Raw genomic sequence first — 144,179 nt, forward strand, 5'->3', positions numbered from 1 at the left:
ATGAAAGGCCAGTGTCTGAGCACCACTGAACTCCTTTCGAACAGAATGTAAAATATAAAAAAAAATCTGTTTTTTCACCACCAAGAGTGAATATTTTAGTTTGAACTAAAAGTTTGCTATGAACGCCTGTCCCAAAGCAGCAGCCGCTGCCAGCCCTCTCTGCGGTTCAAGCCTCGCTCTGTCATTGGGTGAGAGGTCCGGCGACGGGGCGGGGTTTCACAAGCAGGGATCCGATTGGCCGGGCAACCCTGAGAGCTGCTCGGGGCGGGAAGATGGCCGTCGCTGTGGCGCGAGAAGAAGGAGGCGGAACCGAGCAGCGAAGGTACCTGTCAGTGTCGGCGCGAGAGAAGGAGTGGCAAATACACAGACCACTCAGAGACTCGCGTTGTGGCCTGTGCGCGTGAAGGGGTGGCAGGCCCGGGCTAATACAGAGCAGGGAAGCATTGTGGGGGATGTAGTTCAGTCACGCTGAACTCGAGCCGCCAGGGCCTGCTGATGGAACTACCCATCCCATGAGGTCAGTCTGCTCTCCTATTGTAGACTGATCCCGGCTACTTCCCGGGGGTCTCCTGGGAGTTGTAGTCCCTTGTCAAATACTCCAAAACAGACGTGAGCGCTGCGAAGCCCATCGTTGGGGACTTGTCCTTCTTGTGGGTGACAAAGCGCTGCGAGGCCCGAGTGATAAAAAGAGACCGCATTCCCCGACTCCTTCTAGCGTTACCCCCAGGGCAGCCCACATGATCGTAGTTCCACCACCAGCTTGAAGCGTAAGTTTGACGATAAGTACACAACTCCTTAAGCTATATCATTACCAAAATTGTCTTTCGAGGCGGGTGGGTAACTGTAAATCATTACTAATGCCCCGCACCGGCTCTGTTCTTGGGTTGTCATTCCGAACTCTGCGTCTAGCGCTTCGAGCGGCGCCTAGAGCCGCTGCCGTGGATCGACGAGGCGCCCCGGGGAGGATAGTTCGAGGCTCCGTCCGCGCCCCCGGCCTGGGCCTGTTGTGTACTTCCTGGGTCCGCTGCCGTCCTCATCCCGTGGATGAGACGCACGTGTACCGCGGGGGGGGGGGGGGGGGGGGGGGGTATCCGTGGCATGTGTCATGTTCACACGAGCTTCATGCCTGTGGCAGGTCTGCTGTCTGGGAGGGCTGGCCTGTTCGGGTAATGCGCAGAGCAGGGATACATTAGAGCAGTGGTTCCCAACCTTTTGACTTCTGAGGACCCCCCACTTTATCATTACTGGGACCTGAGGACCCCCCACTTTATCATTACTGGGACCTGAGGACCCCCCACTTTATCATTACTGGAACCAGGGGACCCCCGCTGAATCCTTACTGGAACCCGGGGACCCCCCACTTTATCATTACTGGAACCCGGGGACCCCCGCTGAATCATTACTGGAACCCGGGGACCCCCGCTGAATCATTACTGGAACCCGGGGACCCCCGCTGAATCCTTACTGGAACCCGGGGACCCCCCACTTTATCATTACTGGAACCCGGGGACCCCCGCTGAATCCTTACTGGAACCCGGGGACCCCCGCTGAATCATTACTGGAACCCGGGGACCCCCGCTGAATCCTTACTGGAACCAGGGGACCCCCCACTTTATCATTACTGGAACCCGGGGACCCCCGCTCAATCCTTACTGGAACCCGGGGACCCCCGCTGAATCCTTACTGGAACCAGGGGACCCCCGCTGAATCATTACTGGAACCCGGGGACCCCCGCTGAATCATTACTTGAACCCGGGGACCCCCGCTGAATCCTTACTGGAACCAGGGGACCCCCGCTGAATCATTACTGGAACCCGGGGACCCCCGCTGAATCATTACTGGAACCCGGGGACCCCTGCTGAATCCTTACTGGAACCCGGGGACCCCCCGCTGAATCCTTACTGGAACCCGGGGACCCCCCACTTTATCATTACTGGAACCCGGGGACCCCCGCTGAATCCTTACTGGAACCCGGGGACCCCCGCTGAATCCTTACTGGAACCAGGGGACCCCCGCTGAATCATTACTGGAACCCGGGACCCCCCGCTGAATCCTTACTGGAACCCGGGGACCCCCGCTGAATCCTTACTGGAACCCGGGGACCCCGCTGAATCATTACTGGAACCCGGGGACCCCCGCTGAATCATTACTGGAACCTGAATCATTATTGTAATCCAGGGACGCCCCCACTGATTCATTACTGAAAGCCAGAGACCCCGACTTAAACATTGTCGATGTTTTGAGCCGCAAAACAATACACACAAATTACAGAAACAAGGACTCATCAAACACATACACAAATGAAAACACATTTTATTTAATTTCCAAATAAAAAATAACAATAAGAGGTTTGTAGTTTTTCTAAATTCAATTGAAGCCACGCATCGTCTATACTATAAGCTGCTTAATGCACCGGCACGGCTCCCACAAATCGATCTGAGGATACTCATTTAATTTTTAGCCTCCAATTTCAAATTACTTGACGTTTATAGTACATTTTAAAATTTCCACTGTACATTTAGTCACTTTATTTATATACCCTTTATTAATCTGTTAATACTAGTTAATTTTCTAAGCATTAATGGACCCCCAAATGAGGCTTCGTTGACCCCCCAGGGGTCCCCAGACCACAGGTTGGGAACCACTCCACTAGAGGAAGTGTGGAACCTACCCACAGAGGGCTTTGTTACTGCACAAATGTATGTTAAAATATAAAAAGGGGAAATTTTAACTGGTTGATTGTTTTTAGTGGATGAATAGGTATCTACTTAGTTGCCATCAGTAGGTGCATTCTGGTATTTGTAGTTTCACTTTTAACATTGTTCGTATGTTTTTAAAAGGTCTTGCATGTAAAGTGCGCTGGGTAGAAAGGACCAAACATAGGGTTTCATGCATGAACTGGGACCACTCGTCAGCTTTGGATCTGTGTAATTTTCGGAGTAGGCTGTTGGTGACATGGCCAATGGGAAAGCTGGGATGTGAGAGAGAAACCCACCCCCCCATCCTCCCGCTTGCATCATCAGCCACTCGCCTTCCTGCTGATAGCCATGGTGTGACCATAATCCATGGGGGTGTTGGTGTCCACCATCAGCTGCATGTCACAGGGGTCTGACTTCCAGACAGTTCTCTCTCTTCAGCCACTGAATGCTGGGACTTCACAGCTTTAAAGTGACCTAGATTCCTGCATGTGATCGACCAGACTATGATTTTTTTCCTGTGCTTTCTAGTACTGTGTAATTTATTTATTAGGGTACAAGCAGGACTGCCAATACTAGGAAAACATTGACTGAGTGACCTAGTCGCGTGAGAACTGCAAGTCCCAGCATGCTTAGACCTGTTGGCTGAAAAAAGTTTCTGAGACTCACTTTCACGACAGTGGGTCTTTAATGTTTACAGGGGCACAGTCAACTACTCTCTCAAGAAAAGCGCTGAATATATTTTCACAGATTGAAAAGCACCATCAGTTTAAAGTGAATATTTCTATGTTTTTCAGGTTGAATTGTGTTTGAATCCAGATTCGTTTCAGTCTAATATATTTTTCCACTGAAAACTACTATAGAGAAGTTATGGTACGGAATCAAAACCTAAAAGCCTCTTAAATTCTCTACGCATGGTCTGCTACACAAACCATAAATCGCAATAAACTGCTTATGACCACACATGATGTCGCAGAATCCATTTGATCTGACATCATTGACATTACCGGTGATATATATATATTACCTTTTCATTGACATGGGTATATTAGAGTTTGTATGTATATATAAATAAATTATTATTCTGTTGTGTTAAATCCAGTTGTTTATTAGTCTTACATTTTGCAAATTGTCAAACAGCCATTTACGGGTGAGTTGTGATTTTCTTGGCAATGACACAAATTATTGTGTCAGTAGGGAACCTCAACCAGTGAATTTAAAGAGTCTTTAGGTTTTGATCGTGAACCATAGTGTCACAGTGATTTCATGTTATTTTAGGATTTTTAGATTGCAACAAATACTCCAAGGCGCTTCCTGGCACTATGGAGCTAGCATTCCTCAAGAGATCAGGGATAAGATTACCTAACAAACATTGGCAGTCCCAATAGCTCTAGCTTTAAAGGATTGTTGTGTGGTAGTTACAAGTAGAAAGCATGGGAATTGGTATGCATTTGTGTGGAAGCAAAGAACTGTAGAATAATACTGGTGTACGTTAAAAGGTGGGGTGACTGCTGCACTGTCAAGCCAGACCTCAACACGCTGTAGGTTAATTGCTGCCGTCTTCCCATCTGTGCTGCTGCCAGAGAATAACAGCATAAATTATCTAGATCTCTTAGACACTTTAAATCAATCAGTCAAGGAATTTGTAAAGCGCACTACTCACCCGTGAGGGTCTCAAGGTGCTGGGGGGGGAGGTCCGCTGCTACTGCTCGACAGACACTTCAGTAACATTACTGTGTCGTGTGTCTGCCCCTGAAAGTTCAAGCTCAGGCAGCTGGATAAATAAACAGAATGATCACACCTGTGTGGTTAGCAAACACTTTTTTTTTGTGGACGCACATAGTGCAGTAGTTATCAAAACATGTACTCCTGGCTCCCAATGTGGGCGGAGCCAAAGCCCCTCTCCAGTGATGATCACATAGTTGTCTGGTGACCGCTGCCGTGTCAAGCCAGACCATCAAAGGACAGGTTTAGGGTTTTTCCTAAAGGTGGTCAAATTATTGACTGAACAAATGGAAATGGAGAGAGTGCAGATATTTGGCAGCTAGGTTGGAGAATGAGGGGCTGTAAAAATGGTGGCATTTAAAAGAAGGGGCGCACACCACTCTGGACAAAGAAGAATGTAAAGGTTTGGGAAGGATGTTGAAGGCGACATTTGGATTGTAAGTAGACGGGCTCTTTCTTGTTAATGGCTCTGTTGACCAGATAGGGCGGTTTGAAGATAGAAAGTTGTTTGACCGAGAGCCTGTGAATATCTGAGTTTTGACGTAACCTTGGTGGTAGGGGGGCGATTAGGTATCAGTCTGGCTGCACCATTTTGCACCACCTGGAGGCAGAACATCAGATAGCTTGGAACACCGAGTTAAATATGATTACTGCAGTCAAGTCTGTGTGTAATAATAGCATGAGCTACTTACGGGATGATTCAGGGAGCATTGGAAGAGTCTAAGCATTGTGAGGAGAGCAACATATCACAGGGACTTGGTTTATCTGTCTGGAAATGCAGAGGTGTTGATCCATCATGAAGCCTGGGTGTTTTGCTGACTCGCAGGCACGGGCATGGGTCCTAGTTCTGAAGGCCACCACTGAATGGGGTGATTTTCCCACAGTTAATATAGCAGTTGTGCCACAATTCAGTGTGAGATGACTTGGGTTCATCCAACTTCTCCAGATGAGATTGCTATAAAGTCCAGCGTAGATGAAATCCAGTGATTAAAGTGCTGCGCTGATGAGGCTAGGTCGCGGGAAGTTTTGGGCGGTTCATTGGAAAGGGCTCTGGTAAAGTAATCACCAGTAATTTTAGACCAGGCTCTATTTGAGATAGAATGTGTGGGGCTGATTACATTTCTGGAACTAGGTTTACAAGGAATAGAAAATGGTATTGCATGGTGATCAGTCCATTTTAGAAGGATTGCAAAGTGCAATAGTGTTAAAATTGGTGAATTTTGGGTCCAACTGTTTGATCTACCTGATCTGTAACTTTATTTTACCTGTGGGTTTGTCTGTGAACATGTGAGTTTTTTTAAAATGTGCCTTTATGCATGTCCTGCAGCGTGGGCCTAGGACTCTGCTTGGAGACAGGCCACACGCGCCCAGCAACCCATAGCTGCGGCAGCAGTGTGTGTGTGTGTATATATGTATATGTGTGTGTGTATGTGTATATATATATATATTTTTTTTTTAATTCTCAAATTTGTTTAAACTCCTTATTTCAAGCTTACCAAATAGTTGTGTGTGCTGTATGAGTTTTTTTTTTTTTTTTTTTTAAATTGTACTTTACAGACTTAACAGGAGTGTTGCGCTCAGTGGTGGCACCTACCATGTGCATTCTTTTTTCAGGGATGTTCGTGAAAATTAAGTATTCAGAAAACTCACAAGTTCTACAAAATAGTGCCTATTTCCGAAGACAGATTCTGTATTTTACACTTCTGGGTGGGAATTTTGCCGTCCTTGAAATGCTTTTTTCTCTCCTTTTGAGCATTCTTTTTCCATACTATTGGTACCTATATTCCCCTTTGGTGGCCCGGAACTGGTCATCGTCTTTTCCCTATGATTTTTTTTTTTTTCATAGCACAAGACTAACAAGATTGGACAAAATTGTGAATTACAAGATGACAGAAAAAATTCAACCCCTTCATCAGCTCACCGTTCATGAACAACTCAAATGTGTTTGTTATAATTCACAAGCTTATAGCTTACAAATGCAATAATATAAGGCAGTGGTGGGGAAGTTGGATGGGGGGTGAAGGGGGGCAGAGGAACCAAGGCTACTGGCCGGGGCTTGAGAAGCGAGTGGGAGCTGTTGTAAAGACAGCGCGGGGAGTTATGAAGTAACTTCATCTTTTTTTACTAATCTTACAAGGGCCAAGACTTCTTTCCTCCAGAGCCTCCTCTGTGCAGCCGGGGGAATGTCAGAAGCACACAGGATCCTTACATCACTAAATTGTATTCTAGGCCCATTACAATTGCATGCACAAAATACCAAAACAGGATTTGAAGTATAAACACAACAAGAGTGTTCAGAAAGAGATGGCATGGACTCACATGTAGTGCCCAATCACAAGTGCTACTCGGAAAGAAAAATAGTTCCACAAAGTCAGTAGTATAAGGATGCCATCAGCCAGACTAAAGTGAGGAGGAAACATAAATGCACCAGGTGCCGCTCAAACACAAGAACATGAAGGGAAGCCAGTGAATCAGGAGAAGGAATTGGAAATAGACTCAATGCCATCCATCATGTGCAAGAGGCAGACCCATAACCCACTCTAAATATATGTTAAAGTTTTGGTTAGAATGCTGTTAGCAACAGACAGCTAAGACAGGGAACACTGTAGAAAAATTGAATTCCTTACATGTATGCACTGCTTCTAAGAGGTGCCAACTCGCATGTTATACTGTCTATCCCACAGAATTGGGTATTGTTCACGTTGTTTTTAGGGTCGAGTGTGCAAAGCGCTCTGTCCTTGGTGTAATCTCTCTATGAGCTTTTAACCACACCCATATCACGTCCATCAGTTGGATTGGTTCGTGGGCTTGCCTTTTAAAATTTGCTTTATTTAATTAGTTAAAGGCATGCACATGTCATGCCTTTCCTGGTGTTTAGCCCCCCTCGCGCGCACCGGCCAACTACTGAAAACATACGAGTCTCGATGTTTTCCCTATGGTTTCTGGACTAATTTTGCTTTTTATTTCCTACGCAGTGCAATCTCGCTGGGCAGTAGTCGAGCTTTTTGCATGACATCGACACTGTTACATGGATAATTGCACTTTTGCTGGTTACATGGATAATTGGCGGTTACATTGATGATTGGAATTTTTTCAGATACGTTTCGCTGCAAGCGAACTTCAGTTTCCTTTTGTGTGTCTGCTTCACGCTCATGGCGGCCGTTGGTTCGCTTATGTGAAACTGTTTTACTTTTCAGTTTAGGTGGCAAGAAAAGTCCAGTTAGGAGTTTAAAACGCTAATAGCTCTAACGTGAGCAAACGCGAGACCCATTGCATTGCAAATGCTTCTTTCCTTTGTATTTGGTACTTGTACTTTTATAACTATAATGAAAAAAGAATCTTTAAGTATCAGAACACAAAGAAAAGGCACAGAGCAAGAGTTAAGCACTGTGCCTTTCCTGCGGCCAGCTCCTGTGCCCAGCCCACAGAGCACAGGACAGGGAGCAGGGACTGTGCCCACATCTCCACTGGTGAGCAGCCCCTGCAGTGGATCGTCTTTCAGATCCCTAACCCCTGTGTCCTGGGATCAGGCACTCTTTATTGTATCTGCCTTAGCCAGTTTTACCCCCATAGTGTGAAACTTGTGGATTATAATGGATTTTTGAGGCAATCATAACATGGCGCTAAAATACTGCAACTAAAATGGCGGCTCATGGAATTGCGAGCACACACCAGTTTCTATGTGTTTTTTTTTCTCAGTGTGCAACATAGTTTTCCACAGCTCTAGGCACTACTCGGCAGTCTCCAGGGTTCGGTCACCTCTGAGGGTATCCCCGATATGTCTGTGGAAATTAAAATTTCCACAGCCATATGGGTACAAAACTCAATTGGCATCAATTCCAAGTTTCATGATGGCTGGAAACAAAAAGGTAGCCTCTTTCCCGCCAATCTATCTGTCAAAAAAAAATAAAAAATGTGATTGACATGAGTTGTGGGTCATGACTGAAATTAAATGACAAAAGTATTAACCATATGAACCCACCCAGCAACTATTTTAAAAGGCTTCTATGTCAAAAACTATTGAACACAATTGCATCAGAGCAAAATGTACCATAACCGCATATGCATATTTGTATGCAGAAGCCGGCAAAGGGTCAAAAGTTACATTGAAATCAAAAAGGCCCTTTAAATGGAAAGCACAAATGAACCATAACTGGTGGCTTGTATTCACCTTTATTGCACCCTGCGTTTGGCCTCGCGCTCTGCGGCATGAGACCATGCAATCACTGTTTGTAGGTTCTGTGTCTGATATGATATTTCCTTGCATTACATTAGTGAATGCCTGTATACTTCTTTTTTCAAGTCTGGACAAGAGAGGGATATGCCAGTCTGAGCTGTCCAAGTGAGGGGATTATTTGTCGTAGAGGAGAAAGAAACTCTGTCCTGGTGAGGTTGGTTCGATCCCACACACCCCAGGGTCATGGGGATCAGAGGCCAAAGTGCAGCCGGATGTTGCCTGCCTGTTTTGATTTTATGTTTAACTTATTTTGTAAGTTATATTGAGGGCTTTATTGAATGACATTCTGATGCTGAGGTTAAGTATGTGTGGAGCATTGTGGGCTCTAATCCTATTTTCGAATACTGAAATGTGTCTTCATGCCTGTTTAACCATTTGCATCAAATGACCTTGAGAAAAACATCATGGTTGCAGCTCCACCTAATTCTTGTCCCGCGGTCTCAGATTAATTACTAATCCTCGTCAGATGTCAATCCATGGGATGGGGAATGGAGAGAGTGACGACGTATTACACCATCGTGCTGCGTAAGATGTGAGTGATCTAGCTTTGGTTTCTACTGAGGCTTCCAAAGGGCCTCCGAAGGTCAGCCAGCTATAAAGATGTACTCGCTTTGCCGCTGTATCAGTCATAGATCCTGTGATAACGCAGTGTTGGAGGAGATTTATAAACCAGGTATATATTAACTAGTGGATGATTACATGCAATGAGGTGAGTCTTGGAACAGCTTTGGGAATGGACCACGTAAATTCCTACAGTATGGTAACCATCAAGGGTGGCAAGGGGATTTTGGGCGCTCTCCCCAGAGACTCCTTTACGTACGAAAACAGAGGTCACAATACTAGGGCTGGGGCAGGCATTAAAATATCTGGCCAATCTTTATATAGTGCAGAGAGCCGACAAGTTAAGAGGAAGACTGAGAGTTCGACATCAATGGACAAAAGCAATCAGGAACCATTAGCAAATATAGAATGGGGAAAGGCATATGGAAAGTGACCGAGCATCGCCAGATTAAAATGAGTGCAAAATAGCACCCCTCTAAAGCGAAGTAAAATGTACCACAATAAATAAAGCCTGTAGCCAAGGTGAGGGGAAGCAGGTAGCAACCTCAGACATATGATGTGGTCCTCTGAGATCACAGGTAATTAAGGGATGACTAAGCTGAATCCCATCGAAGGGGACTATGGCGCAGTTGACCTTCGAGCACCGCCTGCTTGGAATACTTTCTAGACCCAAATGCAGTAAAGTGGGATATACATTTGCACCCCTGGGATCGCTAATGGCAATACGCTTTAGAGCTATACGTTAAATCCTCCCCCGAGGCTTGAAAAGCGATGAATGCAGACAAGACCTCACAGAATGAGCTCTAGGAGAAGTGACTCATTACAACCTATGAAAGTACAAGATCTATTTTAGAAAATGGGAATGATTAGAAAATTGACAGAGCCCTTGACCGCCATGAAAACAGGACTAATCATATGCATTCACAGAAGGGAATGCGACTGATAGAAGTGGGGAGGAGGAGAACCAGGATAGGAGAGCCGGTTATTAATCACAGAGTAGAGTGAAAAATAAAGCGGAGCACCAACGAATAGGGAGTGATTCGCAGTCTGCTCTTGGCGGGATGGTGCAAGCGACACACCTGTAAAATGTGTTTCAATATGGCTGCCTGACTAGCACTTCACTCTGAAGGCTCTTGAAGTGATTTTTATATTCTAGGGCGACAACACCGGGAATCGAGATTCGGACATCATCATATAGCCATGTTTCTTTGGTAAAGAAGGAACCAAAGATAGTCTTTCCTTGCACACTGTGAACCCAAGGCTAGACAGACATTTTGTGGGCAGGAGAGGTCACCTGCTAGCTGGAAAGGCAGGTAGTGCTTGGTTCATGTATTTGGTGAAACTTGTAAAGCCCTCGGTGACTGTAATCCAAGAGCAGCACAGAGTGAAACCGTGGGCGATGCATAGACGATGTGTCTGGGATGTGGGGATGTCAGAGCACATGCTAGTGCCTTATTTCCATGACATGTAGACCACAGGTTCCGGTTTATTTAAGCTATTATTTATCTTTTCTTGCCTTTGTGTTAACAGCTGTCAGTGTTTGTGGACATGGAGTTCCCAGAATCCCTCTTCCCCAGTTTCTATACTGTTGGTCCATGCAGTAGAGACGCGTCCTGCGGTCCCCCGTTGGCCGGATGGGGAGAGTACAGCAAGGTTCAGATGGTCAGCACCAGTGCAGCAAAGGTAAGCAGGAAATCTGTCAACTGACTCAAAACTATGTACAGTGGGACCCGCCTCCGCTTCAGGGTGTCCGCGAGTGGCAAATGCATAAGTTCAAAGAAGCACCTTTTAGTTATGCACATTCTACACTTTATTAGACCTCACTTGGAAGGATGCCTAGAAAAGAAGAATTTACCTCCAAATCAGCTTTATTCCTAATATTTGTCTGCAGGAATAATCCAGTGCTGGGATTTACAGTTAACAGAAGATTGCAGTGAGTAAAGGACTCTAAGGCCTAAGTAGGAGATTTTAATGCTGGTTGGTAATAGCATGAGTTGAGTGTTTGACAACGGATGTAAAATCTTTATTTCTAGAACATCTAGTAGTATCTTGACTGATAGTCATAAACAATGCACTATTTCCATCTATTTTGGGGAATCCCAGAACTCTTACAACATATAAAACTAAGGTAATGTGTAAAATCATCATGGCAGTGTGAAACCGCACAGTTAATGTTGACAGATGTACCTAACAGGGAGCTGCTGACCAGACTTCCTACATGAAGCCAATGATAGTCATTTTGTGTTATGATTGCCAACATATTATTGTAACTGTGACCTACTATGTGAAAATCCAATAAATAAAGTATTTTAAAAAGTGATGTAAAATAGTTTTATACCAAACTACCTAATTCTCCATGCATTTCAAATGGTTTCTGTTCCAAATAAAATAATAAACTACATTGCAGCATAACTCTCTGACATTGTTGCCTAGAAAAAAGCAGGGAAAGGTGTAAAAATGAAGGAAAATTCAGCCATTGCAGCTACTTTTTTTCAGGTACAACCTAACGTATAGAACTTTGCAACTTTTAAGACACAGTTAGCCCCAGTTCTAACAATGCCCACCCTTTGTGTGTGTTTTCTCCCCAGTGTCTACAAATACAATACTCCAGTCTATTATATGTATTCACATCATTTGAGAAATATTAGAATTGTCCATTTTCTGGGGGACCTGGGCCTGTGAGAATGTAAGCATTTGTTAGTAAATCATGTGCATGGGGACCTCACTGGCCTGTGTACGCATAAGCGTGTTTCCGTGTGGGGGGGGAGCAGATTGAAGTCCATCTTCTATTTCACGGCGACTTGTCGTCTTCTTGTTGCTTTCACTTGTGATTTTCACAAGTATTGTCTTCCAAACCATTAATCAAGTTGCTAGTTCACGTCTAAGTTGTTGTGCCATGAGTACACTGCTCTTCCCCCTTCTCCCACTTGTAGCATAGTGGTGTATTTCTCCTTTTTTAATCCATAGCGCAGCAATGTTAATCATCTATTGCCTCTCTGCTCTCACTTGTCAAAGTGCTTTGTCAGGTCCAGTTTTGTTGCTGATCCTCATTCTTTTTACTGGTTGTATAGTTTTGTGATGCATAACTGCCAGTTGTTCTTCACATTTTCTTCTGGCTGCAGGATCCGTGAAGAAGTGCACCTCTTTCCTGTCGATCACTTTTTTTTTTTGCTGGGAACATCGTGAAGATATATTTCAAGTTTAGTGCACTTCAAATTTGTTTAATTTCCAGAAATGTGTTTTTTGCTGTAGTGCAACAGAAATATTGGTTAAGCTATTTGTACCAGGCAGTTCCTATCTCTTTGATTAAGAATGCAGTCAACCACTGGGCATGGTCACTTGGTCTCTCAAGAGCGGGTGAAACTCTGTACACTCTGTCAACTGCAAAGAATTTTGAAAGAGTATCTAGAACTGTGGTGTTGATGAACCTCTCATCAAGGAATAATTCTATACTTGGCCCTTATTTGTTTTCAGGTAGCCCAACAATCTTCATATTATTCCTTCTGTAGTGCTCCTCTGCAACATCCACTCTATGCTCCTAAATATTTCTTCCACTCCATCAGGTCTTCTACGTGCTTTTGCAGCTCTTTAACAGAGGGTGAGACCAACACCAGCATTGAATTGTTCTCCACCATTCTGTTGAATATGTTGTGTTGATTTGTCTTTGCCAAATAAAGGATATCTTTTAGCTTTTCTTGGTTCCCATCTTGACCTCCCTTAACCCCTGGGACTATTCTGACATATTTCATTTTATGGGATTAGTTCTGCCCATGTTTCAGTCAGTATAGTGTGTACCTATTTTGGTGACGGTGGTTCAGCTTGTGATCTTGGCAAGATCTTACATATGGTTGAACTTTTTAATTTCAGAGAGGCATGTCAATTTTGCACCTTTTAACTGTTGTTTTTTAAAAATCTTGGTTCATTCCCATGTGGGTTGAGGCAAAAGTTTCCACAATGCGCAGTGGGTTCAACCTCCTTCTAATTATATTATGCATTTGTGGATTGGAAAGATAAATGCAAGAAATATGGCTGTCTGCTCAGCCTCACAGTGAATCACCACTTATTGTGTTTGTGTTGGGTTTCTCACTATTTCATTTTTGTCTCTTTGTGAATATGTTGGTGAGTAACCCTCTGTCTTTCTTGCCGTCTTGTAGCAGTGTGCTTTGGTTGGGCCTTGCTTTTGTTTTTGGCCGCTCGCCATGTAGAGGTGCTCCTATCAGCAACAGGGCAGGGTCTTCCCCCTGAATTTTCACAACCTACAACTACATGTGTGGCAATTGAGCAGTACTAATTGAGTGGTTACGATCTGCCTATGGAGGTTGTGGATCTCATCCTGATAGGTAGGAGCTGGCTGGAGCTTCTGGCGTGGTGTGAAGCCCATCAACTTAACCCTCCCAAGGCAAAGCTAGCTAATATTTTGTTGTGGGTTTTATCTCTTGCCCAGCAAGGTCTTGCAGTAGGCACTGTTAAGGGTAACTTGATGGGCCTTTCTATGTTTGCCTAATCAACCTTCATTATGTACCTCACCAGTTGTGAAATGTTTTTAATAGGGTTTCCTCTTGCACCCGTTATTATCCCTCAATGGGTCCTTAACTTGGTCCTAACTTAGTTAAGGTGCATGCCCTCTTAGCTTTTCCACGGTTGCTGACTATGATTGCTAAGTCTTAAGACAGTATTCCTTATCGCCGTTCATTCTGCGTGCTGTATCATTGAGTGGCAGGCGCTCTCAGGGCACACCTCCCTCTGCACTCTGTCACTATCACTCCTCGTCTGAGGGCACAGTGGAGTTTTAGAATCAGTTCTGTTAGTATTGGAAATATTTAGGAATCACTAATTTCCGCCTACAACCAAACGCCAGCAAAGAACACAACAAGAAAAGTTAAAAACACAGAATCTAATCCCCCAACCATGCCATAAATAAATCATAAAAAATATACTATGGTAGGTCCTAAGAGTAAGCTGGGTATCCTGAAATTGTCAGGTCTTCTAACAGTAGCGCAACCCTTGGGTCACATGGTTTATTACCAGCTGCATAGGTGGCTTCACTCCCGGAGAGGTCAGTCACAGGACTTCAAGGCATATGGGGCATGTTAGTTTTTAAAAATTGTTTGAAAGGCACGACAAGCATGGGACCCATAGTTTCTCAATGTTCTCATCGCTCCGCTCAAGGGTGGTGAACTTCTACATTGACATTGTGTGCCAGAGTCTGTGTAGGCAGGATCTCTGCTGCTCTATTGTCCACACCCAACAGCAATAAGATAGTTTGCTTGGTTGCGCCCACAAGGCCAAGGAGCTTGGCCTTCCTCTCAGAGAAAGCAAAGCATAAATCTGTCTATTCAGTAGTCCCCGGACTATGTCCCAAACCTCTGCAGCTTTGGGTAGTGTTGGTCTGAAAGTGGTCCTGGGTTTCCGCACCCCCTCTAATGCTCTTGGAGTTTGGAATGGTCCCATGTGCTAACTCTGACTGGTGTGTAATGCCAATGAAGCCAGATCGTTGTCAGTGTTTCCGTATCCACAGTGCTGAGGGGAGGTGGTGCTGGTTCTCCTGGGGGTGTTACCCTACCCTGAATTGGGCAGAGTGTGACCTATCTTACCCTCCCACCACTTCTCACCAGGGTTCCTTTCACCCTCCTGGTCCGATTCCACCACGATTTCTATATGTCAAACAGGATGTGTTTATCATCCTTTTTGGTAAAGATCCATCTTCCAAATTATGAAATTTTTCTACTTGGTTTTTAATATTGTATTGGGTGACCCGGTGTTGAATCCTAAGGCACAGAGAGTGCACGTTTTCAGTGAGACCATATTCAGATTGAATCTGTTCGAACAGTTAGAGATCCAGGTGGTCTTAAAAGTCACTTATTCTCTCACGCATTCTGTTACAACCTACTTCTGGTCATCTAGCATATGTACCGCTGGTTATTAGAGTATTGGAAAGCTGGGAGCTCCATTGGAGACAATGGAGTGCTCTGGGCTTCTAATGGCTGGTAAAAGCCTGGAGCATCAACATTCCAATGTTCGTAGTTCAACCCCCTTGGGCTCCGTGAGGCTTTGGTTCATTAATTAGGACATTCCTCCCCGTGGGGCAGAATGTTCTAATAGCCTTATAGCTCTCCGCAGCGCGCTATACCAGCCATTAAAGGCCTCTTTCCTTGTTACAGGCCCTAGCCGTCAGCTTTGGCATTTAACACTGGAGCAGTCTTTTAATGGCTGGTATAGCCCTCTATGGAGGGATATGAGGCTTTAGTTCAGAGATGAAGTTAGGATTGTTAATGAGTGACGTAATGGGGGAAGGAATAGTCATCAGCCTTCCCTTGATGGCTAGCCAATTTATCAGAAGCTTCCAATGTAGGTTTGAGAACTGGGGCAGTGTACAGCCACCATTCTCTACACTTCCCAGGGTAGCCAGGTGATCTTCCAGATCTGAATGTCTGCTATTGGTGTGTCAGTAACGTCCCATTATTTCTCAGATTCAGGGCAGTTCCAATACAGGATGTGTCTGAGCTGGACCGCTAGACAGATTCAGGACTCCCAGAACCACCCCTCTGGGTGCATGTACATAGTGAGTCTTGCCACTCTTGGGTCTCTGTGTCCTATGAAAATGACTACCTTACCTAGAATCCTATTCTTGGTGCAGGCTCTTGTAGGAAAGAACCATCTTGCCTGGCATGTTACCCCCATTTTTACATGTGTGTAAGTTTGTTTTTGCACGTCTCACTGGGATCCTGCTAGCCAGGACCCCAGTGCTCACAGTTTGTGGCCTGAATGTGTGTACCTGTGTAGTGACTAACTGTGTCACTGAGGCTCTGGTAACCAGAACCTCAGTGCTTATGCTCTCTTTGTCTTTAAATTTGTCACTATAGGTTAGTGACCTCTTTTACCAATTTCAATTGGCACACTGGAACACCCTTATAATTCCCTAGTGTATGGTACCTAGGTATCCAGGATATTGGGATTCCAGGAGATCCCTATGGGCTGCAGCATTTCTTTTGCCACCCATAGGGAGCTCAGACAATTCTTACACAGGCCTGCCACTGCAGCCTGAGTGAAATAACGTCCACATTATTTCACAGCCATTTTTCACTGCACATAAGTAACTTATAAGTCACCTATATGTCTAACCCTCACTTGGTGAAGGTTAAGTGCCAAGTTACTAAGTGTGAGGGCACTCTTGCACTAGCAAAGGTGCCCCCACATAGTTCAGGGCAATTTCCCTGGACTTTGTTAGTGCGGGGACACCATTTCACACATGCACTACATATAGGTCAATACCTATATGTAGCTTCACCATGGTAACGCCGAATATGGCCATGTAACATGTCTGAGATCATGGAATTGTCCCCCATGCCAAATCTGGTATTGGGGTGCCACCATGGACCCCGGGTACTGCCAAACCAGCTCACTGGGGTTTTCTATACAGGTACCGCTGCTGCCGCCCCACAGACAGGGTTCTGCCCTCCTGGTGTCTGGGCAGCCCGGTCCCAGGAAGGCAGAACAAAGGATTTTCTCTGAGAGAAGGGTGTTACACCCTCTCCCTTTGGAAATGGGTGTTAAAGGCTGTCGAGGGGTAGCCTCTCCCAGCCTCTGGAAATGCTTTGAAGGGCACAGATGGTGCCCTCCTTGCATAAGCCAGTCTACACCGGTTTAGGGAACCCCCAGTCCCTGCTCTGGCGCAAAACAGGACAAAGGAAAGGGGAGTGACCACTCCCCCCAGAGCTCCTCCAGTGTGTCCCAGACCTCTGCCATCTTAGATCCAGAGGTGTGAGGGCACAATGGAGACCTCTGAGTGGCCAGTGCCGGCAGGTGACGTCAGAGACCCCTCCTGATAGGTGCTTTCCTCACTAGGTGGCCAATCCTCCTCTGAGGATTATTTTGGGTCTCTCCTGTGTGCTTCTCTTCAGATAACGAATGCAAGAGCTCACCAGAGTTCCTCTGCACCTCTCTCTCTTCGACTTCTGCCAAGGATCGACTGCTGACTGCTCCAGGACACCTGCAAAACTGCAACAAAGTAGCAAGAAGACTACCAGCGACATTGTAGTGCTTAATCCTGCCGGCTTTCTTGACTAATTCCTGGTGGTGCATGATTTGGGGGCTGCCTGCCTTCATCCTGCACTGAAAGCCACGAAGAAATCTCCTGTGGGTTGACGGAATCTTCCCCCTGCTCCAGCAGGCACCAAACTTCAGCGTCACTGGTACTCTGGGACCCCTCTCATCCTGACGAGCGTGGCCCCTGGAACACAGGTGGTGGACCCAAGTGACCCAGACTGTCCAGTGGTCCAACTGTCCAAATTTGGAGGAGTTAAATTCTTGCCTCCCCTCTCCAGACAATAATCCTGTGCACCACGTGAACTGCAGCTACTAGGGCTTCTGTGCACATTTCCAAGGAATCCTTTGTTCATAGCCAAGCCTAGGTCCCCAGCACTCTGTCCTGCGATGCTCAGCCCCCGGAGTTGACCTCTGGCTTAGTGGGACCCTCTTGCAGCGTTGAGACGACCGCAGTGTGCAGACTTCTTGAGCCCGTGTTCAAGTACTTCTGCGGGCGCTACCTTCTTGTGCTTGGGCTCAGGGCCCCCTCCGTCTTCTCTCCCAAGTGGCGACATCCTGGTCCTTCCTGGGCCCGGGCAGCACCCTTTTTCTTCACCTGTGACTCTTGCAGCTAGCAAGGCTTGTTTGCGGTCCTTTGCCAAAGAAACAACTCTGCATCCTCCAGCACTCCGTGGGACATCTTCTGCACAAAGGAAAAGTTCCTAGCACTTTTCGTTGTTGCAGAATCTTCAGCTTCTTCCATCCGGTGGCAGCCATTTTGCACATTCATGCGGGGTTTAGTGGGCCCCTGCCCCCCCTTTGACACTTTACCGACTCTTGGACTTGGTCCCCTTCCTTTGCAGGTCTTCAGGTCCAGGAATCCGTCTTCAGTGCTTTGCAGTCTGTTGTGGTCTTTTCAAAATCCTCTATCACAAGTTTTAGTGGGTTTCTGGGGAAATAGTAGTACTTTACTCCTACTTTCCATGGTCTTGAGGTGGAGTATCTTGGGCAACCTTAGGGCCAGATGTAGCAAAGGTTTTTACCCATTCTGTGTCTATGGGAAAAAGTGTTCGTACATATGGCCCTTAGTGTTTTCTTACACTCCAAGCGACCCTCTACACACTACACTAGCCTAGGGGTCCATTCATGGTCCGCATTCCACTTTCTTAGTATATGGTTTGTGTTGCTCCTAGGCCTATTGCATCGTATTCTACAGTGTTGGCACTACTTTCTGTTTTACGTACTTGATTTTAGTTTGTGTGAATATTTTGTATATTTTGTGTATTTTACTTACCTCCTAAAGGAGTATATCCTCTGAGATATTTTTGGCACATTGTCACTAAAGAAAGTACCTTTATTTTTAGTAACTCTGAGTATTGTGTTTTCTTATGATATTGTGCTATATGATATAAGTGGTATAGTAGGAGCTTTGCATGTCTCCTAGTTCAGCCTAAGCTGCTTTGCCATAGCTACCTTCTATCAGCCTAAGCTGCTAGAAACACCTCTATTCTACTAATAAGGGATAACTGGACCTGGCACAGGGTGTAAGTACCACAAGGTACCTACTATAAGCCAGGCCAGCTACAGCTCTCTCACTTCAGCCTTTCTGGGGGAGGCGCTTTAAAAAATCCCGGCTGAGGGACCTTATTCTATTGGAATATAGAGCTACGAAAACTGCATCTCGCAGCAATAATGTAGTGACAAGGTTAGGGTGAAGCTATTACACCAATGACAAACACATTGCAAACGCCAGTTGATTAAGCTTATAACAATTAAATTTACCAATGCTCGTTTTTTATCTGTTGGTGGCAGCTATACTTTATGCAGATTGTTAGTCTTTACAGTGTCTACTACCCCCTCGTGTTTGGTCGCAGCTTGAAAAAACCTCACAAATAAAGAAAACAGTATTGTTTAGTTAAAAAGTATTGTCAACTTTTAAAGAGACCCATGCTTTCCTTTTCCCTTCCATGGTGCAGGACCAGTTCCAGTTTATACCACTTTATGAGAAGACTGGCAGGGGGTGGGAGCCTGCGGAGCCCGCTGCTGTCCCTTTCTTACCACCTAACACGGGTGAGTCCTGTAGGTGTTTGTAGTGCTCACTGAGATCCTGCCTCAGCCTCCTCTATCCCTCTTGCTTCTAAGATGCGTTGGGGTTGTTCATTTACAGGGGCCAGGATCCCATCTGTGACTCAAGAGGGCTTTCTGTACCAGGGACGCCTCCGAAAGGATTCCTGGAAGACCAAAGAGAATGAACTGCTAGACTTTAGTAATCAGGTAAGTGCTTGACAAAGCTTTGTGTTCATGAGTGTCTGCTAAAGCCCTGCAGGAGTAAGCTCTAGGTGATGAGCGTGTGCTACAGCCCTGTAGGACTAAGCTCTATGTAATGAGTGTGTCCTAAAGCCCTGTAGGAGTAAGGTCTAGGTGATGAGCGTGCTAAAGCCCTGCAGGAGTAAGCTCTAGGTGATGAGCGTGTGCTACAGCCCTGTAGGACTAAGCTCTATGTAATGAGTGTGTCCTAAAGGCTTGTAGGAGTAAGCTCTAGGAGATGTGTGTGCTACAGCCCTGTAGAAGTAAGCTCTCAGCGATCTGTGTGTGCTAAAGCCCTGTAGGAGTAAGCTCTAGGTGACGAGTGTGAGCTAAAGCCCTGTAGGAGTGAGCGGTAGTTGACGAGTGTTTTGCTAAACTCCTGTAAGAGTAAGCTTTAGGTGATGTGTGTGTGCTAAAGCCCTGTAGGAGTAAGCTCTAGGTGATGAGTGTGCTACAGCCCTGTAGGAGTAAGCTCTCCATGATGAGCGTGTGCTACTGCCCCGTAGGAGTACGCTCTCGGTATCCAGTTTGTACACAGACTCTTGTAATCATTCCAAGGTTTTATTCCAAGAGTTTCATTTTGTTGGACAGTTATTACGTCCATTCCTAGCGCTTCATGACTGGTGATGCAGCGCTATGGAATGTGGTAGATATTTCATGTTTCAACAGCTTACATTGCTCTAAAGTGCCCAACGCCAGTGACATTTGCAATCACCATGTCTGTAGTGTCTATTTGCAGAACATGGCCCTTAGTAGTGTTCAGACCCCTGAAAAACGTCCCCGTTCCTCCCCAGAGGGGTTACCACTCTGCGCACCCCCTGCAGACTGATGCGTAAGAATCTTGGGGTCCTGTTTGTAAAGTGGCCATCACTTTCCAGGGTTTCTATTCTAGATTTAGCACATTGGAAGTATTGGCAATGTGTTGTGTTCCAATTCTTGGAGTCTGATTTGATACATTTGGTTGGCATTTGAGGTGTGATATTGCTCTGCCACAGGTCTCTCTGCCCCTCCTGTGCTGAGGGGTTCACCCAGTCTCGGCTCCTCCTGGCTTTGGTGCAGTGCTCCAGCACCCAAAGGGACAGAAGGCAGAATCTGACTCTGCGTCCGGGTGTCTGCTTGGCCCCGTTGGACCAGCTTGATGGGGGTGTCAACTATAGTTGGTGTCTGTTTATTTTTAGGCATCTGACGTCCATGGGTACTGATGGTCCAGTTGGTTCTGGTCTTCCATACAATCTGTCTCACTGACGTCTCAAGTGCATTTTACAACCAGTTCACGTAGTAGAGACTCGCAGGTGGTCCTAGGTTTCTGGGTGCAAGATCACCTGCGACAGACATAACACAAGTGTGTTTTTAGCGCCCCACTTGTTTTTGCCCCCAGGCTTGCATGAAGTCTGAGATTCCTGCACTGGGTTTAACTTTCTAGCAGTGTGCCATAGTACATGCAGATTAATTAAACTGTGCCAAAGCTATTAACATGTGAAAAACTATTTTCCGCCCACCCCTTGAGTGACCCACACAAATTTTGCAGCAATCCTCAGGAGAAAAAAGTGCTGTTCTCGTCCTACGAATCCGAGCCATCTTTCACGCTTGTAAGCATCCATTTTAGGTCCTGGGTTCCACACCAATGGTGTGCCTGACGCATGCGTTTCAGGCACTGTTTGCAAAAAAAAAAAGCACAAGGAAAGTCAAACACACAAGGCCTGATTATGACCTTCGCGGATGGGATACTCCATCACAAACATGACGGATAACTCGTCCGCCGTATTACAAGTTTAATTTTATCCTATGGAACTTGTAAAACCGCGGGCGGGATATCTGTCACCTTTGTGACAGAGTATCCCATCCGCCAAGGTTGTAATTGTTGTAATTGGCAAATTTCAGTGGATTTGCATCCAGTGCAACATAACTCACTTATGAAACATAACTCACTTTTTAACAGTTTTTTTCAGTAAAAAGAAATATGTGAAAAGAAAGAGTTATACGCGAGGAAGGTAGTAAGATTTTTAAATTCAGTTAAAAAAAACATAGAAATTCACTCAAAAGCACTACTGCTTAAAAACAAAAAACACTGAAATGTGCTCGTTATATCTAACCAACATAAGTATAACTTGCACATCCATAGATTTCAGATGTCATTAGTGATGTAAAATGTGAAGTAATAAGCACTGCATCACAACATGGCAAGATATACATATGTGTAACGCCAACCCCCATGAGTAGCCAACTGGTCACAATCCTCCACCCCTTCCTCCCCACCCCAGTCCCACATTTTCTTTTTTAAACTTTTTTGGTCTCACGGGCGTCCTGCACACTAGGGAAACCACACTGGGTCCCACGCTAGTCGCGCAAGACCATGACTCCATCAAAAAAGTGGTTTTATTTTATTTTTGGACTCTGGGATGTACCGTTGTGGACTCCCAACCCCCACAAGGAATTTTTATATGTTTTCTAAAATGATTACAAGACTCAGGGACGTGGTCCCAAAGTCTTGAAATGAGGGCTGCATCTTTTTTCTTCATGTTGCGGCCGCCAGTCAGGCCGCTCCGTCCAGCGGCAGTCCCCCAGGACCAGCTTACAAGAACACATACTTTTACGTTTTGTTCCTGTGGGACTCCCACTGGAGTCCTGCAGCAACAGACATCTATACATTTTGAGTCTTAACTTAGCTAAAATAGCTCAACAGAATTATATCAAGTCGCAAAAAGCATGCTTTCTGGATAAATATCTAGCTTTCTGCCAAATTTGTTGTAATTCTGTTCAGTCTTTTTATCTGTATCGCTGTTCAGTTTCCCTTTAGAGATTGGCTGGGGTAAAAGTGTTTTGGGGCACCTCCCTTTTTCTCTGCCCCTGCTTGATGGATCACCCTGAAACATTCTAGTAAGTAGCCGAAGAGGATGATTCATTTATTTTTTACAGTGCCAGAGTTACTAGCAAACCAAAGAACGCTCTTCTTGCGGAAACTCTGATTTATGTGAAACTACACAGCGGCTACTGCCACTAGATAACACTAACATGCACACGCACACACACACACACCTTTTTATTTTACTTTTTTAATACAAAGAAATGGTTCACAAGCTAGTGGGACCTGAAGTTGTCACCTCTCGTAATGGTTCGCCTCAAGTAGTGGGCCTGGTGTAGTCATTTGATGGTTTAGTTCCTACGGGTAGGGGTTGCGCCTCCGTCCTGAGCCTAGGATCAGTTTCATGGCATATAAGGTGGATATAATTTATCTTCCAGAAGGATCTCCATTAACCCTCAAAGTTTTACGAGGGGACAAGAATCACCGTTTCACGTGCTCTTGGAGCTAGCAAAAACCGGTCTATCTATCCTGCTTCTGACCATCCTCCCTGGACCAGGAAATCTTCTTCTATTAAAGGTACAGAGGTCTAGGCGTCAATGATAATGTTTATTCTGCGGTTTAAAAAAAAATCACTTTAATGAATCATACCTGCCTCCAAGAACACACAACTAAAATTATAATTCAGAGAAATTAGAATTAACTTTGCAGGTAAGTAGAACGCCTCACTGTCCTAGAAAATCATCTTCTCAGGGTCTGCCGAGACATGATTGTAAAAACCGAGGCATCCCTTCTCTCAGAGACAAGTAATTACAGATCATGTTTTGAGGTCTGGTTTGGTATAATTTGTTGGCTGAGTGTTAGTCGGTGGCTTTGGAATGCTTATGCATGTCTTTTATGGTTTATCCCTCTCAAGCTGGCCAATTTCTACTGTGACCACCCTGATACCGCATTCGCCTCCATAGCAAAGCTGCTGGAACAGAATTTTTACTTTGGAAAGAAGCGACTGGATGTAAGTGTCCGTTGGTTCGATGGGTAAAAAGGATATTACACACAGCATGAGTAACACCCCTCAGTTTGTTGCTTGTTTTTGTTCCTCTTTTTATTTTTCCCCTTTCAACTGCTAATAACAGAAATATTTATTTTATAAACCCGGGATAGAATGTTTCTCATCAAATCTCTAATAGGTTTTAATTGTAGCCAATGGGAGTATTCTTTATTTGAACATCAATCCAGGCTCCTAAACCATTTATTTATCCAAGTAATGCTAATATTGTAAATGCAAAGCCATAATGCAAGCTTTGACCGAGTGTTAATACTGAGTGATAGATGTCCTATATCTGCCATGGCTGTATCGTCTTCATGTTGGCTAAGCGTAGATGCCTCTACCCCATGTATTCATCGGATGTTGCTTTAGATGCCCGTTTTCTGTTTTGGTCTCAATCATTGTTAATTAAATGTGCCACGCAGCCTGGTGACCTCTATTCCATGCCGCCCTTTTCTCATCCAGGCCATCTCTATATTTTATGTAGTGAGTAGTATGCATAACATACATGGCAACGGAGGGTCAGAACTGTTTGTGAGTTATGTCCTTGCGGACAAAAGGCACTGGAGGTTCCAGCTCAGTGAATTGTATTTAATGTCATGTAGTCAACATTGTAATGCAGCGCATGTGGCTACAGCACACACTAAGTTTCACAGCTGGCTCAAGGTATTTTTTACTCTAATCAAGAGTCTTATGAATAAAAACTGTAAGCATTAGCAAAACATATTACGTAAAATACTTGGAAGGCAAAAATCAGAATTTTCACTGGATTAGCACCTTGAGACCCTAGCGGGTGAGTAGCGTGCTCTACAAATGATTGATTGGATTACAGTTTCATAATAAATGATGTGGCCCTCTTCCACCTCTTTGTGCCAAAACACCTAGGTTAGTAGACCCAGGCACCAGTGGTATCAGGCAGGCTGCACTCAAGTATTTTCCATTAGTTAGAGGTACTCTGTGCACTCTTTATTGAGACACCCCCTTGTCCACTGGAAAATGAGGGCATTCATTCTTTGGTTGCTGCATTTACCACCCCCCCCCCCCACACCAAAGCTTTTTCCTATTCTGAGATCCAGGTCTTCAAACGGGCTCATAAGCGCTGAAAGGACCACAGCTCAGAACCTATTTCCAATTCTTTGAAACCTAAGAGTAGATCTCCAAGCTCATTCTCTTGTGGGTCTTGGACGTGGCATTGTGTGGATGAATTGCGGGATTCAATGCAACCCTGATATAGGGAGCCCAAGGGGCTTCTCTAGTTTTAATGACCACCACACTGACGTGTCATGCGCGTACACATCTGGTCTCTGCCTTCCCCAGCAGCCGACCGAGCCTGGAGTCTCTCAGAGGCACACAGGTCTACTCCAGTCCTCCTATCGTGTACTGTCACTTTTCCTACTCTTTGTGATCACCTCCCACCCAATGAGTGTCATCCACTCAAACTCTTACTCTCCCTGCGCATCACAAGTTGTAATTGTGTAAAGCCTTCCTGTTCCAACCATACCTACTTATGTATCCATCCGTGCGTGTGAAATACATGGTCCTGGTTTCTTACTCTAGAAGGTGGAGGGGGGGTTTGCAGCAGTTGGTCAGTGAGATTTATATTGGCAAGAGAAATCTAGACACAACCAGAGTAGGCGAGCTGTAAATCTGTACATCCTGGATTTGTAAAGTGCACAATTCACCCGTGAGGGTCTCAAGGCATTGAATTGTAGGCACGGAGAGATGAAGTGATGTTGCCCAGAATCACAGGATGTTGAGCCGACAGCGAGACTTGAACCTGGTTCACCAGGTCCCAAGGTCGGCAGCTCAGGCCGTTACGTCACACCCTCTCCCAGGCAGGCTGATTCTGGGCAGAGCAGAGCTCTGCAGCGTAGAAGGTACCAGTCTGGCCTTTCCATGCACTGGTTGCCAAATGCTGGGCTGTATGTTTGTTCCATCCCAGGATCCAGAAGAGGGTCTCTAAGGATGAGACACTGTCTCAAGGCTAACAGAACCTGCATGGAGTTTTACACCCACTTAAAGGACCACTACTATGTAACTTAGGGCCTGATTTACAACTTGGTGGATGGGTTACTACGTCATAACGGTGACGGATATCCTGTCTGCCGAAATCTAAATCCCATAGGACATAATGGGTATAGATTTTGGCGAACAGGTTATCAGTCACCATTCTGACGGAGTAACCCATCCGCCGAGTTGTAAGCCAGGCCCTTAGTCAGTCTGGCCCCGGAGGGTACTGTTTACACAACACATATGCCACATTTACACAACACACAATCAGGTGAAGGACCACTAGTTATTGGGCACTTAGTAGCTTTTTCATGAAGCGTTTCAATAGCATCCTCTCTCTGGGTGCATAGTAAAAAGGCAGTTAGGTCAGACTACTCTACCACCGGTGCCAGTCCACCCTTAGCCGCCCTCTCTGTGGGTGTTGTCACCCACTTCAGCTGTCCAGCTGACCCAGCGGAGACTAGACGCCTGCTGGTGGAGCTTCACAGACGACTTGGAATGAGTCTGCCAGTAAAAAGGCGCACAAGTGGGGACCTTCGCCTTTGTAATGCTTGGCTCTTGTTGGTGAATGTCTTTCTTGCTGTAGGAGAAACAACGTACGGATACTGTCCCAGCTGGGCGGCTGCTGAAGGCCTTGGATGGATTCCCGCAACGTAGGTGAGTGACCCTTATCTTCTCATGTTATAGATTACCTTTTTAATAAGAATCCTACACGCAGCCTATTTCTTCCAGGCACAAAATAAACCTATCCTGTCTTTGGTCACGAAGACTGGTGTGGATTTTACTCTGAATTTGTTTGTGTTTTCTATTAAGGTAGGCACATGTGTTAATCATTTTATATAGGAACAGTCTTCCACTCTTAAACAGAGGATCTTCTTGGAGGTAGCATTCTCAGACAGCTTTTTCCTTCTACCTCCTGTTGTCACAGCTGTTCCAGTGTGCATGCTATTCCTCTAGTAGGTTGGAAGAAGGGAGGTGGGCTTCAGTGTACTCTTCTGAGCAGGACTGACATGCGCATTGCTGAAACCTGCAGACAGTCTGTTCTTGTCTCAGTGTCAGTGGTGGCTGGTGACATTTCAAAGTGCTGGGGTGTCATCACCGCCCCAAATGATGTCGAGTGAGCAAAGTGTGTGAGGCCAAGTCGTTTACTGAGGGTTCTCCCCACAGGAATATTTTTAAAAATTCAAGACAAAATAGTGACTTTAACTCTGTTTTCACAAATTAATTTTCTAAAAAGGTATGGGTTTAAAATTCCCCTCTGAATGGGCACTTGGAAATTTGCCTGGAATAAAAAAGTAATACATATAAATCCCAACAAAAAAAGAAGTAATGGCAAAGCCAATAGGTTTTATTTTTATTAAGAAACGTGTTTGGTAATAGTGGAGCACCCGGTGTGTTTCCTGTAACTGTACTAGTCTGAAATACCAATAATGAAGACACTTATTGACCTGCAAAAACAAGGCAGCTTTGGTTTAGGACTCCTTTGCTGAACACAGACTTTACTAACCGAGTTAAGCTTTCTCATCAAGCAAGAATATTGCGAAAAGTCAGTAGATGTCGCCATTGCTAGTGTCTAAACTAACAGGCATACACCGCAAAGGTTTTGTCAGTGGGGCACTATTTTCATTCCATATTTACAAATACCTATGTGCGCACATGTCTTTGCTAGGTGAACAAATACAATATCAAACCACCAACATGTTATCATAATGGAAAAAGTAAAACAAAAGGGCAAAGGGTGTATAACACTGTGTCTTTCTGACAGACTGAGGCATACACACAATATTCATTTCATAAACAAACAAAAAAATCATAAGTGGGTATTTAAACTGTGATTGTGTTGCATCCATTGCAGGGCCTGCAGACTAACAAAAGAACTACTTGATGCCACATTACCAAAACGGAATGGGAAACAAATGGGACAATGTAGCCATTCACAAAAGTCCTTGTGAAACAGCCCTACCCAGCAAAAGACAATCACGAAAAACGCATTAAATCCACTAGCTGAAGTGGGCTAACAGAGCTCGTTTTCTGTTTCTAATTCTTCCTCTTGACTTTGTTCGAAGAATTCATATGAGGTCTTTTTTGTAGCCGCAGAAGCGGTCTAGAAGCAGACCTAAAATGGCACACTGCAGATCGTGTCCTAACAACTGTCCACTGTGATATAAAACCTCTTAAGCCAGGAGCAGGTAGCAAAGCCCAGTCATCTTGTTGCACCTTCTTGTGATGCTGTGCCCACCTCCTGCTCTTCACGCTCCTCTGAGAAGGTGTGGCTGTAGCAAATTGATACAGAGCGCAAACCTGCTGCTGTTGCATCCCAACAAAACAAAACTACAAAGCAAAATGTGACGTTGGATAAAGGCATCCTGGCCAAATTGGTCCTTTAAGATGATCCCAACAATGTTATCCTTGCTGCTATCTCCAGCTGTCTCCTTTGTTACAGCCTCTGGCTTCACAACCTCACAATCAGCCCCTGACTCTTCATCCACTGTCTGTTCCCCCCCCAGGTCTAGCCTCGCCATCCCCGAAACTCTCCTCTTACCTTTTACCTGTAGCCAGTCACCTTTCAATGACTCTCACAATAGTTTTCTGCGCTTTGTGCCCCAGATTTTCATGACACTCTCTACACTCCAAGCCCCATGTGACTCCCCAGCCTCTCCCGCCACTCCCCACCTCACCTTCACTCTGTGTCCTTGTTACATTTTGTCCCACATCACCAAATTCCCTGTTCATCCCGTCCTGTTCTTTCTACGGCCATTTCCCAACTATTCTCATTTTTCCATCCACCCAACCCTGCCACCTTAAATTGATCATTTAACATCTCCTTTTTTTCCCAGTCCACCAGTTTTGCCCCTCCTGATTGCTCAGACTCCCACCCCAGCCTGACTGCTCCCCTTCCTTCCTACTCAGTCTTCTTGTTCCTCCTACTTTCAGTCTGCTTGTTACATTCCCCTGTCTCCCCAACCCAGCCTCATGCTCTACTCTGTGCTGATGCTCAACGTTCACCCCCTTTCCACAACCCCTTCTGTCTACAAGCCTTCCCAACATTCTCTTGTTCCCATTCCAACCTCTCCCCTTCCCCCTTCTCGTTAGCCGTGCTAGTGTTTCTCATTCCTTCTGGCTTGGCTCAGTCATCCCAGCCTCGCTCTCCTCTGGTACCCAGCCTCCCCCACTCCAATGATTTTCAGCTCAAGCCTTTTCCGCTCACCCTGGTCCAGAGCCTCCTTTCCCGCTCTAAGGTTCTCCATTTATTCCCAGCCAGTGTTCCAGACTGCCCAGCCTTACCCTATATGGTCTTGCTCTGCCCTCTTTGCTCTATTTTCCCTGAACGTCCAGCCTCTAAACTCCCACACCTCTGTAAATTACCCTTGCTTTGAAAACATCAATTCACTCTCTCTTCTCCTTGCTCTCCACCGCCTCCCATGTTTACTGAATCTACATGTTGGGACAATGTTTTGAATTCTGACCAAGTTAAATTTCGATACGTGTGGTAAATTATATTGGTTACATAGCATGGCTTAATATCCATGTTCCCAGTGTATTACCTTTGTTCATGCCATTTCTTTGCAGCTGTCCATGGGCGTTCAGAAGTGCAAGACTAAGGCGGTTCTCCTACCAGGCCTGTGATTGGCTGTATGAGATTCCTCTGGCTACCTTGATCACCCTGATCCGAGAGGAGATGGCAGGTCTTTGGGGCTGCCTGCAGTTCAACGAGGCCCACACGGGTGGCTCCCTGGTCTACGTGCCGTGGAAGGAAAGTCGTCGGTCACAGGAAGGTTGCCTGATCTACCCCGGAGGAGAGGCCATGAACCTTCTCAGTATCCTTTGGCCTACTGGTTGCTTCACTTGGTGAAGGGGCAGAAGAGATTGCAGGTGTGGGGGATCCAGAACGGTGTTGGCGGACTTCTTACCCCCGACCCTTTTCCCGTCCTTGTTGTGGTCTAGCGACTTGTCTTCCTCTGAAATCAAACACTGTGGGTCCCCAGAGTCCGTTCCCCTTTTACCTTTAGCATAATTTTCTCTATTATATGAACGCTTTGTGCTATTGACTAAAATATTAATGTCAGATGATATATTTATGATTTGACCAACATATCACCTTCCGTCATTGCTTTGTTGGAGCTCTGTGGACAGCACAAACATAGAGTGACGTGACATGACCATAAAGTGAATTGGTAATGGGACTTTGTACTGCCAATGGATCGTAGCACACTTAGATGCTGCCATTGCTTGTAGAGCGGAGTATTTTGTTTCCATAGCTTCTGAGTCTCCGAATCACAAGAAGCAGTGGGTTGAATTCTTAATGTCAGTCACTGGTAACAGTCAGGGCAGCACTAGAGTCCATTGTTTTTATGCTTACTAAGTACGTACAGGCTGGAGCCTCCCTATGTAAGTCAATTGTCCTACTTCAAACGGTCTGTTCGGCATGGATTGCTAGCCCCGTCCCCCACATCCCTTATCTGTGCAATTGTGAATGGGTTTGAGCTCCTTCTCAGTAATTCCTCCTGCCTTGTGGCCTTTCTAAGAGTTTGTAATGGTTTTCCTTTTTATGGGCGAGCGCAAAGTGCTCCGTCCATTCTGTAATCTCTTTTTGGGCTTGAAACCACGCCCATGCCACGTCAGTCACTTACATTGGTTTGTGGGCTTGCCTTTTAAAATCCGCTTGCTTTCATTTGTGAAAGGCATGCATACGTCATGCCTTTTCCGGTGTTTAGCCCACCTGCACAGCACCGGTAAACTACTGAAAACATACGAGGCTCGATGTTTTCAGCCTGGAATCTGGACTACTTTATCTGTTTATTTTCCACGCAGCGCAATTGCGCTGCATTTTACATAGGGCGATCGCGCTGTGTTTTTTTTTTGCTTTACAACGCTAATAGATCTAACTCGAGCAAATGCGAGACCCGTTGCATTGAAAATGCTTGTTATACTGAGCTACCCCTTCAAGGAAGCTGATTAGTGCCCACCCGTAGTGTTGTGTAGGTTTGTCGGTGTACTCTTGTTTAATCCAGCCCAGTGTTCGTACTTAATGGAAGATACTATCCAGATTTTCAAGACCTTCGCCTGTGTTCTGAAGAGAAGAAGCTGAGACCTGTTGTGAAGCACGAACCGCTCCAGGCAGAGCTCAGTGGCAGAATTCTTCAGATCAGTGCCTGCGGCGTGGAAGCAGACGGTAAGTGAAGGTCTGGGTGCAGTGAGAGGGCAGAGGATAATGAAATCAGAGGATGATGAGAGCAAAAGTTGGCAGACAAGAAGCGCTGTGACTGGCGACAACACTGTCCTGGCACAGATGGTTTGGCCCCACCAAGAAATGCACATAATACGGAGCCTTAATCACTTCTGAGGCCTTGTTGATCTCCACTGCCACATCTATGCAAGTGATGCTTTAACAGGTGTTTTCAGAGCACAGAGAACTTGATTTGAGCCAAATTTGTAGCACTGAATGTGAGCATTTGATCCTTTCCGCACAACTGCTGTGCGGTCCGAGAGCCCAGTGCCAGCTTAGGTCTTCCCTCGTGGCAGATGAGGATGGGACGTGAAGCGACACCTTGAGATGTGAAGAGGCGAGGTTGTAGGTACACGCTTGATGAGGGTCCCTGGTGCAGACATAAACGTGAAATCTGATATTAGATTGATTTATAGAGCAGGATGAGGATGTGTACTGTGAACCAAGTATGGCAAATAGCAAGACGTAACGCGGGTTGAGAGGTATCACAATGGCCAGTTATGTGCGTAATGTTGCAGAGTGATGATCAGCGAAAGACCGTGCGCAGCGGTGGTTGGCTGCAGGGCCTGCCTGTATGCCACACGCAGCGGGAGTTGGGCACCCTGAGGCTGTTAGGACATAGGGTCATGTGTCACACCCTCGCCCCCTTCTGCAAATCCTTATGCTTGCCTTGGGAAGATATAATGTTTTGAGTCAAATTTCTGGATATTCTCCGGCTTTTATTTCTCCATACATGAACCACTTACTATGTGTGGCAAATTGTTAAAGCACTGTTTTTGTACTAGAAGGGTCTCCTTACATTGCAAACACATCTGCTTAACACAGTGCACATACTCTATCAGTGCAAGGGTATCTGCATATGCTTGGCAGTGAAAACTACTCCTGTGCTGGGGAGATAAAAAGTACACTGTCTCTTGCCAGATATAGTATTTTCTTTCTTTCCTACTTTGTAGGAACGCAGTGCACCCTGTTATTACGCTGTGCAATGTTATGTCATAGAATATTAAATATTCCCTTTAAAATATGCCTTTGACATTTAGACACAGACATGCCAAATAACTTAAACATTTTCATCTATTTGTTTCCAAGAAAGGTGTTCTGACAAGAACCTTAATTATTTTTCAACCATTTTTATATATTTATGAATTTTTTCAAATTTCTGCTGTTCAACTAAAAATTAAAAGCTTTGCATCAAAATGCGGGTCCAAATAACCCAAAAATAAATTACTTCTTCCAGATGACTTGGTGTGTAGCCAACCGCTTATCACAAACCTGCACCACTCTGCTCCCCTACAGAAATCATTTTACAATTCTTAGTGCAGTTCAGCCGGATATTTGCATATAAAGGGTTCACATCCTCTTCAGTGGCAAGGGCTTGTGGTGGTGGATTGTCGTCAGATTGTAGAGCTGAGAGAGAAGCAGAAGATGTTGATGACCTCTCATAGTCTTGCAGAATTCAGGTGCCCGTGTTGCTGTGCATTGAGGTCCTCCATCATTCCAGAAGTACCAAAGGAGTTCTTCTTACCAGCAGCCCTGCTGACCTCCTCCTGGCAGAGATTATATCTCACCAGTTTGTCAGGCAGCTTCCTTTTCCCAAGTGAAATAGAAAGAGTTGCCAAATGATGTACTCCAGAAAGGTCCTGGGCTGCTGCTCCTAATCCTGAGGGTCTTCAGATGGTCTCTGGTCTCCTGCTAATTCCATCTTTTCCAATCTTGAAGCTCTCAACCCAAAAAAAGAAAAAAATGCAAAATGAGAGGCAAAAGAGTGCAGAAGATGTGGTTATATTCAAGTGGAAATCCCTAAGGAGTCTAATGCGACAGGATCTAATTCACATTGCACCAATACAGACATATCGACCAATCGGATGTGTTTTTACTGTGAATCACAAGTACCGCTGTACCACTTTTACGTACCGCAGGACAACACATTAAATCTGGTAAATTATAGTAAAAACAAAAATATATCTTAGTTATTTAGGTCAGTCAGGAAACCACTGTAGGAAGCTGGTTCTGGTTGCAAAAGCCCCCCCCCCATACTTTTTGCCTGTTTTTTAATGCAGCTTCGACTGAAGTGTACCGGGTTAGTGCTAACCAGGCCCCACTAGTTTCAGAATTAAATTAAAGTGACCCCTTCATCATAAGTAGAACGTTTTTTAAAACTTCTGAGACCTGCAGTAGTACCACAGGACCCTGAAACGAAAGAAAATGCCTTGTGGAAGTGACACAACACTGTTTCATTGGCTGTATGGGCCCTGCAGTAATACTGCAATACCAAGGGGACACCAAAAAAAAGAAATGAAAGCAGCCTTCTGATTGGCCACTCACGGTGCAAGGCAAAAAGCCCACAGCCTTTAGAAGAAAACACCATTTTAATGTATTGGTATTTTGAAGCGCTGCATTGCTGTGCAGACAATCGGAGTGCTTCATGGCATCTGAGAAAATTCCACTGCAGAAGCCACCAACCACACCATCACGTGTCCTTTCACAGCTGGTTCATTGCAAGCTGATGTCCTAATTGTGCTGCCTTCAACATTGGCTGTAGCACAATCCGTAAGGCCCCAAAAATAATAGGTTATGCCTCCAAGGTAATAAAGTGCACAGCAATTACATGCACATTGTGCAAACAGGTGCCACAAAGAAAGTTGGCAGGTACTCTGTGGGGACGAGCCGGATGTGGAAACACCTGTGGGCTAGCTTAAACAGAGTGTAAACGAACACCACAAGGAGCAGAGGCCAAAGAAACTACACCCCTAGAAGTACACCACCACCAGCAGGAAGGTGAAGAAAACAGACAGCATTTCCCTACATATTGTAATCCCTGCTTGCAAATTGTGACTTCTGGCGAGACCAGTAAAATACTTTTTGCCAAAGCCATGGAAGATCACCTCAGTAAGAAAAACAAAGAGCTGTTCAAACAACATAAGAATAAAAAAATTTACATAATTGTTTTCTTCAAATCCCCCCCCCGCCCCCCAACCGGGTTGGTGCTTAATGAAGGCTGGCCACAGTATCTGGTCAGAGACCAGGCCTTGCGCCCAAACCCCAAGGTGCGTGCACTTACCATACACGCAATGGGCTTAGCTACCTGAAGAGCAAGTTACACATGCTAAGTTTAGAATGTGATTAACACAGAAATTCTGTGAAAAAGAACTTGAAAGTGACATTATAGTTGGGTAAGAAAGTAAAACAAAACACAAAACATTTTCACTGAAAACAACAAGGGTGAAAGTGACATTATGGTAAGGTTTTGAAATAAGATAAGAGCTTACATTTTAAAATCTGAAAACTACTGGAATTTACCAGTTGTATTTCAGTAAAATAACTATAACTTGTGCCCCCCCATCCACTGTTCCTGAGCTCGCATATTACACTACTCGTGTCATGTTAAGTGTATCACAGATGGCATTACTGATTACATCATTCATGATACTGCTATTCACATTAGTCATTGAAGCTGTACATCATTTAAAGAAATTAAGCCACTAGAAAGGGCCGTAGTCACATACGGTGTGAAAGGATGGTTCTGACTGTCCAGTCCATCCTGTTTTTTTGCTTTTTGATCACCTGGTTTTTGACCTTTTACTGTGAGGGCGCCTCATAGTTTAGAACTCAACCAAAGTAAACCTATGGTTTACTGCCGGTGCCGCCTTGTCAAGGCTGTGACGCAGCAGGGGCAGGATGTCCAGGGCTGGTTACACGTGTGCACAAGCTTGTGCACCTGTGTGAGGGCTGTACGGGGAGGATTCCTGGCGTGCGCAGCCCCAGTACTACACTTAGGTAGCCTGGCGCAGAAGGGACCGTGCAGAGTGGGTGTGACCTGGAGCAGGCCTCATGAGATGGGTGTGACCTGGAGCAGGCCTCATGAGATGGGTGTGACCTGGAGCAGGCCTCATGAGATGGGTGTGACCTGGAGCAGGCCTCATGAGATGGGTGTGACCTGGAGCAGGCCTCATGAGATGGGTGTGACCTGGAGCAGGCCTTATGAGATGGGTGTGACCTGGAGCAGGCCTCATGAGACAGGTGTACACATGTGGGTGGTAGTCTGTGTGCTTTACTGTTTTCACTGTCGTGACACATCATTATAGGCCAATGGGAAAGGCTGGCCTAGGGCGAAGCTCCAGTTCTCTGGGGTCCACAGACTCCAGAGTCGCACCAATATACACTGTAACCTGTATGAAAAGAATGATGCAGCAGGTTACAAACGCATATTTATGCAGCTTATGGGTCATCCAGGAATGTCCGTTTTCTCTGACTCAGCTCAGGATTCGGGCCAATTACTGCTCTGTCCAGCTCCCCGAGCAGGGCCTTGCATCAGTCAGCCAGCTGTCATTCCATGCCAGGAACTGGGCCTGAGAAGCCCCGGGAGGAGGGGCTGAGTCTCTCAGAGCACATGTGGCAACTAACTCCTGGACAACGCCATTTGGAGCTATCCCAGAAGACTGTGGAGGAAGTTTGGGACAAGGGCTCGCCACCAGGAGCGAAATGACACCAAGATCGTCCAAACAGGCCCACGGGGACCCGAGTTATGGCTGCTAGAAGGTCTGTTACCTTTGATCATTCGCGTGGGGCTTCGCTGTAGATCCAGTCTGTGCCCGGGTTGGCCAGGTGCCGGGGGCAGCCCCCAAGAAAAAGTACCATCACACTGCTTTGTTGAAGAAGGAGGGGCCCGGGCCCCATCCCGGGGTCCTGCTGAGACCGGCCCGCTTATGGAAAAAAATAAAAGGGGGGATGCTGTAGCGCATTCCCCTGCTGCAATGGTGAAAAGGCCCTGGGCCCTAGACCCCATCCCGGCACCCTGTTAGGCCAAAGACAAACCAGGGAGCGCCGTCGACTCCCCTGTGCAGGTGAGGGTGGGGCAGGAGTCTCAAAGCAAAGCTGGGGAGCACCGTCGTGCTCTCCATGAAGCTGGAAGGGGGGCCCCGGACCAAATCCTGGGGTCCCAGAAGAAGATAAGCAGTGGAACGCAGTTGCGCCCCCGGGAAGATGGCCGCCTGCTGTGGGCGGGGCCAGTGGCCGAAGTAAAGTCGGTGAATGCCATTGCGCTCTTCATTAAGATCCTGGTAGAGGAGGGGGCCCATGACCGACCCCTTGGCCCCCAGAGCAACAAATAGAATTTGAGGCTTTCTCCCACTTCCAGTACCTGTGTCTGGTGGGAGCAGGGAGGGCGGGGCCGCTGTACACATCTCCCCACAGGAGCGGGCAGACTGAACTGAGGCTGCCGGCTCCCATGGAAGCCTGTGAGTGCTGCGTGCCTAGGAAGCGGCAAGGGCAGCCAGAGGTGGGTTACCCGAGCTGCCCTGCGAGGCAGCACCACTTGGGGTGTCTGGATGAGACTGGACACCCCAAGCGAAAGCCGGCTGTGGGACGAGGCCGCATGAAAACGCGAATGAAAACATACGTGAAACGTCTCTCCCCAGCTCAGCGGGAAAGCCTCTAATTAAATATGCATGCTACAGAGGGAGCGTCCCATAATGCCTTGTGAGGTACGTTTTTGGACATTTCTCAGCTTGTGGTGAGCCCAGGAAGATGGGGTCACCGCCACTGGATGGGGGAGCTGCAGGATCAGCGCAGCCGCCACCCAAAAGAACGTTTTGTGTCCTTACCCTAGGTTTGGTGGGACTTGAAAATTATAACCCCCCAAAGGGTCCAACATGTTTTTAACCAAGTCCAAGCTGGAACATTTGTTTCAGGGTGTTGGACCTGCGCTCTTTAGGGGCGAAGATCAAGGCTGCAGTCCCTGTAGCATGAATGGTGATAACAACAGGATTGTTATAATGGTGAACACCCTCTAGGGGTGAAAGGCTGTAATTATAAGTGTTTTACAGTAATTAAATCCCTTAGGAACTATAGCTAAAATGGTAGCATGTTATGCTAAATGTGTTTTAAAATGTCAAGACATCCTCTGGGGCGAAAGATGGTGTTACATCATGATTAACAACCAAGTTAGGTCCTTTAGGGACTCTTCTCAACTGCGCATCAATTTTATGGTTATGGTGTAGATTAGGATGAATTTTGGTTATGGTGTAGATTAGGATGAACTTTGGCCCACACCCGTTGTATGGGTAGACTGCATAGATTATGCTGACAGTGATCCTACCAACGCCAACCACTAAAGCCTGCTTGCACATGTTCCTTGTTGATGCTTATTTGAGTACTGAGTCTGGCAGCCACCAGTGATCAAAGTAGATCTACTTTATTGCCACCATCAGGTGTTCTCACTCTCAAGTTACAGTCAACTATTGCACTAGACTACAAGGGAATGTTCTGCCATGTAGGTTGTTGGTTTATATCTCCCCTTGGGAGAGACAAGAATGATTACACAATGTCATCCAAGAGTAATTCCATCAACTTATGTATATTTGTAAATTGTTGCGAGGTACTTAGTAGTGTGTGTGTGTGTGTGTGTGTCTGTAATGTATTTTTAGTTTATCAAGAGGACAGTCAAGTAAGCCTTGGACTGCTCTGCAACGTTACCCTTTGAGAGTCAAGCGCTACAATGGGGTGTTTGATTCCCAGTGGTAGTCACATGCAGACCCATTACTTGTGCAGACCACACAACTAATCACCCTCCTTGAAACATGCGATATTCAGTTCTAGTCTGCATAGAATGGAAATAGCACAGGCACTGGATGCCTCTCCATTTCTGCATGGGAAATTATGTATGGGGCTTTCTTTCTCTATCACTAAAGTTGTGAGTGCAATTAGTTCTCCGTCTTAAACAAGGTGAAGGGCGATAATGTGCGATTTGGGTTGCCGAGCCACAAATAAAAGTAGTTTGTGGTTTGAACAAAACCCACAACATGATAAAAATCGGAGAAAAACAAAAGCTTTTGTTCACAAATGATTATTCACCTTTGGACGTTTTGGCACATACCCATGTTAAATACATGTCAAAGAATGTCAAACGGCACTATGGAGAGATTGTATGTAGAGTGGAGATTTATAGGTTATAGGCGTTTATTTGATGATTCTGAGGCTTTACAGTTGTTAGGTAATGTACACTGTTGGGTTGACACACTTAGAGATGGTGTAACTCAGTTTGATTGTTACAGTGGCTTTAAGGTTGTATGCATTTCTGCTGAAGGTTTATTAGCGATAAATGCATACCTGTCAGCCTCTTGGTTCAAAATTGCAAGTCATGTGATGCCATTAAAGGTCATACAGGCTAAGCACTGTTTTATATGGGGCTCAAGGTTTAACAATTGAGAGACCTAATTAAACTCCATGGAGGGTTTTGGTTTCTTCTCTGGCTAAATATTTGTTATAAACAGGGGACAACCTCCAAATGTACACAACTTCACAGAGAAGGTTTGCTCCTGCATGCTGTTTAGTAATTATCCTTTGAGTGACAATAGAAAAGTAGGTACAGATGTACCTTGTTGGATAAGTTCCAGTCCACAACGACTAACACACACTAGTCACTATTATTGGATGTTGTCATCAATGATGTCATTTAACATGTCATGTAATATGTGCATGTATAGGTATGAGTGAGGGGAGGCATCTTAAAGTTAGTCCACTGAACTATTACTGGCAAATTTCAATGTTTTTGTAGGTTTTTAAATGTAAGTTCATATCAGGACGTAACTTCAGCGTCACTTTAACCTCTGGTTTCTTTTCAGTGCAGTATATAAATAAAAGACATTAAAATTGGATACCTTTTTTACCAACCTTTTGGAAAACAGGCTGGTGGAACAATGAAACTCACTCTGTTGCAAGACCAGAAACAAACAGAGAAGTGAGCAGGTGGTTGGCAGAGCCTCCTAGAGTGGAAAGTCTCTACTGTCACCCTAAGCCAGCCAGGCCAGCCTTTGACCAGAGTGGCGTGCAGCGCCATTTTAAGACGGTTCATTTTTCACTACGTTCAGTTTCATCCCTCAGTACTCTACTCGGCCCATTTCTGACCCTTTTCGAAATTCTGATCAAATCCTGGGTATAGTTTGTGTTCCCTCTTTCTCTCTGAAAACAAATGTGTTTTTGTTCTTTTTTTACTTCCTTACAGTGGCACCTTGCCTTCTGTTTTTTGGTAAAGGAATGACCCATGGTTGGAAATTAGAACATGAGCTTCATGGTATTTACTGGTAGAGAATCTAATCCACTCCAAAATGTAAAGCAGGACAGTAATGGAAAGAGAATCATGGCATGAGAGGAAGGAGGAGGTAACTGCTTCAGATGAAAATAAGAATCCAGAAGGTATTCTTTTTTCAGTCTCTAAAGAGACATGAATCTTCTGCATCTTTTCTGACTCTGTTGAAGGGATTTAAACAAGCACCAGCAATTCCCACCATTACAGGTCAGCTTGGACAGTTTCATCATCGTCAAAGAGTAAACTTAAACTGAAGTTCCTGTGCTCTCCTGGTGATCTAATAAATCTTTTGAGGATTTGATGCAAAAGTTTATTGGAAATCTAGTAGATTTATTGTCCCATGAGAAATTGAAAAATAAGTTGAGTTGGTTCAACTTATCAATGAGCTGTTTTAACACCAAACAAAAGAAAGTTCAATAAATAGAAACATATTCATAAAGTTTAGAATACTTTTTCATCTGTTATAAGGGCCTGTCTCCCTTTTCCCATTTACTCTGGTTATTTCCCACCACCATGTCTTGATATGATATTTCTTTTGTGTTACCTATTGGTGAATATCACGAAAATCCCTTGATGGAGAAGAAAGGTACCTTTAATTGTAGTCCTGCATCCTGGGAATCTTGTTGAGTTGATAAATAACCCACCTGCTGTTCAGGAAACCCAGGATAAATGTTATACGTAGATTCATACGAATCACAGGAAGCTTCTAAGTGAGCAGTGTTCACCTACAGCCACATGGTTCACTGGATAGGGGGTTTCGGGTGGGCGGTCGGTCGGTTGAGAGTGAAACTGCGTTTTTTCTTTTCTACAAGACTGTGCAGCCTAATGCCGAAGCAGTCTGGTTACGTTTGGCATTTAGAATGACTCTTGTTATACGCAAATCCGCCATTATGCCACATTATGGGCCCGATTACAACTTTGGCGGAGGGGGTTAATCCGTCCCAAATGTGACGGATATCCCGTCTGCATTGTTACGAGTCCATTGTATCCTATGGAATTCGTAATACAGAGGGCGGGATATCCGTCACATTTGGGACGGATTAACCCCCTCCGCCAAAGTTGTAATCAAGCTCTATGTAATTTCTAGTGCGTTCACGTAAAAATTCTATTATGAGAGCCCGGGAGCAATGAGAATAAACGGAATACGTAGGCTGTTGTCCGCTTCAATTGTATTTTCTTTGTGCCTCCTTCAGTGCAAAATGAATCCTCGTGTCTGAAATAGACGCAAGCATTTTGCACTAAAATGGAATACTAAATGTTGGTTTTGCAGTTAGTGTAGTTTTAAGTAATTTTTCCTGACATTTTCCATAATTACATCAAAGGCAATTACGCAGATTTTGCACACCCCTTTTTAACTAAATGAGTGAGAAAGTGGATCTTCGTTTGGCTATGTGTTTAGATTGTTTTTTTTTTTTTTTTTTTTTTTAAGTATTCACAGTATGGACCTAAACGAGACCTCTTTCCACATCAGTCTGAGGTACTGGAGAGATGCACCTTCATGACAGTGATGGGGATGGAATTGTATTTCCAAAACCTCGTGTGTTTCAGTTTACAGAGGGCAGCGTTGCTTATTTTGTTGAATATTGAAGACTTTGAGATCCGTGTTTTCCTGTTGCCGCACTGTGTTTAAAAGTCTACATTCTATCCCTTGTTCCATCCTTTCACTTCAGGTACCACTTCTGGGCTGCTCTCTGCTTCACCTAGGTCTTTGCTCATTACCTCAGCCAGTTTCTTTCTTCTTTTTTTCTTACTTCACTTTGTCTTCTTTATTTGTGAGACCTCTCTCCCTTTCTATTTCTTTCTAGTCTTGGTTGTTCTTTCTAGTCTGGTCTTCTTCTTGTCTAGTCTTGTCTTCTTGCTTGTAGTTCCTATTTCATTAACTGTCAATCTGCAGTTTGTCTGTTTTTCTCCCTGTCTCCTATTTTCTTCTAATTTGTCATTCTCTGCGTCCGTTTATTTTTTTGTACTTCTACCATTGCGCTTGATTTCTTAAGGTAGTTGACGCGTTGTTGAGTTGGGTCCAGGAACCAGCGTACTACTTTTTTTCTATAGGGCGATCGTCTGAGGCATGACTTGCTGGCTTTGAGTGAGAACACAAGAAAACATTTATTGGGGCGGTGCTAGACAAAATACAAATACTAAATAACTTTCAGTCTTGGAGAAAATAAGTGATTTCCCAGTGCATAGAGTTTTTAGTCAAATCCGCAGCTGCGCGTAAGGCCCAGGTGCCCGGATTAAAGGCTCTAAACCCAGTTAGAAGACCATATTTCCTTCCCAGCATTTCTTCATAAGTCGCACTGTGCCTCGGTCTTCTTGCAGTATTTTGCACTGTTAGTTTCTTTCTGAGTGTTTATTTGAACTATTGAATGTCTGACTGTTCTGTTGCTTTGCTCTCTCCGTTTTGTTTCTCAACCTTCCTTCTGTTGGGTTTCATGGTGCTCGTAACATGACATTTTCACACTTGATTCGTCCTCATATTTTAAGATTCACTCAAGTTTTGCATCCCATTTTCTCCTATTCTCTTCTCAGTTTTTGTTGGCTTGCGTTCGGATTATCATTGTGCAGCCTGGAAGCTTTCCAAACAGAGACACCCCACTCCTTTACAGGTGGTACAGACCGAGAACATCACAACTTCCGTCAATGTCAGGTAAATTGCTTTTGGGCTCTCAGATACTAAATCTGCTGTCCCTGCAGCGGTAGACATACTTTCCCCTGCCTACGCCCAGTGTGTACCTCCTTAGGGAATTCAGGTGTCCATGGCAGGCAATGGAGGAGTCAAGTCACTCTCTTGACTTCAGCTGGGTTTGAGATCCCACTCTGCCATAAAACTGAGACACGAAGATGGATCCAGCTGGTGTCCAACATGGCTGCTTCATCTTGGGTCTCCCAATTGCACTGTAAACGCCCCCCCCCCCGCCTTCCTTGCTGCTGAATTCCTGCTAGGGCTGGTGGGTGCTACAATCCGGGATCCAGTTTCCGAGGGTATTGGCAGTGGCCGTCCTCGTTGGCCTGCCCAGAGTGCTGAGCACCGAGCATGAAGACCAGTACTCCTGGTGAATCAGTCAGTGGGGGAGCTCCATTTTCCGGATAGGTGGCAGGGATGTGTAGAAGAGTGCAGGGTTAGGTGAGAGCCCTGTGACACGCCAGACCTTACAGGGGTGCAAGGGCTGTTTTGTAGAGCACAGGGAAAAGTGGAGGACGTTCAAGCAGATGTTCATGCAGGCTGCCCGTGATTATATACAACTCCCTCCTGCCCCCGCGTTCTGCCAAGGTTTGCGCCACGCTCTGTGTAGGGATCAGCCGCTGCCGCGCAGGGATCCCCCTCAGGATGGTACAGCCTGTATGTTACTTTACAACTTTAGAACTGTGTTTCCTGGAGAGCTGGTCAGTTCTTGCATCTGTGTATCCTTTACCCCTACTTCATAGAAATAAATGTAAGAAATAGCTGATAATGTAATTATTTGCATCTGTCTTGAGAGCATCATGATGCTGAGCTTAAGGTAGCCCAGAGTTCACCCACAGAAATCACAAGAATGAAAGTCTTCCAAAAACTCAGTTTCTGATGAAGCTTTGTTAGAAATACATGGCATTTTTATAATTTCAGATGCCTTCTATTGTCTTGCAGCCCACACATCCCTGGGGAGCTACTGATCTGCACGGAAGGTGGATCCATGTACTTGTGGAATGTGGAGCTCGGGTAAGAAGAAGCAAATTGTGCTACAGAATTGGAGTGTGAAATTGTTCCCTCGTTGCAACCCGTGTTCTGAAACTTTCTCGATTAGGTTTTCACACAACAAAAACAACAACAAAGCAGCAATTGCACATTCCTGAAAACCGCAACATCTCTGGAACCCAGCATCCGAGTCCAGCATAATCTTTTGGTGCTAGACCTCATGCCCTCCACATTATATTCAGTCTTTGGAGCTTGTCTCTTCGTGTGCCCTTTCTGCCACCATCACGCGGCTTTGTCTTGCTGGAGGGCTGTCATAGCGCTTGCAGCCTGCCACTGGGCATCATATAACCGCTAGTTGAGGAAGCCGCCTTTGGGCCTAGCTCCCTGGATACTCACTCCAAGTCACCTCTGGGGTGCGGCAGCCTCACAGTGAAAAATCGTGTTTCAGCTTCTGCCCTTTCTGTTTGTTCTGTTTTCAGGACATTTAAGATGAATGTTGGTGAAAGATTTCTGGGCATATGCTACTTGCTCCAACAGATCTCAGGCAAAAATGTCCTGTCCTATCCAGACGGGCAGGGCCCTCTACTAGGTTCTCTCAGGGATGTAAGGCTACTTTGTCTTGCTGTGGGAGAGACTGATCTCCTTTCCTTGAGCCCCCCAGGTCTTCTTCTGAAATCTTATTTTTTTGGGTGGAATTCCCTTCCGGGATGGTTAGAAGCATGGCCCAACAACCTTCCCCCACCACCAGCTCCACAGGCAGTGGCCAGTAATCTGGGCATTTTGTTTGATGACCAACTTTTGTTCTGTGCCCAGGAGTCAGCAGTTGTGAAGTCTTTCTTCTGGGTCTTTCTCATGCCGAAGAAATCTCTTCACTTTCCCCCACACGATGTACAAGTTACAGTGGTCAGGACACTGATTCTCTCTGGGCTGGACTATGCCAATGTGCTGTGTCTGGGTCTCATGGAATATCTGACCTTGCGGCTACAAGTTAAGCAGAACATGGCAGTCCTCCCATAGTACAAAATACCTAAATACTCATCAGTGTCCTTATTTCGGGTGAGACTGCACTGGCTGCCAGTTCGACAAAGTATAATGTACAAAGCACTGACCCTGGTGCCCCAAGCTCTCCACCCTAAGGGGCCTATGTATCCCAAGCTCTCCACCCTAAGGGGCCTATGTATCTCAAGCTCTCCACCCTAAGGGGCCTATGTATCTCAATGAGAAGATTAAGGAATAAAGACCAGGGAGGTCCCTGTGGTCCAGTAATGCTGACTTAATAATGGTTCCCCGGTTTAAAATGCAATGCAGAGGAGGCTCCTCCTTCACCGTCAAAGTGGCATCAGTTGCCTGAAGAGTTGAGGTCCATTACTGAGAAAGTAACATTTAAAAAAGAGCTGAAAACACTCCTATTCAAGCTTTAGAGGTAGATCCTGTAGTTCTCTGCTTCTTTCTGTCTTTAGTTACCTAAAGCGCCAAGACTTTTCAAGTAGCCGTGCGCTACAGAAAACTCTTTCATTTGTTAGTTCGCTCATTCTTTCATTCATTCTTGGTGCCATTGATTTTCAGCCACCTAAGTGCCTCATCCAATCCCAGTCCAGTCTGTAAAGATAGTCTGCACCACTCCACTGTGCCTACTGCATGCATGCTGTTTAAAATAAATAACACATTTTAAAGACATGTTTTTCTTGTTATGCTTGTAGTTGCTCTCAGGTACATAAGAACTCCTACCTCTTTACGTTTCCTTGCAGCCTGGATCGTGTGCGTCAGGACACAGAGAATCTTTACTTTAATGATCATTCCAAGTGGCGTTGGAGTGATTTCACTGCCCACCCTCGCATTGTGACCTACACTGACAGGACCGGCCTAGAGATGTCTGATCTTAGAGTAAGTGTGCCATGAACCTCCATCTTGTGCTAGAAAGGACAGGTACATTTCCTGTACGTCATAGAGTTGCCTTTGAAGAAATGATTTATTTGGCATTAACTTTTTGTGGTGCCTCTGTACTGTTTTTACTGCTCCCATCAGACTATACTAACATGTTCTTGTATCCGTTAACAAGCACTTTGCGCAGTGAGGGGCGAGCACATGCACCATCGCCAAAATGTGCTGAGGAGTTGGATAAGATGGACAATCATGAAAGGGGTTTGTTTTCTGCTCCTGTGTATTGCCAGTATTTGAAGACTCTGACATGGACGGAAACTCGCGTAGAAATACAATGGTCTGTGGCCAGAATCTGTTACCATCCAACATCTCCGCACCAGAGTCTGGGCATCGTTTCTACATCCCGCCACTTTCTGCACCCCAGGCAGAGCGAAAACTACACACTCATTTTTATGTTTTGTTTGTTGAAACATCTTTTTTTCATTTTTACAGAATTTAGCTTATAATTGCATTGCTGTCTGAATTATATATATATATTTTTTTGCCTTTATTGTAATTAGGGATCAATTCAAGCGCTGACTTCCAGCTTCAACCCTATGAAAAATAACACCAAACCAGCACAGGCCAAAACTTTATTTGAACATTGTAAAATCAGCATCTACCAAATTTGAACCTATGGAATATATTTGTTAATGAAACCAGTCTCTCAAATAAATACATATATATATATATATTTATTTATATATATATATATATATATATATATATATATATATATATATATATATATATATATATATGAGAGAGTGAGACTGTATGGTAGTTACACGGTCAGACAAGGGTTGTGAACTATCAATGCATTGTGTGGTTGTGCTCTTTAAAGAGAGGAGTCTTCAACTCTTTCCTTATTTGGAGCAGGGTTGGGGCGGTCCTGATGGATACAGGAATGCTGTCCCATATCCTGACTGCATGGATGGAAAAGCCCAGCTGCCTTGATTTTACTTTCTTACACTCCTTGGTCTGCAGTCTGATGGTGTTCTGATTGGGGGTGTGCAATCTCTTCGCTATCTCCCCCTGGCAACCCATTCTGTTGTAGGCAGTTCACAGTTTCAAGTAATATTCCGAATATGGTTAGGGAGCAAATTGCCCCCTCTAGTGTATATTGCCCTCAGTGTCTCACACTTCAGCCCCCTCTAGTGTATATTGCCCTCAGTGTCTCACACTTCAGATACGTGGTTCTCATTCTTACCATCTGTGGTTGTGTGTTCGGTCAGCAGGCTTCTGGTTTCGTGGATTGCGGCTCCCCGCCCGGCAGACCAGGTCCTTGTCGAGGCTGTGGCGGTAGGTGGTGGTCTCTGTGGGCAGGGACTGTGGTCCACACAGAAGTCTTGGTTACAGGCTGAACCGGTGAGCAGGTGCTGTGGGATCAGTGCGGCCCCAGCTAGGGCCACTCCCCTCCTGGCGGGTCTCTGATGGGCAGCGTGGCCACACACAGGCAACCTCTGGCTGAGGTGCAGCCAAACACCATCAGATCTTCCTCTGGACAAAAAGGCACTATGGCTAACTACAAGCCACCCTTCTTTTGGCACAACGTCGGAGTACAAGCGCTTTGTTCTTCTGTGCACTGTGCCTAGATACAAGCTATTTTCTTCTGATGGCACTACAGCTGTACAGGACATGCTGACTTGGATGTGAACCCCATCCAAGCTTTGGCAATTTTCGGATAGGTTTGTGTTGTCATGGTTCCTGCCAGGAATATTTTTGGCGGGGGGTCTGTAATTCTTCGACACTGGGTTAGGTAGATCACTTTATGCAATTTTCCACTTCTGGAACCTCCTGACGGCACCGGGGTTAAAGATGACCTGGCACTTCGGGCCGAACTGTTCAGATTAGAGCAGGGTCGCGACTAATTTGCAAAATGCTGGCTCCAAACTGAGGTGGCACGGTGTGCAAAATAACGATGGACTAGGATGCGACCCTATGGAAATACCAGCTGCTGAGATTAATTCAGGCATCCATCCATCACTTCGTGTACTTTTGTCTCCCAGGCAGACGCCAGCTCTGGTTCCACACCGTTCCTCTGAGTACTGTGCAGATCAACCTCCTTCATTGGTTGTAGAAATTTGGACCTGGTGGCCCCTTTTATTCAGCAGAAGGAGACCGAGATGTGTATCCATTGTTTGGACTTTAAGAACCGGCTTGAGGGGAAGGTGCACGTGGCTGTCATTAGCCAAACTGAAGGGTAACCAAGAAAAAACAAACCTAGGGGCCTCACCTGAGGCGTCTTTCACCTTCGATCACAGAGTCTCAGTCCTCCCCTTTACCTCGTCTATTAACGCAGTGGCCGTGGTACAGGAAGACGAATCAGCAGCCACTTTCCCAAAAAAAAGCCTAATTGAACTTCTAAAGGCATCTTTTATTTAGAATAGATTCCACAGGCCTCCATTACTTTGGTTCAGTCACATGCACCATGTATGTACCATGCTTTCTGTATACGGAAACGCACACAACATGCACTTGGGATATTAGCACTAGGATCTGAGTAAGTGCAAAGAAGCAGAACTTTACATGAGTGGGCCAGTAGGCCTCACTCCTGTGACACAGCTGTGAACTCAGAGAACATAAGTACCCTGCCCTGCTCCTCACTGCTGGATGTGCGAAACTCATGACGGGGGCTACTGTTCTGCTGTCTATTTATGAGGGCAGGTTCAAGCCACAGTAGAGGTCCGACATCTCCAACGATTAGCTTGTGGACTACTAGTAGCACTCCAGCCACCTGTAAGTAGCTCTCCTGTGCTCAGCCCAGTCCACTAAATGAACGGCGATGGCCTGTATAAATTACCGTGTGTACACTAAAATTGAAAAGTGCACATTCACAAGGAAAAAATGTATTTTCAGAGCTCATAAGATGATTTTTGGAGAAAAATGGTTGAATTTCCAAACTATATCTACAAGTTGCTAAAACATTTCTTGCATTCCTACTGGCAGCCCTGCCTGATGCTCTGAGGTAATCACTGCTGGCAGTCTTGCATAGGGTGACCACTAACGTAATGTTGTTCATACACTAATCATATCAGTAGCTCAGCGTAACCTTTATTGATGATAAGTAGCTCCTGTTACAGAAAAGGTTAGAGACACCTGGTATAGATGCAGGCCCTCACTTGTGTCTAGTGAGAGACCTAAGCCTCCTTGGACAAGCTACATAAGTGATGTTCTAGGGCCAGGCCGGTATATCAGATACTCACTATTGGGGCGCCTGGGGAAGGGAACGCGACTGTGCGCCATGCAGGGGACATTCCTGTCGCAACAATGAGGTAATCCATACTCGGCCTCCTTCTTCTTCATCGGTTTCATTACAACTCATTCTTCCAGCAGTAGGTTGTTTTCTGTTTAATCTTATTTTCCTTCGAATGTATGTGAATAATGACGTTTAGACTAGTCTCCAGAGGGTAAGACCCTGACATATATGCAGTCCACTATAGGTTGAATGTTGGGCTAAAACAGAGACTATAAGAATGAGGTGATGGGGATTACACTGGGTAATCAGGGAGTTCTTGTCCATGAGATGTAGATCATTATAGTTTGCAGTGTGATTAGCTTTCCGCATGGACCTCATCAGTTGTCAGAAGTTAATGATATAATGGGAAAATGTGTGGGAAGAAATAAAACCTTTCTTAATCCTAAATTAACAATTGACTGTGTCGGTGGTCGTTAATCATGTGTGCTAGACACTCAAGTGTGTGAGCTATCCTAGCAAATGATCGCTGATGCATCCAGTAGATTTGTAGTTATCCGCTCCCACTTTACTTTTCACAAACCCAGCTTCCCAGCTTTCCTTTTATTTTCACACCAATCTAAAGTGTTGTTTGTTTAGCTCAGAGTTTTGTTGCAAAATATTCAGATTTTTTTTTATTGATTGAAGTGTGATTAATGTAAGTCAGAGTCTAGCTATGTATTTTCCTATTTCATAGTTGACATGAGTCCCAATCCTTTGTATGTAAAAACCTAAGTGAGAAGTATTACATTTTAATTTGAATAGTCAAAAAAAAAAATTGGAGTCTGGTAACCTGGTCCTCTTTTCTCTTAAGGCATCAGGAAACCAGGGCCAGTTATTGTTCAAGATTGGTGGGGAAGCTGACTGCCAGAGAGGGGAGAGGGTCGTATGCACAAAGTACCTGAGCCAGATTCATCCCTTTCACCACCTCATTACCACGCAGGTGAGTTGTAGGCCTTGAGGGGTGTGGACAGTGTGGGTGAACCTGACTGAGTTCAGGGGTGCTATGGATCGGTACAGATAACGTACAGCATGAAGGAGAGAATATGGGGAGACAGGAAATGCTTGAAGTGATGCAGTGTAAATTTATATGTTAAGAGAGACCCTTTATCGGATGTCGTCTTCTGCAGAAGAAAACGCAATGTGCACAAGTTATCTCTTGCTTCAGAGATGGTTCTCACAAACATTTGTTGTCTTTGCCATCTATATACTTACTTGACACTTACCCTTTCTCCCCAGATATGAACAAAATCTGCTCATTCGTACTCAACTAGAGAATATCTGGCAACTTGCAGTTTTTTCCCCGCCGCTATAGCCTATCAAAGAGTATTTTTTGACTTTACAGACAAGAACCAATCTTCTAGGGGGGATGGGAGCGGAGGGGGGGGGTGGGGGGGGGGCATCGCCAAGCACCAAGCACCAAGCACCAAGCAAGATGGTCACTTGCTAAAGTGGCTCCAATCCCCAAATATTGAAATCCAGCTTCACCTGTGCCTAAATCCGCTTGACACCTGATCCCACGAAGGAATCAGAAGCGAGAAGGTGTGGAGAGACGAGTAAGCCGAGGCAGCAGGGCCACTGCTGGACGAGTTCACCGAAGCGAAGCCTTCACCAAGGAAGCAGACCTGAGCTCGATTGAGGTGGGCCTGCTGGTGGGAGAAACTAAGCCGGAACGAAGAGCTCCTGCAGAGCGGCCTGTGGAAGGCTGCGGGTTGGCAAAGGCACTTGCAGCAGACTCTTCTCCCAGAGGCAGCAGCGGCCGGCGTCCAAAGAGGAGGGGGCGGCCAGGAAACAAGGAGGGCCAGCCGTGCAGAGACATGGGAACTGGGCAAGCCTCACAGCGGAAAGCCGAGATGGCACAGGCAGTGAGAAGTGACAGCCCCCAGTAGGCGGCTGTTAGTACCGAGCACATGCGCAAGGCATGTTTCTCAAGTAATCCCTGCGGGGACCCCGAGATAATGCCAGTTGCGCGATGGCGTGCATACTTCATTCGAGACCCTCTGGGGAAATGGGTACAGAGGAGCTGGTCCTGACACCACAAGAGTCCTGAAGCGCTGAGACAGGGGAGAGCCCCAGGGAACACCGTAAGGACCCGAACTCTAAAAATGGAAAGGTCTTATCCAGTAGCGGAGAGTACGACCCCTGTTCTGGCTACAAGTTAAACTGGAGCAAACAACAACATTGACATAACAGGAGGCAAAGGCTCAAAATGTGCACAACAAACTAGACTGGACAAATACACTAAACCAAAGATGTCGATGGAAGTGGCATCCCATTCGGCCCAGGCCCCGACCAGGAACAACAAACAGGGGGCAGAACACTCACTTAAGACATAATGGAGGCGATTCAGGGAGTCCAAGCCTCCCTAGAGTCGAAAATGGACTCTGTGACAAATTAACTCATGCTTTTACAGGTTGATGTCTGGAAAATGGGCGACCGGATCGCTGAAAATGAGGCCTTATTAGCTACACTCCACTTAGAGACAAAGACTCCTAAGGAACAAGTTAACCACCTGCTTGCAGATTTGGAGGCAATGGGGGCTAAGCTGGAAGATTTTGAAGGACACTCCTGGAGCAACAATACCTGCGTGTTTGGGGTCCCGGAGAGAGCTGAGGGCTTAGTGTAGATCTCTTTCTAGAGGACCTCATCATGAACACCCTTCCGAGTTTTTCTCGGTGGAGCAGGCACACAAGGCCCTGGTCGGCTCACACTGAGGGCACGCCACGACACATCGGTTGGCGGCCTCCGAATAAAGCCCAACAGTCAGCAAGGGCCCTTGTCAACGCTGCAGGGGCCCACGCCTTGCAATTGGGATTCTAGAACCCAGGCCTGATAAACCTGAGACCTGGCTCACAACCTGCAATATTATGTCTAACTGAAAAGGGGCAGGTATGTGGCTTGTTAGGGGCACTGGAACGGCGTAATGCTTAACATATGTTCAGTGAACGTCCCGCCGAATGTGCATGCACTTTCCCTGCTCCCTACTGCTGCAGCTCCCGGAGGGCACCTTGATTCTAGGGGTGACTTTAAATTGGTGTTGCAGGCAGATTGGGACAGTTTGACCAGGAAGGTAACGCAGAAGAGGCTCAGCCCCCTCCAGTACTTTGACGGCCAGGGCGTCTGGTGGATCTTCAGAGAGACCATAACCGCAGAAACTACAATAGACCCACTCTTTGGGGCCCCCCAACGTCTTTCCTGAATTGATTATCTCCTCACCCATCACACGCTGGTCCACCGTTAATTAGAAGTATAACACCTTGCCAGGGGAGTGTCACACTGCCGTTAAGTACAATGGCCTTCCAAAAAAAGACCCAAAAAAGGCAGAAAATTGGGGAGAGTCTCCAGGAATGCGCTGATCACTTCTTTACAGAATATGAGGGGTCGGTTGACTTTGCCCTCACGCTGTGGGAGGCATGCAAAATGGTCCTCAGGCGGGAGACAAAACCCTAATAGTGGGAGATGAGCAAGAAAAACAATGGATGATAGAGAGAGGGAGAGTGAAGAAATGGAAACTGCTCCAGACCAGGCCGGGTGATGCCCTGGTGCATAAATTAACCATGAAACAGCAGGACTATAGAGACCCTGCGACTAGTGTGGCGTATGCAGTGCACAGAGCCTCCGTACATTGTTTATATGATGTGGAGAAGAAGGCCGGGAAGCTTGTGATTTGGCTAGATAAACAAGACCAATCCCAGAATTGGGCTTTAGAAATTAGGAATGAAGCAGACAAACCTATTAGAGAAAACAAGAATGTTGCTAAGGAATTTGCCTCTTACTACACTCTGCTCTGTTTGCCATCTGTAACGACGAGAGCTGCAGAGGCAGTGGACTTGCTCAGGGATGTCTGTCCACTGCGATTGCCCGAGATAATAGAGATTACTAAGAGGCTGATATTGAGCCAATATTGAGACGGGGATTCAAGATCTACAAATGGGAGAAGACATGGATCCCAACAGGCTCTCTAAAGAGTTGTATAAAGCTATAGCCTCCAGGCTCGTCCTGCAGTTGATGGCTATGCGTAAAGAGGCCAAAGCTAAGGGCATCCCCCCTGCTATATCAGAGTCTGGTCACCATAGAAGTGATGGCGAAGGAGGCGAAGCCCCCAGATGAATGCGCCTCCGACAGGCTTATTTTATCATTGAATGCGGAGGTCAAGATCTTACAAAGGTACTGGGACTGCACTTGCCAAAAGTGATCCACTCCCTGGTCAATCCTTTTCCATCAGGCTTTATGCCAGATTGCAGTGCAAGGCTTAATCTTAGGCAACTACATGAGGTACAGGGAGGGGGGCGAATAGAAACCCTACGGGAGGACACCATAGTGGTGTCCTTGGAGACCAGGATAGCATTTGATATCTTAGTGGGACTACATGTTTGCAGTACTAGATAGACTTGGATTCGGACCAACATTGGGTCCGGTTGCTTTACGGTGCCTCGCTGGCGAGGGTCCGATTCAGTGGGACCTATTCATCAACTTTCAAGCTTGGTTGAGGTACCAGACAGGGGTGCCCACTGTCACCAATGATTTTTACCCTGGCACTGGCTGCTTGGGTTTGGCAGGGCTCTCTATTTAGGGGATTAGACTGGGGCGGCGCGTGGGAAGACAGAGTAGGATGTCATCCACGTACAGTGATATTCTGTGGGGCCGAAACCGGAGATGACAGTGTCCATATTTATGCAAATGGCTATGAATTTTGATAAATACTCAGGGTACGTTATTAACTGGCACAAGCCCCTATTGCTTCCGCTTGTGGGCGAGCTGCAAAGATTGTTGCATGATTGTGCAGTGTAAGTCATGGAGGGGGGGATTTTGATACCTCAGTGGCCATGTAAGTAGATATGCTGAGCTATTACGCAAGCAGAACCTGACCCCTTGATGGGCGACACCGGGCACTCGTGTGCCCTGCCACTCTCCTTGTTTGTTAAGGCAGCTCTATTTTAATTGAGATCCGTACCTCACTTTCTATATACGCTACAAAATACGTCCTCTGGGGTGCCCAAAAGTACTTAAGAGAAATAGAAGTGGAAATTCAAACACTGCAATAGAATGGAGGAATGCCGTGTGTCCATAAATGCTGTTGGGCGGCCCTACTGGTAACAGTCAATGACTGGGCCTTCACGACCCAGTCTGAACCGGCGTTGCGAATGGACAGGGATACGATGACTGTCGAAGAATATCCCGCGACACTACACGGGAGGAAATCCGAGGTAGAACTGCCCCCACTAACAGTACAGTGATAAAACTATGGAATGAGGTGACAAAATATTTAGGATAGGGGAGCAAACTCACACGAGTTGTGGGGTACAGCGGCGTTGACGGCCCTGAGAAGGCTGCAAGGGTTCACGAAATGGAATCTAATAGGTGTCCCCATGGTTGGAGACCTGTGATGTAGTTTCTCTAAGGTGGGGACAGAATTTAACTTGTCAGACATAGCGACCGACTGATATCTGTAGATGAGACATGCCCTACGAGCAATTATATCAAAGGAAGTGAAGCTTGGGGGAGTCTCCCCCCTTAGAGGATGTATTGCGAGGAGACCTGATGCCCAAAAAGCCACATCCCTGACTTACGAAAAGATCCCGAATCACTCACCTAACACCCTGCAGCAGTCAGTGCTGCGATGGGAGAAGAAATGAGGGGAGTTTGATGATGGATAGTGGGAAGAGGCACAATCAGTGTTCCGATTGGCTCAAATCCAGATATTGCACCGCACCTACTAATCAAGAACGACCCTAGTAAAAATGGGAAGAAATATGTCCAACTTACGCCTGCCGGGGTGTGCGCAAGAAGGGACATTATTTTACATCCTATGGGCCTGTCCAGCAGCACAGACGTTCTGGGCGAAACATATGAAGTGTATGATGAAAGCGGGGGAACAGGCGTGAACGAAACAACGAATATGGGGGGATGAGGAGGCGCCAAAGTACCAGAAAATTTGGACGAAATGTGGACGATATTAGGTCTGAATGTGGCTTAGAGAAACATCGGCAGAGCATGGGGTGCAGGGACGCGCCGAACATCGGCATTCGGAAAAGAGATATGGATTGGTGCATGCTTGCAGAGAAAGGGGGTTACAGGAGTAGGGCTTGCCCCAAGAAATGGGAGAAAATCTGGCATAGATGGGGTGCACTCCATGATACTGCCTCGGAGGGCAACAAATCACCAGAGCTCACCGTAGCCCATGCCCATTCACTGGGATCAGACAATCGAGGGAGAAGGGGATGAGGTCCAGTGGGACAAATGCATCCAGGTACTGGAAATGCATTGTTGTGCGAGACAGCAAACCGTTGAATTTATTGTTGCTTTGTATTCAACCCCTTCGCTGCCAGGCCTTTTCCCCCTCCTGTGCCAGGCCTTTTTTTGGCTATTTGGAGCAGTTCACGCCTAGGCCCTCATAACTTTTTGTTCACATAAGCTACCCACGCCAAATTTGCGTCCTTTTTTTTCCAACATCCTAGGGATTCTAGAGGTACCCAGACTTTGTGGGTTCCCCAGAAGGAGGCCAAGAAATTAGCCAAAATACAGTGAAAAGTTTGTTTTTTTTTCTCAAAAAAATGGGAAAAAGGGGCTGCAGAAGAAGGCTTGTGGTTTTTTCCCTGAAAAGGGAATCAACAAAGGGTTTGCGGTGCTAAAATCACCAGCTTCCCAGCTTTCAGGAACAGGCAGACCTGAATCAGAAAACCCAATTTTTCAACCCAATTTTGGCATTTTACTGGGACATACCCCATTTTTACGATTTTTTGTGCTTTCAGCCTCCTTCCAGTCAGTGACAGAAATGGGCATGAAACCAACGCTGGATCCCAGAAACCGCAACATTTCTGAAAAGTAGACAAAATTCTGAATTCAGCAAGGGGTAATTTGTGTAGATCCTACAAGGGTTTCCTACAGAAAATAACAACTGAAAAAGAAAAATATTGAAATTGAGGTGAAAAAAACATAAATTTTTCTCTACGTTTTACTCTGTAACTTTTTCCTGCAATGTCAGATTTTCTAAAGCAATATACCGTTACGTCAGCTGGACTCTTCTGGTTGCGGGGATATAATCGGGCTTGTAGGTTTATCAAGAACTCTAGGTACCCAGAGCCAATAAATGACCTGCACCCTGCAGTGGGTTTTCATTCTATGCCGGGTATACAGCAATTCATTTGCTGAAATATAAAGAGTAAAAAATAGTTATCAAGAAAACCTTTGTATTTCCAAAATGGGCACAAGATAAGGTGTTGAGAAGCAGTGGTTATTTGCACATCTCTGAATTCCGGGGTGCCCATACTAGCATGTGAATTACAGGGCATTTCTCAAATAGACGTCTTTTTTACACACTGTCTTACATTTGGAAGGGAAAAATGTAGAGAAAGACAAGGGGCAATAACACTTGTTTTGCTATTCTAAATTCCCCCAAGTCTCCCGATAAAAATGATACCTCACTTGTGTGGGTAGGCCTAGCGCCCGCGACAGGATATGCCCCAAAACACAACGTGGACACATCACAAAAAACAGAGCTGTTTTTTTGCAAAGTGCCTACCTGTAGATTTTGGCCTCTAGCTCAGCCGGCACCTAGGGAAACCTACCAAACCTGTGCATTTTTGAAAACTAGAGACCTAGGAGAATCCAAGATTGGGTGACTTGTGGGGCTCTGACCAGGTTCTATTACCCAGAATCCTTTGCAAACCTTAAAATCTGGCAAAAAAAACACATTTTCTTCACATTTCGTTGACAGAAAGTTCTGGAATCTGAGAGGAGCCACAAATTTCCTTCCACCCAGCGCTCCCCCCAAGTCTCCCGATAAAAATGGTACCTCACTTGTGTGGGTAGGCCTAGCGCCCGCGACAGGATATGCCCCAAAACACAACGTGGACACATCACAGAAAACAGAGCTGTTTTTAGCAAAGTGCCTACCTGTAGATTTTGGCCTCTAGCTCAGCCGGCACTTAGGGAAACCTACCAAACCTGTGCATTTCTTAAAACTAGAGACCTAGGGGAATCCAAGATGGGGTGACTTGTGGGGCTCGGACCAGGTTCTGTTACCCAGAATCCTTTGCAAACCTCAAAATTTGGCTAAAAAAACACATGTTCCTCACATTTCTGTGGCAGAAAGTTCTGGAATCTGAGAGGAGCCACAAATTTCCTTCCACCCAGCGTTCCCCCAAGGCTCCCGATAAAAATGATACCTCACTTGTGTGGGTAGGCCTAGCGCCCGCGACGGGAAACGCCCCAAAGCGCAACGTGGACACATCCAAATTTTTGAAAGAAAACAGAGGTGTTTTTTGCAAAGTGCCTACCTGTAGATTTTGGCCTCTAGCTCAGCCGGCACCTAGGGAAACCTACCAAACCTGTGCATTTCTGAAAACTAGAGACCTAGGGGAATCCAAGATGGGGTGACTTGTGGGGCTCGGACCAGGTTCTGTTACCCAGAATCCTTTGTAAACCTTAAAATCTGGCTAAAAAAACACATTTTCTTCACATTTCGGTGACAGAAAGTTCTGGAATCTGAGAGGAGCCACAAATTTCCTTCCACCCAGCGTTCCCCCAAGACTCCCGGTAAAAATTATACCTTACTTGTGTGGGTGGGCCAGGTGCCTGCAACAGAATAACGCCCAAAACTTGTAGAGATAGAGGGGATAGCACAGCGAGTTTATAAGGACATATTCTTTTATACATCTTTAGACTGACTCTGCTTTGGGGACCCACATAAGTGAGGTGTCATTTTACTTGGGAGACTGAGGGAACACTGGGGAGTAGGAAGTTTGTGCTGGAGTGGTGATCCTACGAAGAAAAGTCAGGAAAATGTGCTTTTTTAAGCACATTTTGAGGTTTACAGAGGAGTCTGAGTAAGAAAATGTTGGGGGATCCACGCAAGCCACACCTCCCTGGACTCCTTGGGGTGTCTAGTTTAAAAAAATGTCTGGGTTTGGTAGGTTTCCCTAGATGAAGGCCGCACACAGGACCAAAAACATAGGTGCCCTCTCCCCCCCCCAAACACAGGTAGTTTTGTAATATATCGTTTTGATGTGTCCACATACGTCCGTGATGTGCCAAACACTAAAATTTTGAAAAGAAACGCACTTAGTGTAGGAAATTGGCTCTGTATGCACTATTTCAAAGTAAGGAATAGTATGCACAGAGTCCAAGGGTTCCCCTTAGAGGTAAGATAGTGGCAAAAAGAGATAATACCAATGCTCTATTTTGTGGTAGTGTGGTCGAGCAGTAGGCTTATCAAAGGAGTAGTGTTAAGCATTTGTTGTACACACACAGGCAATAAATGAGGAACACACACTCAGAGACAATTCCAGGCCAATAGGTTTTTGTATAGAAAAATATATTTTCTTAGTTTATTTTAAGAACCACAGGTTCAATTTTTACATGTAATACTTTGAATGAAAGGTATTGCAGGTAAGTACTTTAGGAACTTTGAATAATCACAATAGCATATATACTTTTCAAATAAAACACATATAGCTATTTTAAAACTAGACATTTAGGGGGTCATTCTGACCCCATGGGCGGGAACCGCCAGAAGACTGTGCCGCGGTCAAAAGACCGCGGCGGTCATTCTGACTTTCCCGCTGGGCTGGCGGGCGACCGACAAAAGGCCGCCCGCCCGCCCAGCGGGAAAGCCCCAGCAACGAGGAAGCCGGCTCCGAATGGAGCCGGCGGAGTTGCTGGTGTGCGACGGGTGCAGTTGCACCCGTCGCGATTTTCAGTGTCTGCCAAGCAGACACTGAAAATCTTAATGGGGCCCTGTTAGGGGGCCCCACGACACCCGTTCCCGCCATGCTGTTTCTGGCGGTGAAAACTGCCAGAAACAGGATGGCGGGAAGGGGGTCGGAATCCCCATGGCCGCCGTGGAGGATTCCCTGGGGCCGCGGGAAAACGCCGGTTTCCCTTTTCTGACCGCGGCTGTACCGCCGCGGTCAGAATGGCCACAGAAGCACCGCCAGCCTGTTGGCGGTGCTTCCGCGGTCGTTGGCCCTGGCGGTCCATGACCGCCAGGGTCAGAATGACCCCCTTAGTGCAATTTTCACAGTTCCTAGGGGAGGTAAGTAATTGTTAGTTCTTGCAGGTAAGTAAACCACCTACGGGGTTCAAGTTTGGGTCCAAGGTAGCCCACCGTTGGGGGTTCAGAGCAACCCCAAAGTTACCACACCAGCAGCTCAGGGCCGGTCAGGTGCAGAGTTCAAAGTGGTGCCCAAAATGCATAGGCTTCAATGGAGAAGGGGGTGCCCCGGTTCCAGTCTGCCAGCAGGTAAGTAACCGCGTCTTCGGAGGGCAGACCAGGGGGGTTTGGTAGGGCACCGGGGGGGACACAAGTAAGCACTGAAAGTACACCCTCAGCAGCACGGGGGCAGCCGGGTGCAGTGTGCAAACACACGTCGGGTTTTCAATTGGAATCAATGGTAGACCAAGGGGTCTCTTCAGCGATGCAGGCAAGGGGGGAGCTCCTTGGGGTAGCCACCACCTGGGCAAGGGAGAGGGCCTCCTGGGGGTCACTCCTGCCCTGGAGTTCCGATCTTTCAGGTCCTGGGGGCTGCGGGTGCAGGGTCTTTTCCAGGCGTCGGGATCTGGGAGTCAGGCAGTCGCGGTCAGGGGGAGCCTCGGGATTCCCTCTGCAGGCGTCGCTGTGGGGGCTCAGGGGGGGCAACTCTGGCTACTCACGGTCTCGTAGTCACCGGGGAGTCCTCCCTGAAGTGTTTGTTCTCCACAAGTCGAGCCGGGGGCGTCGGGTGCAGAGTTGCAAGTCTCACGCTTCTGGCGGGAAACGCAGTTGTTTTAAAGTTGCTCCTTTGGAAACAAAGTTGCAGTCTTGGGTGAACAGGGCCGCTGTTCTCGGGAGTTTCTTGGTCCTTCTAGAGCAGGGCAGTCCTCTGAGGATTCAGAGGTCGCTGGTCCCTGGGGAAAGCGTCGCTGGAGCAGTTTCTTCAGAAGGGAGGAGACAGGCCGGTAGAGCTGGGGCCAAAGCAGTTGGTGTCTCCGTCTTCTCTGCAGGGTTTTTCAGCTCAGCAGTCCTCTTCTTCTTAGGTTGCAGGAATCTCAGTTCCTAGGTTCAGGGGAGCCCTTAAATACTAAATTTAAGGGCGTGTTTAGGTCTGGGGGGTTAGTAACCAATGCCTAATAGCCCTGAGGGTGGGTACACCCTCTTTGTGCCTCCTCCCAAGGGGAGGGGGTCACATTCCTATCCCTATTGGGGGAATCCTCCATCTGCAAGATGGAGGATTTCTAAAAGTTAGTCACCTCAGCTCAGGGCACCTTAGGGGCTGTCCTGACTGGCCAGTGACTCCTCCTTGTTTTTCTCATTATCTCCTCCGGCCTTGCCGCCAAAAGTGGGTCCGTGGCCGGAGGGGGCGGGCAACTCCACTAGCTGGAATGCCCTGTGGTGCTGTAACAAAGGGGGTGAGCCTTTGAGGCTCACCGCCAGGTGTTACAGCTCCTGCAAGGGGGAGGTGATAGCATCTCCACCCAGTGCAAGCTTTGTTACTAGCCACAGAGTGACAAAGGCACTCTCCCCATGTGGCCAGCAACATGTCTCGAGTGTGGCAGGCTGCTAAAACCAGTCAACCTACACAGGTAGTTGGTTAAGGTTTCAGGGGGCACCTCTAAGGTGCCCTCTGGAGTGTATTTTACAATAAAATGTACACTGGCATCAGTGTGCTTTTATTGTGCTGAGGAGTTTGATACCAAACTTCCCAGTTTTCAGTGTAGCCATTATGGTGCTGTGGAGTCCGTGTTTGACAGACTCCCAGACCATACACTCTTATGGTTACCCTGCACTTACAATGTCTAAGGTTTTGCTTAGACACCGTAGGGGCACAGTGCTCATGCACTGGTGCCCTCACCTATGGTATAGTGCACCCTGCCTTAGGGCTGTAAGGCCTGCTAGAGGGGTGACTTATCTATACTGCATAGGCAGTGTGAGGTTGGCATGGCACCCTGAGAGGAGTGCCATGTCGACTTACTCGTTTTGTCCTCACCAGCACACACAAGCTGGCAAGCAGTGTGTCTGTGCTGAGTGAGGGGTCCCCAGGGTGGCATACGATATGCTGCAGCACTTAGAGACCTTCCCTGGCATCAGGGCCCTTGGTACCAGGGGTACCAGTTACAAGGGACTTACCTGGATGTCAGGGTGTGCCAATTGTGTAAACAAAAGTACAGGTTAGGGAAAGAACACTGGTGCTGGGGCCTGGTTAGCAGGCCTCAGCACACTTTCAATTCAAACATAGCATCAGCAAAGGCAAAAAGTCAGGGGGTAACCATGCCAAGGAGGCATTTCCTTACACTTAGGTTATGTGAAAAAGACCCCTCACCCACCAACCAAGTTGGTGGCATGCCTCATCATCGGGGTCCCACCTGAGGCACCTAGTGTGTCACAGGTGTGCTGCGACGCCTGATTACAGCGGAGCAGGTTTTGTCATTTTTACCACACATACTGGTTGGATTTGGCACGAGGGTGAGTGATGGTTCAGTGGATCAAATTTTACAAGAGCTTTCACAAAAATGAAATGCACTGTTAATAACTGAAAGGCAAAAAACTGAACCAATGACTTACAGCTCGTGAGCTGTAAAGCCGCGACAAGGCACCAACCGCTTTACAGTCCATTCACACAACTTTCATACATGACACACACAAGACCATTCACACCGCCAGCCACGGGCCCAGCACATTACAACACTCACATCGACAGACAGCGCCACTCAAGGGCCCATCACTTACATACGCCCACATTCCTGATACAACAATCACACCAGCTGATGGGAGTGTATGGACTGGTGTTTGGCTGGCAGTGTGTTGCAGTAGCCAACAGCAAGTCAATATGTACACAGCCAAGCCCCATTCCACACACAATGGCATCATTTTTTTTTTTTTTAAACAGAGGAACCCCTAACTAAGTAGAAAGAATTACAAAACTACAAACACAAAAGCTCTAACTAAGTACATGACAGAAATGCTAACCATGAAACTGAACACATGAAAATACAAAACAGACATGAGTTTACACTCATGGTTGTTCCCAGAAATTCTTCTGGGTGTGGTAATTCTTAAAACAACCACCCACACACAGACCAGGCTTTGAAGGACAATCTGGGCAGTACATTCGAGTCTCCCTCCGGATACCTCTTCGAAAACACACTCTACATTTCTTAGCTGGAAAGTCTTTTTTGGGTGTGGGAGGAATGTGCTCAGCAAAGTGGCGATCTTTCAATCTAGCCACATCCTCCATCACTGCTTCTCTAGGAACTCTGGCCTGTTCCACCACAATAAGGCTCTCTATCACTGACTCCTGAAATTTCACAAATGTCATCTTTGACTCTGGAGACCTATCCCTAAACACAATAAAAGCATTGAAGGTTGCTAAGTGGAAGAGGTGAAGTGCTAACTTCTTATACCAAACGTAAGACTTACGAATAGCAGTATAAGGTTCCAACCTCTGGTCAACTCTATCTACACCTCCCATGTGCTTATTATAATCTAAAATGCACACAGGTTTGCGCACTTCAGCAACCTGGCCCCAAACAGTCACGGGGGAAGTACTCTCATCATGGATGGTACTTACCATATAGACATCCCTCTTGTCTGAAAATGTCAAAGCTAGCAGCTCCTCGTTCCGCAAGGCACAGCACTGTCCCCTCAAGTTTTTTACAAACAAGCTCCCTTGGATAGCCTTTCCGGTTAGAACGGATTGTGCCACAAGCAACTGTGTCCACTCTAAACAATTCCTTGAACAACTGCACACCAGTGTAGAAGTTATCTACATACAAATGGGGACCTTTGTTGAACAGTTGTCTACCAAGATCCCACACAATTTTCTCAGTAACTCCAAAAGTGGGAGGACAACCAGGGGTGTCAATATTGGAATCCCTACCAGTGTACACACGGAAACTATACACATATCCTGTACTACTTTCAGACAGCATATACAATTTAATTCCATATCGTGCTCTTTTGCTAGGAATGTACTGCCTAAAAACCAAACGACCCTTGAAGAGGACCAAAGACTCGTCCACACTTATCTCTTTGCCTGGAACATAGACCTCCGAAAACCGATCTACAAATTGATCAAGGACAGGCCTAATCTTAAAAAGACGGTCAGAATCTGGGTGATCTCGTGGCAAGGCTAATGCATTGTCAACAAAATGCAGCATCCGAAGAAGAAGCAAATACCGATTACGACTCATGGTCGCAGGAAATATAGCTGTTGCCATCAAGGGACTAGTAGACCAATAAGAAGCCAGTGACGGCTTCCTTATCAACCCCATCAAAAAAGTCAAACCCTAAAACTTTTTTATCTCCTCCAAATTTGTGGGAATCCACTGGGCAGCTCTAGAGTGTGGCCTAAGTCTAGCAGCGTTGTCCCTCAAATGCTGCTCCGCATACAAATTAGTCTGCTCAACAATCTCTTCCAAAAACATATCATCCATGAATAACTCAAAGAAATTGATAGGCATAAAGTTCTCTGTATTGGCGTTACACCCCGGGAGACCAGTAAAGGCAGGCAACTCTGGCTGCTCCATGTTTGGGGCAACCCAAACATCAGGTCTTATAACGGGAAACCTTTCGGCCCCAGGTTGCTGCACTATTGGCACATCAATGTCCTCCTCTAAAACAGGCCCTTCATCTGCACTGAGTGTGGCTTCATCATCAGAAGATTCGCCTCCAACAGAAACATCACTGCCAGAATCTCTCACTTCCTCCTCTGCCTCAGATGCAGAGTCCGTCTCAGTCATGATCAGACTGTGACTCAAAAAGCATACCAACCACCTGCTGAGCGGTCATCCTGCTGCTAGCCATGATCTCTCCTGCTAAAATTAACTGGACAAATTCACCACCAACAACCAGCACTGTGTAAGACAAGTAACAAAGTGTAGCTTTGTTAGTAAGAGTTATAAACTCAAAAACTATACCGCTCACTTGCCTGAAAAAGCTTGATTCACCAGCAACTACTCTGCACAGACACAGCAATCACCAATGATATCCCACTAAAAAGAAAGAAATAAAGGCAAATTAGAAATAAGACAAAACAAATATCATGGTGCACAAACCTAAGGACAATTTCACTCACAATCCTGCATTTAGTACACCCCCTACAAACATGTCTTTCATGCTTGGCAACAATACTCCTTTGGAGTAAATTGTTTTTACTTACCTAAAACATGCAACTGTGCAAATTGCAGGTCAACCACCGCCAAAACCGCAAGGAGCCACAGCAAATAAAGCAAAAGCTTTGAACTAGAACAAAAAGGAGGAAAACATTTTTTATCACAAATGCAAATACTTCATCAGTTGACAAACACCCCACCATCAAACATTTAGAAATTGGTGCCTAAGTGGATTCTGCCATAGGGGCAGATGGGCCTATTAAAAAAATAGGCCTGTCTACCCCAAGGAGGGCAGAAAATACCTTTAGTAGTGTGTCCCCATGGAGAGCGACCCTTGCCAAAGGGGACAGCCCTCAAACAAAAAAAAACACACACAACACTATCCCTGGTGCCTAAGTGGCTTCTGCCCCCCTTGGGGGCAGATCAGCCTAAAATTAATAGGCTGATCTGTCTCCAAGGGGTGCAGAAATGGCCTGGGTACATGTGCCCCCAAAGTGGGGGGCGACCCTTGCCCAAGGCCCCCCCCCCCCATCCACTAACACACACACACACACACACACACACACTATCCCTGGTGTCTAAGTGGCTTCTGCCCCCCTTGGGGGCAGGTGGGCCTAAACAAAATAGGCCCATCTGCCCCCAGGGGGGCCAGAAATGGCCAACAGGTCAATGCCCCCCTTGGGGGGGTGCCCCGTGACCAAGGGGACACCCCCCCCCCCCACAAAAATAAACAAATAAAAAAAATCCCTGGCGTTCTAGTGGTTCTGTCTCCAAGGGGTGCAGAAATGGCCTCGGTACATGTGCCCCCAAAGTGGGGGGCGACCCTTGCTCATGCCCCCCCCATCCACTAACACACACACACACTATCCCTGGTGTCTAAGTGGCTTCTGCTCCCCTTGGGGGCAGGTGGGCCTAAAAAAATAGGACCATCTGCCCCCAGGGGGGGCGGAAATGGCCAACAGGTCAATGCCCCCCTTGGGGGGGCACCCCGTGCCCAAGGGGACACCCCCCCCACAAAAATAAACACATAAAAAACAATTCCTGGCGTTCTAGTGGTTTCTGCCCCCCTTGGGGCAGATCAGCCTAAAAATAATAGGCTGATCTGCCCCCAAGGGGGGCAGAAATGGCCCTAAAAGACATGCCCCCCAAAGGAAGCCTTTCCTTTCCCCCGGTGCCTCTTTGGCCCAAACCCCCCACCCACCGGGAAGAGGAACTCACCTCTTCTCCTCTCGCCGCACAGGAAGCAAATGGCTTCCTGTGCGGCGAGAACCCCATAATGAAGTCAGCGCGCGATCGCGCGCTGACGTCATTAGGGGGGGGGGTCGGGGGTGGAAGGGGAAGGGCTTCCCCTTCCATCCCTGACTTTGGGGCGGTGGGGGGAAGCACACAGAGGGAGCGAGAGCGCTCCCTCTGGGCTGTGTGCCGAGGACGTAATGGTTACGTCCTCGGCACAGCAGCACTGTGCCGCAGGACGTAACCATTACGTCTGTGGCACAGAACGGGTTAATAAAAAGATTCCAAAAAAAGAGCCAATCTGCTTATTCTAGTAACCCACAGACTTCTGTAGTATACTTTGCCTGCTCGGACGTGTCTGACACACGCACACATGTCTATTTCACGTCAATATCCCTTCTCTCCCACAACAGTCTTATCAGTCTCAGCGTAACTTTGTGGCTCCCACACACAACATTTAGCAGGTGTAGTCCCCGTTTCCTTGCACGCGCAAGTGCTCGCTTTGAAGGGCTGAGTCACATCAAGCTCAAGCAACTCGTGAGCCTGAAGCAAGAGCTACATTTCTGGTGGATACTTCCTACTGCAGATTCTTCACCTTTCAGATATCCCAGGCCTCCGACTCAATCCGGAAGCTTCTCAGTAGCTCCCCCAGCTGTTTGGGGGGTACTGGGTCCGCTTCAGTGCCAGAAGCGGCTCCCTCATGACGTCACTGGAGCCATAAACTGGCTCAGTCAGCACCCCAACATCAGTTCCCTTTTTTTCTATGCATTCAGCGCAAATCTGGAACTCAACTGTCCTCAGGATACTCGTCAACATTTCCCAAAACACTACAAAAAAGCACTCTGGTGCAGTTTGTCATGTCTAAGCCCCAAAACAGCCCGGATTTAAGCCGTGCAGGGACTCTGATGGGCAGATGTCTGTCACGGACCCCCATGACATTTGCCTATGATGTATGGGGTCTGACCACAACATCAGGGTCTGCAGCTCTTGCCAGCGTATGCATCCTTACGCCATTAAGGAGTAGGTGACGAAGATGTTCATTGTCAGGTTCAGGATGAAGAAGAAGAGATGCCATGACAGAGTGATGCTGCTCATCGAAAGGTAATGTGCTATAATGCCATGCTACCCCATAAGAGTCCTCCTCGGAGCCGTGACTTGTGAGTATCAGGCACCTGTGGTACCTTTACACACTGTGCAGACTCCAGAGCTGCCACCGCCTTTGGCGCCGACACCAAGGTCCCAGCCTATGAAGCCTTACCCCGAATTCCCCGACCCAGGAGCGGATCCGACTCTCTTGCACACAGTGATGTTTGACGTGGAGCGCCTTCCAGCCTGATGGGACCTATAGGGTACGCCATTGGAGCTCTCCGGCCGCCATATGCAGCGGCCTCTTTTGCTGCAATCTGCCATCGTCACTGATCACATAGGCTCCAACATCAACTACGGCACCAGTCTTCTTCTGCCTTTCCTGATGGTATTCCTTTGCAAGGTGGCTCACAGGTGTCTGGTTCGGCTTCTGACTCAGTGATGTTGGTGACGGTTACTACTGCATGCAGGATCAGAGAACATCAGGCCCTCTCATTCCCCACCCTTCACAGTGGACCTGCTCATCCTTCTTACCAAGGTGATTTGGGCTTCAATAAAGCCTGGTCCATCCCTTCTCTCACTTTCTTTCCTCCTCTTTATCCACCTAAGGAGGAGGAACGACTACATGGACGGATGCAAAGCCATGCAGAATGTACTGCGTTGAACAAACTCAACCAGACGCAATGGGCGTTCAGCTCCTTGTGCGCTTCACTGGATCTAGAAGGGGAAAGATGATGACCACACATGATATTTTGCCTCCTGTCATCCTCTGTATCAAAAACGGATACGTCCTGGCGAAGAATGAGCCTTGCAGAGAGACTATTTGTGCTCCTTCCACCAAGGCCATGGCTGCCTCCACAGGTCTGTCCAGAGCTGTCCCGGGTGCTGACATCTGCTTGACAGCTACAACTAATTGCATATATGTTCAAAACATTACGGCCTTCATATAGTAGCACGCCGTGATGGGCGCTCTTCTCGGACTCTGTTATATAACATTACGGCCTCCATATAGTAGCACGCCGTGATGGGCGCTCTTCTCGGACTCTGTTACATAACATTACGGCCTCCATATAGTAGCACGCCGTGATGGGCGCTCTTCTCGGACTCTGTTACATAACATTACGGCCTCCGTATAGTAGCACGCCGTGATGGGCGCTCTTCTCGGACTCTGTTACATAACATTACGGCCTCCATATAGTAGCACGCCGTGATGGGCGCTCTTCTCGGACTCTGTTACATAACATTACGGCCTCCATATAGTAGCACGCCGTGATGGGCGCTCTTGTCGGACTCTGTTACATAACATTACGGCCTCCATATAGTAGCACGCCGTGATGGGCGCTCTTGTCGGACTCTGTTACATAACATTACGGCCTCCATATAGTAGCACGCCGTGATGGGCGCTCTTGTCGGACTCTGTTACATAACATTACGGCCTCCATATAGTAGCACGCCGTGATGGGCGCTCTTGTCGGACTCTGTTACATAACATTACGGCCTCCATATAGTAGCACACCGTGATGGGTGCTCTTCTCGGACTCTGTTACATAATTTCTTTCCTACTTCCCAGGGACACTGCTTGGGGTCTGACTCCTAAGGTGAGGAATCCACGGGAATATCTGCCCATCAGAAGAAAGGTAATTAGCTTTGGTGAGAATATTTCTGATGGATACATCATCTTCCTACATATTCCTCTGTGCCCTCCCCCTGCCCCATGAGCTACTGCAGTGAGTGATAAGATCCCAAGGTATGCAGACATCGTCTGTGTTGTATTTGTCGCTTATTGAGGAGTAGAAACCTTCTCGGGAGCTGACATTAGCAGACTGGTGGGTGCCCAGTATACGCCAGTGACACCACTTTTGAAAACACTCGGCGGCACTGCCATTGTTGGGGAAATGATTTTCATTCCACTCTAAAACTAAGACCTAGGAGGAGTAACCATAAGATTAGCAATCTTTCAGAAATGTAAAATCCACCAGCAATATTGTTACCAAAGGCTTTCCACCATCACCCATGTATTGATTGATTTTTCGCTCTGTTTTTCTTCAAACCCTTCCATGTCCGCAGAATGGACACATCTCTCTAGATGTTTGACTGATTCTAGTTCCGTCTCCACCGAACCAGAGACTTTGTCTTTTCAGCTCACCTCTGCTCGTGTCCTTCAGACAGCCTTATAAAGAACGTCCACTCTCAAAGCGCGGGATCGGGAAGCAGCCTTTGCTTGCATTCTTACAGCAAATGGCCCTCTCAGCAGGATGGGGACTGTCCATTTTATCATGAGTACACCGATAATGGAGACTCTGTACCCCTAGAGGACACGCGAGGTGCCGTCGCATGAAAGAAACGATGCGTGTTCACCGACTGATCATGGGCGCCGCCATTTATACAACAGTTGGTCAAGCAGCATGTTGAAGCCTTTTTCATAAAGTTTCACCCATTTTATGCTTTCCCACTATATAAGGGAATGCATGTAGGTTCATTGTTTTATTCTCTTGCAACATGCACAACGATCAATGATACAACATTGCAGGACTCTAATTACAGGTAATGTTTCAATTGCCAACGTTTTATCTTTTTTAGAAGGAGATGGTTGAATAGTATTTTTCAATTTAATGAATACTTTTATGTTATTTTAAATTCTGAGAGTTCTTTAAAAAATAAAATAGATGTCAGGAATGTGTATAAAAAGGCAATATGAATGTATTTATTGTTAGAGAAAGGCTTTTTGTTCAAGATACCTGTTCCTCCTATCTCATCCATGGATGGAGATGTTAATGGATAAGCTAAGGAAGACACCCATGGGGGTACAGATAAATCACTTTCTTTGTTGAGAGAAAGGAGGCAGGCCAGAGTTAATATCTGGATCTCAAAAAATTGACCTGGTACTTGGCCAAAGGGTTGGTTTTCTAGTTCTCTTTTGATCAATTTGGGTGTTTTTCTGGTGTCTGCATTTTACATGAATGGACTTTTTGTGGATTGCAGTGAGCCTCGTATCAGTGTGTGTTTATGGGCGGAAACCTGCCATGGCTCTGGAATGTGGTGAGTGAACTAAGATTTACATGTTCTAATCCCTTCTCAATCTCCCCATGCCCCACTATTTCTCTTTCTACAGTTTTCTCTCTACATTATGGATGAGCGCTTCCCAGAAGTGCCAATGCTGAAGTGGAACCACGCTCTGAAATCCCCACCTCTCTTTGTCCACGTGACGACGGGTGATGGATCCAACCAGATTGTGTTGGCTACTCAACAGAGCCAAGAAGTTCTTTTCTTACAGTATACAGGTGAGTCCTTGTGACCTCTGCTGCTCATCAGGAATAAGGTAGTGCTCCACCTATAAGCACTAGTATCACCATTTGATTGTTAGTTCCGTGGCAGCATATTGACGCCACTAAGACATTTTGGTTATTGGAGTCCATGCCACGGGTCATTACTTTTCTACCTTGTGCTGTACCCGTGCATACACGTGGGGTTTTCAAAAACGTCTCAGGGCCTGGTTAGTCACTGTCAGTTGAAACGCACATTTTCCTTAGTTTTGTTGGAGTCTGTACTGTGATTAAAGTGAATTATTTAATTTAGATGTTTCCCTTTTACTTCCTTTGACTCTTGATTTCTCAGTCTGACCAAGGCATGTTGGTCCAGTTGCAGCCACTCTGGCTACAGCCAGTGTTCGGTTGATGCCTCCATTGGCTTCTCAGGGACAATCGTGAGAGTCAAGTTGAAGTGTGAAAGCTGTAAGAACCATAATCTTGGGATTCGGTGAAGTTATCATTTTCCATGCGTGTGTGAAGCATTACTGGAGTTAGTGCCAAGAGGTGGCCAGGTAACAAGTGTCTCATTTTCAGAGAGGACTAGATCACCCAAAACACCTGCTCTCTGGACTTAACCATTGATCAAGCAACCGGTCATGATCCTCTCTAGAACACCAACTCCTACAGCGGTGCTTGTTCAGAAATTGAATCACAAGAACCGCAAGTCAAGACAAAGGTATATTCATCTCAACTGAAGCTTTTGCTGGTGGAAAAGAGCACAAACTGAATGCTTTGCCTGAGCACAAGATGCCATGTGCCAACATATTTGTCCACTAGGACAAGCCAAAAGCTGAGTCTATTTTCATTGCACAATGAGCAGGATCCCTGCATTGCTGCTCCTAGCTCAGTTTCAGATCAGAGACCTCTGGATGTTCCAACAAAAGCAACCTCCAGTTTCACCTACTACCCTAGATCGATAGTAGAGCACCTTTGGCAGCTTAGGGTAGGCGCCTTCTTTGCCTCTGGAAATATGCACCACCAGGTACCTTTGAAGAGGGACTGTAGACTTTTCTGTAATGCTTTTTCATATTACCACCTTCTTTCCCATGCATCTATGGAGTGAGCAGAATTATGGACAGTGACATCACCCACACAAATAGTGCCCTTGTGGTCCTCGTATGCTATTATACCATAACTTGGATATGTAGTTCCAGCAGCAAGAATGTCGCTTGACGCCAGTGAGCAGGCATGGATGAACCTTTCTGGATCCATTCAGCAGCTTTAGACGGTGAAAGCGACGAATCGGTTACAGAATTGCATATTCGTGAATCAGAATGTTTCATAAAGTCGATTAAGTATTTTTAACCACTGAACTGCTGAGGTTTCACCCATATTCCTAACACCCCATGCACCACCCTGTGCTGAGCTGTTTTGGTTTTGGGACAGTTCGCACTTAAGCCTTTGCAACATTATTTATTTTTCCACAAAAGATATCCAGGCCAAATATGCATCCTTTTTCCACATTTTGGGGATGCTAAAGGTTCCGAGAGATGGTGTATTCCCTTGGAGGGCACTGACACAATAACCAAAATATGGCAACTTTCTTCCCTTTTCTTTGGTAGAAAAATGGGGCAAACATGCTGGGCAAGAAAGTGTGTTGTCAGCAAAAGGTTTGCTGTGCAAGGATCTCCCTTTTCCCAGCTTTAAGGAACAGGTTAAGTTGTGAAATTAAACATTTTACAATGGTGTCAGTTTTCTGAGCAGTAGTCAGTATTTTCTCTTTTTGCAATCTCTGCCTCCTTGCAGTTTGAAGAGGAAAGAGACGTGAAACCCATGGATGGTGTACATTCCTAAAAAGGAAACAAAATTCAGAGTTAAACACTGTGTCTTTCGTTTAGATCGCTTATGGTTTTCCCAAAGAAACTAATTGTTGACTTCAAAAACGAATGAGTCATTGGAAAAAAAATAGAAATAGGTGATATTTTCATTCTGTATTTCATGTTTGCCCTGTAGATGGGTGATCTACTAAAGTGATACATAAAAGGGATATATAGTGTTTCTTTTCCAAAAATATTCCATACCCAGAGGCATCACTCGAGCTGTAGCTTACAATGATCTTTCATGTATATCAAACAGGAATCAATTCTTAATTTAAAATCTTAAACATTTCCACATCTGCTGGTGGTAGCTTCCTGTGGCTCATTGAAGACGTCTTTATCTGCAGTATCTTGACTTGTTCTTCATTTGCTGTCCAGTTGCTTGCAGTGGTGTTTCGCCAGCCTGAGTTACTCGTGTACCAGTTGGCTTGTGGTCAGGCTCTTGCCTTCAGGTTGCGCTTGAGGAGAGACAAGGTGCTGGTGCAGGCTGTGAGCCAGCTGTTGAGGTTTTTGATGACTTTCATCAAATCGCTGGTGTGCTTCGGCCGATGCTCGGAGAGGGTGGAAGTCTACTTCTCTTCTGAGATGCTTTTGCAGCTCCAGTGGGCAGTTCCTGTGGTGGTAGGTCTGTGATGGTGCGGAATGGGTATACTGAAACTGATGAGGACATGGCCTGTCCTGGGCATAGTTGCTCTCTTGCTGACTGATGTTGATGATTGAGGAGAAAATTGGGTCCAGTTGGTGTTTGGCGGGGTATTGGGTTCAGTAAAGTGTTGGGTGCGATCATGGTTTGCAAGGCTTTCTGGAAGGGCCATAGAGTTTAGGTTGGTGCGCTCTTCTCAGTGAAAGTTAAGGTCTCCAAGGAGAATGAAGGTGTGCTGGCTTTGTTGATGAGGGGTGCAACGAAGTCTGTGATGGTGCTGGCAAAATTGGTGTGGGGTCCAGGTGGTCTATATGCAAGGGTTCCACCCAGGGAGAAGTTGGCTGTGACGTGTATTTTGAACGTGGGGTGTTCCATGTAACTGGTGGGTGTGTCCCTGTAGGTGTAGCAACTGATGGCATCTCATCTTTGAACATAATGGCGACTCCACCTCCGGGCTTGTGTTGACGGTATTGCCTAATGATCTTCTAGCTAGCGGGTTTGCGGTTGCGATGTCCAGTGCCAAAGTTGGATTTAGCCGAGGTTGGATTTAGGCATCTTTCTATCAGAGAGAGCATGTCCGGAGCGTGGTCGTTCACTAGGTCCCATATCTATGTGGCATATTTGGTGAGTGAGTGGGTGTTGAAGAGTTTGCTTGCGAGTGTGGCATTTTGGGTGGGTGTTGGTTGGTCTGTATGAACATGAGCGAGTGGGGTGCGTGGTGCTTGAGAGGAGGATGTGGGAGAGTGCATGAGACCTTGCAGTAGGCACAAGTGAGCACCCCATCTGTGTTCTGTGGTACGGTATAGAAGCAGCGCATCAAGTCGCAGCTGGGGATAAGAGCATGTAGAACTGCAGCAGGGTTTTTTGGATAGAATGATAACCAGGGTTCCCAGTGCTTGGTAGAGTCCTGGGGCAGATAAGCTTGCCTTCAGCGCACCAGCGGTGCACACCGGCTCTGCAGCTGCCATTAAATAGGTCGACTGAGGAGCGCAGAGAGTGCTTCGCAGGAACCAGTGATGTCACTTACTGTGCAGGTGGATGATGGTAAATGAAGTCCTCTTGTTTGGCTTCTTCTTTTAAAGATAGTTTTGGCTGGAAACCAGCGATGTTACTTTCTGTGCAAAAGGATGTTGGGAGATCCAGTGATGTCACTTCCTGTGCAGATGAATGATGGGAAATCTGTTCTTTCTGTTGAACTCTGTGGTGATGCCGATGTACAGTGATTTCCGTAACCGAGCTTGCTGGTGTTCGGAGCCCGTGTGATGGTTCTTCGGGTGATAAGCAGAAGCCATATGAAGATTTTATCGAGGAGCTTGAGGGTGTGGCAGGAGAAGGTGGTGACTGTTGATCTGTCAGGGCGTCAAGATTTGATTGTCAATCAATATTCTTAGCATGGATTGATGGGTTGGGTGTTGGTCCTAGTTTGGATGGCCTCCAGCCTAAAGTCCAGGCGAGGTGTCTTTGCCAAGGAGCATTACCTCTACATTGACCGAGTTGTACTTCAAGCAGTTGGTCTTCATCCAGCTAGCGACTTCCTCTGGGTGTTAGATGTGTCATAGGCGAGGAAGAGGATGACCTGTGTGTCATAAGATAATAAGATGATGCTGATACCTTGGACTCCAGCGATGTTGGCGAGTGGTGCCATGTAGACACTGAATAGTGTATGGCTGAGTAAGGATCCTAGGGAGATTTCACAGATCAGGTTGGAGACAGCAGAGATGTATGAGGGCAGGCTTGCCAACTGGGTGCACCTAGTGACGAAGGAGCTGATCACTGGCGAGTGGAAGCGTTAGATGAGGATGGGGCGAGTGACTGTGTTGAACATGGCAGAGTGGTTTAGCAGGTTGAGTGCTGCTGTCTCCTTGGTAAGATTGGTGGCGTCAATGAGAGCGGTCTTGGAGCCCATGATTGGTCCTGGATCCGGATTGAGATGGGTCCAGGAGGTTGTTTTCGTTGAGATGGTTAGCCAGTCATTTGTTGATGAGTTTTTTATCATCAGTGATCCAGGTTTTCATGGGGATTTTATTCCAGTTATTTGAAGCTGCTTTGGTGGGTGTGGTTTTGCTTTGGTGGGATAGGTGCAGGTCCTGACGGACAAGGGAGAGGTCAGTCCAAGTGAATGAGACTGTGATGTCCAAGAAGTTGATAAAAAACATGGTCAAGGAGATGTTAGGCGATGTGGTTTGCATCTGTCATTCGTTGAGTGTGCCTGAGTGTGTTCAAGCCTTTCAGGAGCTTGTTGGTGTTTGAGTCAGTATGGTCCACTCGGTGGAAGTTGAGGGCACGTGGAGGATGAAGGAGCTGGAGTTGTTCACCAGTGGGATGATTAAGCCCGTGCTGGTGTCTCTGAACTTGGATCTTGCTTCAGGAGCTCGAGAGAGTGGTATTGCTACCAGGGTGGTGTTGCTGGAGAAGTTGAGCTTTAAAGTGAGGTGTTCCAGGAGGTCACTGGAGTTTGCGGATGCGATGAAGCCACGGGGAGGAGATCCTGGAGGCGGTGGATAGGACAGGAGCAGGCGGCGTGCGCTGGGATGGAGAAGGTGAGTGTGCGGCGCTGGGAGGAAAAGGCGAATAGAGGCAGAAAGGCACAAGAGAAACTAAGGGCGACAAAGCGAAAAAAGATGGCCCACAGCGGCACACTTCAGTGAGCCATCTGCAAACGCGATAATTCAAGAAAGAATTTTAAGTGACGCGTTATTCCTCTCTACAAAATTAACTGTGGCTGTTGCAAACACTATTATACTGTGACTGAGTACACTGAAGCTTGAGGCGTGTCGTCAGCTGAAAGAGGTCTTCAAAACATTTGTGGTCCATCATTAACTCTGGAGGATATAACAAAAACATATTAATGTACATAAACAATACAATGCTCAAGAACCTGGTACCTTTATTGTATGTGTGTTTTACAAAAACTCTGTCATTGTATACTCGTCATTCATGGCAAAATACTTCAGTTGTAAGTTTCTCGTCAGACAAAATCAGTTATAAACTTTTCCTAACGAGCGCGATTCATCAAAAAGAATACGTTTCTACTATGTACCTATACCCTGCCTGCTGAAATAAAATGCCTGACATAAATGTTAATTTACACAAGTTCTTTGAAAAAAGCTCACTGTGTTAAGCAATCATTCCTCAAGCTAAAGCTCACTGTGTTAAGCAATCATTCCTCAAGCTAAAGCTCACTGTGTTAAGCAATCATTCCTCAACACTGTGTGCCTCTTGAAAGTGCTAATCCAGACCTCCTCAGAGTTTCATTCTTTCAGTGGTAAGAAAACAAATAGCACTGTTTTGAGTAATAATAGTTGTTCTGTGTGGCTCCTATGGAGAGCTATTAGTGTGGACGACTGGATACTGCATCCAGTAACTCACTGCTATGATGTCACAGCGGTGGGTAGCAGAACTTGTTAACCACTGTTGCTACGTCATAGTGGAATTTCTGGCTGCTCTGGCTGGGTCTCTGGTTGCCTGTCAATGCACTGATGGAAGCCAGGGAGTACAGCTCCCGGCGGGGAGGGAAAGCACAGAGTGGTGTAGGTGGATTTCACGAATTTTAAGTTGTGTGGTTCCCCAATACACATCTTGCCCCTGTGTAGCAGTTGAAAGCAGGGGCAGATGACTCTGGGGCCATACATAACATAAAATATTAGATGGGGAAAAAGTGAATTACAAGGTTGTTTTTCACTTCGGGGCTCTGAGTGACATCATATACAACTTGAGGTACGATCTTTTTGTATAGCTGATGTCAGTCTAAACCCTTGATGACAAACATTCAGCAGGTAACACGTAACTTCTTCGGAAATCCACGGCTCACAAAAAGTGTGGTACTTCTTTAGAAATCCATGGCTTTAGAGTATGTGCTGTTTTGACCTTAGATATATTTTATCTTCTCAGGCTTCATTTGTGGTTCTCAGTTGCTCATTTATGTTGTTGAATTGGAGTTAAGCATGAGGCTACAATGTTCCTCTAGAAGCGAGTGACTTTACTGCATATTATTCATTCCGGGCTTGCTGGGTAAAGCAAGACCTTCTTATAGACTTGAACTCAGTGTCTGTCCCACCCATTCACAGAAGCAAATCCATTGTCTGTTTTGTATTTTTTTTTTGATAAGGTGGAACTACACTCCCCTGTCAGCTCAGTGGTCCTGCTCGGAAGCTTTCCTCCATCTCGGACTTTCTGCCATATCTCCCGCTACAAGTTCCTCACCATGAGGACGCCCTGAAAGAAAGGTTGTCCTCTCCTATAGCAGGTAAGCGAACACTTTTTTCGGTTCTTCGTATTTTTGGATAAAGTGATTTGGTGCTTGACTGAAACACAGTAGACAAATACTTCTAATTTCAAATATTTCAAAGTAAATTTGTTGACTAAGGAGGGCGAACGTGCCATCACTGACCCATTTCTCTTAGGAATCACAATTGGTCACCTAAATTCCTAGTTGTTCTCTCGTTTCTCTTAAGTTACTTGACCACTGTACGCCCTGTACTGATGGGCAACGTCAATTGCTTTTGTTACCTGCTTTGGAAAATGTGATATAAACAATTTTGAAAAAAAAGAATTGGTCACCTAAAATGCAAACTGTTATTGTAAGCAGATGACGTGATTCTGTCAGTAAAGAAGCCGGATCCCTATTTAAAAAATATTATAGTATAAAAAAAAATTTGGAATAAGTTCAGTATTTTGCTTTTCTCCGGGTCAAAAAATTCCTTTACGCTTTTTAACTTGGTTGCCAAGGCAGATTTAAAAAATACTCGGGCATTAAAGTACTGCTCAATCTTCATAAGATCTACTAATTGAACCTGTATTCAATAATAGTACATACTAAGAACAACTTTGAAAGATTGGGGAAACCTTGGGCTAGGACTAACTTTACGGAAGTTTGGATGGGTGTTGACGTGAATCAAAGCAACACAAAACACGTAATCTACTGTGAATTTAAAAGGCCTACAAGTGCAGCACAATATTTCACTGTGCAGCATGAGCACTCGCACAAATATTGTTAAGATACGTCTTAGTTGGGTTACTTGGGGCACAGCGCAGGCCATAAAAATGGTGGTCCTTCTCAATTCCTTAATTTCCAAAATATAATATTGTTCTCTGCCCTACTTCAATATTTTATAAAAAAAGCTGTTATCCAACTAATTTGTGACTTTAGAAAATAGCGAAGTGATATAGTCCCGGGTTCAAGGCTTCTCTGCAAGAGGAGTGTTTGACTTTCTGTTGATTTAAAAACAAAACAAAAAAAACAACTTAATTTAGCACGTACGGTAAAACAGGGTACGGGGTCAGTAAACTTGCCAACGAAAGAGACCTTTATTAGGTTTACATTTGTAAACATCTTGACTTGCAGGGTGCAAATTGTATAAAAACAGTTTATTCCAAAACACGGGGCAGAGGAAGAGAACAATTACTGAGACTTAAAATAACATCCTAAAAAGTGAACTAAAACCAGAGCATTTCAATGCATTTCAAACCAGACTTGCCTGTTTGGGATAACAGTTACTTGAAAATAGTTAATAAGTCTTTGATATTGGGAATATTTGCTAGAAAGCAAGTGTGGAAGGAAGGCAATCAAAATATTTAGGGTACGGGTGGGTGAAAAATTCTGCTCCGCCGGCGGAGTTTTGCCCACGCTGCTCTCTGCTTGGAACGCGGAGTTCCAGCAAAATTTCACCAACCGCCATATGGTGAAGTTTTTTCTTACTCTTGCACATGGCTCGCCAATGTTAAGTTGGCAAGTGAGATTTTGCGCTCTCAGCATGATTTTCAGGTGCAAAAGGCACACTTCTCAGCGAGATAGCTTAATGCGGGCAGCCGTGGCAGCTTACAAACTCTCATGCTGAAAAGGCTGCCGCTCGAGTAGAAAATCTACTCAAGCAGCAGAAAGAAGCAGTGTTCTCTGGCACACCGTGTGGTGCCGTTCACGCTGATTTTACAGCATGGAAGAAGCTTCTGGTGTTAAAAATCAGCTCAAATGGCCAATTCCGCTTGCGGAACTGCGTGGAATCTTGCTAAGTTTTTGTGCAACTCCACAGAGTTCCGCAAAGTGAGACTCCTCAAGTTCTACCCAATTCTAATTTAGAACTTAGCATTAAATTTTACTTGGATGCAACAGTTTTGAGAGGTATCCACAGCTAAAAGATTTCCTGAAGTCTTCACAATGGAGAATACGGATCTGTTGTTAAATACATTTACTTAAGTGAATCCTGTAAACCACACAATTACAGACGTTTTGCTTATTACAAGAACGATGAGGGTAGTCAAGAAAATGTGGGCTGGTAAGAGGCTTAAAAATTGGACAGCAAACGACATGATCGAATTTCTTGAAAGCGAATTCCATACCCAATTTGCAAGTATAAATGTATTCCAATAAATGATTGTGTGACATGTTTATTGGTTGCCAGACACTGTTCATGCAGAAATTAAAGAATGACAGCTGCTGCTAGAGCTGTTTAGTGAGCACCTATGCTCTATCAAACATGTTCTTAACACGTTCCAAGGTGTCTCGGTTTTGGGAAGATGTTTTTTTGATGGTTAACATCATTAAGGACACTTATCTGCAACCAAAAAGAAGATTATATTTATTGTTTTTCAATTGAAAGAAAGAATTGCTAGAGAAAAGAAACTCTGGCTTCTAGGGGCCTTCGTCAAACAAAATATGATTTGATACATACAAGTTTAAACATAAAGTGGAGTTTCCCCTCTTAGTGGCAAGATTTCTCCAGACTAGAATCCAATGGATCATTCCCACAGGATGAGTGATGAACGTTTGGAACTGTACATTGTAGATTATTAGTAAACCATTTGGTAGCAGTATTCACTTTTACTCTCTTTCGTTCCCTGTATCTGTTACAACTCTTTTCAAAGATTAAGTTATGATTTTTAAGGTGTTTATTTGTGCACATGGGTATTATAAGTACTTGTAAGTTTAGGGCATTTACCTGCTTATATGCCTTGACCTCTAGTCATGGAGTAACGGAAATGTCTCAATGTGTTTCTTGTACTTTGTGTGGTTCTTTATTCAAACTCAATCTGAGTCCGTGGGTAGTCTGCAATCCCGGGTTTGTGGATCCAGATATCTTGTAACTTTTTCTTCCCATCAAAGACATGTTTTCTAACACAAACAAATGTACGCCAAAGCACATGGAAGCATTTCATTGAGTAAATTTCTAGTTTTGAGTTACGTTTGGTGTAATTGCATGTAGCATTGTTTCTACAGACTAGAGCAAAGAATTCTGTGATAGCTAAAATGAGACAGTGAAAGATCATCCGTTAAACTTTGCGATGGGTCTTCCACGGCACGCCAACACGTTGCAACCTATTTAGTCATGTTGATACATTCAAGCTTAGGTACACAGGGTCAATACTTTGTTTATTTTTATTCTGGGCAAAGTGTCCCCAGGTTGCCTCTTTCTGGGCTGAGCGTTCTACATATCTGGCAGAATGATGAGCAAGAATGTGGATCGCGTACTTTCTTCCTACTTAGTCAAATTCTAAAGGCAAAAACTAGATGGTTAAGTTGGTATTCATGCACATATTTTTTTGCCCTTATTGTTCCGCTCACATCTCAAGTATCACTAACCCTCTCCTCTTTTTGTCTACAGGTGTTACCGCTGCTTTTCAAAAGGAAAGAGTTAAATCCTTGATGGTGATCCAGCTTTCTCAGGCTGGAGATTTGTTTTATCAGGCGTTGACGAATGAGGAGAAATCTGCAGACGATCAGCAGTTGGATCATTCAGATGCAGTCGGTACCAGCAGCAGTCCGGTAACAGCAACACAGACCGCTGAAGACCCGTACAAGAATGGAGCCAGCGCTAAAGGGCGTGTGACTCATGCTGGTGACGGGATAGAACAAGAAGCAGTAACTCCAGGCTTTGAAGTGGTTGTTAACAACTTCGACCATGTTGATTCTGCATCAGATGAGCCAGAGCTTTGCCGTCCTGTGAAATACAGCGATGCCACCAATCCCCTGGCGTGCTCTTTGGAGAAAACGGTTGATAGCCCAAACAAAATGCCAACAAATTTTCCTTGCCTAAGCTCTGCAGCCAAGGCTCTCAGTAAGCGCTGGATGAAGGATTTTCTTAGGGTCCCAAAAAAATTGGATAGTGATAAACAGCGTCCGGAAATACGTCCCAGTTTCAATTGCAAGAATCTCTTTACTACCAAAGAACGGAGGGAATCAACAGAGAGACCAATATACCAACATGCCAGGCAGTGCCTCTGGGGTGTTATGAAGGAGCAGCAAACTATCCTTCAAGAAAGAATAGAACCTCTGGAAGTCGTACCCTTGCCAGACACTGTGGATACAGATGACTGGTTGGACAATGTCAGCCAGCGCCTGGCAGCATCCTGGACCGGAAACTGGGATGAATGGTGGAAAGACAAACTGGGGCTTAACCAAGAGGAAAGGATCAAGGCTCTTAGGGAGAAGAGGAGCAGGCTGAAACGGGCACGGGCAAGACGCAGGCAAAGCCTTTCTGGTAGCTTTGCCTCTACTGGCAGCTTCACCTCTGAGCCATTTGACTTTAGCGACCCCTCTGACTTGCCAGTCAGTGCCCTGTCGCAGCCTCCAGACCTGTCACAGGCAGAGGAACCTTTGACTGTTTCGGAAAAGGAACCTTATTCTTTGTCATTGACTTTAAGAAACAGTCCTGTCCCGAGTTCCATTCTTAAATCTCCTTGGAATCCAACATCCTATCTTTCCCCAGATACGCAGGATATTTCCTTGGACAACACTTGCTTCTTAGAAGCTGTAGATGAGGGCACAAGGCGGACTAAAAAGCTTCAACAAACACGAACTGGTGAAATGAATAATGTTTCAGTATCAGAATCCAACCCATCAACCAGTGGTAGGACGGGACATGGCCTTTTTTCAGATAAAATTTCACCCGAGGAGCTTCTCTCCTCACAGGCGCTACGTCACCGTGGAATCCCCAGGGAGAGAAGGAAGACAGTCCAAGATTTTTTCTCTGTTCTTTCACATTCGGAGCCTATGGATGACTTGGGGCCTGTGTCCCTCGAAGAAGGGAGCTCTTCAGTGCCGTTGTCCTTCTCCAGACACGAGTCGCAGGGATGGCATCCGAGAGCGCCACACCCTTCTTCTAAAAGGGATCTTGGCAGGTCCCAGGCAAAGAAGCCAAGAATGGGATTTTGAGCAGACTGCTGAAAGTGTGTCTCCCAGCATAGATAAAAACGAAAATGCCCAAGCCAAAATAGTCTGACTGCATATTAAACTGTCAAAGAAGTGTCTACGTCTTTGGCTGCACCATTGCTTTTAAACCCTTTTTCATTTCTTCTGTATTTTCCAGTATTTTTACCACTCTTCTCTTGTCTTTGTCCATTGTCAAACAGCAAGGTGTAGCCCAGTATCTTGGGTCGTTAAAAAGTAGTGTTTACCTTTGGTGTTTATTAATCCAATAATTACTTGGTCTTTAGAGACCCTAAGGGTATATATCAAAGTTTGCAACTCTAAAATGCAACAAGCCTGTAGAACAACTAGATGCTTAAACAGATCACCCAATAATAAAGAATTTTTCATATTATAAATATGCTAGGATCCATCATAATGATACTTTCAAGCAGAGTGCTACGAAGCAGAAATTGGTGATTGATGCACTTCTGTGCAAACATGCAATTTGTGTACAAGCAAAAATGTGAACACACAAAATTAAAATGTTTATGCCATAGACCGCATGTGTTGGTAGATCACAGAGGGTTTGCTATCCAAAGCCATGCGCAAGGGATTAGATATTAAATTCCACATAAAAAACTCATAACATTAACTAACAAAATCCACAGTGAAAATTATACATATTTTCACTGTGACGTATGCCCATCTTAAGACAGAAAAGAGCTATCTCAAGTAACTGGGAGCTGCTAACAACCCCCCCTCCCCACCCCACCACCACCACCCTCTCCTGGGGCCTCCAAACCTGCTCAGCCTCCCTTGGAAGTCCAGTGGCATCTGTGCCCAACCCTCTTATACAGTAGTTTTCAAACCTTTTCAGTACACAGGGACTGAGATACCTTTCTTGAATAAATTGTTGCTAATGCAATTGAAAGGGTTAGTGGAGCTAAGCTATTCTGTGGCAGCAACGTTTATTGAAAAATTATTTCCTGATTTGCTACATATTTTGTGACATAAATTGCAGTACTTGCAGACTTCACAAAAAGGTTTCTAGCTCAAATAGCTAAAAATACTTTTAGAAAATGTACTGCACAATTTGCATTTTTGCTGCATAATTTAGATGACCCCGGCACCTAATTTGGTCCCCCATGGCGGCATAATCCTTGACAATGTTAAACCTCTCCAGAGTGGTCTAGGCACTTTCACTACGATGCTGAAATCCGAATTTCGCAGGCAACTGTGGGTTTTTATACACTCCATTTTGTACAATAAAAGCACCAAAACATGATATGTGTGTGTGTAATATATATGTTAGATGGCATGTTCTGCTGCAGATTCATATGATATGCATATCGATTCTGACGTCTGGTGTTGGGCTCGGAGTGTTACAAGCTGTTTTTCTTCAAAGAAGTCTTTTAGAGTCACGGGATCGAGTGACTCCTCCTCTTTGGTTCCATTGCGCATGGGCATTGACTCATTGTGAGATTGTTTTCTTTCCGCCGTCGGGTTCAGATGTGTTTTCTCTCGCTCCGAGATTTTGATTCAGAAAACTTTCTGAAAAAACCTTCCTTTTCGTTGGTATTGCATTGATCGCATTATTCATCTTCCATCGAAACAGCAGTACTGTTGGGAAAACAACTTTGTTTGCCCTTCGGGCGTGCGTGCCCAACTCAGGCCTATTCTGGCCGACCGCGTGGAAAGCCTCATGGATCGGACTCCATTCCGATTCTGCCCTCTGTGCCACGCTAAGTACCCATACACAGACCAACATCTGGTTTGCAACCTCTGCCTTTCTCCAGACCTTCGATGGGAAAACTGCGAGGCCTGTGGATCGTTCGGATCGACAAAGACTCTGAGGGACCGAAGAGCAAGAAGGCTGGAAATGGTGTAGAAGAGCGGAGGACATTTTGACGTTACAGAAGAGGAACAAATGCAGACAGCAGTCTGAAGAGAAGACAGACCTGTCACAGACGGCCAGCATGTGAGTACGCCTTCCCCTGCACCCCCACATAAGAAACAACAGAAGGCCTTGGGTACGCCACTGCCGGAAGGGCATGGCTCAGCCTGAAAAAAGACTGTTGGTGACTGACCCTCGGGTTCGGCACCGAAAAAGGCCATGCCTCCGATGACTTCAGAGTTGACAAAGATTATTAGAAGCTCCATTTCAGACTCCAGTAGACAACAACCATTTTCAGAGTCAAAAATTAGAAAACCTGTTTGGGGGGCCGAGACCTTCCTCATCATTTTCGATCCTGAAAAAACATCACACTTCAGAACCGAAAAAGGCAGGTTATACAGAGCAACAAGGACTTTCCATAAGACTGCGAGAAAGCCATAAAACCTCTGAGGAAGAGACAGAGATTGAACCAATCCCTCAAATTATGGATGAGAGACAGTCTAGGATACACAACAGTAAAGAAACAGGGAGAATCATCACAGCACCTCCTTTAAAAACCAAGAGAAAGCTGGCATTTCAGGAGGAATTGGACACTGCGCAGCCCCCAGCTTAAGTGCCAAAACAAAAAGAGAAGCCAGCACCTCCTCAGTCTTCTCCTCCTCATCCTCCGCACCTACCTACCTCTCCTCAAATAAGTCCTACACCAATGCATTCTCCAACGCATTCATTTGACTCACAACAAGACACTGTTGATCCATGGGACCCTTACAACCCTGATCCCATCCCAAGCAACGACCCAGGTACCTACCCCTCTAAACCATCTCCACCTGAAGATACTACAGTATATAATCAGGTGATAGCCAGGGCTGCAGCCTATCATGGGGTCACAATGCACACAGAACCACTTGAGGAAGACTTTTTGTTCAATACATTATCCTCAACCTATTCTAGGTACCAACGCATCCCAGTGCTACCAGGCATGGTAAAGCACGCAGACCAAATTTTTAATGAGCCTGTGAAAGGAAGAATAATAACACCTAGAATAGAGAAAACATATAAACCTGCACTTCTGACCCTGATTATATCACCCATCAGGTGCCACCTGATTCAGTAGTGGTTAGTGCTGCAAGATAAAGAGCAAATAGTCCTCAGGAGATGCACCCCCTCCTGATAAGGAAAGCAGAAAACTTGATGCTGCAGGAAAAATAGTTGGGTCCCAAGCAGCAAACCAATGGAGGATAGCTAATTCCCAGGCACTGCTAGCTCGTTACGATAGAGCCCATTGGGATGAGATGCAGGATATCATACAGCATCTCCCAAAAGAGCATCAGAAAAGGGGGCAATAGGTAGTAGAGGAAGGGCAAGCTATTAGTAATAACCAAATAAGATCTGCCCTTGATGCAGCTGTTACCGCTGCAAGGAGTATGAACACAGCAGTCACTATTCGTAGACATGCATGGCTGCGCTCCTCTGGTTTTAGACCAGAAATACAACAGGCTGTGTTAAACATGCCCTTTGATAAGAAACATCTTTTTGGGCCAGAGGTAGACACAGCAATAGAAAAACTACGAAAAGACTCAGACACAGCCAGGGCAATGGGGGCACTCTATTCTACACCATATAGAGGGTCATTTCGTAAAACTGAGTTTCGAGGAGGTTTCAGACCACAACTGTCAGAGGCATCAACTTCCCAAACTAAACCAACTTACCAAACCCAGTACCAGTGAGGTGGTTTTAGAGGAACATATAGAGGACAATACTCTAGAAACAGAGGTAAATTCCAAACCTCTAAACAGCCTGCAACACAGCAAAAACAGTGACTTCCCTCACTCCCTTCACTTCACAAGTCTCCTGTGGGGGGAAGACTACAGCAGTTCCACACACATTGGCAAAATATCACTACAGACAACTGGGTGCTATCAATTATCCACAATGGTTATTGCCTAGAATTGATAAACAGTCCTCCACATATTCCAACAAGGTATCACAAGTTAACCCCAGAACATGCAATTCTGTTACAAAAAGAAGTTCAATCTCTACTACTCAAACAAGCAATAGAGTTAGTTCCAGAGTCTCAACTAGGAACAGGAGTTTATTCACTATACTTTCTAATTCCCCAAAAAGATGGCACCTTCAGGCCAATATTAGACCTCAGGCCCCTAAATTTTTACATGCTATCAGAACATTTTCACATGGTAACCCTGCAAGATGTTATCCTACTGCTACAAAAACAAGATTTTATGACAGCCCTAGACCTCAAGGATGCGTATTTCCACATACCCATCCATCCAGCTCACAGAAAATAACTCAGGTTTGTCATTCAGGGAAAGCACTACCAGTTCAAAGTGTTACCTTTCAGCATAACAACAGCTCCAAGGGTATTCACAAAGTGCTTAGCAGTAGTAGCAGCTTACCTAAGAAGACAACATATCCATGTCTTTCCATATCTAGACGATTGGCTAATAAAATCAAGCAGTAGTACACAATGCCAAAATCATACATGTTATGTAATAGAAACCCTGCACACCCTAGGTTTTTCTATAAACTACCTAAAGTCACACCTTCAACCAGCACAAGTACAACCGTATTTAGGTGCTATCCTAAATACTCAACTAGCTCTAGCGTATCCAAATACACAAAGGATACAAGCGTTCCAAAATCTAATTCCACTTATACAACCAAATCAACAATACACTGTAAGATTTGTCATGAAAATCCTAGGAATGATGGCATCTTCCATTGCAATAGTTCCACACACAAGATTAAACACAAGGCCCTTACAACAGTGCTTTGCACAACAATGGTCAGAGGCACACGGTCAACTCCAAGATCTAGTGTTGATAGACCACCAAACACATATGTCCCTTCAGTGGTGGAATTGCGGCAATTTAATCAAAGGGCGGTCGTTTCAAGGTCCTGTGCCTCAAACCGTAATTACAACAGATGCATCAGTGATTGGTTGAGGAGCTCACCTAAACAATCACAATATTCAAGGACAATGGGATGTCAAACAGAAACAGCTACACATAAACCACTTAGTTATTAGCTGTGTTTCTGGCCCCCTGAGCCATGTCAACCTCTTCTCACACAGAAGAATGTTCTTATAAAGACAGACAACATGACAACCATGTATTACCTCAACAAACAGGGAGGGACACATTCATCCCAACTGTCCCTTCTAGCCCAAAACATTTGGAAATGGGCAATTCACAATCAAATTAATCTATTAGTGCAGTACATTCCAGGGATAGACAATCAGCAGCTATCCTCAGCAGAAATCACCAGCACACAAATGGGAGATTCATCCTCAAGAACTTCAAAAATAGTTTCTAAAGTGAGGAACACCAAACATAGATCTATTCAGAAAAAGCGAAAACACAAAATGCCAAAACTTTGCATCCAGACACCCACATCCTCATCCAAGGGCAATGCTCTATGGATCAATTGGTCAGGGATATTTGCTTACACATTTCCCCCTCTCCCCCTCCTTCCATTTCTGGTCAACAAGTTGCGTCAAACGTCACTCAACATGATACTCATAGCACCAACATGGGCACGTCAGCCATGGTACACAACACTACTAGATCTATCTGTAGTACTACACTCCAAACTCCCATGCAGACCAGATCTGTTAACACAAAACAAAGATCAAATCAGACATCCAAACCCCAATGCTCTCAATCTAGCAGTTTGGCTCCTGAAGTAATAGAATTTGGATATTTACAACTCCCATCAGAATGTATAGAAGTTATTAAACAAGCAAGAAAACCCACTAGTATACAGTGCTATGCAAACAAATGGAAAAGATTAGTCTATTACTGTCAAGCTAAACATATGGATCCTCTTACAGCATCAATACAAGATATTGTATGCTATTTACTTCATTTGCAAAAATCAAATTTAGCATTTCCTCAATAAAAATACAACTTACTGCAATATCTGCCTATTTACAAAATATTCAACATAGCTCTTTATTTAGAGTTCCTGTTATTAAACAAGCAAGAAAACCCACTAGTATACAGTGCTATGCAAACAAATGGAAAAGATTAGTCTATTACTGTCAAGCTAAAAATATGGATCCTCTTACAGCATCAATACAAGATATTGTATGCTATTTACTTCATTTGCAAAAATCAAATTTAGCATTTCCTCAATAAAAATACAACTTACTGCAATATCTGCCTATTTACAAAATATTCAACATAGCTCTTTATTTAGAGTTCCTGTCATTAAAGCTTTCATGGAAGGCTTAAAACGCTTTATTCTACCAAGAACAGCACCAGTTCCATCTTGAAATCTAAATATAGTGCTTACAAGACTTATGGGACCACCTTTTGAACCAATGCACTCGTGCCAATTTCAATTTCTAACATGGAAAGTTGCCTTCCTAGTAGCAATTACTTCTTTAAGAAGAGTAAGTGAAATACAAGTTTTTACTCTTGTGGAACCTTTCTTCCAAGTACACAAACACAAACTTGTACTAAGAACAAATCCAAACATTTCTACCAAAAGTAGTCTCATCATTTCATATCAATCAAACAGAGGAACTGCCAGTCGTCTTCCCACAGCCAGATTCTGTGGCAGAAAGAGCTCTACATACATTAGACCTCAAAAGAGCTCTAATGTACTATATAGACAGAACTAAACAATTTAGAAAGACAAAACAACGTTTTGTGGCTTTCCAATCAATCAATCAGTGAATTTATAAAGCGCGCTATGTACCCGTCAGGGTTTCGAGGCGCTGGGGAGGGGGGGGGGATGGAGTGCTGCTAGCGTTCGAAGAGCCATGTCTTGAGGAGTCTCCTGAAGGTGAGGAGGTCCTGGGTCTGGCGTAGTGAGGTGGGGAGAGACTTCCAGGTCTTGGCAGCGAGGAAGGAGAAGGATCTGCCGCCAGAGGTCTTGCGCTGGATTCGGGGGACGAGGGCGAGGTTGGCAGAGCGAAGTTGACGTGTGGGGACGTAGAAGTTGAGTCTGGTGTTCAGGTAGGTGGGTCCGGTGTTGTGTAGAGCCTTGTGTGCGTGGGTGAGGAGTTTGAAGGTGATCCTTTTTTCCACAGGGAGCCAGTGGAGGTCCTTCAGGTGGGGGGAGATGTGACATCGGCGGCGTATGTCGAGGATCAGGCGGGCGGATGCGTTTGAGTCGTTTGATGTCTTTCGTTGGGATGCCGGTGTAGAGTGCGTTGCCGTAGTCAAGTCTGCTACTGACGAGGGCTTGAGTCACCGTCTTCCTGGTTCCTGTTGGAATCCACTTGAAGATCCTGCGGAGCATGCGGAGGGTGTTGAAACAAGAAGAGGAGACGGCGTTGATCTGTTTGGACATGGTGAGAGCAGAGTCGAGGACGAAGCCGAGGTTTTGTGCGTGGCTGGCTGGGGTGGGTGGGGGTCCGAGGGCGGTGGGCCACCAGGAGTCGTTCCAGGCCGAGGGGGTGCGTCCGAGGATGAGGACTTCCGTCTTGTCGGAGTTCAGCTTCAGGCGGCTGTTGCTCATCCACTCGGCGATGGATTTTAGTCCCTCGTGGAGGTTGGTGTTGGCGGTGAGCGGATCTTTGGTCAGGGAGAGGACAAGCTGGGTGTCATCGGCGTAGGAGATGATGCTAAGGTTGTGTTGACGGGCCAGTTGTGCGAGGGGGGCCATGTAGACGTTGAACAACGTTGGGCTAAGAGAGGAGCCTTGGGGGACGCCGCAGATGAGGTTGGTGGCTTTGGATCGGAAGGGTGAGAGTCGGACTCTCTGGGTTCTGTCGGTGTTGAAGCTGTCGTGGATGGCTGCGATTTTCTGGTGGAAGAAGGTGGAGAGATCGTCGCAGAGTTTCTGGGAGGGAGCGACGTCGTTGACGTTGGCGTTTGGGTTGGAGAGTTCCTTCACGATGCAGAAGAGTTCTTTGCAGTCGTGGGCGTTGTTGTTGAGGCATTCTGTGAAGTGGGCGCGCTTGGCGAGTCGGATCCGTTGGTGGTGTTCACGGTTGGCGTCTTTGAGGGTGGCAAGGTTGTCGGGTGTGCGCTCGAGGATCCATTTCTTCTTGAGTTGAGAACAACCACATACACGCAATCCTATATCAAAACAAGATTTAACAAGATGGATTGTAAGGTGAATGCAAACATGCTATACCAAAGCAAAAAGACAACTTGTAATCACCCCGAAAACACATTCTACACGAAAGAAAGGTGCAACAATGGCTTTTATAAGAAATATACCAATGGCTGAAATATGTAAAGCCGCTACATAGTCAACACCTCATACATTTACTAAACACTACTGTTTGGACGTATTATCACAACAACAAGCCACAGTAGGTCAAGCTGTTCTAAGAACATTATTTAAAAAAACTTCAACTCCTACAGTCTAGCCACCGCTATTTTGGGAGGACAAACAGCTTTGTAGTCTATGCATACCCTGTGTATCTGCAGCTACACATGCCAACGAACGGAAAATGTCACTTACCCAGTGTACATCTGTTCGTGGCATGTTCTGCTGCAGATTTACATGCACCTTCCCTCCTCCCCGGAAGCTTGTAGTCGTTTAAGTTAACAAATTTGTACATATGTATATACATTTACATTTGCATGGACATCTTTTTTTTTCCACTTATATACTCTATCACTCCTTTCTTTACCCTCTGCGGGAAAACAATCTAACAATGGAGTTAATGCCCATGCGCAGTGGAACTGAAGAGGAGGAGTCATCGATCCCGTGACTCTAAGACTTCTTCGAAGAAAAATAACTTATAACACTCCGAGCCCAACACTAGATTTCGGAATCGATATGCATAGCATGTGAATCTGCAGCAGAACATGCCACGAACAGATGTACACTAGGTAAGTGACATTTTATAATATATATATTCATTCTATCGCCACTAGGAAGTTCTAGTTAGGACCATGTTTCCATAGGAAAAGCATTTTTTGATTTGCTAATAACTTTGGCACTGTTTGAAAACTTTTCGTAAAAATATGTCACATCCACCTCGGCTCCATCCCAGAAAATTTCAGGGTGATACTTTGAACGAGGGCTGAGAAAAAAAGAAAGGTATGGGGTAAATAGATCTCAAAAACTTTGTATATTTCACACCGCAGATGATCCACCGGGCCAGCAGATCTCAGGATGAGATCTGATTAGCTGCCAACACATCAACAACAATGTGGTGGCAGACATCCTAGGTTTTGGTTCTTAGTCCCTTCTCCTTGGAAACATTTTTAAAAATAAATGGGGGCAGGGTAAGGATATCTGCTGGCGGATATATATATGTTCGATGGCATGTGTAGCTGCAGATACACATGCTATGCATATCCATTCCGACATCTAGTGTTGGGCTCGGAGTGTTACAGGTTGTTTTTCTTCGAAGAAGTCTTTTCGGAGTCACAGGATCGAGTGACTCCTCTCGGCTCCATTGCGCATGGGCATCGACTCCATTGTTAGTTTGTTTTCTTTCCGCCGTCGGGTTCGGACGTGTTTCCTCTCGCTCCGAGATTTTGATTTGGAAAACCTTAGAAAACCTTCCTTTTCGTCTGTATTGTTTCGATCACGTTCTCCATCTAGCATCGAACCAGTAGTACAGTCGGAAACTTACTTTTGTTCGTCCTTCGGGGCACGTGCGCCCAACTCGGGCCTATTCGGGCCTACCGCGTGGAAAGCCTGATGGATCGGACTCCATTCCGATTCTGCCCTGGGTGCCACGCGAGGTACCCCTATACAGACCAGCACTTGGTTTGTAACTTGCGCCTTTCTCCAGACCATCAGGAGGAAAACTGTGAGGCCTGTCGATCGTTTTGTTAAAAAAAGACTCTCCGAGATCGCAGAGCCCGAAAACTTGAAATGGTGTTGAAAAGCAGTAAACATCACAACGTCACTGAAGAAGAGCAGGCACAGACAGCTGTCTCCATCCGGGACACACTCTGAACAGGAATCCAAGGATGACAGACCCATCACAGCTGGCCAGCATGTGAGTACGTCTGCCCCTACATCCCTACACAAAAAACATTCTAAGGCCTTGGGTACACCACTGCCGGAAGGCCATGGTTCGGCTTGGAAAAAAACTGTTGACGACCGACCTTCGGGATTGTTGCCAAAAAAGGCCACTCCTCCGTCCACTTCGGAGTCGAGTAAAACTATAAAGGACTCCTGTAAGGAAATACCTCCTTGTCATGGTTACCCCCTGACTTTTTGCCTTTGCTGATGCTAAGTTATGATTTGAAAGTGTGCTGAGGCCTGCTAACCAGGCCCCAGCACCAGTGTTCTTTCCCTAACCTGTACCTTTGTTTCCACAATTGGCACACCCTGGCATCCAGGTAAGTCCCTTGTAACTGGTACCCCTGGTACCAAGGGCCCTGATGCCAGGGAAGGTCTCTAAGGGCTGCAGCATGTCTTATGCCACCCTGGGGACCCCTCACTTAGCACAGACACACTGCTTGCCAGCTTGTGTGTGCTAGTGGGAATAAAATGACTAAGTCGACATGGCACTCCCCTCAGGGTGCCATGCCAACCTCCCACTGCCTATGAAGTATAGATAAGTCACCCCTCTAGCAGGCCTTACAGCCCTAAGGCAGGGTGCACTATACCATAGGTGAGGGCATAAGTGCATGAGCACAATGCCCCTACAGTGTCTAAGCAAAACATTAGACATTGTAAGTGCAGGGTAGCCATAAGACTATATGGTCTGGGAGTCTGTCAGGCACGAACTCCACAGCACCATAATGGCTACACTGAAAACTGTGAAGTTTGGTATCAAACTTCTCAGCACAATAAATGCACACTGATGCCAGTTTACATTTTATTGTAACATACACCCCAGAGGGCACCTTAGAGGTGCCCCCTGAAACCTTAACCAACTACTCGTGTAGGCTGACTGGTTTTAGCAGCCTGCCACACACCAGACATGTTGCTGGCCACATGGGGAGAGTGCCTTTGTCACTCTGTGGCTAGTAACAAAGCCTGTACTGGGTGGAGGTGCTTCTCACCTCCCCCTGCAGGAACTGTAACACCTGGCGGTGAGCCTCAAAGGCTCACCCCCTTTGTTACAGCACCCCAGGGCACTCCAGCTAGTGGAGTTGCCCGCCCCCTCTGGCCACGGCCCCAATTTTGGCGGCAAGGCCGGAGGAGATCATGAGAAAAACAAGGAGTCGTCACTGGCCAGTCAGGACAGCCCCTAAGGTGCCCTTAGCTGAGGTGACTCTGACTTTTAGAAATCCTCCATCTTGCAGATGGAGGATTCCCCCAATAGGGATAGGAATGTGCCCTCCTCCCCTCAGGGAGGAGGCACAAAGCAGGTGTAGCCACCCTCAGGGCTAGTAGCCATTGGCTACTAACCCCCCAGACCTAAACACACCCTTAAATTTAGTATTTAAGGGCTCCCCAGAACCTAGGAAACTAGATTCCTGCAACCTAAGAAGAAGAGGACTACTGAACTGAAAAACCTGCAGAGAAGACGGAGACACCAACTGCTTTGGCCCCAGCTCTACCGGCCTGTCTCCCCACTTCTAAAGACACTGCTCCAGCGACGTGTTCCCAGGGTCCAGCAACCTCTGAAGCCTCAGAGGACTACCCTGCATCTAAAAGGACCAAGCACTCCTGAGGACAGCGGCTCTGTTCCCCAAAGACTGCAACTTTGCAACAAAGAAGCAGCTTTGATACAACACACGTTTCCCGCCGGAAGCGTGAGACTTTGAACTCTGCACCCGACGCCCCCGGCTCGACTTGTGGAGAACAAACACCACAGGGAGAACTCCCCGGCGACTACGAGACCGTGAGTAGCCAGAGTTGAGCCCCGCAGTGACGCCTGCAGAGAGAATCCCGAGGCTCCCCCTGACCGCGACTGCCTGCTTCAAAGACCCGACGCCTGGTAAAGACTCTGCACCCGCAGCCCCCAGGACCTGAAGGATCCGACCTCCAGTGCAGGAGCGACCCCCAGGTGGCCCTCTCCCTTGCCCAGGTGGTGGCTACCCCGAGGAGCCCCCCCCTTGCCTGCCTGCATCGCTGAAGAGACCCCTTGGTCTCCCATTGATTCCTATTGCGAACCCGACGCTTGTTTGTACACTGCACCAGGCCGCCCCGTGCCGCTGAGGGTGTACTTTTTGTGTGGACTTGTGTCCCCCCCTGGTGCCCTACAAAACCCCCCTGGTCTGCCCTCCAAAGACGCGGGTACTTACCTCCTGGCAGACTGGAACTGAGGCACCACCTTCTCCATTGAAGCCTATGTGTTTTGGGCACCACTTTGACCTCTGCACCTGACCGGCCCTGAGCTGCTGGTGTGGTAACTTTGGGGTTGCTCTGAACCCCCAACGGTGGGCTACCTTGGACCCAACTTTGAACCCTGTAGGTGGTTTACTTTCCTGCAAAAACTAACAAACACTTACCTCCCCCAGGAACTGTTGAAAATTGCACTCTCTAGTTTTAAAATAGCTATATGTCATTTATGTGAAAACTGTATATGCTATTTTGCTAATTCAAAGTTCCTAAAGTTCCTACATGAAATACCTTTCATTTGAAGTATTAACTGTAAATCTTGAACCTGTGGTTCTTAAAATAAATTAAGAAAATATATTTTTCTATACAAAAACCTATTGGCCTGGAATTGTCTCTGAGTGTGTGTTCCTCATTATTGCCTGTGTGTGTACAATAAATGCTTAACACTACTATTGTACTTACAAGACTCACAGGACCACCTTTTGAACCCATGCACTCTTGCCAAATTCAATTTTTAACATTGTGGCTATTACTTCTTTAAGAAGAGTTAGTGAAATACAAGCATTCACTCTTGAAGAACCTTTTTTCCAAGTACACAAACATAAGGTTGTACTAAGAACAAATCCAAAATTTCTACCAAAAGTAGTATCTCCTTTTCACAACAGTCAAACAGTGGAATTGCCAGTCTTCTTTCTACAGCCAGATTCTGTGGCAGAAAGAGCTCTTCATACCCTAGATATAAAAAGAGCTCTTATGTACTATATAGACAGAACTAAATAGCTTAGGAAAACAAAGCAACTTTTTGTTGCTTTCTAACAACCACATACAGGCAATCCTATATAAAAACAAGGATTAGCGAGATGGATTGTTAGATGTATACAAACATGTTATGTCAAAGCAAAAAGACAACTTGTAATCACTCCTAAAGCACATTCTACAAGAAAGAAGGGTGCAACAATGGCTTTTTTAGGAAACATACCAATGGTTGATATACGCAAAGCAGCTACATGGTCAACCCCTCATACATTTACTAAACACTACTGTGTTGATGTTTTATCACAACAACAAGCCACTGTAGGACAAGCTGTCTTAAAACATTATTTCAAACAACTTCAACTCCTACAGGCTATCCACCACTTTTTGGGAGGACTGACTGCTTTGTAGTCTATGCATAGCATGTGTATCTCCAGCTACACATGCCATCGAACGGAAAATGTCACTTACCCAGTGTACATCTGTTTGTGTCATGTAGTGCTGCAGATTCACATGCACCCTCCCTCCTCCCCGGAAGCCTGTAGTCGTATAAGTTACTACCATTTGTACATATGTATATACATTTACATTTGCATGGACATTTCTTTTCTCTTATATACTCTTTCACTCCTTTCTTCTCCCTCTGCGGGAAAACCATATAACAATGGAGTCGATGCCCATGTGCAATGGAACCAAGAGGAGTCGTCACTCGATCCTGTGACTGAAAAGACTTCTTAGAAGAAAAACAACTTGTAGCACTCCGAGCCCAACACTAGATGTCGGAATGGATATGCATAGCATGTGAATCTGTAGCATTACGTACCACGAACAGATGTAAACTGGGTAAGTGACATTTTCCATATAAAATATCTCTCTCCTACTGGCGGTCACCAGTAGGCAGTTATAGTTAGTACCTAGTTTCTGTAGAAAAAATGTTTTTTTACTTGCCTATATCTTTGACACCGTTTGACGAATCTTGATGAAATTTTCCAAAAAAGTGTCTAAGAAGTGGAGGCCAAGAAAAGGGGGGGGGGGGAACCACTGTGTTTCCTGTGTTGATTTCCATAGGGTCTTTAGCTACATCTACAGGCCGAACTGCTGAGCAGAATTACATCAAATTAGGCAGTAAGCTAGAATTTGGTGCGCAGCTTGTCTCTTTTGTAATTTATTGTAAATCAGATGAGATATTAAAGGTTACAAAATATAGATTAATAGGGACACGGAGTCCTCCCCGGGGCTTCAAGAAGATCTAAGCAGGGATGAGTCACGGACTTCCAGCCCCAGGGGCCCCCTCCTCTCTGGGGCCTAGTAGAAAGATGGGAGGGGGCCGAAGGGACCCCCTCGTGGAGCCATATATGGCCCTGAGGACCACCCCCCCAGGGCCATCTCCTGCTCCCTCCAGAGGTGCCCACCCTTGGGAGGTAGCTGTTTGCTTTTGCTTGGCTGGAGCTGACAGCTCCCGTCAAGCAAAAGCAAATATAACTCCGCTTTCAGCAAGTGGGAACTGTCAAACAGCTCCCGCTTGCTGAAAGTGAAGTTTGCATCTCTTTCCCTGCATGCAAACATGCGTGCAGGCAAAGAGATTAAAACATCGCACCTGCAAGGAGGGAGCTGTTACTTATAGCAGCTCCCTGTTTGCGGAAGCAATGCTGGCTCCCACAGGGGATGGGAGTTGGTGGGACTGCGGGGCCCATGAGACTCCATTCGCAGTCTTGTCACTTAATGGAATAGAAGAGACAGAAAGAGAGATTGTTACTGCAATGGTCTCTCCAAACAATGACTTAAAAGCGTCACACTAGCAGATGTTTGCTACAAAATGTATAGTTAAGTTTTGATGCACAGCAGAACAATAGATTGAGGTTTCGAATCCTAGTGTCTCATCGCAGTGTGTCTGTTTATTTACTCATGTTTTGAATGTTAAACATACCTTGTAATGGAACATTTACGTCTTTCCCCTCACCATCTTTGGATTGAATGTCGTAGAGTTGTCGGACCACTGAGTAGTAAGGAACCATGTGCAGCCTAATGATTAAGGTCTCAGACCCTCACACAGAAGGTTGAGGGTTCCAGTCTAGGTGCATCAGTTTTCATGTCAGGTGTCAGCTCCCCATCAGCATGAGGAAGACAGTGACGCAGGCCGTCATCACCAGCTGACTGGACTATGGCAAGACACTGTAGGCAGGCACCACCACCGAAGTTATGCAGAGACTCCAGACAATCTAGAACACAGCTGCCAGACTGATCCTCAACCTGCCCAAGAGATCCTGCGTAACCCAGAATCTGAAGGTCCTCCATTGGCTTCTGATCTAGAGAAGATGCCACTTGAAGCACCTGACCCATACCTACAAAGCTCTCCATAACCAAGGACCTGCCTACCTGAACAACCACCTTCGCCTCCACCAACTGATCAGGAACCTCTGCTCAGCACACATCGCTCTCGCAAAGATACCGTGCATACGCCACTGCTGCGCTGGAGGACTCTCCTCTCACCTTGCCAACAAAGCCTGGAACGCCCCCCTCTTCCCCCTCTAAAAAACACCGTCGCTGACCCACTTCAGGAAGGGACCTAAAACCTGGCTTTTCGAGTAACCATCTGCAGCAAGCTCCTGGATACCCACTCGGGTTACAAGCTGCACATATACAAATAACACCTGATTGATTATTAAGCTTTAAATTCTTTTGAACTTCAAATATTTAAGGTACATACAGAAAAGATGATCTCACAATTTGTACTTCTCAAATAATTCTTTTTTCAATTTGTCAGAACATTTGTCATTCAAAGTGGCGCAGGGTTGGGTGGTTTTATGGGGCTGGCCAGGCCCTGCGGCCAGCCTCTGCAGATCAACGTATAGTAATTAAAATCACTTCACGTTTGAAAAAAAAAAGCATAGAAATTCACTGAAGAAAGAAAAGTGTTTTTTTTACAGAGACGTTATAGTTAGGAAATAGAATTTTTTAAAAACATTGAAATTCACTTAAAAACCAAAGGTTACAGGTTACGCTAAAGTTAAGCTCACATTTTAAACGTATAAAACAATGGAAATTCAGCTGTTATAGTTAGTTATTTCAAATAACTATAACTCATGCCCTAAAGTAACTATAACATGCACCCTTGCCATGCACTGCTAATTACAGCGCTCATGACCTCTTTTAGAACATCTTTGATAATATCACTAATATTTGCTGTAAAACTAGTCACAAAAAACTGTACATGGCGAGTGCGCGAGTTATAGTTTATTTAAAATAACTATAATGGGTGATTGTCTATGTTTTTATACATTTAAAATGTGAGCCGAACTATAACATCCCTGTAACCTCTGGTATTTTTGTGGTGAATTTCAATGTTTTTTTAAATTTTATTTCCAAACTATAACGTCCCTATAACCTTTGCTTTTTCAGTGAATATATATATATGTGGTTTATATATATATATATATATATATATATATATATATATATATATATATATATATATATATATATATATATATATATATATATATATAATATATTTTCTGTCACACCACAGTTCCACAGGTGTATCTGTTCCTGAATTTGTAGTGTGTGTGTACATGCATGGGAGACTCGTATGCTCTTACACACAAGTGTCCAAACAGGAACCACACGTACTCTGGGTTTCAGTAATCCAATGTGATGTTTTTTGCAGCAAACAAAAAACCACGTTATGCCTTTCGACGATTTCCCTTGTCTTGGTCACAGGTGAAGTGATACGTCAAACAAGTGTGTTTTAGAACATAATGTGCAAATTCGAAACATAAAGGAAGGACTGCAGAGACAAAGTAAATAACAGAGACAATGTGACCGCCATATTTGAGAGGTGGCTTAGCCAGTACTCATGTTCAAAAATACTATTGATGCTTTATATCCAGGCATACAATAATGACACAAGTAGTATATTATCCTGACCCTTTTATCGCCAGATGTAGTGGGTGTAGGAAGCTTGCCTGGTGTATGGTGGGTACCTAAGGTTCTTACACCTTATACCAGGTATCCCCTATTAGTGTAGTGTACGCAGTGTCTAGAAGCCAGGTTCTCTAGTGGAGGCTGTGGACGAGCAGACAATGCTTATCTAGGAGACATGCAAAGCTCATGAAATACCACTTACACACATGAAAGAAGACACTCAGTGTTACAAAAATAATAATACTTTATTTTAGTGACACAATTACCTAAAAGTACTAGATAGGCAGCCCTCCAATAGCAGGTAAGTATCACACTAGACATGTACACTAATAAACAGAAATAAGCATAAAAGCTGTAGAAAACAGTGCAAATAGCAATAGACAATAATGACCCTAGGGCAGAGGTCTTCAATCTGGGGGTCGCGACCCCCAGGTGGGCCGTGGAGTCCTAGAAAGGGGGTCGCGCATTCCCCCAGCCGATCCTTAAAATGCCTCAGCTGAACTTCAATTTCAGTCTCCTGTGCTGTGAAAGCCGCACAGACAGCTAAGGAGACCTTCATCTTCTACGAGCTGATGTGCAAATGTAAAGGGTGCTTCGGAGCAACTTTAAACGATCGAATTACTCACAGCTTTTTGAGGACAAACATTTATTCTTTTTGAGGGTAGTGCAAAGAGTTAACAACTGCGCTGTGAAATGCGTGCTTTTAATTGTAATTGTATTTACACAGCGCTTATTTCACCTGGAGGTGTTGAATGGACAGCTATTTAAAAAAAAAAAAAAATGTTATTGCATATGCTCTGATATTACTTAAATCCACATTTTGGAAGCACCGTTTTATATTAAACCTTTTTGTAGCAGTCTATATTCTACTGTGTGTAATGCAAGTATAAAATAATGCCTTGCATATTCACAGTGCTTTTTGCCACAGGCTGTGACCTTGTGGCACTAAAAATACACAAGTCACTGTTCTCCACTGCACCAACCAGGATTTAGTTCTTTCGCTGTCCGGTTACACACAGACCTCTGCGGTGCATTAACTAATAGAGGTTTCATAATGCACTGCAGTGCATTTCCCACTGAGTAACAACTTTCTTTTATTTATTTTTCATTTAAGCTGGCTGTTATTTTATGTGTAGCTACCTGACGGTGAAAGACTTAAAAACAACTTAGAATATTTTGGGTTTATTTATGAGAGGCTTGTGCTGCTAGAGCATCACTATTATTGACGCTCCAGCGGCGCAAGCCTCTCAATCATACCTAAGAGGTGATGCAAAGCCTCCCTGAGTGGCTTTGAATGGCCTTGTAGATATGGAGTAAGGTAAAGCAGTGCAAGCCGCTGCACTGCCTTACTTTGCGTCATGGAGGCGTTCCATGGGCGTTGTGGTGGGTGTTCCCATGCAACACAGATGGATTTTGACACTGACGCTGCCCCAGATTTACAAAATCACGTAAACTGGAGCAGTGCCAAAACCTTACGCCTCCCAGAGCTAGTATAATGAGGAGAAATGTTTTCATTTCTCCTAGTGTTTCCTGTTTCCATGAGTGTTGCGTTCTGCTGCACATATAGAAAGATGAACACTGCCTCTCTGGATTGCTTTTGTGCAGGAAGGTGCCCCTTCCTGCACAAGAACAATCCTGCAATTTGTGCACCAGCGCAGGGGGAAGGGACAGTAATGCACTCTATTTCATAAATACGGTCCATTCCTGCCCTTTTATATTGACGTAGGGCAGTGTAGCAAGAAGACTTGCGGCGCTGCCCCACGCCAATTCTTCATAAATGAGGACCTTTGTTTTTAGCCGCACCCCTGACCACGCCCCCACACTAACCGACCTTTGGTTTGCTAAACATTGTTTAATATTATTTCCTCACAGAAAAAATGATTCGCTGTGGAAAATGGGGACGTTTATTATTGTTGATGATGAGGAGTACCCGGTGCAGACTGGTTTATACAAGGAGGGCACCAAATGTGCCCTTCACACCATACCAGTGGCTTGGGGAGGCTAACCCTCCCAAGCCATGTAACACCTATTTCCAAATAATGGAGAGGGTGTTACCCCCCTACACCAGAGGAAATCCTTTGTTCTGCCTTCCTGGGCCAGAGCTAAACAAGCAGCAGGAGGGCAGAAACCTGTCTTAGGGGTGGCAGCAGCTTGGGCTGGCCGGAAACCCCCAGAAACCTGGTAGGGGCAATTCTGGGGGTCCTCTAAGGAGCCCCCAGAGTTCATGGAATCATACTTCCAATACTGGCAACAGTATTGGGGTATGATTCCAATGTGTTTGATACCAAACATGCCTAGGTTCAAAGTTACCTTTATGTACCTGGACATAAGTAGCGGGCTATGTCCAGTACACTCGTAAAATGGCATCCCAGCACTCACGAAGTCCATGAAAGTGGAGCTGGAGTTCGTGGGGGCATCTCGGCTCAGGCAGGGGTTCCCACACACACAGGTACCTGCACCCTGCTGTGAGAAAGTAGCCTCTTTCTAGCCTTGTTACCCCCACTTTTGGCCTGTTTGTGAGTGTATGTCAGGGTGTTTTCACTGTCTCACTGGGATCCTGCTAGCCAGGGCCCAGTGCTCATAGTGAAGACCCTAAGTTTTCATTATGTTTGTTATGTGTCACTGGGACCCTGCTAGCCAGGACCCCAGTGCTCATAAGTTTGTGACCTATACAGTATGTGTGTGTTCCCTGTGTGATGCCTAACTGTCTCACTGAGGCTCTGCTAACCAGAACCTCAGTGGTTATGCTCTCTCTTTACAAATTGTCACTAACAGGCTAGTGACCAATTTCACCAATTCAGATTGGCATACTGGAACACCCTTATAATTCCCTAGTATATGGTACTGAGGTACCCAGGGTATTGGGGTTCCAGGAGAGCCCTATGGGCTGCAGCATTTCTTTTGCCACCCATAGGGAGCTCTGACAATTCTTACACAGGCCTGCCATTGCAGCCTGAGTGAAATAACGTCCACGTTATTTCACAGCCATTTACCACTGCACTTAAGTAACTTATAAGTCACCTATATGTCTAACCTTTACCTGGTAAAGGTTGGGTGCTAAGTTACTTAGTGTGTGCGCACCCTGGCACTAGCCAAGGTGCCCCCACATTGTTCAGGGCAAATTCCCCGGACTTTGTGAGTGCAGGGACACCATTACACGCGTGCACTACACATAGGTCACTACCTATGTGTAGCTTCACCATGGTAACTCCGAACATGGCCATGTAACATGTCTAAGATCATGGAATTGCCCCCCCAATGCCATCCTGGCATTGGTGAGACAATCCCATGATCCCACGGGTCTCTAGCACAGACCCGGGTACTGCCAAACTGCCTTTCCCAGGGTTTCACTGCAGCTGCTGCCAACCCCTCAGACAGGTTTCTGCCCTCCTGGGGTCCAGCCAGGCTTGGCCCAGGAAGGCAGAACAAAGGACTTCCTCAGAGAGAGGGTGTTACACCCTCTTCCTTTGGAAAAAGGTGTTAAGGCATGGGAGGATTAGCCTCCCCCAGCCTCTGGAAATGCTTTCATGGGCACAGATGGTTCCCATTTCTGCATAAGCAAGTCACCGGTTCAGGGATTCCCCAGCCCTGCTCTGGCGCGAAACTGGACAAAGGAAAGGGGAGTGACCATTCCCCTGACCTGCACCTCCCCTGGGAGGTGCCCAGAGCTCCTCCAGTGTGCTCCAGACCTCTGCCATCTTGGAAACAGAGGTGCTGCTGGCACACTGGACTGCTCTGAGTGGCCAGGGCCAGCAGGTGACGTCAGAGACTCCTTCTGATAGTCTCCTCCAGGTGTTGCTAGCCTATCCTCTCTTCTAAGTAGCCAAACCTCCTTTTCTGGCTATTTAGGGTCTCTGCTTTGGGGAATTCTTTAGATAACGAATGCAAGAGCTCATCAAAGTTCCTCTGCATCTCTCTCTTCACCTTCTGGCAAGGAATCGACCGCTGACTGCTCAGGACTCCTGCAAAACCGCAACAAAGTAGCAAAGACGACTACTGCAACCTTCTATCGCTGATCCTGCCGCCTTCTTGACTGTTTTCCTGGTGGTGCATGCTGTGGGGGTAGTCTGCCTCCTCTCTGCACTAGAAGCTCCGAAGAAATCTCCTGTGGGTCGACGGAATCTTCCCCCTGCAACCGCAGGCAACAAAAGACTGCATCACCGGTCCTCTGGGTCCCCTCTCAGCACGACGAGCGTGGTCCCTGGAACTCAGCAACTCTGTCCAAGTGACTCCCACAGTCCAGTGACTCTTCAGTCCAAGTTTGGTGGAGGTAAGTCCTTACCTCCCCACGCTAGACTGCATTGCTGGGTACTGCGTGATTTGCAGCTGCTCCGGCTCCTGTGCACTCTTCCAGGATTTCCTTTGTGCACAGCCAAGCCTGGGTCCTGACACTCTAACCTGCAGTGCACAACCTCCTGAGTTGTCCTCCGGCGTCGTGGGATCTCCTTTTGTGACTTCGGGTGAGCTCCGGTTCACTCTTCTTTGTAGTGCCTGTTCCGGCAATTCTGTGGGTGCTGCCTGCTTCTGAGTGGGCTCTTTGTCTTGCTGGACGCCCCCTCTGTCTCCTCACGCAATTGGTGACATCCTGGTCCCTCCTGGGCCATAGCAGCATCCAAAAACCCTAACCGCGACCCTTGCAGCTAGCAAGGCTTGTTTGCGGTCTTTCTGCACGGAAACACCTCTGCAAGCTTCTTCACGACGTGGGACATCCATCCTCCAAAGGGGAAGATTCTAGCCCTTGTCGTTCTTGCAGAATCCACAGCTTCTACCATCCGGTGGCAGCTTCTTTGCACCCACAGCTGGCATTTCCTGGGCATCTGCCCACTCCCGACTTGATCGTGACTCTTGGACTTGGTACCCTTGTTCCACAGGTACTCTCGTCAGGAAATCCATTGTTGTTGCATTGCTGGTGTTGGTCTTCCTTGCAGAATTCCCCTATCACGACTTCTGTGCTCTTTGGGGAACTTAGGTGCACTTGGCACCCACTTTTCAGGGTCTTGGGGTGGGCTATTTTTCTAAGCCTCACTGTTTTCTTACAGTCCCAGCGACCCTCTACAAGGTCACATAGGTTTGGGGTCCATTCGTGGTTCGCATTCCAGTTCTAGAGTATATGGTTTGTGTTGCCCCTATCCCTATGTGCCCCCATTGCATTCTATTGTGACTATACATTGTTTGCACTGTTTTCTATTGCTATTACTGCATATTTTGGTATTGTGTACATATATCTTGTGTATATTTGCTATCCTCATACTGAGGGTACTCACTGAGATACTTTTGGCATATTGTCATAAAAATAAAGTACCTTTATTTTTAGTATATCTGTGTATTGTGTTTTCTTATGATATTGTGCATATGACACTAGTGGTACTGTAGGAGCTTCACTCGTCTCCTAGTTCAGCCTAAGCTGCTCTGCTAAGCTACCATTTTCTATCAGCCTAAGCTGCTAGACACCCCTCTACACTAATAAGGGATAACTGGACCTGGTGCAAGTTGTAAGTACCCCTTGGTACTCACTACAAGCCAGACCAGCCTCCTACATTGGTTGTGCAGCGGTCGGATAAGAACTTGCAACTACATACCACTTTGTCATATTGTACTATTCATAAGAGAAAAATATACAAAACAAGTTCAGCGTATGTACACCTAACCAAAAAGTTTTGCTTTTCTTCTCTTACTCTTTTTCTAAGTGCTGAAAAGTACCTCTAAAAACTTTCAAAAAGTTCTTTAAAAGTTTTTCTCTGTTCTTTAAAAAGTTCTGAAACTTTTTTTCTTTTTCTGTCCCTTAAACTCTTGTCTATCATGTCTGGGACAGGCCAAACTCTTGATCTGGCCAGCATAGCTTATGACAACCTTAGCTGGAAAGAAGCAAGGAGTCTCTGCATTGAAAGAGGTTTAGGGGTAGGGAAGAATCCCTCAAGACAACTGTTAGTTAATATGCTCATTGAACAAGATAAGACCTTAGTTGGCACTTCTGGTGAAAAATTAGCTGATGGTTCCCACTCTGATTCTGGGGCACCCCTAGGAAAAGGGTTAGAAGGATACCTTCCCAACCTGCCCCTTAGCAGGCCACCTAGCATAGCTGGTACTAATGTGACTTCTCATCACAGTAGGAGTGTGACTTCTGTAGGACAGGGTGTAAGAGTGCCATCTGTTAGGGACAGGTCTCCCTCTGTTCATTCACACCATTCTTCTGTGTCAAAGCATGCCCAACCCACCCTCCCTGAAGACAGAATGTTAGAAAGGGAACTCAATAGATTGAGAGTGGAAGAGTCCAGGCTGAGGCTTATACAGCAACAGCTGGCTCTAGACAGGGAATCTTTAGACTTAGGAAAAGAAAGACAGAGGTTGGGGTTTGGACCCCATGGTGGCAGCAGCAGTATTCCAAATAGTCATCCTGCAAAAGAGCATGATTCTAGGAACCTGCACAAGATAGTTCCCCCTTACAAGGAGGGGGATGACATTAACAAGTGGTTTGCTGCACTTGAGAGGGCCTGTGTTGTACCGGATGTCCCTCAAAGGCAGTGGGCTGCTATCCTATGGCTATCTTTCAGTGGAAAGGGTAGGGATAGGCTCCTTACTGTAAAGGAAAGTGATGCCAATAATTTTACAGTTCTTAAGAATGCACTCATAGATGGTTATGGCTTAACCACTGAACAGTACAGGATCAAGTTCAGAGAAACCAAAAAGGAGTCTTCACAAGACTGGGTAGACTCTGTTGACCATTCAGTGAAGGCCTTGGAGGGGTGGTTACATGGCAGTAAAGTTTCTGACTATGAAAGCCTGTATAACTTAATCCTGAGAGAGCATATACTTAATAATTGTGTGTCTGATTTGTTGCACCAGTACCTGGTAGACTCTGATCTGACCTCTCCCCAAGAATTGGGAAAGAAGGCAGACAAATGGGTCAGAACAAGAGTGAACAGAAAAGTTCATACAGGGGGTGACAAGGATGGCAAGAAGAAAGATGGTGAGAAATCTCAAGATAAGCATGGGGATAAGGGTAAAACCAAAGATCCCACTTCAAATCTTAAACACTCTTCAGGGGGTGGGGATAAAACAAATTCTTCCTCTTCTTCTCAACCCACACACATTAAAAAGCCTTGGTGCTTTGTGTGTAAAAACAGAGGCCATAAGCCAGGGGATAAGTCCTGTCCACGTAAACCCCCTGAGCCTACCACCACTAATACATCAAGCTCTAGTGCCCCTAGCAGTAGTGGTACTAGTGGTGGGACTGCTGGCAACAGTCAAACTAAGGGTGTAGTTGGGTTCACTTATGGGTCCATCATAGAAACTGGGGTAGTCAGTCCCAAGACAGTTTCTGTCACACCTAGTGGCATTGGCCTTGCCACACTGGCTGCTTGTCCCCTTACAATGGATAAGTACAGGCAGACAGTTTCAATAAATGGTGTTGAGGCCTTGGCCTACAGGGACACAGGTGCCAGTATCACTTTGGTGACTGAAAACCTAGTGCCTCCTGAAGAACACATCATTGGACAACAGTACAAGATTATTGATGTCCATAACTCCACTAAGTTTCTTCCCTTAGCTATAATTCAGTTTAGTTGGGGTGGAGTTACTGGCCCTAAGCAGGTGGTAGTGTCACCTAGCTTACCTGTAGACTGTCTCTTAGGTAATGACCTAGAGGCCTCAGGTTGGGCTGATGTAGAGTTTTATGCCCATGCAGCCATGCTGGCCATCCCAGAGGAATTGTTCCCTCTCATTTCTACTGAAATGAAAAAGCAAAGGAGAGAAGGCCTAAACTCAGGATCCCTCTCCAGCAACAGGTAAAAAAGGTATCACAGTATCCCCAACCACTCTGCCATTCAGGATACCATTCCTGTGGTGGGAGAAACCTCTCCTGGGGTGGCACCTGTTCTAAGGGAATTAACAGCTGGCATAGCTGTACTCCCTGAGGTGGAAGTACCTCTTTGTGGGATAACTAATATTGGTGATAAACCCACCATTGTAGTTAACATGGAGCATCCCTCCAACCCTCCCAGAGAAACTTTAGTGCAGAAACCCTGCACTGCCTCACAACACTTAGGACAGCATCCCTGCCCTAGTGTGGAGCTCATAGGACGGCATCCCTGCCCTGCTCCAACTCAAGAGAAACAGCATCCCTGTTCCCTCTTCCAGCCATATGGACAAAGTTTTTGCCCAGCTATGGCTTTACTGAGACAGCATCCCTGTCTGGCATTGTCATCACTACAAATAGGTTCAGTGGATAATTCCCACTGCTCTAAACTAAAACTTACTGATAGAAACTCTGAAAATATATCTTCACATAGTTGCTTAGCTACAAAACTTCAAACAGGGTGGTTTACATCCCCACAGTGATGTAACCATATAGTGGATGATAAAGGGAGTAACCAGTCTATTGCAGAGCTACTCTCTACTTATCACCACTTAGACAATAAAGTCTCAACTGGCCAAGGTTAGCCTTATTGTCCTTCGTTTGGGGGGGGGGGAGGGGTTGTGTGAGAAAGTAGCCTCTTTCTAGCCTTGTTACCCCCACTTTTGGCCTGTTTGTGAGTGTATGTCAGGGTGTTTTCACTGTCTCACTGGGATCCTGCTAGCCAGGGCCCAGTGCTCATAGTGAAGACCCTAAGTTTTCAGTATGTTTGTTATGTGTCACTGGGACCCTGCTAGCCAGGAGACCCCAGTGCTCATAAGTTTGTGACCTATATGTGTGTGTTCCCTGTGTGATGCCTAACTGTCTCACTGAGGCTCTGCTAACCAGAACCTCAGTGGTTATGTTCTCTCTTTACAAATTGTCACTAACAGGCTAGTGACCAATTTCACCAATTCAGATTGGCATACTGGAACACCCTTATAATTCCCTAGTATATGGTACTGAGGTACCCAGGGTATTGGGGTTCCAGGAGATCCCTATGGGCTGCAGCATTTCTTTTGCCACCCATAGGGAGCTCTGACAATTCTTACACAGGCCTGCCATTGCAGCCTGAGTGAAATAACGTCCACGTTATTTCACAGCCATTTACCACTGCACTTAAGGAACTTATAAGTCACCTATATGTCTAACCTTTACCTGGTAAAGGTTGGGTGCTAAGTTACTTAGTGTGTGGGCACCCTGGCACTAGCCAAGGTGCCCCCACATTGTTCAGGGCAAATTCCCCGGACTTTGTGAGTGCAGGGACACCATTACACGCATGCACTACACATAGGTCACTACCTATGTGTAGCTTCACCATGGTAACTCCGAACATGGCCATGTAACATGTCTAAGATCATGGAATTGCCCCCCCAATGCCATCCTGGCATTGGTGAGACAATCCCATGATCCCACGGGTCTCTAGCACAGACCCGGGTACTGCCAAACTGCCTTTCCCAGGGTTTCACTGCAGCTGCTGCTGCTGCCAACCCCTCAGACAGGTTTCTGCCCTCCTGGGGTCCAGCCAGGCTTGGCCCAGGAAGGCAGAACAAAGGACTTCCTCAGAGAGAGGGTGTTACACCCTCTCCCTTTGGAAAAAGGTGTTCAGGCAGGGGAGGAGTAGCCTCCCCCAGCCTCTGGAAATGCTTTCATGGGCACAGATGGTGCCCATTTCTGCATAAGCCAGTCTACACCGGTTCCGGGATCCCCCAGCCCTGCTCTGGCGCGAAACTGGACAAAGGAAAGGGGAGTGACCACTCCCCTGTCCTGCACCTCCCCTGGGAGGTGCCCAGAGCTCCTCCAGTGTGCTCCAGACCTCTGCCATCTTGGAAACAGAGGTGCTGCTGGCACACTGGACTGCTCTGAGTGGCCAGGGCCAGCAGGTGACGTCAGAGACTCCTTCTGATAGGAGAGAGGATAGGCTAGCAACACCTGGAGGAGCCTAATTAGCCAAACCTCCTTTTCTGGCTCTTTAGGGGCTCTGCTTTGGGGAATACTTTAGATAACGAATGCAAGAGCTCATCAGAGTTCCTCTGCATCTCTCTCTTCACCTTCTGCCAAGGAATCGACCGCTGACTGCTCAGGACTCCTGCAAAACCGCAACAAAGTAGCAAAGACGACTACTGCAACCTTGTATCGCTGATACTGCCGCCTTTTTGACTGTTTTCCTGGTGGTGCATGCTGTGGGAGTAGTCTGTCTCCTCTCTGCACTAGAAGCTCTGAAGAAATCTCCCGTGGGTCGACGGAATCTTCCCCCTGCAACCGCAGGCAACAAAAGACTGCATCACCGGTCCTCTGGGTTCCCTCTCAGCATGACGAGCGTGGTCCCTGGAACTCAGCAACTCTGTCCAAGTGACTCCCACAGTCCAGTGACTCTTCAGTCCAAGTTTGGTGGAGGTAAGTCCTTGCCTCCCCACGCTAGACTGCATTGCTGGGTACCGCGTGATTTGCAGCTGCTCCGGCTCCTGTGCACTCTTCCAGGATTTCCTTTGTGCACAGCCAAGTCTGGGTCCCCGCCACTCTAACCTGCAGTGCACAACCTCCTGAGTTGTCCTCCGGCGTCGTGGGATCTCCTTTTGTGACTTCGGGCGAGCTCCGGTTCACTCTTCTTTGTAGTGCCTGTTCCGGCACTTCTGCGGGTGCTGCCTGCTTCTGAGTGGGCTCTTTGTCTTGCTGGACGCCCCCTCTGTCTCCTCACGCAATTGGCGACATCCTGATCCCTCCTGGGCGATAGCAGCATCCAAAAACCCTAACCGCGACCCTTGCAGCCAGCAAGGCTTGTTTGCGGTCTTTCTGCACGGAAACACCTCTGCAAGCTTCTTCACGACGTGGGACATCCATCCTCCAAAGGGGAAGTTTCTAGCCCTTGTCGTTCTTGCAGAATCCACAGCTTCTACCATCCGGTGGCAGCTTCTTTGCACCCACAGCTGGCATTTCCTGGGCATCTGCCCACTCCCGACTTGATCGTGACTCTTGGACTTGATACCCTTGTTCCACAGGTACTCTCGTCAGGAAATCCATCGTTGTTGCATTGCTGGTGTTGGTCTTCCTTGCAGAATTCCCCTATCACTACTTCGGTGCTCTTTGGGGAACTTAGGTGCACTTGGCACCCACTTTTCAGGGTCTTGGGGTGGGCTATTTTTCTAAGCCTCACTGTTTTCTTACAGTCCCAGCGACCCTCTACAAGGTCACATAGGTTTGGGGTCCATTCGTGGTTCGCATTCCACTTCTAGAGCATATGGTTTGTGTTGCCCCCTATCCCTATGTGCCCCCATTGCATTCTATTGTGACTATACATTGTTTGCACTGTTTGCTATTGCTATTACTGCATATTTTGGTATTGTGTACATATATCTTGTGTATATTTGCTATCCTCATACTGAGGGTACTCACTGAGATACTTTTGGCATATTGTCATAAAAATAAAGTACCTTTATTTTTAGTATATCTGTGTATTGTGTTTTCTTATGATATTGTGCATATGACACTAGTGGTACTGTAGGAGCTTCACTCGTCTCCTAGTTCAGCCTAAGCTGCTCTGCTAAGCTACCATTTTCTATCAGCCTAAGCTGCTAGACACCCCTCTACACTAATAAGGGATAACTGGACCTGGTGCAAGGTGTAAGTACCCCTTGGTACTCACTACAAGCCAGGCCAGCCTCCTACACCTGCCCTCTGGGCTAGTAGGGTCTACCATAGTCGTGACTTACAGTGACCTGTAGTGAAAAAGGGTGCATGCTCCCTTTCACGCAGGCCGTGATGGCAGGCCTGCAGATACTTTGCTTGGGCTCCCTAGGGGTAGCATAATGTATGCTGCAGCCCATGGGGGACCCCTGGTAACCCACTGCCCTGGCTACCATATACAAGGGAGTTACACAGGGGCACCGGTATGCCAATTGTGGGGTGTGTGGTCCAAGCAACCAAATTTAAAGGGGAAGAGCATAGTTACTGGGGATCCTGGTTAGCAGGATCCCAGTGAACACCATCAAAACATTCTGACAACAGGCAAAAGGTGGGGGTAACTATATCAGAAGGTACTTTCCTACAGTGGATATAAACATGCATGCGCCTCTGTGTCACCTAAATAGTGGAGATCTATGAAACCCCAGTGGACACCACGTTGAGTCATTGTGATAAACCAACGAAGTGTAGACTCCGAAAGAGAAATACTTGAGGGGGTTAATCAGTATTTCACAAGGTGATGTCATGAAGTAATAAGGCCAGAAACAATCCATAGCTAAGTGCGTATGATATGAAGGTGTATAATCAAACTAAGCCACCCCTCTCTCCGAGAAGAGTGGGGGACCTTGCTAGGGTGAGTCAGAGAAAGGCTCATCATGTCCAAAGGCTAGACTAGGTATCGCAAGGTAAGTACATCATGTACATTTCACGTTACAACATTTGCATTACAATTGCAAATACTACTGACTGTATATAAAGCAAAATGCACACTTAGGGGGTCATTCCAACCTCGGCGGTAAAAGGCGCTTACCGCCGTGCAGAAGACCACCATAACACCGTTGCGGCCGCAGTAAACCGCCACGGTCATTCTGACCCACAACAGGCAACCCGCCAAAATACAGACATCCTCAAAAGTCCGCCACACCAAAGGCGGCGAGAAACTGACGATGACCAGACCTCCACCGTCACGCCAACAGAAATACGCCCACACTATCACTACACACGAATCCACGCGGCGGTCTTTCAAACGCGGTATTCCATTGGCGGTACACACCGCCGCGCACAAAATACACACACATATACAAAACACAGCCACATTGGACAAATCGAAATATACACACCTGATACACATACAAACAACACTCCCACACACCCAACACATTATAATACACACACCCACATCAACCACAAACCCCCACTCCTAGAGATTCGTGAACACGCACAGAGATAAGAGACCCGAGCACCCTGACGCGCAATTCACTGTCACCCAGCATTATTACCACGCACTTCAAACTACACACCAATACACATCACCACACTTAGCACCACACAATCCACCCCACACATCACCCAAACCACCCCATGGCACCGCAAAGACACCCCAGGTTTTCTGAGGCTGAACTCAGCGTCATGGTGGAGGAAATTGTACGGGTAGAGCCACAGCTCTTCAGGACACAGGTGCAGCACACCACCATTGCCAGGAAGATGGAGCTATGGAATAGAATAGTGGACAGGGTCAACGCTGTGGGACAGCACCCAAGAAATAGGGACAACATCAGGAAGCAGTGGAATGACTTACGGTCTTGGCGATCCTGCATCCTGAGGGCCTCGCAGGAGTAGGCGGAGGAATGGACTCTGGTAAGTCAAATCTTAACTACCTCATCCCCCCCACCCCACCAGCATGCCAACTCATACCCCCACCCCCATCACACCTACTCCTTGGAAATGTCTCACCCTCACAACCCACCCATCCCAACACCAAGCCCTGCATGCGACCACAAAGCATGGACACCCATCACCTAAGCATGGCCACTGCACATACCCCCCCCCCCCCCCCGGCCAAACCACCGTCACAAAAGCCCCCACACAGGAATGCAAGCACAGGGGTACACGGGCACCCACCCATTGCACGCTATGGCACACACAGAAGCAATAACCATACGTTTATACCCCTGCAGGACCCGAACGCCACGTCACCGCGCAGGAGGGTCCACAAATGTCCACTCCACCCCCAGAAGAGGCCCACAGTGATGACAGCAGCTCTGTCTCCCTGGATCTAGATGACCAGCCCGGCCCATCGGGGACCTCTGGACAGTCGGTTCCCCTCAGACAGCCACAGGCCACAGCAGACCTTCCCCCCTCTGGGAACACCAGCACAGCACCCACACAGCGGGCCCATATCTCCGCCCCAGGACACGTCAATCAGCGGTGTGTCCACCACTACAGGGCACCCAGGTTAACCCACCACCCCAACAACAACAGGGCCCTGGGGGTAGTGGTAGTGGGCACACGGTCCAGGGGACAGAGGCCCAGGGAAACAGGGCAACTGGGAGGGCTGCTGTGCGACAGGGGGGGGGACAGGCCCAGGGAACCCACTCTCCACGAGGCCCTCTCCAACATCATGGGAGCATACCACCACTCCCAGGAGACGATGGCCACGGTCCTGGCCAGGTTTCAGGAGATCCAGCTTCTGAAGGAACAACAGTATATGGGGTTCAGGGAAGAACTAAGAAACATCAGTTCCGCCAGTGGCTCTGAATCAGGTAGTCACCACATTGCGGGACACTGTTGCACCACAAAGGGCCCCTGACACTAGCATGGACCAAGAACTGCCTACCATCTCCGCCGGCGCTAGTGGACAGGAGGCCCCGACAGAAGACCAGCAGGCCACCAGTACCCCACCCCCTGCAGAAGGAGAACCACCCCGCAAGCGGGCCCTGAGATCCAGGAAGAAGACAGAGTAAGATGCCAAGACCCCAGCCAGGAAAGGATACCTCCCTGATTGTCATCCCACTGTCCCATATTGACACCCTGTCCAAACTTTCACTCCCCTGCTCCACTTTCCACAGGCATCTGGACAATGCACCTGTGATACTGATAGTCTGGACTCTGCCATGGACAATCCTCCACCATCACACCTCAACGATTTGCAACCACCCACCAATTTAGAGCACTGTAATAAACACACTTATTGCATAAAACAATCTGGAGTCTGGCTGTGATTTTGTACAAATGTATTAGACATTACCGTGCCAAATGGCATATTCACATTGTGATGCCAACATACCAATGTCACACAGCTGTAGTCCATGGGAAAACAAAGCAGATGTCACACACTGGGGGCCACATTTCTGAAATCGGGAGGGAAAAACACAACTCAGTTACCATACACTGGGGGAAAAGGTCAGACAGTAGAGAGGTAGTAGGGGTTAAGTATAAGTAAAATGCCGTTGTGGATTCTTACCTGTGTGTCATTGAAAATACTGCTGTATTACTGTGTTCCTGTTCTCTATGTCGTCCTCTTCGCCTTCCTCCTCTTCACTCTCCACAGGCTCCACAGCTGCTACAACACCACCATCTTGACCATCCTCCTGCAGAAAAGGCACCTGGTGTCGCAAAGCCAGGTTGTGAAGCATACAGCAGGCCACGATGATCTGGCACACCTTCTTTGGTGAGTACATTAGGGATCCACCAGTCATATGGAGGCACCTAAACCTGGCCTTCAGGAGGCCGAAGGTCCACTCGATCACCCTCCTAGTTCGCCCATGGGCCTCATTGTACCGTTCCTCTGCCCTTGTCCTGGGATTCCTCACTGGGGTTAGTAGCCATGACAGGTTGGGGTAACCAGATTCTCCTAATAGCCACACACGGTGCCTCTGGAGTTGACCCATCACGTAAGGGATGCTGCTATTCCGCATGATGTACGTGTCATGCACTGGCCCAGGGAACTTGGCATTAACATGGGAGATGTGCTGGTCAGCCAAACACACCATCTGGACATTCATGGAATGATAACTCTTCCTGTTCCTGTACACCTGTTCACTCCTGCTGGGGGGGACCAAAGCAACATGTGTCCCATCAATGGCACCAATGATATTGGGTACATGTCCAAGGGCATATAAATCAGCCTTCACTGTAGCCAAATCCCCCACCTCAGGGTAGACGATGTAGCTCCGCATGTGTTTGAGCAGGGCAGACATCCCTGATGATATGGCCACTGTTGTTTGAAATGACCCACTTGCTAGGAAATGGAGTACTGACAGCACCTGCACTAGAGGGGGGATCCCTGTGGGTTGGCGGATTGGTGACATCAGGTCTGGCTCCAGTTGGGCACACAGTTCCTGTATAGTGTCTCGGTCAAGCCTGTATGTCAGTATGACATGTCTTTCTTCCATTGTCGATAGGTCCACCAGCGGTCTGTACACAGGAAGATTTCTCCATCTCCTCGCATGTCCCAGCGGACGGTGCCTATGAAGGACAACAGCGAGCACAGAGTCAATCTACCCACAGGTACGTAACCACAGCTTGCACATAACACGATTCCCAATGCATTGAATGGCTTGTATGAGTGTCGATGCAAGGCCTAGGTATATGTGATGCAGTCGAAAATAAGGCATGTGGGCCCTTGAAATGGCGGCTGCCTGACCTGTGAAGTGCGACAATGGGATGTGAGGTCAATGCGCTGGCGTGGCACACCGTGGTGGTAGGCGGTCGAAGACCGCGGCGCAAAGCAGCATTGGTTAACATTGAACCCTATGGGTCTCAGGAGCCAATGACGATGTGCGCCGGCGGCCGCGGTACGGTGACCGCCATTTTCTATCTGCTTAATCACTCGATACCTGATCTTCGACAGGAGAGGACCTACACTGCAAGTGCTGCTGTGACCACGGTCTGGAAGAGACAATGGCTCATGCGACTGGGGAAAGGGCCCCTGCCTTCACTGCTCAGGAGTTGGAGAAACTCGTGGATGGGGTCCTCCCCCAGTATGCGCTACTCTACGGTCCTCCAGACCAACAGGTAAGTACACTGGGACCATGCTTTGTGGCCAATGCCTGTGTTGAGTGGGGTGGATGAAAGATGGTGGGGAGGGGAGCGATTGAGGCATGCGTCAAACGACAGATGAGAGCATGTGCCACATGGCAAGGGTGGGGATGGGGGGGCCACTCACATCGAGCATGCAGAAGGTGATGATTATTCTTCTCTCCCTGTACATGTCACATAGGTCAGCGCCCACCAGAAAATCGATATTTGGCGTGCCATCACCAAGGACGTCCGGACCCTGGGGGTCCACCAGAGACTGGGCACCCACTGCCGGAAGAGATGGGAGGACATCCGACGCTGGAGCAGGAAGACAGCGGAGGCTCAGCTGGGGATGGCCTCCCAACGTGGGAGGGGTGCCCGTCGTACTTTGACCCCCCTGATGTCCCGGATCCTGGCGGTGGCCTACCCCGATTTGGATGGGCGCGTGAGGACATCACAGCAGACACAAGGGGGTGAGTACACTCAAATCCTGGTGACTTTGCGCGCAGTGGAGGGGTCTGGGTGGGGGAGGAGGGCTGTGGTATCCCTAGGCCAGGGCGATATCTGTAGGTTAGGCCCCTCCGTAAGGCATGGCCCTGTGCCCCCGCCCCCCACCTCTGTAGGGTGCCAAGTACAGCTATTCATTGCCCTGTGTCATGTATGTGAGCAGAGGTCGCCCATAGGCTTGTAGGCCATGTCCCACGGATTGCGTAGTCGACCCCAAGTGCGTGGCGTAGTGCAGGGGGCTTCTGTGTCTGTCCTGTCCGCCAACGGTGTCGCCAATGCATGCACTCAACATTTCTTTATTTTTACCCACCCCCCTTTTTTGTTGTCTTCCTGTTCATTTGTGCATTAGCATCATCAGGCGGAGGAGAAGAGGCATCGGAGCACGAGGGAGCTGCATCTCACATGGCCATGGCGGGCCAGGCAACAGAATCGGAATTCACCAGTGAGACGGAGGGCGAGGGGAGCTCCACAGCGGGGACTCGTGCGGATGTCAGTGACAGCGACTCGTCCTCTGAAGGGAGCTCCCTTGTGGTGGCGGCAACATCCGTTCCCCCCACACCAACAGGTACAGCCGCCACCCAGCGCACCAGCACCGCCCTCCCAGCAGCCCCTCAGCGTTTGCCCCGTGCCCGCTCACCCAGGAAGGTGGGCATCTCCTTCGCCCCAGGCACCTCAGGCCCTGCCCCAGTCACCCCTGCTGCCCTCAGTGAGGAAGTCATTGACCTCCTGAGGACGCTCATTGTTGGGCAGTCTACCCTTTTGAGTGCCATCCAGGGTGTAGAAAGGGAGGTGCACCAGAGTAATGCATACCTGGAGGGCATTCATTCTGGTCAGGCTGCCCATCAGCGATCGTTCAACACTCTGGCCTCAGCACTGATGGCAGCAATTGTCCCTGTCTCTAGCCTCCCCCCTCCAACTTCCTCCACCCATACCCAATCCCCTGTACCTCTGCCTATCCCAGACACACCATCAGACCCGCCTGCACACACCTCAACACCCAAGGGAAGCTCAGTCAGACATAAGCACCACACATCACACAAGCAACATCCACATGCAGACATACCAACACCCACTGCCTCCACTGTGTCTCCCTCCTCCTCGTCTCCCTCCTCCCTCCCTGTCACGTCTCCACTCATACCTGCATGCACAACATCTTCAGCCACTACGTCCATCACCAGCACACACACCAGAACCCCCCGCACACGTGCAGTCACCACCCCCACTACCATTCACACGTCCCCTGTGTCCTCTCCCAGTGTGTCTGTCACCCCCTCTTCCAAGCTACACAAACGCAGGCAGCCACCCACCCAACAGCCATCCAGCTCACGACAGCCTCCAGCCCAAGCACCTGCACCCAAAGACAGCAGACTTCAAACTCCTACAACCACAACCTCTTCCTCCACTCCCATACCTACTACACCTATCCGTCCCTCTCTTTCTAAACTTATTTTCCTATCAAAACTTGACCTCTTTCCAACAACTCCCCCACCCCGTCCATCTAATTGGACTCCAGTCAGCACCTCAGCCACCACAAAAGCGGGCGCTGTGAAGACAGTCTGCCATGGACTGTGGAGTCCCCCACCCTCAAGGTCAGCCAGTTCAGTTGGGAGCCAAGGCACGGCCAGCCCACCCCCGCAAAAACATGCGAAGATTGTGAGTGGCCGGCGCGAGAGGCCTGCAACACCTGGAACCAAAATCCCTACCATGGCTCCGGCAGGGAGTGTGGTGCCAGCTGGCACACCGCCAAAGGTGGGGAAGGGCCACAGGTGAACAGGGAAGGCTGGGAAGAGCAGCACCCCGACAAGACCGCCAGCAGCCGAACTGTGCAGGACGGCCCGCATGCCCCATCCCAGGTGGGCAGGAGGACACCAACAGGCCCGGTACTGCAGCCCAGGAGGGCCCCACCAGGCCCATCCCAGGTGGGCAGGAAGGCGCAGCCAGCCACAGGTCAGGTGGCGAATGACCATGGGCGGATCCGCTGAACTGGGCAGTCATCCGAAGCACCGGTGAACTGGGCACCCTTCATCTCAAGCACTGCTGAACTGGGCACCGCCGTCTCAAGCACCACTGAACTGGGCACCCTTCATCTCAAGCACCGCTGAACTGGGCACCGCCGTCTCAAGCACCGCTGAACTGGGCACCCTTCGTCTCAAGCACCGCTGAACTGGGTACCGCCGTCTCAAGCACCGCTGAACTGGGCACCGCTGTCTCAAGCACCGCTGAACTGGGCACCGCCGTCTCAAGCACCGCTGAACTGGGCACCGCCGTCTCAAGCACCGCTAAACTGGGCACCCTTCATCTCAAGCACCGCTGAACTGGACACCGCCGTCTCAAGCACCGCTGAACTGGGCACCCTTCATCTCAAGCACCGCTGAACTGGGCACCGCCGTCTCAAGCACTGCTCCGCTGGGCCCTTCATCTCAAGCACTGCTCCGCTGGGCCCTTCATCTCAAGCACCACTCCGCTGGGCACCGCCGTCTCAAGCACCGCTCCGCTGGGCTTTTCATCTCAAGCACTGCTCCGCTGGGCCCTTCATCTCAAGCCCTGCTCCGCTGGGCCCTTCATCTAAAGCCCTGCTCCGCTGGGCCCTTCATCTCAAGCACTGCTCCACTGGGCCCTTCATCTCAAGCACCGCTCCGCTGGGCCCTTCATCTCAAGCACCGCTCCGCTGGGCCCTTCATCTCAAGCACCGCTCCGCTGGGCCCTTCATCTCAAGCACCGCTCCGCTGGGCCCTTGTTCTCAAGCACTGCTCCGCTGGGCCCTTGTTCTCAAGCACTGCTCCGCAGGGCCCTTGTTCTCAAGCACCGCTCCGCAGGGCCCTTGTTCTCAAGCACTGCTCCGCTGGGCCCTTCATCTCAAGCACTGCTCCACTGGGCCCTTCATCTCAAGCACTGCTCCGCTGGGCACCGCCGTCTCAAGCACCGCTCCGCTGGGCCCTTCATCTCAAGCACTGCTCCGCTGGGCCCTTCATCTCAAGCACCGCTCCGCTGGGCACCGCCGTCTCAAGCACCGCTCCGCTGGGCTTTTCATCTCAAGCACTGCTCCGCTGGGCCCTTCATCTCAAGCCCTGCTCCGCTGGGCCCTTCATCTCAAGCCCTGCTCCGCTGGGCCCTTCATCTCAAGCACTGCTCCACTGGGCCCTTCATCTCAAGCACCGCTCCGCTGGGCCCTTCATCTCAAGCACCGCTCCACTGGGCCCTTCATCTCAAGCACCGCTCCGCTGGGCCCTTCATCTCAAGCACCGCTCCGCAGGGCCCTTGTTCTCAAGCACTGCTCCGCTGGGCCCTTCATCTCAAGCACTGCTCCACTGGGCCCTTCATCTCAAGCACTGCTCCGCTGGGCACCGCCGTCTCAAGCACCGCTCCGCTGGGCACTTCATCTCAAGCACTGCTTCCCTGGGCCCTTCATCTCAAGCACCGCTCCGCTGGGCCCTTCATCTCAAGCACCGCTCCGCTGGGCCCTTCATCTCAAGCACCGCTCCGCTGGGCCCTTCATCTCAAGCACCGCTCCGCTGGGCCCTTCATCTCAAGCACCGCTCCGCTGGGCCCTTCATCTCAAGCACCGCTCCCCTGGGCCCTTCATCTCAAGCACTGCTCCGCTGGGCCCTTCATCTCAAGCACCGCTCTGCTGGGCACCGCGGTCTCAAGCACCGCTGAACTGGGCACCCTTCATCTCAAGCACCGCTGAACTGGGCACCGCCGTCTCAAGCACCGCTGAACTGGGCACCGCCGTCTCAAGCACCGCTGAACTGGGCACCGCCGTCTCAAGCACCGCTGAACTGGGCACTGCTCTGCTGGGCCCTTCATCTCAAGCACTGCTCCGCTGGGCCCTTCATCTCAAGCACTGCTCTGCTGGGCACCGCTGTCTCAAGCACTGCTCCGCTGGGCCCTTCCTCTCAAGCACCGCTCCGCTGGGCCCTTCATCTCAAGCACCGCTCCGCTGGGCACCGCCGTCTCAAGCACCTCTGGCCCATTGGCGGAAGGGGCAGGCCCGCATCTGTGTCGGGCAGGGCTTCACGAAGCACTCTGGGCACTAGTCCCCCTCCAGTACCAGTGGAGACTGATATTGACTTGAGAGACTGTGGCTTTGCACTCCCCAGGATGGCACAGTGGGCAAGCCACCCACTGATATTGACTTGAGAGACTGTGGCTTTGCACTCCCCAGGATTTCACAGTGGGCAAGCCACCCACTGTAGAGACTTGAGAGACTGTGGCTTTGCACTCCCCAGGATGGCACAGTGGGCAACCCACCCACTGATATTGACTTGAGACACTGTGGCTTTGCACTCCCCAGGATGGCACAGTGTGCAAGCCACCCACTGTAGAGACTTGAGAGACTGTGGCTTTGCACTCCCCAGGATGGCACAGTGGGCAACCCACCCACTGATATTGACTTGAAAGACTGTGGCTTTGCACTCCCCCGGATGGAACAGTGGCCATGGAGGCCCCTCGTGGATCTGGCGTCGTGGACTCATCTGGCTGAGGTGCCCCCCCTTCCCTTCCCCCTGAGGTGCCTGTAGTTTTCCTATCTGATGCCCCTGCAGTGTTCTCTCCGTTGGAGTCAGGTATCCTGTGTGGGCTTTGCCCATGTGATTTGGGCCCAGTGGCCCGCGAACAATGCCTGATACACATATCGGACTGGACAATTTATGTATGTAAAGTTTTAGATGTGTGATATATTTTATACTCAGTCATACAATATATTCCATAGTTTATAATCATTTCCTTTTGTCTTTGCATTCTTCCAGGGGGATTGGGAGGGTAACTGTGATGTGTTGCTATGCATTGATGTGTGTGTTGTAGTGGGTGAGGGTGAGGGAGGGTGTGTCGCATATGTGTGTCCCCGTAATTTTTTGCCTCCCCCCTCCCCTGTGTCGTAGGTGCAGTACTCACCGTTATCTTCTGTGCCGGCGTTCGTGCTCCTGGTAGAGGAGCAGGAAGACAATCGCTGGGAGGATGTGGAGTTCGGGTTCCATGCTGTCCAGATTCCTCGTGGGGTGTATGGAGGTGAGCGTTTTCCGTTTGAAATGGCTGTTTCCGCCGTGTTTTTATCGGCGGGGCTACCGCCCCGGAAAAGGTGGCGGATTGGTGGGTTGTGATAGGGTGGGCGGTACATTGTCTCCCGCCTGTCTGTTGGCGGTGACCGCCGCACTGTTTGTTTGTCCCGCCGTGGCGGGCGGTGTGTTGAAGTGGCGGTCTCTGTTGGCGGTTTCCGCCAGGTTCGGAATTGCATTCTTTTTACCGCCAGCCTGTTGGCGGTTTTGCCGCTGCTTTAACACCGACCGCCAGGGTTGGAATGACCACCTTAGTGGTTGGCACATATCAAAGTAGTAAATACCCATACGGTATAGTACATTCATCCCTTCATTTTCAAACCTAAACCTGTGTGGCCCCCTCTCATCATGTGACAATGACCGGCAGTAAACATTAGTTTAAAGCAAAAAAGTCAGTCCTAGCTCATCAGCACCTGCGTCCAATCCGCAGTCACTCCAGAGATATCTATGCAAAAAACACAAAGAAAAAATATATGTATTGTTAAAAACATCAACAACAAGGGAGAGAGCAGATAAAATCATACTGTGCATAACATCTGGATATATATTTCTTCCTATGATTAACCCAAATGCACGGCCAATTCTTTGTCCATATTGAGCCCTATCGGCTGGAGAGTACCAAAATCCATTCCAATCTTCTTAGTGTCAGCACTCTGTCACCGCCCAGAATATTTACCAGAACGCGGTAAAAAGCAAATACTCCCCAGGGCATTAATGTAATTGTATGCGGGGGCAAACATGTAATTGTAGTTTTTGTTGAGGGGATTTATCCTGTTTTTTAATGTAAGTTTTTGAGGAGCATTGTAAGTCCTCCTTCAGCTTTGTGTAGTCACTTTGTGTTTCAGACAGTCCCACTCTCTCACTCCGTTTGTCTGGTGTGTCCTGCAAGGGACAAGAGAAACATGTGTCAGTATATTGGTATCTATCATAATTTTCTAAAGTTTCTCTAGTTCAGAGATTATTTCTTCTTTCTATGGTCTTTTGTTGCTGAGATTCTCCTCTCTGACGAATTCTGTCTTTATTTTGTTTGTTTATCCCAGCATTTTTGGAACCCTCTTGTGCGTGTTTAGTACCCTCATTAGGGATGCAACCTTGTAGTTGTAGTTTAGTCTGGCCCCCAGACTATCCCATCCTATACTAGTGTAGGTGTCGGAAATATTCTTTGGCAGCTCACTCTCCTGGTCCGGCTGTGGAACCTCTCTGAGCAGGTGGCGAATAGCCATTGCTGCTGCTTCCCCTTTAATACTTAAAATAATTGAGGGCACTGTGTCAAAATTGCACATCTGTTTCATCTCCAAGTCCAGGGCTGGGGCTGCCTCGCTTTAATTTTTTTATTTGTGCCTGGTAGTGTAGATTGCAGCAAAGACTAAACCGTAAGTGTTACAGTCTTCTTTTGAGAGGACCATGTGAAATGGCAAGCACATGATGATAAATCTCTGTTTGTCTTGGGGTCCGGTATGGGAAAACACTGCTTTCAACTGGTTTGTTTTCTGTGCAATCCAGAACGGAATCTTCTCCCGCTCTGTAGGTGCTTTTCCCTTTATTGAGTGGCCTGTTTGTGGATTCGTTTCTGAGACGGCCGATTGATGAGCAGCTGGGGCGGTGTTCAAGGTCAGCATCACGAATTGTATTACTCATCTATTTATTGCTATTAGCTCATTATAAAGTGTGCATACTTCAGCTAGTGCCATAGCCTGCACATTGGGATGTGGTGTATACGTGCCAAGTGTTGGCCATGTTGGTCCATCATTGCTTAAAGGACCTAATCTCACACGTTGTGTTACATGTGGAAGGGTGCCTTCGAACACGTTTTGTTCTTGATAGGAGAGAGGTATCTCAAAGTATTGGTAAGCTCAGTGCTGTTGTGGTACGTTTGCTATTCTATATGCATGAAATTTATGTGTATTTGCATCTGTTTCAGAGAAGGGAACGCAATAATAAAATATTTATCTTCTATGTGCGTCGTGGGCTTCCACGACAAATATAACATCACCACCCTCTTCTGTTAAGCCATTGGCTAAAAGAAACTGCATGAGCAGATGAATGCAGTTATCCCTGATATTCATAGCGTTTGCTATATTAAAGAATAGGTGTTATGGTTGGGAACACCACCAGGGGAAGTAAATCGTTTTATTTCTCAAGCTTGAATAACCGATCGCCTATGTAGGTGCTCCCTATTTGACTAAGGAGGATTGCCCCTAAGACCACGGACGTCTCTGTGTAATGGTAGGGTATGTTCAGTGTGTATGAGGCAGAGATAGTCAGGAGAGTCGTAAAATTAGTGCCTACACCATCGTTGGTGGTGCCATGTCATAAGGACTCTCGTACTCCAACGAGACTGCTGAATTTGGGGTGGAAGCAACTCTGCGTTGAAGTTGACTGTCACTTCCACGCTAGTAGGCACCTGTCGGCCCAACCCTCTTGGCTTTCTAGCAGAATGAATTAATGAATAAAAATTGAATACAAAAATACAGAGCATAATCACTATCTAAAAGGGCACAGACAGCAAGCTTAAGCTAAGCTATCACTGTGCCCAAGAAATAAACTAAAATGGACCCACGACATTACCAAGGGGCCCCATCTTTGAAGTTGTCCAGAAATATATCGACTAGTCGCTCCATAGTTATGGCTTTTTGTAGGTGTGCGCACCAATGAGGGACATCGAGGGAGCTTTGGTCTTCTTCCAGGATTCTGCTAGAGTTATCTTAGCTGCTCCCAGGCACAAACATAGCATGGAAAGTTGTCCGGAGGTCTGATATTTGAGGGTTGCATCACAACACCCTAGAATGACAAATTCAGGAGTGTTCAGAAAAGGATACCCATGAATGTCTTTTTTCTGGGCCAGTATTTCGGACTAGAAGGGTTTTATAACAGGATAGTCTCACCAAATATGTTTAAAATCACCAAGTAGCCCACAGCTTCTCCAGCATAAGTCTGATGCATTTGGGTATATCTTTTTAAGTTTGGTAGGGTATGAATAACAATCAAAAGAACTTTGTAGTGTGCTTTTCTCATTCCCATTGAGTGGTTGAAACGAGGAATATCACTCCTAATCTTACACCACTGTTCTGTAGTAATTGTCACCCCCAAAGTTCGTCCCCAAAAGTCGATATGTCGAGGTCTGGTTGTGCGAGTGGTGGAAGTGGGAAGCGAGCAGAGAAATGAAATACAGCCCTACATCGCACCTGCCTTCCATACAAGCTTTTTTCTTGGGGAAAGGTCCCTAGCTGCTGCAAGCCTTACCTCTGGTTGAGTGCCCAGTGTTTCAGCTGGGTATGCGGTGTCTCTCAGCATCCGGAGCTTAAAGTCCTGTTGGCAGTTTTTGAAGGTGAGGATATCCCATCTGTGGATAAATCAGATATAGTAAGGCAGCACCCTTCCGCTATAAATCTAAAGGTCCAAACAGTAACGCCGCTGTGAAGGAAGAGTTAAAGTGTGTAGGGTGAGGGGAACGTTGCCCATCCAGTGGACAGATTCACCTCATCCCACAATTTATGGGTGGTCCGGGTTGGGATGCTAAGGTAAGAGTTACGTGGCCAGTCTTATTTTGGTTTCCACAATGCATCCCAAATAGTTCTACCAACCACAGCTCTTTCAATGTGGAGTCAGTGTTTGTCGGATTCCCTCACTGACCTTTTTGAAACGACCCTCAACTGAGCCACTATAGATTTGTTCAAAGTTGGGTAGGTCTAATCCTCCAGCCTCCCTTGGGAATGTCAATACTTTATAGGGGAGTTGAGCTCTGCGGGCTTCCCAGATTAACTGAGTGATCAAGGAATGGAGTACAAAGGAAAAGTCTTGGTCTACATCAATGGGTATAAGAGTTGCAGCAAAACAGTAATTTTAACTGCATGGATACGACCGAGCCACAATGATAAGGGGGCCAAGCGTTTGAGGTCCCTTTTAAGCTGTTGCAAGAGTGGATGGTAATTTGCTCTTAAAGATCGGCCACTCTTGGCATGATCTTTATCCCCAGTTAGGTGAGTTCTTTTTTTAGTCCATTGGAGGGGGTGCCTCAACCTCACTAGTGGAAAGAGTCAGGTTCCTACATTAATTTTTAACATTAAAATATGTTTACTAATTTATGCTTTAGTTTATTAAACTTTTCCCTATACTTTACCATGGGGAATTTCTTGCCCGTGGAAGAGACCTCCGCATATGCATGAAAAGTTAGTAACTCCACCTCCTGAATTCAGGGGGTGGGAACATGTAAGTCCACACCTTGAGTAAATTTACACTTATAAATAGTGAATAGCGAAAGATAGTAAATTTACTCAAAATGTTAAGAGTAAGCGCACAAGTGGTTTACCTTTGTAAATAGCCACTTGCAGGCTCTAGTGACGCGTTGTATGTCTGGTGGAGGGGAGTTTGGGACCAGCAGGACAGGTGCTTCCCTCATGCTGACCCTGGTTGCGTGTCCACAGTCATTTTAATGGGTGAAAGTGAGAGGGCGTATATGTACTACTGACATGTATGTTTCAATTGATAGGAGATTGGGACTGTCAATGCTGCTCTTGATTATGTGCATGAGGAGTCTGCTTTCAGTCTCTCAAAAAAAAATGTGCATGCATTGACATGCATACTGCCCTCACATTCTGCCTAATGGTTTCAAAATGTCACGGAATAACCGAGAGGCCATTATGCCTTAAAAACTTGGTGACAATTTGTTCACCCAAGCTAGATTTATGCATGTAGAACATCTCCTTTGGGAAATACTGTTTTAAAGGTGAGTAGTTGCACTGCACTTAACTTCCAAATTAATTCACCAATTTGCACCAAATTTGGCACACCCTTATGTATATGTTGTCCCAAACAATGTGTTCCTCAATCTTGGTGAAGATGAATTTAACATGAGCAAATTTATTAAGGGTACAAAAACGATTTCCTTTTGAGTGGGGCGTCAGTTTTAACTACAGAGGGGTGACTATGCCCTTGTAATTAAGATACATATGTTACCGAGTCATCGTGGTTACAGTGCACTCACCTTCGGGTTTAAAAAAATAAAAAAATACCTCATGACATGGTTGATGAAACTGTATAAAACCTCCAGGAAGTTGTGAGTCAACCCTAATGACTGGATCTGGGAGCTCAGTAGGTCCAGTAGTGTATGGAAAAAGAAGGATTTTAAATGTGGTCCCTTCTGATGTTTGGTGAAGATGTGTGCTTTGCCTTTTTCAAAAAGCCAAAAAAACAGGAGTCAAATTAGGTTAAAAAAATCTTTTCAGTTGCAGTTGCCCTATAGATTTTGCTAATTCTATTAAACGTATGTGAAAAATAAACAATGCAACATCTATAGGGAAGAAACCTTGGGTCCTCAGAATCTCTTGTGGCTACACTTAAAAAAAACAAATTGGCAATACAAGGAACCCATGAATGCCCGCAGCCATAGAATGGCAGAAAAATATGAAGGAATAGGGCATGAGCCTCTTCACCTCAGAGGAATTTGTTGGTCCCCGAGAAGCAGCTCCTGCCAGTCTGAGATGGTTCGGTGCCCTGAGGCACGCAGGGGTTACTATGGCTTACTCTGGAGACTGATAACTGAGCACAATATACACCGTTTGAGCACTTGATTGCCAGAGTGGAGAGGTGAGCTGCCCAAGGCTTACTCTAGGAGGCTGAATGGGGCTAGGGACTCCTAACTCAACAATGAACATGACATCACTTATTTAAGGAAAGTAATGTACAGCCTGTGCTTTGACTTTATAGAAAGAGGAATCGCATTACTACACCATCTACATGGCAGAAAAAAATGTCTGGGGGAGGAGAGGGGGACACTGTCTACTAATGTGATGCTCCAGATTCGACAATGCCTGCTACTTTGGAGGGAACATTAGACAGGTGCAGGGTCAGAGTATGAGGGGTGAGTGGTGTGTCTTTTTTCTGGGACAGATAGGGTAGTCTTTAGTGAGTGGGTTGTGATTTAGTGGCTTTCTCAGACTAAGGATAAACTCTCCAGCCTCCTGCGTGGCCTGAGATCCCTGGTCAGGCGGTATCCACTGCCTGGTTCACATCCAAGTCCAGCCTCTCTTCATGCATGAGCAGTGTGCCAGCGAAGGAGCGGCCGCAGTTCGTGACGCGGATCAGGGCACAGCCCACCCATGGGGCTTCAGGTACTTCACAGGAGTTCATATGGGAAGTGAGAGATGGTGCCAGGAACCTGTGCTCCGGATACCCGGCATATAATGAAAGGTCTAAATTCACAGGGCTCGCAGACCACCGTCAGCGAAGGGAAGAGGAGACTTTCTGAGCCACGAAGTCCACCAGCTTGTTGTGGAACTTAGATCATGGGGTATAAGGTAGACAAAAACAAAATATCCTGTACCGCTAGCAGTCTGGACCTTTGGAAGAGGTTTATTTAATGTTAAAGCTTTGTGGGCATCTTTCCAGCTGTGGGAATCTCCCTTTAGGTCCTGTTGTGGCACACACAAGCTCTAGAGGAAAATCAGAATTGTCACAAGGGCTTTGTGAAATCTACCTGTGGTTTATTTCTTTTTCTGAATTACATGTTGTGCATTTTCATCTCCTGTTATTGTTCAGTAAAACCCTGTGAAATGTTGCTTCAGTTGTGCATGTTTCTTGTAGTCCTTTCATATTTCTTGGCTGGTTTTTGGTTCAGGTGGGTACTGAGCCGGGTACTGGTCATCTGTGTCTAGATGTGGAGAGTCTGTCCACTTTTAGGGGGTTATTACAACTTTGGAGGAGGTGTTAATCCGTCCCAAATGTGACGGATATACCACCAGCCGTATTACGAGTTCCATAGGATATAATGGACTCGTAATAAGGCTGGTGGTATATCCGTCACTTTTGGGACGGATTAACACCTCCTCGAATGTTGTAATAACCCCCTTAGTCTTTAAAAAGCAGACTGTGGATCTGGGAGTTCAGTCTCACTTCCAGGGCACAGGGCGGGAGACGTACAGGAAGCAGAAGATGGACCGCGCCGTCAGCGACACAATGCAGGAAGCCAGGGAGCTATGAGGGACTTGGGTCTGGACAAGGTGGCTGCTTTCCCATACGTTAGGGGTTTGACCTGGCAGGTGGGGTGGCAGCAAGTGCTGTATATAATATCTGTTCTTACACATGCTACATATCTCTGGGATTCACCTTCTGTTTCTGCTTGTTCTCTTTCGTGGTATGTGTTTGCCCAGTGGGGTTACTTCGTTTGTTACCAGTATCATGGCTTAACCCACCTCAGACGACGAGTTTCCCTTCAGAGCCTTTAGCCTACACCCCCTCCCATTTTGCCAACAAAGGACCACAGACCTCGTTTGGGTGTGTAAATGGCCACAGTTTATTGCAACTCATCAACCATGCTGGGACATAAATCATAGGTCATTAATATACACCACAGCATTTAAATATCGCAAACATGAGACTATTAGCACATCATAAATGATGTCACTCAGTAGTCATAAATCATCTTACAGTTATAAATCACTCATTGGTGGGTCATAATCACTCTTTCTTCAGTATTAGGATATCTTTCATAGATTCACATGCTTGAATCATTCCCCGTCGTCGAAGAGGGAGTCCCACGGTATATAGAAAGCAGTAAATTCAAATTTTACATTGAAGTTAATGCCAAAGACATTCTCTTGAATAGCTTATCAGTGTTATTAGAAATGACCCAAAGTCCAGCCAATCAGGGGACAGCACCATTTAGAACCCTCACCACAAAGGCTCCAGTCTCAGATTTAATACCGCACGTCGTGTGAAGGGAGTCTCACTGAGCTCTGCTCAGTTTAGAGTTTTTCTGACAGCAATTCTTCTGAATACTGTTGTTTACCCGTAGGATTGTAATGTCTAACATCATGTGTACAGCCAAGAAAGGTTTATTTCAACCCTGCAGCACCTGTGGAAAACTAAGGCTCCACTGTGAGTGTAGGAATGTAGCCTGTTTTTTATGGTTACCCCCACTTTTTGCCTGTATGTTTGAGTGTGTTCACTGGGACCATGCTAACCAGGAACCCAGTGACTGTGCTCTCTCCCTCTAAATTTGGTTGCTTGGAAAAAACAAACAAACAAACAAACAAACACACACACACAGACACACACACAGGCACAGACAGACAGACACACACACACACACCCCTCCCCCCCCCCATATCCCATACTGGTGCCCCCATGTAAGCCTCTTTTATATGGTACCCAGGGCATTGGGGCACAAGGGATTCTGCATGGGCTGCAGCATATATTATGCCACCCACGGGAGCCCATGTAAAATGTGTCTGCAGGCTTGCCATTGCAGCCTGTGGGAAAAGGTGCATGCACCCTTTCACTTCAGGTCACTATAAGTCACCCCTATGGCAGGCACTTCTAGCCCAGAGGGCAGGGTGCAGGTATCTGTGTGCGGGGGAACCCCTGCATGAGCAGAGGTGCCCCCATGTACCCCAGCTCCATTTTCCCAGACTTTGTGGGTGTAGGAAAGTACCATCTTGCCTGGCATGTTACCCCCATTATTCACTGTATATATGTTGTTTTACTCTATGTGTCACTGGGACCCTGCCAGGCAGGGCCCCACTGCTCATAAGTATGTGCCCTGGATGTGTTCCCTGTGTGATGCCTAACTGTCTCACTGAGGCTCTGCTAACCAGAACCTCAGTGGTTATGCTCTCTCTGCTTTCCAAATTTGTCACTAACAGGCTAGTGACTAAATTTACCAATTCACATTGGCATACTGGTACACCCATATAATTCCCTTGTATATGGTACTGAGGTACCCAGGGTATTGGGGTTCCAGGAGATCCCTATGGGCTGCAGCATTTCTTTTGCCACCCATAGGGAGCTCTGACAATTCTTGCACAGGCCTGCCAGTGCAGCCTGCGTGAAATAACGTCCACGTTATTTCACAGCCATATACCACTGCACATAAGTAACTTATAAGTCACCTATATGTCTAACCCTCACCTGGTGAAGGTTGGGTGCAAAGTTACTTAGTGTGTGGGCACCCTGGCACTAGCCAAGGTGCCCCCACATCGTTCAGGGCAAATTCCCCGGACTTTGTGAGTGCGGGGACACCATTACACATGTGCACTATACATAGGTCACTACCTATGTATAGCGTGACAATGGTAACTCCGAACATGGCCGTGTAACATGTCTAAGATCATGGAATTGTCACCCCAATACCACTCTGGTATTGGGGGGACAATTCCATGATCCCCCGGGTCTCTAGCACAGAGCCCGGGTAATGCCAAACTGCCTTTCCGGGGTCTCCACTGCAGCTGCTGCTGCTGCCAACCCCTCAGACAGGTTTCTGCCCTCCTGGGGTCCAGGCAGCCCTGGTCCAGGAAGGCAGAACAAAGGATTTCCTCTGAGAGAGGGTGTTACACCCTCTCCCTTTGGAAATAGGTGTGAAGGGCTGGGGAGGAGTAGCCTCCCCCAGCCTCTGGAAATGCTTTGATGGGCACAGATGGTGCCCATCTCTGCATAAGCCAATCTACACCGGTTCAGGGATCCCCCAGCCCTGCTCTGGCGCGAAACTGGACAAAGGAAAGGGGAGTGACCACTCCCCTGACCAGTACCTCCCATGGGAGGTGCCCAGAGCTCCTCCAGTGTGTCCCAGACCCCTGCCATCTTGGAAACAGAGCTGTTCAGGGCACACTGGACTGCTCTGAGTGGCCAGTGCCAGCAGGTGACGTCAGAGGCTCCTTCTGATAGGCTCTTACCTCTCTTGGTAGCCAATCCTCCTTCCTTGGTAGCCAAACCTCCTTTTCTGGCTATTTAGGGTCTCTGCTTTGGGGAATTCTTCAGATAACGAATGCAAGAGCTCACCAGAGTTCCTCTGCATCTCCCTCTTCACCTTCTACCAAAGGATCGACCGCTGACTTCTCCAGGACGCCTGCAAAACCGCAACAAAGTAGCAAGACGACTACTAGCAACATTGTAGTGCCTAATCCTGCCGGCTTTCTCGACTGTTTCCAGGTGGTGCATGCTCTGGGGGTCGCCTGCCTTCACCCTGCACCAAAAGTCAGAAGAAATCTCCCATGGGTCAACGGAATCTTCCCCCTGCTAACGCAGGCACCAAAAGACTGCATCACTGGTCCTCTGGGTCCCCTCTCATCCTAATGAGCGTGGTCCCTGGAAAACAGTAACTCTGTCCAAGTGACTGCCACAGTCCAGTGACTCTTCAGTCCAAGTTTGGTGGAGGTAAGTCCTTGCCTCCCCACGCTAGACTGCAAAGCTGTGTAACTCGTGATTTGCAGCTGCTCTGGCTTCTGTGCACTCTACCAGGATTGCCTTCGTGCACAGCCTAGCCTGGGTCCCCAGCACTCCGTCCTGCAGTGCACAACCTTCTGAGTTGTCCTCCGGCGTCGTAGGACCCCCTTTTGTGACTTCGCATGGACTCCAGTTCACTTTATTTCTAAGTGCCTGTTGGGGTACTTCTGCGGGTGCTGCCTGCTTCTGTGAGGGCTTTCTGAGTTGCTGAGCGCTCCCTCTGCCTCCTCCTCTAAAAGGCGACATCCTGGTCCTTCCTGGTCCTCAGCAGCACCCAAAAACCTCTACCGCGACCCTTGCAGCTAGCAAGGCTTGTGTGCGGTCTTTCTGCGTGGGAACACCTCTGCAAGCTTCATCACGACGTGGGACATCCATCTTCCAAAGGAGAAGTTCCTAGTCTTCTTCTTTCTTGCAGAACTCCAAGCTTCTTCCAACCGGTGGCAGCTTCCTTGCACTTTCAGCTGGGATTTCCTGGGCTCCTGCCCCCCCTGGACACTGTTGCGACTATTGGACTTGGTCCCCTTGTCTTACAGGTACTCAGGTCTGGAAATCCGTTGTCAGTGCACTGCTGATGTTTGTTCTTCCTGCAGAATCCCCCTATCACGACTATTGTGCTCTCTGGGGGTAGTAGGTGTACTTTACTCCTACTTTTCAGGGTCTTGGGGTGGGGTATTTTTCTAACCCTCACTGTTTGCTTACAGTCCCAGCGACCCCTATACAAGTTCGCATAGGTTTGGGGTCCATTCGTGGTTCGCATTCCACTTTTGGAGTATATGGTTTGTGTTGCCCCTATAATGTGTTCCTATTGCAACCTATTGTGATTCTACACTGTTTGCATTACTTTTCTTGCTATTACTTACCTAATTTTGGTTTGTGTACATATCTTGTGTATATATCTTATCCTCATACTGAGGGTACTCACTGAGATACTTTTGTCATATTGTCATAAAAAGAAAGTACCTTTATTTTTAGTAACTCTGTGTATTGTGTTTTCTTATGATATTGTGCATATGACACCAGTGGTATAGTAGGAGCTTTACATGTCTACTTCAGCCTAAGCTGCTTTGCCATAGCTATCTTCTATCAGCCTAGGCTGCTAGAAACACCTCTTATACACTAATGAGGGATAACTAGACCTGGCACAAGGTGTAAGTGCCTCTGGTACCCACTACAAGCCAGGCCAGCCTCCTACAGTGGGGATGCCATTGTATGCGTGTACTGGACATAGGTGACTACCTATGTCCAGCTAGATAATGGTAACCTGAGCATGTTTGTTATCACACATGTTGGAACCATACCCTTGTACTGTTGTCAGTATTGGTTGTATGATTCCATGCACTCTGGAGGCTCCTTAGAGGATCCCCAGCATTGCTCCTACTAGTTTCCAGCCAGTCCGTGCTACTGCCATCCTACAGACAGGTTTCTGCCCTCCTGCTGCTTGACTAGCTCAAGCCCAGGAAGGCAGAACAAAGGATTTCCTTTGGGAGAGGGGGACAACACCCTCTCCCTTTGGAAATTGGTGTTACATGGCTTGGAAGTGGGAGCCTCTCAAAGCCACTGGTATGCTTTGAAGGGCACAATTGGTGCCCTCCTTGCATAAACCAGTCTGCACTAGTCCAGGGACCTCCAGTCCCTGCTCTGGTGCGAAACTGGACAATGGAAAGGGGAGTGACCACTCCCCTGTCCTTCACCACCCCTGGGGTGGTGCCCAGAACTCCTCCAGGTGGCCACTTGATTCTGCCATCTGGAATCCAAGGTGGGCAGAGGCCTCTGGGAGTGTCTGAGTGACCAGGTCAGGCAGATGACGTCACAGCCCCCTCCTGATAGGTGGTTACCTTGCTAGGGCTATTTAAGGTCTCCCGCTTGTGTGGGTCCTCAGATTCGGCGTGCAAGACTCCAGCAGGACTCCTCTGCAATGTTTACTTTGACTTCTGGCCACTGGAACCGCAACTGGGCTTAACAGGAACCTACAATCTGCAGCTACCATTGACAACTCTGCTCTGCAACATTGTTTCTCCAGCTCCTTCCAGCAACTGCAACATTTCCCCAACTGTGCATCCTCTGAGGGCGACAAGTCTTCAGCCTACACAAGAAGCAAGAAAAAATCTCCCTTGGAGTGAAGGAGTCACTCCCCTGCATCCGTGGGTATCAACTGCAACGATGACTGGCTGCGTGGATCTTCTCTCATCCTGAGTTGCGAGGATCCTGCATCCCGGGTGGTGGTCTGGAGTGGTCCCCTCTGCCAGCTGTCCAACTTTGGAGACAGAAGGTCCTTGCCTCTCCATGCAGGACAGTAGTGCCGGGAACTGCGACTCTTGCAGCTACCAAGGCTTGTTGGCATCTCCTCCAAGGGATCTTTAAGCTCCGTGTAGCACCAGCCCCCAGCACTCTTTCCTGTGACACACTACCCTCTGCGTACTTCTCCACCAAGTGTCCGCGACTCCTGTGCTTGCTGCCTGTGGGTCATCGGTGGGGGCTGTCTCCTCTTCTCCTGACTCTCCTTGTTGCTGGTTCCCGGAAGCTCCACGTTTCTTCTTTCGCAACATTTGCCTTTGCCAAGGCTTGTTGGTGTTTTTTCCACACCACAGACTGACAGCAGTTCTTCATCCGGCGTGGGACGTCGACTGCATCACTCACAAACTCTTTAGCTGCGCCAGTGCTGCATTGCTGACCGTCTTTGTCTCCGTGTAGACCAGATACTGCATCCACAGACAGGTGGGTAGTGGCTCCTGCCACGACTGGACACTCCAACGTGAACTAGACTTGATCCCCTTCTTTTCCAGGTGTTCCTCTCTTAGAATCCACCTTTGGTTTCTTGCAGTCTTGTCTGGGTCTTGCAATATCCTTCTCTGAAGTCCTTTTGGTGGCTTGGGGGAAAAAACAACAGTTACTTACCTCTTTTCTCCTGGTCCTTGGGGGGTACTCTGGTACTTACCTTTGGGGTTTCCTAGTTCCTCCAGCTCCTTTCTATGAATTCCACTTCCTTGGTTGAGGACCCGACATTTGCATTCCACTTACTTAGTATATGATTTGGTATCCCCTCCCCCCCACCCCGGGCCTTCATTATTGCCTAGTGCTTTTCACTGCTTTCTATTGCTTTTTTATGCCAATTTCTGATTGCTACTGTACATATAATAGTGTGTTTACTTACCTCCTATTGGAGTATTGCCTATCTAGTATGTTAGTATTTGTGTCACTAAAATAAAGTACCTTTATTTTTGTAACACTGTGTGGTTCTTCCATGTGTGTAAGTGCTGTATGATTATAAGTGGTATTGCATAAGCTTTGCATGTCTTCTAGATGAGCCTTGGCTGCTCATCCACAGCTACCTCTAGAGATCCTGGCTTCCTAGACACTACACCTCAATAATAAGGGGATACCTGGACCTGGTATAAGGTGATAATACCATAGGTGCTCACCACACACCAGGCCAGCTTCCTACAGTGAGGATCCTCACAAGGACTGCATATATTGTCTTCACCCAGACCACAAGGTGAAAGATTATAAGATTTGTCGAACCTTTCCTTACAAATCCCTGAGAGACAGAGAGGCTAGGCTCCTACTCTGGCTACACAAACTTAAGTCCAAAGAGTACCCCCTCTCTGATGACGACAGTGATACTTCACAGAGACCTGTGCATCGAAGAAGAGAAAGAGATCTGTGGAGAGTTCCTATCCAAAATTAAATAAGGCAGCCAAGAAAACCCATTCTGTGGGTGAAAAAACAGAGGAACGCCCATCCACCTCAAAGATAGAGAGTTCAAAAGGGAAAGGTCATTTTGAACTTTCCACATGATCTGACAGCACTATTCAAATTAAAAAAACATCCAAATCTTTGCCACTGTCGACGACTTCAAAAATGTCAGTCTCGTCGATGAGACCATCAACAAGCGCATAGTCAATGACCGCCTTGGTCACAACTGCTGCGACAGTGATATTTACAGCACCGCCTTCGCCCTTCATAATAACATTGTCACCGTTATCGTCGACGATAACATCAGTGACTATAAAGTGTAAACCTGCTTTACCGTCATCAACGCCCCACGTAAAGAAAGCGTCGACGAAGACATCTAAGTTTGACCCATCAACAAAACAGTTCCGCTTCTCGTCATCAGGCCCATCAACTTCAGCAAAGAAAGCGAAGACAACAGAAAAATGTAAACTGTCGCCATTGATACCGTTGATGACTCCATTGACGACCACACCAACAACCTCTCTGTCGATGGCGGCTCCGTCTACGACAATAAAAACAATGCTTTCAAAAAGATTTTGATTTGCACCAACCGTCTTTTCTAGCCTTAACATTAATAGCTGTAAGGCGCAAGTCCACACAAGCGACATTGCTACCATCACATACCTTACCCAGGAAAGTATTGCCTGCACCTCCAGAAAATCTTCTTGATGATGACAAAGATGAAGGTGAACATAAAGATGAATATTCGGATGATGGACTGTAGTGGCTCGAAGTCCTTCAGATTTACTAATTAAATGCCAGGAAGACGATGAGGAGGACCATCAATATGAACATTCATATGTCCTTGAACTGTTTGTTTATCAACATGATGCAGGTTCATAACAACAACCGGAATCCACAGGACAAATGCCAATGTCACTGGCTGCCAATTTACAGCATATGATGCAAGACTACTATAGCAGATTCCCTCCACCAGGATGAGCAATTCCACAACCATAGACCCCACTCCACCGACCACTGCCGCTAGGGCCTTCTACCAGAGACCAGTCTTTAAAGTTCCAAGTACCTGCAAGACCGTTGCCACCTCCATCTTCACCTCCTGTAAATTATCCACCTTCCGTGGACGAGGACCAAGAAGAGGATGAGATCCAGGACACTGCCTCACTTCCCTTTGAGTGGGACGACTACCAAAAACAAACACAACCCTCTCCACCCCACCACCAGTAGATTCTCCACCACAGGACACAGGTGGGTTGCATCGTGTTATGGAACGAGCTGCCAAAAGATTCCAGCTTCCTATTGTCACAAAGCAGTCGGATTGCTTTCTTTACGACTTCAAAGAGGTTACCAGAAAGTGAGTTTGTGCAGTCCCAATTGTGGATTTTATTTGGGAAGAGGACCTTAAAGTTATGTAGACCCCATCCACAATACCACTGGTATTTCCCAGATTGTACAAGAAGTAAAAAGCGCCTGTCAACTCCCCAGCTTGTCTAATTGGTCAGCCAAAACCTGACTCTGTGATAACTTGGGCAGCCCAGAGACCCATCCTCTCCACTTTCCGCACCCCCGTTAAGGAAAGAAGGCGCCTGGATACCATAGGAAAGAAATTCTCAACGATAGTGGCTACAGTGGTCAGAGCAGCAAATTTATTGGCGATCCTAGGGCACTGTGATCGCCAAATGTGGTCGGACATTTCCCAGTATATCGATCTCCTTCCTGAGGATGCTAAATCCGAAGCGTGGAAGATTCTACAAGAGGGAGAAAAGATTTCCGGTGAGATCATAGACTGTGCCATTGATGTCTCAGCCACAGGTTTTCGGCAGCTAGCCGGAGCATCAGTACTAAGACGCCAGGTATGGCTGAAAGCCACTTCGTTCCGCCTGGAAGTTCAGATGAGGGTACTAGACATGCCATACAATGGGGAACTCCTGTTCGGTAAGCATGTCGCTCTACATTCTATAAAGACATACGCCGAGACAGCCAGATCTCTAGGTATCCTACAATTCAGAAGGCAGCCCTTTTGATGAGCCAGGGGTCAGGGAGTTTACTCCCACAGAGGCAGTTTCCACCAATATAGGCAATGCAAGCCTTATCAGAGCCAATTTTGTACAACCACCGCCCAACAGCAACAACAGCCCTATAGGCAACCACCACCGGCAGCCTACAGACACCCCACCAGAGGAAAGTCTTCCTATAGAGGCCAGGATTCTTCCAGAAATCACTAACCTCCGCCAAGTGCCGGCAACCACCCCCTATTACACTGCTATAGGGAGCACAATTTCTAGCTTCTCCCACCAATGGCCCCAGATCACATCACACCAGTGGATCCTCAATATCACCAGAGAACAAACCTTGGAATTCCAAAAAACTCCTCCAAATATACCACCACGAGGAACCTCACCCACCCACTTGAAGGAGCTCCTATTACAGATTACCACAATGACAGGCAAGGGAGACATAGAAATCGTACCTAAGTCTCAGAGGGGAACCGGCTTCTATTCTTGCCTCTTCCTCATTCGGAAAAAGACAGGAGGCTAGCGCCCCATCTTAGATCTTCGACAACTGAACAAGTTCCAGAAAAATAATTATCCCATATGATCACTCTTCAGGATGCTCAATCAGGGGGATCATATGACAGCCTTAGATCTCCAAGACACCTATTTTCATATCCCAATCCACCCCCACCACAGGAAATTCTTACGCTACTAGGTAACCGGCACTCACTACCAATTCAAAGTGTTACAGTTTGGTCTGAGATTAGCTCCTTGAGTGTTCACCAAAGTCTTAGCTCCTATAGCAGCATATCTCAGACAAAGAGGAGTTCAAGTTTTTCCGTACTTGGACAACTGGCTCATAAAAGCAAACACAGCCCGCCAAGCAGCCAGGGACACAGCACCCATTACTATGTCTTTTCCAAACCTTAGGCCTCTCAGTCAACTACCAGAAGTCACACCTAACTCCTACAACCAACATCACCTTTCTAGTAGCTGTACTGGATTCAGAATGAGAAAAAGCTTTCGCCTTCCAAGAGAGACAGAAAAATATTTGAAATCTAGCACCACTCTTTGCCAAAAAGAAAAGTCCACTTCTGTCTGAATTGACAAATCTTTCCTGGGGATGCTCTCCCCTTGCATTCCACTTATACCAAACTGCTGTCTCCACATGAGATCACTTCAGAAAGAGTTGGACAGCCAATGGGTCCAAATCAACTAATCTTTTGACGATATCGTTCAAAGAAACCCAACAAAGAAGCAGGCCATGAAATGGTGGTCGAAGACATCCCACATCTCCTAAGGACTCTCCTTCCTGAATCAAATCCCGGAATATGTCATGACCACAGATGCGTCCCTGGACATGGATTACCTTAACCCTTTTAACATTCATTGTTCAAAAATCAATCGGTCATTAAAGTTAAGGAAATAATTATAGGGCCCAAAAGGGACCCGTTTCAATGTCAGTCCTAATTACTACCGGGCCTGAGACCCGGATGGACCCGGCCCACTTAAAGCCCTGCCTGAGGCCCCAGCTTGGTGTTTGTGGGATCCTCTGACATAGCTGGTGTGTCGCGAGTCTGCAGCACATGGACCCCTACCCAAGGTGTGCCCCTTCCTGGTAAACCCCTGGTGTAAAAAACAATATAAGTATGCGCCTCTTTGTCCCAAGACTACCATCGAGGTGTGCATTTAGGTAAACTGGGGTATAGTGCCCCCCTTTAAAAGCACCCTAAGCCTGTCTGGGGACGAGGGGAAGATGCAATGCAGCTGGTGCACAGTGCAGGGGAGTGCCAGCAGTCTCAGCAGCCTGCAGCCTCACCCTCAGCAGCACTGCCAAGCCGTGCCAACCATGCCTGAAGTGTGAGACCAGCTGAAGTCAGGGTCGGTGGGCACTGATCGCAGATGGCACAAGAGGGTGTGCAATGGCTGCTTGCTCTGCTAACCTCATACCTTCTCATACCTATCAATCAGTCAAAGCATTTGTAAAGCGCACTACTCACCGTGAGGGTCTCAAGGCGCTGATGGGGGGGCGGGGCTGCAGGGGCCTTTGTTATGCCACTGCCAGCAGTGTGTAGAGAGATAGGAGAAAGTACCGAGGCGTTGCCTCTCGTTGAGTCTTTCGCTTGATTTTGGGAGGTGAGCGAACCCCAATAATCTTCTCACTCTCTCTCTTTAGAATTGGGGCCCACGACAGCAGACGCCGTCTAGTGCATCACCTTAACGCCCTCTTTGCCAAAACGTTAGCCAAAGACGTGCTGCCAAACCAATTCAAAAAAATCTTTATTTTGGCACTATCCATAGGCCATAAAGGCACAGTTATCTTAAAATATAAAACAATACATCATAAGTTTAAAAGTATTAAAATATACACTCCAAGCCCTTCTAAGTGCAGTGTCAGAATGACTCAGACATTCTTTTCCTGGCGCGTGCTGCCTTACAGAAATGAGAAGCAGCGTGAAGCACGTCACATGGGTCTACAGAGAGTACCACAGGCTCACAGCAGCCTCGTGGCCCCTGATGTCATATTCAATAAGCAGGTTCTAAAAAGTGCGTCCTTAAGTCCGGATACAAATAGCAAAGAGGCCTGACGTGCCGAGTGCTCCGAGCGCTGCAGTCTGGGTGGCAGGCACAGGACCTGGTAGGTGACTTACTTTGGTAGAGTTTAGAGCAGAAATCACATTGTTCTCTTGGTCATCGTCACAAAGCCACCCTGGCGGACACCAATTTGCCACCAGTCCTCCAGGACAGCGATGCCTGAGCTGTGAAACTAGTGACCAGTGTGGGGCAGGACCGTGAGCGCCTGACCATGCACTGTGGAGAAGCCCACCACCCGCATCACTCCCATGGTGCACTCCGTGCTCTCTGATGATGGTGCATCCTCCTTCCAAGGCAGCAGCTCATTGCTGAGAATGCAAGGTGCCCAGGGTGATGGCAAGACACCACCTGCCTCTGCAGCCTGGACCATCAGGTATCTGTTAACATACAGAAACATCAATGGGCCGGACTCGGTGGAAACTGGAGAATAGAGCACAAGAAGAATGAGAGACAGCCCCAAAGGCCAGTTCTCCACTCCAGGTTCAAAGGGTGAAAGAAGAAACCACCCAGATACCAAAGATACACATCCTTTCAAACTCCTGGGACTGCTGGATCACAAGATGAGAAGCTGAAGACCTGCTCCAGCAAAGCTAAACCAGATATTTATATCATAAACATTCCAAACATCTCGAGCTTTAAAGGTCCTATACCTTAACCTCATGTGATACAGATACAAATGCACCGAGACACGATTCATCAGATGAAATAGTCTCTGAATATAAATGTTCAAATTCTGATTCTTCACCTTTTGGATTCTCTACAGCTGGGAGATCCTGGCCCTTTTCAAGCAATTGCTCCTGTCTGCCAGTAGGTGGTGCCTTCACCTCCGCAGTGGCCTCGTCCACCTCTGCACTTAATGTCCCAGAGTTCCATGCGTGCTGACGTCAGTTCTTCTTCTTCCACACCCCTCGACACAGATCCAGGAACCGCTCCCAAACGTCGTTCATGGTCCCCTTTTTTCATCATTTATGGCCTCGTTCAACGTTCATGGCCTCTTTTTCCTTTGTCAATTTGCTCAGGAAACTCTTCCCCTGAGAATCACAGGATTCAAACCATGCTGCACTTGCAGGAAGCAGATGTTGGCTGAGGCCTCAGACGGGGGTTGCCTCTGGTGGCTCGAATAAAAGCATGAGTCACAGTCATGTGACAGATGCTGCCTAGTGCATTCCAAGGCCATCATGGAGTAAGAGTTGACATTTTATATTTCGAAGCACAAGAAACGAGGCTGGTCAAGCTCCAAGTCTCAGGCCCTCACCTGATCCAACTCCTGGTCTTCCATCCTTGGGTAAGTCCAAGGCAAAGTCCAAAGACAAATCTTGGTCCAACCACATAAAATTCATGCGGACGTCCTCACCCTGCTGTTCCTGCTCCGAGTGAGATTGCGCAGTCCGCACTCCAAGGGCCTGACTGCATCAATCGTCCATCTCTGACCCCATTATCCAGCTGGAGCCAATGCGTTCAAAACTTCCTGGGCCACCATTAACTCCACAGCAGGACAAAGCCTTTAAGGAGCCTATAATGCAGATTTTTTTAAAAACAATTCTGGGTCCCCTTGGAGCGACTTTGAGCCCTGTGTATCCATCCGTGACCCCAGTTAGGCTTCTGCCAGCACATTTTACCCCCTGTTGGGCCCTCACCTGGTACTCTGGTCGTACCAGGCTGCACAGTGTCACCTATTGTGGAGGGGACGCTGGTTCTGGGTGGTTCAACACTGGCCTTGGCGCCATGTACACCAGTTTCTGATCCTGAGCCAAGCTCTCGCTATGAGATTACTTAAGCACGGTGGCCCTTGATGTGGCAGGATTCAGTGGTGGCGCCTTTGCCTTAAGACCAGTACTACCAACATTTTGCAGATATTTTTAGTTCAGATTTGGATGTGATTAAAGGCCTTCAGAAAGCTCCACAGAGAAACCATGATTAGGAGGATGTGGATATGTTGTTACTCCCTCCCTTTACTTGGTCTGTATTTGGACTTCCAGAGTGGCCTTGGTACATTTGGTGAAACTGAATTGGATGCCTCAATGGGGCCTCTAACTGAGGAGAACAGCTTTTGTGTGGTGTTGGTCCACAGAGGTGCAGACGTGCTGGAACTCCCGTTATCTACTGGGGAGACCAAAGAAACTTTGCTTATAGAAATCTCACAGCCTTGCATTTACACTTGGGAGCCACTGCTGCCCCTCAACAAAGCCTCAATGGGAGTCATGGAGCCAGCGTGGCTGAAGCCATGTTCAGAACCACCTGGGAGTCGCCCAATTGTTAGACACCACAGGCCTGCTCCAGGGGACCGGACACCAATCAATCAATCAATCAATGCATTTATAGAGCGCGCTACTCACCCGCAAGGGTCTCAAGGCGCTGGGGGGGCGGGGGTTACTGCTGCTCAAAGAGCCATGTCTTGAGGCGCTTCCTGAAGGCGAGATGGTACTGGGTAGTTCTTAGGTGGACACCAGAGAGCCTTATGGTTCATACTTTGGCCAGCTACGTAAACCCAGATGCCTGCACGGCTGCCCCACATACGAGGGAATGGGAGTATATTGACGCATTTGGCAAGAGGGTTTCCTTGTCCAGCAGATGAGCTTTGAGGTCTCTCAATGCAGTGTGCCAGTAAGGACAAAGTCAGTCTCTTCTGGGCCCTGGGGACTATTTGTGGTCTGAGGCCAGAACTGTCAGGTTGATCTCCTTCAGACAAAATGTTGTGACATTTCTACTTATTCTGTCATTGGCCTGGCAAGGTCTTGCAATAGGCATCCTTAAAGTTTATTTGACTGCTCTTCGGCCTGTTTGTGTTGGCCTAACCGGCCCATCATATTTAAGTCACCCGTTGTGATGCATTTTCTGAAAGGGCTCCACGCTGTGTTACGCCGCAGAGAGACATTACGTAAGTGCTTATGATCCTGATGTGCATGCCTTTTTAAGGTATCCACAGCTGTTCTTTGATGCTGTTGGCTGTGCCACTGTTTTCCTCATTGTGATGACTTCTGTATGCCTTTCCAGTGAAATGCAGGCGCTCTAAGTTCAAACACCGTAAATCACCTTTGTTCAGTATAGGCTGGTGCTGAGGCCTCAGACATCTTTTATGATGAGGGTGGTGTCGCCTTTCCATGTAGGGTAGAGCATCACCAGCCTGGCTTTCTTCTCTCTGCCACATCCTTTTAGGAAGGAGGAGGGACATCATCGGTTGGACCAAAAGAGAGCCCTTTTGTAATAGATTGATCAGACTAAGAATTGCCGGGACGTGACCCCCTTTTTGTGGTGTTGGCTAGTGCTAAGAAAGGAAGGGTAGCCCAGAAACAGACTGTGAGAAAGTAGCCTCTTTCTAGCCTTGTTACCCCCACTTTTGGCCTGTTTGTGAGTGTATGTCAGGATGTTTGTCACTGTTTTCACTGTCTCACTGGGATCCTGATGGCCAGGCCCCAGTGCTCATAGTGAAAACACTATGTTTTCAGTATGTTTGTTATGTGTCACTGGGACCCTGCTGGTCAGGGCCCCAGTGCTCATAAGGTTGTGGCCTATATGTATGTGTCACTGGGACCCTGTCACACAGGGCCCCAGTGCTCATAGGTGTGCATGTCTATGTTCCCTGTGTGGTGCCTAACTGTCTCACTGAGGCTCTGCTAACCAGAACCTCAGTGGTTATGCTCTCTCATTACTTTCAAATTGTCACTAACAGGCTAGTGACCAATTTTACCAATTTACATTGGCTTACTGGAACACCCTTATAATTCCCTAGTATATGGTACTGAGGTACCCAGGGTATTGGGGTTCCGGGAGATCCCTATGGGCTGCAGCATTTCTTTTGCCACCCATAGGGAGCTCTGACAATTCTTACACAGGCCTGCCACTGCAGCCTGAGTGAAATAACGTCCACGTTATTTCACAGCCATTTTACACTGCACTTAAGTAACTTATAAGTCACCTATATGTCTAACCTTTACCTGGTAAAGGTTAGGTGCAAAGTTACTTAGTGTGTGGGCACCCTGGCACTAGCCAAGGTGCCCCCACATTGTTCAGAGCCAATTCACTGAACTTTGTGAGTGCGGGGACACCATTACACGCGTGCACTACATATAGGTCACTACCTATATGTAGCTTCACCATGGTAACTCCGAATATGGCCATGTAACATGTCTATGATCATGGAATTGCCCCCTCTATACTATCCTGGCATAGTTGGCACAATCCCATGATCCCAGTGGTCTGTAGCACAGACCCTGGTACTGCTAAACTGCCCTTCCTGGGGTTTCACTGCAGCTGCTGCTGCTGCCAACCCCTCAGACAGGCAGCTGCCCTCCTGGGGTCCAGCCAGGCCTGGCCCAGGATGGCAGAACAAAGAACTTCCTCTGAGAGAGGGTGTGACACCCTCTCCCTTTGGAAAATGGTGTGAAGGCAGGGGAGGAGTAGCCTCCCAGAGCCTCTGGAAATGCTTTGTTGGGCACAGAGGTGCCCAATTCTGCATAAGCCAGTCTACACCGGTTCAGGGACCCCTTAGCCCCTGCTCTGGCGCGAAACTGGACAAAGGAAAGGGGAGTGACCACTCCCCTGACCTGCACCTCCCCTGGGAGGTGTCCAGAGCTCCTCCAGTGTGCTCCAGACCTCTGCCATCTTGGAAACAGAGGTGCTGCTGGCACACTGGACTGCTCTGAGTGGCCAGTGCCACCAGGTGACGTCAGAGACTCCTGCTGATAGGCTCCTTCAGGTGTTAGTAGCCTATCCTCTCTCCTAGGTAGCCAAACCCTCTTTTCTGGCTATTTAGGGTCTCTGTCTCTGGGGAAACTTCAGATAACGAATGCATGAGCTCAGCCGAGTTCCTTTGCATCTCTCTCTTCACCTTCTGATAAGGAATCGACCGCTGACCGCGCTGGAAGCCTGCAAACCTGCAACATAGTAGCAAAGACGACTACTGCAACTCTGTAACGCTGATCCTGCCGCCTTCTCGACTGTTTTCCTGCTTGTGCATGCTGTGGGGGTAGCCTGCCTCCTCTCTGCACCAGAAGCTCCGAAGAAATCTCCCGTGGGTCGACGGAATCTTCCCCCTGCAACCGCAGGCACCAAAAAGCTGCATCACTGGTCCCTTGGGTCTCCTCTCAGCACGACGAGCGAGGTCCCTCGAATCCAGCGACTCTGTCCAAGTGACCCCCACAGTCCAGTGACTCTTCAGCCCAAGTTTGGTGGAGGTAAGTCCTTGCCTCACCTCGCTGGGCTGCATTGCTGGGAACCGCGACTTTGCAGCTACTCCGGCCCCTGTGCACTTCCGGCGGAAATCCTTTGTGCACAGCCAAGCCTGGGTCCACGGCACTCTAACCTGCATTGCACGACTTTCTAAGTTGGTCTCCGGCGACGTGGGACTCCTTTGTGCAACTTCGGCGAGCACCATTTCACGCATCCTCGTAGTGCCTGTTTCTGGCACTTCTCCGGGTGCTACCTGCTTCAGTGAGTGCTCTTTGTCTTGCTCGACGTCCCCTCTCTCTTCAGGTCCAATTTGCGACCTCCTGGTCCCTCCTGGGCCCCAGCAGCGTCCAAAAACGCCAAACGCACGATTTGCAGCTAGCAAGGCTTGTTGCCGTTCTTTCGGCGGGAAAATACTTCTGCACGACTCTCAACGGCGAGAGGGATCCGTCCACCAAAGGGGAAGTCTCTAGCCCTTTTCGTTCCTGCAGAAACCTCAGCTTCTTCTGTCCAGTCGAAGCTTCTTTGCACCCGCAGCTGGCATTTCCTGGGCATCTGCCCATCTCCGACTTGCTTGTGACTTTTGGACTTGGTCCCCTTGTTCCACAGGTACCCTAGATTGGAAATCCACAGTTGTTGCATTGCTGGTTTGTGTCTTTCCTGCATTATTCCTCTAACACGACTATTTTGTCCTTAGGGGAACTTTAGTGCACTTTGCACTCACTTTTCAGGGTCTTGGGGAGGGTTATTTTTCTAACTCTCACTATTTTCTAATAGTCCCAGCGACCCTCTACAAGGTCACATAGGTTTGGGGTCCATTCGTGGTTCGCATTCCACTTTTGGAGTATATGGTTTGTGTTGCCCCTATCCCTATGTTTCCCCACTGCATCCTATTGTAACTATACATTGTTTGCACTGTTTTCTAAGACTATACTGCATATTTTTGCTATTGTGTATATATATCTTGTGTATATTTCCTATCCTCTCACTGAGGGTACACTCTAAGATACTTTGGCATATTGTCATAAAAATAAAGTACCTTTATTTTTAGTATAACTGTGTATTGTGTTTTCTTATGATATTGTGCATATGACACTAAGTGGTACTGTAGTAGCTTCACACGTCTCCTAGTTCAGCCTAAGCTGCTCTGCTAAGCTACCATTATCTATCAGCCTAAGCTGCTAGACACCCTATACACTAATAAGGGATAACTGGGCCTGGTGCAAGGTGCAAGTACCCCTTGGTACTCACTACAAGCCAGTCCAGCCTCCTACATTGGTTGTGCAGTGGTGGGATAAGTGCTTGAGACTACTTACCACTCTTGTCATTGTACTTTTCATAAGAGAAAAATATACAAAACAAGGTCAGTGTATATACACATAGCCAAAAAGTTTTGCATTTCCTCTTTTCACTCTTTTCTAAGTGCTGAAAAGTACTCCTAAACTTTCAAAAAGTTCTTAAAAGTTTAAAAAGTTTTTTTCTGTCTTTCCAAAAAGTTCTGAAAACTTTTTTTTTCTCTTTTTCTATCACTTTAACTCTCTCTAAAAAATGTCTGGCACAGGCCAAAGTGTTGATCTGTCCAAACTTGCATATGACAACCTTAGCTGGAAAAGAGCAAGGAGTCTCTGTATAGAGAGAGGTTTGAGTGTAGGGAAGAATCCTGCCTTGGAACTGTTAATTAACATGCTTAGAGAACAAGATAAGGCCATAGGTGCCTCATCTGTTGAAAAAGTACCTAATAGTTCTCAATCTGATTCAGGGACTCCCCCAGGAAAAGATTCAGGAAAGAAACTTCCTAGCCTGCCCATTACTAGACAATCTAGCATAGATGGTAATGATGATGAGCCACACCATATAAATAGTGTTGTCTCACATCATAGCAAAAGCATTTATTCTCACCATACTGGTAGTAATGTTTCTGTAAACCAAGCTGTTAGGGTGGCTTCTGTAAGGGACAGGTCTCCTTCTGTTCATTCCCATCA

General features: G+C 47.0%; 1 protein-coding gene across 3 annotated transcripts; it reads left to right on the plus strand.

The window, feature by feature from the left end:
- Positions 1–271: 271 nt before the first annotated feature.
- On the plus strand, positions 272–81,133 carry TAF1C (TATA-box binding protein associated factor, RNA polymerase I subunit C). Of its 3 annotated transcripts, none has more exons than XM_069205672.1 (15): positions 272–322; positions 10,750–10,902; positions 19,221–19,314; positions 19,412–19,518; positions 23,268–23,363; positions 25,993–26,063; positions 28,977–29,224; positions 30,454–30,579; positions 41,249–41,366; positions 42,345–42,416; positions 44,141–44,276; positions 48,362–48,490; positions 68,069–68,237; positions 74,833–74,970; positions 78,323–79,996. In XM_069205672.1, exons 2-15 carry the CDS (start codon positions 10,768–10,770, stop codon positions 79,870–79,872), a joined length of 3,189 nt encoding a protein of 1,062 aa, XP_069061773.1. In that variant the 5' UTR covers positions 272–322; positions 10,750–10,767; the 3' UTR covers positions 79,873–79,996. The 3 variants fall into 3 exon arrangements, with proteins under 3 accessions (XP_069061773.1, XP_069061774.1, XP_069061772.1); XM_069205673.1 differs by lacking the exon at positions 272–322 and adding an exon at positions 419–517; XM_069205671.1 differs by lacking the exon at positions 272–322 and adding an exon at positions 564–767 and having other exon boundaries at positions 78,323–81,133.
- Positions 81,134–144,179: the final 63,046 nt, after the last annotated feature.

The sequence above is a fragment of the Pleurodeles waltl genome, chromosome 1_2, assembly GCF_031143425.1.
Source record: "Pleurodeles waltl isolate 20211129_DDA chromosome 1_2, aPleWal1.hap1.20221129, whole genome shotgun sequence".
Classification (NCBI taxonomy): Eukaryota; Metazoa; Chordata; class Amphibia; order Caudata; family Salamandridae; genus Pleurodeles; species Pleurodeles waltl.

Bases quoted from the DNA above. Each gene is read 5' to 3' on its own strand.
- TAF1C (XM_069205672.1), top strand. From the start codon at position 10,768: ATGGAGTTCCCAGAATCCCTCTTCCCCAGTTTCTATACTGTTGGTCCA. The intron at 29,225-30,453 runs GTATCCTTTGGC...GATACTATCCAG, and splicing joins AGAGGCCATGAACCTTCTCA to ATTTTCAAGACCTTCGCCTG. The intron at 74,971-78,322 runs GTAAGCGAACAC...TTTTGTCTACAG, and splicing joins GTTGTCCTCTCCTATAGCAG to GTGTTACCGCTGCTTTTCAA.